At 44.2% G+C, this 111,776-nt stretch overlaps 2 protein-coding genes across 7 annotated transcripts; one reads left to right on the top strand and one right to left on the bottom strand.

Moving 5' to 3' along the window:
* The first annotated feature begins 36,181 nt into the window (after positions 1-36,181).
* Positions 36,182-52,334, top strand: PSMC1 (proteasome 26S subunit, ATPase 1). Its single transcript, XM_055288452.2, has 11 exons — positions 36,182-36,252; positions 38,876-38,929; positions 39,836-39,932; positions 43,042-43,166; positions 43,385-43,570; positions 43,766-43,894; positions 44,782-44,878; positions 47,942-48,131; positions 49,112-49,263; positions 49,913-50,067; positions 51,978-52,334. Exons 1-11 carry the CDS (start codon positions 36,250-36,252, stop codon positions 52,110-52,112), a joined length of 1,323 nt encoding a protein of 440 aa, XP_055144427.1. The 5' UTR covers positions 36,182-36,249; the 3' UTR covers positions 52,113-52,334.
* NRDE2 (NRDE-2, necessary for RNA interference, domain containing) lies at positions 47,576-111,516 on the bottom strand. Of its 6 annotated transcripts, none has more exons than XR_008659361.2 (15): positions 111,302-111,504; positions 96,914-97,022; positions 95,492-95,725; positions 91,354-91,503; positions 83,521-83,968; positions 82,306-82,711; positions 80,824-80,957; positions 77,177-77,297; positions 71,355-71,530; positions 68,900-69,286; positions 66,924-67,852; positions 65,067-65,205; positions 58,772-58,843; positions 57,971-58,175; positions 47,576-57,030 (listed from the first exon to the last, which is right to left on the bottom strand). XR_008659361.2 is itself a non-coding variant. In XM_055288441.2 (14 exons), exons 1-14 carry the CDS (start codon positions 111,363-111,365, stop codon positions 58,050-58,052), a joined length of 3,495 nt encoding a protein of 1,164 aa, XP_055144416.1. In that variant the 5' UTR covers positions 111,366-111,504; the 3' UTR covers positions 57,774-58,049. The 6 variants fall into 6 exon arrangements, 4 of the variants coding, with proteins under 4 accessions (XP_055144416.1, XP_063500069.1, XP_055144415.1 ...); XR_008659362.2 differs by having other exon boundaries at positions 47,576-56,754; XM_055288441.2 differs by lacking the exon at positions 47,576-57,030 and having other exon boundaries at positions 57,774-58,175.
* Between the last annotated feature and the right edge of the window lie 260 nt (positions 111,517-111,776).

The raw sequence follows: 111,776 nt of genomic DNA, 5'->3' as shown, positions 1-111,776 counted from the left end.
TCATCCCAATGAGGTGGTAAAGAGCTGGGCTATGAACCAGGATGGTCTGGGGACAGCCTTATTCTGAACTCCTGCTCTGATTAAAGTCAGGCTCCAGAAAGATCTATCCCACTTGACTGTAGCTGGGACCACAAACACCCATGGAGAGGCTCAGCCAAAAAACCAGAGGCTTAGTTACCTGAGTGTCTGTTATACCAGCAACCATCATTCTCAGCCTGCAGGAAGCAACGCTGCCAGTTTAATAATAAATTAATCCCTTATAAAACCAGAACTAAGCCATTCTTCTCCCCCCCCCCAACTCATATCCTCTCCCCACACATGGGGTCAATGTCTCTGTCCTAAGTGTCTTGCTTGTGTCTGATTGTCAAACGTGTCATCAAGATGCAAATCAAATGCAGAGTAAAACTGAGAATCTTTCCAGTGATGCAGGACTTTGGGAAGCCCATAACAGTTATGTCGGGAACTTCTCCCATCACAAGCAAAAGTCTGGCCCAGGGAGGATCTGGTGGAGGCAGGTTAGTTAATGCACCAAGATGAGGACTTCAACAGGGGGTCTGGGAGTAGAGACACCAAAAGACAATGATTGGACTGTGAGAATTTAGAAAGGCCATCTAGTATTAAGTTTTTTGCTAAAGTGACCTTTCCACGTGTGCCGTGACAATCAATTGGGAGTGAAATATTTAGTATCAAACCCTCATATAAGCTTTTCAGAGTAATTACTGTAAGAAGCCATCTCCAAATAATCAATATCTGATTTATTCTTTCTTCACTTTTAGAATTCATGCAGAGAGCCATTACAACCTAAAATTTTGTTATGTGTTATTTTCATAATTATTAGTCTTGTTTTTCAAAATTGAGTCCTAGTCATATTTTTTTTCTCTACTTCCACCTTCTATTTCATTTCAGTCCTTGCCTTAAGAGACTAATAGGATTAAGAGAGAAAAGACTGAGGTTAGAGAGAAGTGAATGGGGAAATGGAAAGAAGTTAGCAGACAGTTTGCATAAAGGAGACACAAAAGAGCCAAAGCTTTCAAACTTCAACTGTGCCATGACAGAAGCAGTGAAGGTGGGAATGGCAGCTCATGAGGGGCGTTACCAAATTTGGTGGATGTGGCATGACTCTAATGGGTCTGGGGAGGTTTCAGCCATTCCTTTATCCACATATATTCATTGAGTGCCTACTGTATGCCAGGAGTGGCACTGGGAACTCAGAAATGAAAAAGACCTTACACCTTGTAATCTATTAGGAGAAGGAGATACATAAGTAGGGCATTACTTTTTTTTTTTTTTTTTGAGATGGAGTTTTGCTCTGTTGCCCAGGCTGGAGTGCAGTGGCACAGTCTTGGCTCCCTGCAACCTCTGGCTCTAGGGTTCAAGCAATTCTCCTGCCTCAGCCTCCCAAGTAGTTGGGACTAAAGGCACATGCCACCATACCTGGCTAATTTTTTGTACTTTTTAGTAGAGGTGGGGTTTCACCATGTTGGCCAGGCTGGTCTCAAAGTGCTGGGATTACAGGCATGAGCCACTGTGCCCAGCCAATATGACTGCTTCCCTTTAAAGAAGATAGTTGTGGCTGGGCACAGTGGCTCCCACCTGTAATCCCAGCACTTTGGGAGGCCAAGACGGGTGGATCACCTGCCTGACCAGCCTGACCAACACAGTGAAACCCCGTCTCTACTAAAAACACAAAAAATTACCTGGATGTGGTGGCAGGCCCCTGTTATCCCAGCTACTAGAGAGGCTGAGACAGGAGAATCGCTTGAACCCGGGAGGCGGAGGTTGCAGTGAGCCAAAATGGCGCCATTGCACTCCAGCCTGGGTGACAAGAGCAAAACTCTGTCTCAAAAAAAAAAAAAGAAGAAGAAGAAGAAGAAGGAGAAGAAGGAGAAGAAGGAGAAGGAGAAGGAGAAGAAGAAAAGAATAAGAAGAGGAAGAAGAAGAAGAAGAAGAAGAAGAAGAAGAAGAAGAAGAAGAAGAAGAAGAAGAAGAAGAAGAAAAGAAAGAAGAAAGTTGTGTGAAGACAGACACACAGGGAGATCACACACACGGAGGCAGAGACTGAAGGTATGCAGCTGCAAGCCATGGAGCACCACAGAGTGCCAGCAACAGCAGAAACTAAGAGGGAGGCATAGAACAGATTCTCTCCTGGAGCCTTCAAGAGAGAGCATGGCCCTTCCAGAACCTTGATCTTGGACTTCTAGTCTTTGAAACTGTGAGACAGTACATTCCTGTTGTTTTAAGACACTTAGTTTGTGGTATGTTTTTACAGAAGTCCCCGCAAACTAATGCATATGCTGAGTGAAGAAGAGACAAGAGCTTTCTATTTATGCACAAAACATAAATAGAAAGAATTCGAAGCATACCATTACAAAAAATGGTCAAACCACAAAGGAAGACAGCAAGAGAGGAAGAAAGAAACAAATTATCTACAAAACAACCAGAAAACAAATTATAAAATGGCAGTAATAAATTCTTACTTATCAATAATTACTTTGAAATTAAATGGATTAAATTCTCTAGTCAAAAGACAAAGTGGCTAAATTGATTTTTTTTAACGCACCAACTATATGCTGCCTACAAGAGACTCACCTCAATTTTTAAGGATACACAGATTAAAAGTAAAAAGATGAAAAAAGATATTCCATGCAAATGGAAACCAAAAGAGAGCAGGGATATCCCATATTTATATCAGAAAAAATAAGCAACAAAACTATAAAAAAGAGGCAAAGAAGGATATTACATGATGATAAAATGGTCAGTTTATCAAGGTGATATAACAATTTTGAATATATTTGCACCTGTCTTAGGGATACCTACATATATAAAGAAAATGTTTAAGAAACTGAAGGGAGGCTGGGCACTGTGGCTCACACCTGTAATCCTATGATTTTGGGAGGCCAAGGCAGATGGATCATTTGAGGTCAGGAGTTTGAGATCAGCCTGACCAACGTGGTGAAACCCTGTCTCTACTAAAAAATACAAAAAAATACAAAAAAATTAGCTGGGCATGGTGGCACATGCCTATAATCTTAGCTACCCAGGAGGCTGAGACAGGAGAATTACTTGAACCCAGAAGGTGGAAGTTGCAGTGTGCCAAGATTGCTCCATTGCACTCCAGCCTGGGTGACAGAGCAAGACTCCATCTCAAAAGAAAAAGAAAGAAAGACAGAAAGTAACTGAAGGGAGACATAGATCTCAATACAATAATAGTAAGGGACTTTAATATCTCACTTTCAACAATCCAGACAGAAAATTAATAAAGGACCTGAAGAAATAGAAAATCTAAACAGATCAATAATGAATGTAAAGATTGAATCAGTAGTAAAAAGTCTCCCACCAAAGAAAGACCCAGGACCAGGACCTAGTGCCTTCATGAGTGAATTCTTTCAAATGTTTAAAGAAGAACCAATACCAAGCCTTTGCAAACTCGTCCAAAAATATCAAAGAAGAAATACTTCCAAACTCATTTTACAAGGCCAACATTACCCTGATGCCAAAGCCAGACAAAGGCATTACAAGAAAAGAAAATGATAGGGCCATATATCTGACAAACCAAGATGTAGAGGCCAGGCTCATGCCTATAACCCCAGCACTTTGGGAGAATTGCTTGAGCGCAGGAGTTCAAGACCAGTGTGGGCAACATAGTGAAACCCTGTTGCTACAATTTTTTTTTTAATTAGCTGGGCATGGTGGCACATTCCTATAGTCTCAGCTACTTGGAAGCTGAGGCAGGAGGATTGCTTGGGCCCAGGACATGGAGACTGAAGTGACCCACGATCACACCACTGCACTCCAGCCTGGGTGACAGAGTGAGACTATGTCTTAAAAAAAAAAACAAAGATACCAAAATTCTTCACAAAATACTAGCAAACCAAGTTCAACAGCACATTAAAAGAATCATTCACCATGACCAAGTGGTATTTATCTCTGGGATGCAAAGATTATTCAACATATAAGATATAGTTTAGATATTTTCCCCTCTCCAAATCTCATGTTGAAATGTAATCCTCAATGTTGGAGGTGGGGACTGATGGGAGGTGTTTGGATTATGGGAACAGATCCCTCATGAATGGTTTGGGCTATCCCCTTGGTGATAAGCGAGCTTTCATTCTGACTTCACATGAGATCTGGTCATTTAAAAGTGTATGACACCACCCCCTTGTCCACTTTCTGTTGCTTTCATTCTCACCATATGATGTGCCTGCTTACTCTTTGCCTTCCACCATGATGAGAAGTTTCCTGAGGCCTCCTCAGAAGCAAATGCCACTATGCTTCCTGTACAGCCTGCAGCACCATGAGCCAATTAATCCTCTTTTCTTATAAATTATCCAGTCTTAGGTATTCTTTATAGCAATGCAAGAATGCCCTAATACAATATGCAAATCAATAAATGTGATACATCACATTAACAGAATGAGGAACAAAAGCCATATAATTATCTCATTCGATGCAGGAAGAGCATTTTGGCAAAATTCAACATCCCTCCATGATAAAAACTCTCAACAAATTAGGTATAGAAGGAATAAGCCTCAATACAATAAAAACCATATATGAGGCTGGACATGGTGGCTCATGCCTGTAATCCCAGCCCTTTGGGAGGCCAAAGCCGCCAGATCACCTGGGGTCAGGAGTTCGAGACCAGCCTGGCCAACGTGGAGAAACCCTGTCTCTGCTAAAAATACAAAAATTAGCCGGGTGTGGTGACATGCACCTATCATCCCAGCTATTCGGGAGGCTGAGGCAGGAGAATCTCTTGAACCCAGGAGGCAGAGGTTGCAGTGAGCCAAGACCCCACCTTTGCACTCCAGCCTGGGCAACAAGGGCAAAACTCCATCTCAAAAAAAAAAAAAAAAAAGTTGAAACATTTTCCTCTATGATCAAGGGCAAGATAAGGATGTTTACTTTCATTACATTTATTGAATGTATACCGGAAGTCCTTGCCAGAGCACTTAGGAAAGAGAAAAAAATAAAAGGCATCCAAATAGGAAAGGGAGATGTAAAACTGTCTTTGTTTGCTGGTGACAAGATCTTATACATAGAAAACGCTAATGATTCCACAGACCAAAAAAAAAAAAAAAAAAAAAGACTGTTAGAACTAATAAAGAAATATAGTAAAGTTGTAGTATACAACTATCAACATACAAAAATTAGTAGTTCTTATACATTAAAAAACTATCAGAAAATCAAAACAATCCCAGCCACAATAGCTATAAAAATATTAAATACTTAAGAATAAATTTAAATGAGGTAAAAGATCTGTGCATTAAAAACTATAAAACACTGATGAAAGAAATTGAAGAGCCAGGTACAGTGGCTCATGCCTGTAATCCCAGTTCTTAGGGAGGCAGAGGTGGGAGGACAGTTTGAGCCCAGGAGTTGGAGATCTCCCTAGGAAATATAGTGAGACCCTGTTCTCCACAAAAAGAAAAAAAACAAAAGGGAGAAAGAAATTGAAGAAGTCACAAACAAATGGAAAAATGTTCTGTGTTCATGGATTAGAAAATTAATATTGTTAGGCCAGGTGCAGTGGCTCACACCTGTAATCCCAGCACTTTGGAAGGCCAAGGTGGGCAGATCACCTGAGGTCAGGAGTTCGAGACCAGCCTGACCAACATGGCAAAACCCTGTCTCTACTAAAAATACAAAAAAAAAAAAATTAGCCAAGCATGGTGGCAGGCACCTGTAATCCCAGCTACTCGGGAGGCTGAGGCAGGAGAAGTGCTTGAACCCAGGAGGTGGAGGTTGCAGTAAGCCAAGATTGCACCACTGCACTCCAGCCTGGGGGACAGAGCGAGACTCTGTCTCAAAAAAAAAAAAAAAAAAGAAGAAGAATAATTAATCTTGTTAAAATGTCCATGCTACCTAAAGTGATATGCAGATTCAGTGCAATCCCTATCAAAATTCCATGTCATTTTTTTACAGAAATAGAAAAAACATCCTAAAATTAATATGAAACCACAAAAGACCATGAATAGCCAAGGCAATTATATTAGTCCATTCTCACTTTGCTATAAAGAACTACCTGAGACTGTGTAATTTATAAAGAAAAGAGGTTTAATTGGCTCACAGTTCCAATGGCTGGGGAGGCCTGAGGAAACTTACACTCATGGTGGAAGGGAGAAGGGGAAGCAAGCACATCTTCACATGGCAGGAGTAGAAAGAGAGAAAAGGGGGAAGTGCTACACAATTTTAAACAATCAGATCTTGTGGGAACTCACTCCCTATCACAAGAATAGCAAAGGGAAAAATCTGCCCCCCATGATCCAGTCACCTCCTACCAGCTCCCTCTTCTAATATGTGAGGATTACAATTCAACATGGGATTTGGGTGGTGACACAGAGCCAAACCATATCAGCAATCTTGAGCAAAAACAACAAATCTAGAGGCATCACACTATCTGATTTCAAACTATATTACAAAGCTATAGTAATCAAAATATCATGGTACTGGCATAAGAAGAAAGACATTGCTCAGTGGAACAGAATAGAGGATACAGAAATAAACCTATGCATTTAAGGTCAATTTATTTTCAACAAAGGTGCCAAAAACACACGATGAGAAATGAACAGTTTCTTTAACAAAGAGTGTTGAGAAAATTGAATATCCACTGCAGAAGAGTAAAATTTGACTCTTATCTCATACCATATACAAAAATCAAGTCAAAATGGGTTAAAGACTTAAATGTAAGACATGAAACTGTACAACTGCTGGAATAAAAAGGAGAAAAGCTATGTGACATTGGTCTGAGAAATGACTTCTTGGATTTGACCCCAAAAGCATAGGCAACAAAAGCAAAAATAGCATGGGATTGCATCAGACTAAAAAGCTTCTTCAAAGCAAAGAAAAAGATGAACAGAGTGAAGAGACAAACTACAGATTGGGAGAAAATATTTGCAAGCCATGTATCTGGTAAAGGGTTAGTATCCAAAATATATAAGGAACTCAAACAATTCAATAGCAAGGAAAAAGATACTCAGATTAAAAAATGATCAAAGGACCTGAACATACATTTCTCAAAAGAAGACATACATATGGCCAACAAATATATGAAAAAATGCTGAACATCATTAATCATCAGGGAAATGTAAATTAAAATCACAATGAGATATCACCTCACACCTGTGAGAATGGCTAATATCAAAAAGAAGAAAGATAACAAATGCTGGTGAAGACGCAGAGAAAAGGGAATTCTTATACACTGTTGGTGGGAACGTAAGTTAGTACAGCCATTATGGAAAACTGTATGGGGGTTCCTCAAAGAACTAAAAATAGATTACAATATGATCTAGCAGTTCCAATTCTGGGTATATATCCAAAGGATTTGAAGTCACTATATCAAAGAGATAGCTTCACTCTCATGTTCATTGCAGCATTTTTCACAATAGCCAGGAGATGCAACCCACCTAACTGTCCAACAGATGATTAGATAAAGAAAATGTGGCATATATACACAATGGAATACTATTCAGCCTTCTGGACGAAGGGCACTCTTTTATTTGCAACATGGATGAACTTGGAGGACATTATGCTAAGTGAAATAAGCCAGGCACAGAAAGACAAATTCCACAGGATTTCTTTTATATCAGGAAACTAAAACAATCAAACTCACAGAAGCAGAGACTAGAATGGTTGTTATCAGAGGCCAGGGATGGGGGAAATGGGGAGATGTTGGTCAAATGGTACAAAGTTTCAGCAAGACAGGAGGAATAGGGAGAATTTTTTGTTGAGACAGGGTCTCTGTTGCCCAGGCTTCAGTGCAGTGACATATCATGGCTCACCACAGCCTCAAACTCCTAGGCTCAAATAATCCTCATGCCTCAGCCTCTCAAGTAGCAGGGACTACAAGCATGTGCCACCACACCCAGCTATTTTTTTTTTTTTTTTTTTACAGAGACGAGTTCTTGCTATGTTGTTTAATTAGTAGATAAACTGATTCTCAGAGAGAAAGGGAAATGGAGTCAGAAATTAACTGCAAAGGGCATGGGGGAGTTTTAGACACTATAAAGTGTTCTAGAACTTGATTGTAGTGGTAGTTTCATGAGTATATACTTTACCAAAACTCATTAAACTATATACTTAATATGGGTAAATTTTATGATATATACCTTATAGCACTAAAAAGGTGCTTTTTTGGCCGGGCATGGTGGCTCATGCCTGTAATCCCAGCACTTTGGGAGGCCGAGGCGGGCGGATCACGAGGTCAGGAGTTCGAGACCAGCCTGACCAACGTGGTGAAACTCCATCTCCACTAAAAATACAAAAATTAGCCGGGCATGGTGGTGTGCACCTGTAATCTCAGCTACTTGGGAGGCTGAGGTGGGAGCATTGCTTGAACCCGGGAGGCAGAGGTTGTGGTGAGCTGAGATCATGCCATTGCACTCCAGCCTGGGCAATAAGAGTGAAACTCTGTCTCAAAAAAAAAAAAAAGTGCTTTTTTTTTTTAAGACAAAATACTTAAGCAGACATGGCACTTCATAGTAGAGGCCATATAAATAGCCAGTGAGCCCATTAAAAATGATCAACATCATTAGTTATCAGGGAAATACAAATTATAACCACAAATTATAACTACATTCCCACCAGATTGGCTAAAAGTAAAAGGACAGATAATACTCAGTTATGGACAAGATGAGGAGCAACCAGAACTTTTGAACACTGCTGATGAAAATGTAAAATTGTACAACTACCATGGAAAATAGTATCTCTTAAAGCTGTGACCCAGCACTTCCATCCAAGAGACATGAGTACATGTATCTACCAAAATATACGTACAGAATGTGCGTAGAGATCTTACTGGTAATAGCCGATGGCCAGAAATAACCCATGTGTCCATCAACAGATAGATGAACGTGTTGGGGCATAACTATTCAAAGGAATACTAGACAACAATAAAAAGGGAATGAATTGTTCATACATGCAACAACATAGATAAATCTCAACAAGTATATTGAATGAAAGAAGCCAAATACCAAAATGTATGTGCTATTTGGGTCATTTATATGAAGTTCTAGAACAAGTAAGACTAAGTGATGGTGTTAAAAATCAGATCAGTGTTTGTTTCTGGATAGCATATGTATAGACTAAAACGATGCATGAATGTCAGCACTTTCGGAGGCCGAGGCAGGGGGATTGCTTGAGCCCAGGAGTTCAAAACTAGCTTGGGCAACATAGTGGGATCCTGTTTCTACAAAAAAAAAAAAAAAGCATGACGAGAACTTCTGGGGTACTGGGGTACTGGAAGTGTTTTATATCTTGGTCTGCATGGTGGTGGCAGCACGTGGATATACACATATGAATGTATGCATATACAATTTGTCATGCTGTGCAATTTATTTTTACTTATTTTTGTACTTTATTGAGCACCTCAATTTTGAAAGTCCAAGTTTTAGAAATAGCTAAAGCTAGGAGAGAATGTGGAAGAAGCTGTGGGAGCTATCTTCACTGAGATGCTGGCTCAAGTCACAAGCCTCTCCAAGGGAGAGGACTTGGAGAAAGTATCCAGTGAGGTCCACAGCTGACTCTCCAAGATGGCTGTAATCGGAGAGAAGGGAGCCAGGCATGAGGAGGGGCAGCCAGTTAGATGAAAGTCCTGATAGAGTGTATGTCAGGGAAGAAATAGACAAGGAGAGATTTCAAGCAGATTGGTGGTGTCAAATGCAACGCAGTGGTCTAGAAGGATAAGGGCAAATATCAATATCTCAGATATTGTCCTGTGAGAATCTCTGAGGTGCGTTCCACTAACACCTTCATATTCCCCTGGTGGGAGGTAGCCTGGTCTTGCCTTCGTCAAGGGCAATTTGGAATATGTCAATGCTTTAAAAAAAAGGCTAGGTGCAGTGGCTTATGCCTGTAATCCCAGCACTTTGGGGGGCCAAGGTGGGTGGATCACTTGAGGTCAGGAGTTCGAGACCAGCCTGACCAAAATGGTGAAACCCTGTTTCTACTAAAAATACAAAAAAATTAGCCAGGTGTGGTGGTGGGCACCTGTAATCCCAGCTACTCAGGAGGCTGAGGCAGGAGAATCGCTTGAACCTGGGAGGCAGAGGTTGCAGTGAGCCAGGATCGTGCCACTGCACTACAGCCTGAGCGACAGAGCCAGACTCCGTCTCAAAAAAAGAAAAAAAAAATTGCTAACTTTGACTCACTCATTCTACTTCTAGGAATTTTTCCTACAGAAATTACTAAATGTGGGCACAAAGATTTCTGTACACTCACTGCAATCATAATAACAGCTAATTTGTGCTGAGCGTTTTGCATGTATTATCTCATTTTATCATCAGAAAAGCTCAATGGGATCAATGCCAATTTTATACCTATGTTTAAAATGAGGAAACTGAGGCATAACGGGATTGAGTAACTCATCAAAGACACACCGTATGTGGGAAAGTTTGGATTTTAGCTCTGATCTTTCTGACAGAGTCTCTGCTATCAAATATGAAACAAGTATAAATATCAAAAAATATAAGGTTAGTATAAATTATGGTATATCCAACAGTCAAAGTATTGCTTTATCATATATTTCTTTCCCACTAGAAGGTCAGCTTTGTGAGGATAGGGACCTTGTCTGGCTTTTTCCTCAATGCTTAAAACAGTGCTTGGCACACAGTAGATTTTCAAAAAATATTTGTTGAATGAAGAAATAAGCCTACATAATGTAATATTGTGTTTTTTTTTTTTTTTGAGAAAGAGCTGAAATTGTGGAAAAACAGACACTCTTATCATGCGAGTGGTTGACCTGCAATGAAAGGTGCATGCACAGCCTTGCCAGGCGTCTGTTGTTAAAGTGAGGGCATTGACTGGAAAAGAATAGGACCCTGCAACTTGGAATGGGGACGTGTGGGAGGACCTTGATGAAGCTGGGGACACTGAGTTCATAAACTCTGATGCAACTTTTTTGCCAAAAGAAACAGTTTCCCCATCCCCAGTAGTGGCAACATCCCCTCCACAACACACACTGCCATCAGCATTTCCACCTTTGTCTGAGGAGATAAACCCTGCGCTGCCTGAGGCAACAGTAATGGCCTCTCCTGAGGCAGTTGCCAGGTTGATTATGATAATATTGATTCTCCTCAGGAGCCACCCCCAACTCCCCTGTCTGCTTCTAGACCTATAACAAGACTAGTCTAAGTCCGGTCGGGCCCCTAGAGGTTGAAAGTGTGACCCAGGAGGAAGTGTGCTACACTCAAAAAGAAGTGCTTGAGTTTTCTGATTTATAGAAGCAGAAATCTCAGGGACAGGCATGGGAATGGATATTAAGGGTGTGGGAAAATGGTGGAAGGAACATAGAGTCGGATCAGGCTGAATTTATTGATTTGGACCCACTAAGTAGAGTTTCTGCATCTTGGGGAGTTTAAAAAAAAGGTTCTAATAGGTTATTTGCTTGGTTAGCTGAAATATGGATTAAAAGATGGTCCACTGCGAGTGAGCTGGAAATGCCTGATCTCCTTTGGTCTGATGTAGAGGAAGGGATCCAAAGGCTTAGGGAGATTGGGATGGTGGAGTGGATTAGTCACTTTAGACCTACTCATCCCAACTGGGAGGGTCCAGAAGGTATATCCTTCACCACTGTTTTACAAAATAGATTTGTGAGGGCAGCACCTGCATCTTTGAAGATCCTTGTAATTGCCCTTCTCTGTATGTCAGATCTAACAGTGGGAATCACAGGCACTCAACTACAAAATTTAAATGCAATAGGAATAATTGGATCCCGAGGTGGCAGGGGCCAGGTGGCGGCACTCAACTGTTAAAGGCAAAGTGGGTGTAGCTACCATAATGGACAGCAGAGGCAAAGCAGCAATCAGAATAGTCTCACTTGTGTGGCACTGGCTAATTAATTATGGTGTTCCTAGAAGTGAAACTGATAAAAAGCCTACTGCATTCCTACTTAATTTATATAAGCAGAAAAATTCCAGGTCAAATGGACAAAAGACCAATTTGAATTATAAAAACAGAGAATCATGGCCCCTCAATCAATTTCCAGACTTGAGCCACTTTACAAACCCAGAACCCCTTGACTGAATGGGGAGGCTGGGTCCCCTTGAGGAAGGGCCCCACTACATTATCAACAATTTATGCTCTTAATCTTTCTCCCATCTTTCCCCAGGGAGACCTCCAGCCTTTTACCAGGGTAACTGTGCATTAGGGAAAGGGGAATGATCAGACACTTCGGGGAATACTGGACACTGGCTCTGAGCTGGCGTTGATTCCAGGGGAACCAAAATGTCATTGTGGTCCTCCAGTTAAAGTAGGGGCTTATGCAGGTAAGGTAATTAATAGAGTTTTAGCTCAGGTCAGACTTACAGTGGGTCCAGTGGGTCCCTGGACTCATCTTGTGGTCAGTTCCCCAGTGCCAAGATGAGTAATTGGCATAGACATACCTAGCAGCTGGCAGAACCCCCACATTGGCTCCCTGACTAGTAGGGTGAGGGCTATTATAGTGGGAAAGGCCAAATGGAAGCCATTAGAGCTGCCTCTACCTAAAAAAATAGTAAATTGGCTGGGCGCAGTGGCTCATGCCTGTAATCCCAGCACTTTGGGAGGCTGAGGCAGGCGGCTTACGTGGTCAGGAGTTCAAGACCAGCTTGGCCAACATTGTGAAGCCCTGTCTTTACTAAAATACAAAAAATTAGCCAAGTGTGGTGGTGGGTGCCTGTAATCCCAACTACTCAGGAGGCTGAGGCAGTTGAATCGCTTGAACCTGGGAGGCGGAGGTTGCAGTGAGTAGAGATCGTGCCACTGCACTCCAGCCTGGGTGACAGTGCCAGACACTGTTTCAAAAAAAAAAAAAAAGTAATAAATCAAAAACAATATTGCATCCCTGGAGGGATTTCAGAGATTAGTGCCACCATCAAGGACTTGAAAGTTGCAGGGGTAGTGATTTCCACCACATCCCCTTTCAGCCATCCCATTTGACCTGTGCAGAAGACAGATGGATCTTGGAGAATGACAGTGAATTATTGGAAGCTTAACCAAGTGGTGACTCCAATTGCAGCTGCTGTACCAGATGTGGTTTTATTGCTTGAGCAAATTAACAATCTCCTGGTACCTGGTATGCAGCCATTACTCAGCAAATGCTTTTTTCTCCATTCTTTTTTTTTTTTTTTTTTTTTGAGACAGAGTCTTGCTCTGTCACCCAGGCTGGAGTGCAGTGGCGTGACCTTGGCTCACTGCAAGCTCTGCCTCCCGGGTTCACACCATTCTCCTGTCTCGGCCTCCCGAGTAGCTGGGACTACAGGCAGTCGCCACCATGCCCGGCTAATTTTTTTGTATTTTTGGTAGAGACGAGGTTTCACCGTGTTAGCCAGGATGGTCTCGATCTCCTGACCTTGTGATCCGCCCATCTCGGCCTCCCAAAGTGCTGGGATTACAGGCGTGAGCCACCGCGCCCGGCTCTCCATTCTTATTGATAAGGCCCACCAGAAACAATTTGCCTTCAGCTGGCAAGGCCAGCAATATACCTTTACTCTCCTACCTCAGGGGTATATCAACTTTCCAGCTTTGTGTCATAATCTTATTCAGAGAGACCTTGATTGTTTTTCACTTTCTTAGGATATCACACTGGTCATTGATGATATTGATGACATTATGCTTATTGGATCCAATGAGCAAGAAGTAGCAAACACACTGGACTTATTGGTGAGACATTTGTATGCAAAAGGATGGGAAATAAATCTGACTAAAATTCAGGGACTTTCTACCTCAATAAAATTTCTAGGGGCCAAGTGGTATGGGGCCTGTCAAGGTATTTCTTCTAAGATAAAGGATACATTGCTGTATTTGGCCCTTTCTACAACCAAGAAAGAGGCACAATGCCTAGTGGGCCTATTTGGATTTTGGAGGCAATATATTCCTTATTTGGGTGTGTTACTCTGGCCCATTTATCAAGTGACTAGAAAGGCTGTCAGTTTTGCGTGGGGTCCAGAACAGGAGAAGGCTCTGCAACAGATCCAGGATGCTGTGAAAGCTGCTCTGCCACTTGGGCCATACAACCCAGCAGATGCAATGGTGCTTGAGGTGTCAATGGCAGATAGAGATGCTGTTTGGTGCTTTTGGCAGGCTCCCATAGGTGAATCACAGTGGAGGCCTCTAGGATTTTGAAGCAGAGCTCTGCCATCTTCTGCAGATAACTACTCTCCTTTTCAGAGACAGCTCTTGGCCTGTTACTGGGCTTTGCTGGAAACTGAACATTTGACTATGGGTCATCAAGTTACCATTCGACCTGAACTGCGTATCATGGAGTGGGTGCTTTCTGACCCATCTAGCCATAAAGTGGGTCGTGTACAGCGGCATAACATCATCAAATGGAAGTGGTATATAAGTAACTGGGCTCGAGCACAAGCCCTGGCTGAAGGCACAATTAAGTTACATGAGGAAGTGGCTCAAATGCCCATGGTCTCCATTCCTGCCACCCTGCCTTCTCTCCCCTAGCCTGCACCGATGCCTCATGGGGCTTTCCCTATGATCAGCTGACAGAGGAAGAGAAGGCTAGGGCCTGGTTCACAAATGGTTCTGCCTGATATGCAGGCATCACCCAAAAGTGGACAGCAGCAGCGCTACAGCTCCTTTTTAGGACATCCCTGAAGGACAGGGGTGAAGTGAAGGGAAATCTTCCCAGTGGGCAGAACTTCGAGCAGTGCTCTGGTTGTGCACTCTGCATGGAAGGAGAAATTGCCAGATATGCGATTATATACTGATTTATAGGCTATAGCCAATGGTTTGGCTGGATGGTCAGGGACTTGGAAGAAGCATGATTGGAAAATTGGTGACAAAGAAATTTGGGGAAGAGGTATGTGATGGACCTCTCTGAGTGGTCAAAAACTGTGAAGCTATTTGTATCCCATGTGAGTGCTCACCAATGGGTGACCTCAGCAGAGGTGGACACCACTCAGCCTCTTTCCCCAGCCACCCCTGTCATTGCCCAATGGGCCCGTGAACAAAGCGGCTATTGTGGCAGGGATGGAGGTCATACGTGGGCTCAGCAACATGGACTCCCACTCACTAAGGCTGACCTGGCTACAGCCACTACTAAGTGCCCAATTTGCCATCAGCAGACACCAACACTGAGCCCTCAATATGGCACCGTTCCTTGGGATGATCAGTCAGCTACTTGGTGGCAGGTTGATTGTACTGGACCTCTTCTATCATGGAAAGGGCAGAGGTTTGTCCTCACTGGAATAGAAGCTTACTCCAGATATGGCCAGACATGGGTTTGCCTATCTTGCATACAATGCTTCTTCCAAGACTACCATCCGTGGACTCACGGAATGCCTTAATAACAATCATGGTATTCCAACAGCATTGCCTCTGACCAAGGCACTCACTTTATGGCTAAAGAGGTGCAGCAGTGGGGTCATGCTTATGGAATTCACTGGTCTTAGCATGTTCCCCATCATCCTGAAGCAGCTGGATTGATAGAATCGTGGAATGGCCATTTGAAATCACAATTACAATGCCAACTAGGTGACAATACTTTGCAGGGCTGGGGCAAGGTTCTCCAGAAGGCCATGTATGCTCTGAGTCAGCGTCCAATATATGGTATTATTTCTCCCATAACCAGGATTCACACGTCCAGGAATCAAGGAGTGGAAGTGGAAGTAGGACCACTCACCATCACCCCTACTGATCCATTAGCAAAATTTTTCCTTCCTGATCCAGTGACATTACGTTCTGCTCACCTAGAGATCTTAGTTCCAGAGAGAGGAATGGTGCCACCAGGACACACAACAACAATTCCATTAAGCTGGAAGTTAAGATTGCCACCTGGACACTTTGGGCTCCTCCTACTTTTAAGTCAACAGGCTGAGAAGAAAGTTACAGTGTTGGCTGGGGTGATTGACCTAGACAATCAAGATGAAATCAGTCTACTATTACACAATGGAGGTAAGAAGACTATGCATGGAATATAGGAGATCCATTAGGGTGTCTCATAGTATTACTATGCCCTGTGATTAAGGTCAATGGGAAACTACAACAGCTGAATCCAGGCAGGACTAAAAATGACCCAGACCCTTCAGGAATGAAGGTTTGGGTCACTCCACCAGGAAAAAAAAAAAAAAAACATGACCTGCTGAGGTGCTTGCTGAAGGCAAAGGGAATACAGAATGAGTAGTAGAAGAAGGTAGTCATCAATGCCAGCTATGACCACATGACCAGCTGCAGAAACGAGGAATGTAATTGTCATGAGTATTTCCTCCTTTTTTTTTGTTAAAAACATGTTTATGCATGTATACACTTGTACTAAGAAAATATCTTCATTTTATTTCCTTTTTTTTTTTTTTTTGAGACTGAGTCTCACTCTGTTACCCAGGCTGGAGTGCGGTAGCATGATCTCAGCTCACTGCAACCTCACCTCCCAGGTTCAACCGATTCTCGTGCCTCAGCCTCCTGAGTAGCTGGGATTACAGACCTGCACCACCATGCCTGGCTAATTTTTGTATTTTTAGTAGAGACGGGGTTTCACCATGTTGGCCCGGATGTCTCAAACTCCCGACCTCAGATGATCCACCCACCTCAGTCTCCCAAGTGCTAGGATTACTGGCATAAGGCACATTCCCCTAACTCCTTTTTCCTTTATCATGTAACGTAAGATTTATTGACTTCATATCAGCATTTAAGCATTGCTAACTTTATGTAATAGCATTGGGGCTGGGGATTGGTGCATTTCTGGTCGTACGAAGGATAGTTGTATCATGTTAGGCATAATTCTGACCTTACTACTGTCTTTATTTGAAGATTGTGTATGATCTCAGGAGATGTGTATGGGTTCAAGTTGACAAAGGGTGGACTTGCGATGGTTAATACTGAGTGCTAACTTGATTGGATTCAAGGATGCAAAGTATTGGGTGTGTCTGTGAGGGTGTTGCCAAAGGAGATTAACATTTGAGTCAGTGAGCTGGGAAGGGCAGAGCCACCCTTAATCTGGGTGGGCACCATCTAATCAGCTGCCAGTGCGGCCAGGATATAAAGCAGGCAGAAAAACATGAAAAGATCAGACTGGCTTAGCCTCCCAGCCTACATCTTCCTCCTGTGCTGGATGCTTCCTGCCCTCGAACATCGGACTTCAAGTTCTTCAGCTTTGGGACTCTGACTGGCTTCCTTGCTCCTTAGCTTACAGACAGCCTATTGCAGGACATTGTGAGCATGTGAGTTTAATACTCCTTAACAAACTCCCCTTTATGTGTGTGTGTGTGTATATATTCTATCAGTTCTGTCCCTCTAGAGAACGCTGACTAATACAGATGGGCTTATTGGGACATAACCCCATCGTAAGTCAAGGGGCATCTGTATCTAACATAGCATGGAAAAGGGAGCGGGGAGAAAGCGCTTCTATGGGAAGAACAAATGGGTTTCTTTAGAAAAGACAAAAGGGTTTATAGGAGAACAAATGGGAAATAGAAAAGGTTGTGATTGTTTATGCAGGAGTCGGTGGTCTTTCCATTTTCTTCACGCCCATGAAACTCCCCCAGAGTGGGGATTTTTGGTAGGTTTCCTCTTGGTCTCTATCCTGGGAATAGGCCAACCCATGAAGAAGGAATTTCTGGCAGCTTCGTTTCCCAGAAGTTGCCGCTTTTAGTCAGATAAGGGAAGTTCCAAAAGGGCTTCTTTCTGCATCTGTTGACTCTCAAATGTCTTCATATAATCTTAGTAATAAATTAAAATAATCTTCGTATCAATTCTGGGGTTCTGAATAGTCCCCACCATGTTTAACCTGAGACCTGAAAGTTAAGCAGGAGGAAGCCAGGGAGAAATGTCTCCAAGCAAAGGTTGTACCTCCCCACCCAGGGCTGGCTGAGGCATTGAGTACCTGGATGGGAAGTGGAGTTTAAGATACATCCCAATCAGCTGGGCGCAGTGGCTCACACCTGTAATCCCAGCACTTTGGGAGGCCGAGGTGGACGGATCACCTGAGGTCAGGAGTTGGAGACCAGCCTGACCAACATGGAGAAATCCCATCTCTACTAAAAATACAAAATTAGCCAGGCATGGTGGTGCATGCCTGCAATCCCAGCTACTCAGGAGGTTGAGGCAGGAGAATCACTTGAACCTGGGAGGTGGAGGTTGCAGTGAGCCAAGATCGCGCCATTGCACTCCAGCCTGGTCAATAAGAGCAAAACTCTGTCTCAAAAAAAAAAAAAAAAAAAAAAAAAAAAAAAAAAAAAAAAAAAAATACATTCCTATCCTAACTCTGGATTTCCTTGAGGCAGAAAGGAGATGAAAATTAAAATTGGGGCTCAACATTAGGCTTGGAGTCAGAATGTCTGAGATGGACCTGACTGCCCATCAGCTGTGTGGTCCCAGACAGGTCATTTAATGTCTCTGAGCCCCAATTTCTTATCTGCAAAATGGGAGTGACACACCAACCTCAAAGCACCATTGTGAGGTCGGATGAGCCAGTCTAAGAGAGCAGACAGCGGGCATTCAGCAAGTTTAAGTGGAATCTGAAGTCTGGCTTTAGCTCATCTCTTGGTATCAAGTGCCCAAGGCACGGGCCTGGGGTCCAATGACATGGAATGGTCTGGCTCCAATCTGGCAGTGCCAGTCTCTCTCCACGGGTAGCCAGGTGGAGCCTGGACAGAGGGAGGGAGGATGAGCCTGCAGATTGCAGAAGCAGCCTGAAGACCAGGCTTTGAGCAGGATAGAGGCCAAATACCAGCCTTTCGGCCAAAGAGCTCAAGGGCCACTGTGAGAAAGAGCAGGCCAGCCCCGGGAGTGGGTGGGCAAGGAGCGTCCGGGCCGAGAGCGCCCAGGGCGTTTGGAGGCTCGAGGGGCAGACACGTGCTCCACAGAGCACTTCTTACCCAGAGAGGAACCGGCCCCTGCGCGGTATTTGGTGTGCGGCGCCCTCTGCTGGTGAGTATCTGAACTGCATGCACTGTCAGAACCCGGGAAAATTCATTCCTTCTTCACAGGAAGCACTCAAGACAGTCACAGGCAGCCTGGGCTCTAAAGCTGAGTTTAGTTTTGGTGGCAGATTACCAAGCCTCAGGTCATTTTACCTAAACACTTCATTTGAAAAAAAACTTTTAACAAACTTGCCTGCCGGGCACTGTTTAAGTACATTACAAATGCCACCCAGCTTTTTATTCAGTTATGTGAGTAGGGTCAATTAGCATATGCATTTTACAGATGAGGACACTGGTGCCAGGGCTTACACGCTGACATGTAAGCGTGCATGCAAGCTGACATGCAGCAACCGGGGGGCACCCAGGAAGCCCGGCTACAGGGTGCCTGCACTTCACCATTCTAGTACCTGCCCCCCCTTGTTTTCTTTTTGATATAACAGCTTAATTGAGATATAATTCACATACCATACAATTCACCCACTTAAAACTCACAACTCAGCGGTTTTTAGTGTGGTCACAGGTGTCTGCAACCATCACCAGAGTACGTTTTAGAGCATTTTAATACCCCCCCCAAAAAGCCCCTTACCCATTTGCACTCACTTCCCGCCCTCTCCTTCCTACCCCCAGAAAACCACTAATCAGTCTTTCTTTCTTTCTTTCTTTCTTTCTTTCTTTCTTTCTTTCTTTCTTTCTTTCTCTTTCTTTCTTTCTTTCTTCTTTCTTCCTTCCTTCCTTTCTTCCTTTCTTTCTCTTTCTTTTTTCTCTTTCTTTCTTTCTTCTTTCCCTCCCTCCTTTCTTCCTCCCTCCCCCCTCTCTCTTTCTTTCTTTCTTTCTCTTTCTTTCTTTCTCTTTCTTTCCTTCTTTCTTTCTCAAAGTCTCTCTCTGTTGCCCAGGCTGGAGTGCAGTGGTGCAATCATGGCTCACTGCAGCTTTGACCCCTCGAGCTCAAGTGCCGCTCTCACCTCAGCCTCCCAAGTAGCTGTGTCCACAGGCACGTGCCAGAACACAAAGCTAATTTTTGTATTTTGTAGAGATGAGATTTCACCATGTTTCCTAGGCTGGTCTCAAACTTTTGGGCTCAAGGGATTTGCCTGCCTTGGCCTCGCAGAGTGCTCGGATTAAAGGCATGAGCTGCCATGTCTGGTTCACCAACCTACTTTCTGTTCTCTATGACTTCACTTAATCTGAACGTTTCGTATGAACGAGAGCAAATAATATGTGCTGTTTTGTGACTGACTTCTTTCATGTAACGCAATATTTTCAGGGCTCATTCATGTTACGTATGCATCATACCTCACTCCTTTCATGTCTGAATAATATTCCCATGTATGGATATACTACATTGTGTTTCACATTCCTCAACTGATGGACAGTTGGGTTGTTTGCACTCTTTTGCAATTATGAATAATGCTGCTATAAAATTTCATATACAAGTTTTGGGAGGACATATGTTTTCAATTTTCTAAGGTATATACGTAGGAGTGGAAATTCTGGCTCATATGGTAACTATGTTTAACCTTTTGAGAAACTCCTAGACTGTTCCCCTCATTATTCTTTTTAAAGGTAAGAACACTGAGTAGGGCCCCCAGATTCTCTTCCTACCTTCCCCACCCACCTCCACCCCCCAGGCAGTCAGGGAAGGGAGAAGCTTCCTGCTTACTGTGGGTGGTTTCTGTCGAATCTGCTTTCTATGTCCTGAGGTCTCCCTGAAGCTTATGAAAGTCAAGAGCAGGCTGGGCATGGTGGCTCATGCCTGTAATCCCAGCACTTTGGGAGGCTGAAGCAGGTGGATCACGAGGTCAGGAGATCAAGACCATCCTGGCTAACATGGTGAAACACGTCTCTACTAAAAATACAAAAAATTAGTTGGGTGTGGCAGCACGTGCCTGTAGTCCCAGCTACTTGGGAGGATGAGGCAGGAGAAGAATTGCTTGAACTTGGGAGACAGAGGTTGCAGGGAGCCAAGATAGTGCCACTGCACTCCAGCCTGGGCAACAGAGCAAAGCTCTGAGAAGAAGAAGAAAAAGAAGGAGGAGGAGGAGGAGGAGAAGGAGAGGAAGAGGAAGAGGAGTCAAGAGCAGAGGCCCCCTGTCCTCTGCTTGGTGCCAACCTCCCCATCCCTTCCTGCAGCAATGAATCCAGGACAGCCCAGCTGAATGGGGGAGATGGCAAAGAGTAGAAGAATATGCTGGAGAAACAGGCGTTGGTGAGTATTTAGACGTGATTATCCCACCACGCCACCTAATGGGGGGACAACATGAACAAAGAGCAAAGGCAGGCTGGGCACGGTGGCTCACACCTGTAATCCCAGCAGTTTGGGAGGCCAAGGCAGGCCAATCACTTGAGGTCAGGAGTTTCAGACAAGCCTGGGCAACATGGTGGTATCCTGTCTCTACTAAAAATACAAAAATTAGCCAGGTGTGGTGGCAGATGCCTGTAATACCAACTACTTAGGAGGCTGAGGCAGGAGAATCATTTGAACCCAAGAGGCGGAGGTTGTAGTGAGCAGAGATCAAAGCACTGCACTCCAGCCTGGGTCAGGGTGAGACTCCATCTCAGAAGGAAAAAAAAAAGCACAAAGGCAGGAATGGAGCAGGAGAGGGTATAGGGGAAGTCCAAGGGGCCAAGAGAGGAGAGGAGAGGTGATGAAATAAAAAAATGTGGAGGCGAAGGGTGACCGCCTTAGACGCTGCTCCTGGAGGCTGCTTGTGGTCTCCAAGATGCTTGGATAGCTCACCCATCAGTGTTTTTTTTTAAAGTTGAGCACCAAGTCTCATTTGCGTATGCATGTATTTATTATCTATGTGTGTAAACAAATCCCCATATGTGTATTTATATACAGACGCCACCATAGAGGTCTTTCCACTTGGGCATGCACTTCACTAGGGTCTGGGGATCTATTTCTTGTTCCTCAGTTGTCCCTGTGTTCTCTTTCCTAAAACTTGATCTGAGGACTAAGCTCTGATTCTTTTATCTTGCCCAAATTCCTACCTAAGGGGTCTAGGGAGTCATGCCCTACACCCCATAAATTCTTATCAGATGTGTTTTATTTGACCCTATATATCATCACTTACTTTCCAGTCTGACTTTGGAATAACATTATGAGACAAGGAAAAAATATTTAACCCCAAAATTATATTTCCTTGCCATACCTTGAAACTGCCCTGCAAAGTCTCTTATGGGAAAAATCCACATTCTATAGAGAATCCCTTTCCCCTTTGTTTACCTTCCTTTCTTTCCAGATCTAAGAGATAATCAACTAAGATCCAGGTACTCTTTTAGGGCTAATAAGAAACATTTTATAACCTACTTTCTCTCTGAAGCCTGCTATCTGAGATTCCTCTGCACAAACTTGGTCTCCACATCCTTTATGTTAACCTGAACATTCCTTTCTATTGATCCCAGGTCTTCAGATAAACTCAACCAATTGTCAACCAGAAAATGTTTAAATTTACCTATATCCTGGAAGCCCCCACTTTGAGTTGTCCTGCCTTCCTGAACCAAACCAAGGTATTTCTTAAATGTATTTGATTGATGACTCATGCCTTCCTAAAATATGTAAAACCAAGCTTTACTCCGACCACCTTGGGCGCATGTTCTCAGAATCTCCCGAGGGCTGTGTCATGGGTCGTGGTCACTCATATGTGGCTCAGAATAAACCTCTTCAAATATTTTACAGAGTTTGACTCTTTTCATTGACAATAATCTGGTGCCCAACATGGGGCCTCTGCGAAGACTCAGGACCCTGAAGGAGTTGCCTGAAACTGGGGCTAAGGTACCAGCAGGGGCTCACTGAAGCCTCACTGAGTTTGAGCTTCTCCTCTGGTGGGACTGGTAAGTCCTCCTGAGCCCTGGACCTCCCATTTTGGTTGATGGTCCTTGATTTATCCTGAGCTGGTTTTTTTTTCTCTCTCTCTCTCTCTTCTCCTAGGAAGTTGGTTAAAACCTTAATTTTAATTTCAGTAGTGCATTCAAAAGGGTCTTTATCCATTGCCTTTTCTCTCAGAATTAATCTCAATTGGCCTGTGGGCAATCTGCGTGTGGAACCAAACGGTTATTTTTCATAAGTAAATGACAGACTGAGTTCCTCAGCTCCGAAGAGAAAGGGCATTTTGCTCCTCCCAGCCGAAAGTCACCTCAGGGTGACTGGGGGCCTTGTGGCAGTGTCTGGCGGGTTGACCCGCCCATGACTTGCAGCAGCCCTATAGGAAACTCCCAACAAATATTAATTTAAAAAGGCTTGTCCAGGAAATGTACGTAAGGGCTGATTGCCCAGCCTTTTAAGCCCACTCAGAGGTGATAGACCTCTGAAGAGAGAAACTGAGACACGTAAGAGGGTGGAAGTAACTCAGTGGTGACACACAGTGCAGTCCTGTCCACAAGCAGCATGTATCAGTCCACCACACAAAACCTTAGGCCACAGGTCAGTTCTCTTTTATTTTATTTTTTATTTTTTGAGGCAATATCTCACTCTGTCACCCAGCCTGGAGTGCAGTGGTATGACCTCAGCTCACTGCAACCTCTGCCTTCTGGGTTCAAGTAATTCTCCTCAGCCTCCTAAGCAGCTGAGATTACAGGCATGTGCCACCATTCCCTGTTAATTTTTGTATTTTTAGTAGAGACGGGGTTTTGCCATGTTGACAAGTCTGATCTGAAACTCCAGATCTCAAGTGATCTGCCCGTCTCAGCCTCCCAAAGTGCTGGGATTGAAGGCATGAGCCACTGGGCCTGGCCAAGTTCCAAAAAAAAAAAAAGGGGAAATAAACCCTCCAAAACAAGAGGAAAGGCAAGGAGAGTGGCCCACTATGGGCACCCTGCTGGGTTTAGGTGTAATAATTGTGGCATCTTTACTTCCAAGTATTTATGTAAGTGGGAAGATCTTACTAAAAATGACCTAGGTCTAAGTTTCCAAAATGGTGAACTTTTGATATCCCTAAATTGATTTTCTTGCACTCCAGATTAGAAAAATTAGTCTACAAAATCAAAGAAAATGAATGGGAATTGTACTTTAGCTGGCACCTAGAATCATCAAAAAGAGGGAATAATAAGCTTCCCTCCCTCCAGGAAGTTAATTAAAAGTTTTTTGAAACTGTCTCAGAAATAAAGAAATTAGTAGAAGCCACTTCTGAAATCAGGAAAGCTCCAGAAACTGTCTCCCCTTCTACTCCTTTTGACCGTCTTCTCTCTGAAATTCCTTGTCTGAGCAATTTCATTTTTCCTCCTCCTTCCTCTACTCTCTTGCCTCAAGCCACAGGGGGACCAGAAATAGCTGGAGAAAATAACACTGTAGTTGTTCCTTTTAGAGTAAAACCCACAGGCAGAGGGGATCCTAACATAATATGTAAACCCTGGACCAAGTCAGAGTTAAAGGCCCTGGTATCTGGATTCCCGAATCTGAGCGAAGATCCCTTTGGATTTACTAAGGAATTCCAGTTAATGCTTTAGACTTATGATCTGGGGTTCTCTGACCTGTATCAGCTGATTGAGTTACTGGCCCCCAAAAACAAAACTGAAGAATGGTTTAGAGTAGCAGATTAGAAACAGCCTTTAGAAGATTTTGACAAAATAGATGCAACTGGGAGAGAGAGATGCAGAGAAGCTTTGCAATCGCCTCCATGAAACTGTATCGCAGATATTCCCCAAGGTCATAGATTGGGCAAAGGTACAACAATGTAAAATATGCCCAAATGAAACCGTGCCTGACTTTAATATCAGGTTTGAAAAGACACTCAAATAGTTTTCAGGAATACCTCCTGAAAACTTTGAACATGGTAGAAGTGAAATCTTACTAAATTCTGGGTTTATTCAAGGTTTAGATAAGGAGTTAGCAACCCTAATAAAGAGGAACAATGTGGCTTGGGCTTCCTTGCCTACTAGCCACCTAGTTACCTTAGCTGACCAATCGTCACAAACAATCATTAAGAAAGAAAAGGAAACAGTCTCTAAAATTATGAGTTTACAACTAAAACAACTTAGTAACCAAGTTGGGAGATTGCAAGGGTCCCATGGTCCCCAGAGAGCTAAGCTACCCCAAGAGGAAGCAATTTGCCACTATCGCAAAAAGAAAGGACTTTTGTTATTGTTGTTGTTGTTGTTGTTGAGACAGAGTCTCACTCTGTTGCCCAGGCTGGAGTGCAATGACACGGTCTGGCCTCACTGCAACCTCTGCTTCCTGGGTTCAAGCGATTCTCCTGCCTCAGCCTCCCGAGTAGCTGGGATTACAGGCGCATGCCGCCATGCCTGGCTAATTTTTTGTATTTTAGTAGAGACGAGGTTTCACTGTGTTGCCCAGGCTGGTCTCGAACTCCTGAGCTCAGGCAATCCACCCTCCTCGGTCTCCCAAAGTGCTAGGATTATAGGCGTGAGCCACTGTGCCCAGCCAAGAAAGGACATTTTAAAAAAGAATGCAAAAAACTTAAATGGGCGCTTACACAAAGGGGGCAAAGGGCCCCAGAGGAAGGCATCAGAACAATTCAAAAATTAGAATAGGGATGTTCTGAGGGAATAGAGATGGCTTTCCCCCTACTTCTATCTAATGCTTTAGGAGAAGTAGAAATATTCATAAATGGCAAAGATACCAAAGTCCTTGTCAACACTGGCACTACGCTGTCAGTTTTTAACCCTACCTTGATTAAAGACATTTTCCCTTGGAGTAAAGAAAAAGTCTAAATGGTAGGGGTTTCAAACTCTCCTATCGTAGCCTTTAAATGAAATCCCCTTCCATTTCAATCAGGAAAACTAGTGGGGCATCACGTTTTTCTTCTAGTAGATAGTGCCCCCTTACACCTGCTGGGATGGGATTTCCTAGAGACCCATAATGCTCACATCTCATTTTCACAGAGGGAGAAATGAAATGATTCTCAACTTGGAACACATAGAAGACTTAGAAAAGCCCACATGTAATATTATGCTTGGGAAAGTTAATCAAGATTCTGGACAAGAAAAATTAGAACCTTTCTTATCTAAGGCACCAGATTCCTTATGAGCAAACTCTTCCACAGATATTGGGAAAATTAAGTCAGCAGTCCCTATACAGATAACCATAAATCTATCCAAACCTCTGCCAAATGTAAGGCAATATCTCCCTAGACCAGAAGCTTTGCTAGGAATCAAACCAATCTTTCAGGACTATTTATACAAAGGACTCATAATACCCTGCACCAGCCCTTGCAATACACCAATCCTCCCAGTCAACAAGCTAAATGGTAGCTGGGCATGGTGGCTCATGCCTGTAATCCCAGAATATTGGGAGGCCGAGGTGGGTGGATCACCTGAGGTCAGGAGTTTGGGACCAGCCTGGCCAATACGGCGAAACTCTGTCTCTACTAAAAACACAAAAATTAGCTGGGCATGTTGGCAGGCACCTGTAATCCCAGCTCCTTGGAAGGCTGAAGCAGGAGAATTGCTTGACTCTGGGAGGCAGAGGTTGCAACGAGCTGAGATCATGCCGGGGAAGAATTTGTCCTAGGGTCCCCTCTGACCATCTATGCACCTCACTCTGTGAAATGTCTTCTTTTTTTATTTTTTGAGATAGAGTTTCACTCTGTCACCTGGGGTTGGAGTACAGTGGCATGATCTTGGCTCACTGCAACCTCCGCCTCCCAGGTTCCAGCAATTCTCCTGCCTCAGCCTCCAGAGTAGCTGGGATTACAGGCATGCACCACCACACCCAGCTAATTTTTGTATTTTTAGTAGAGACAGGTTTTCACCATGTTGGACAGGCTGGTCTCAAACTCCCGACCTCAGGTCATCCGCCTGCTTTGGCCTCCCAAAAGTGCTGGGATTATAGGCGTGAGCCACGGTGCCTGGGTGAAATCTCTTCTAAGCTCTCACCAGACTCAATGCTATTCTGTTAGCCACCTTGTCTCTTATGAGGTACTCCTGCTTTCTGCCCCCAACATCACTTTGAAGCACTGTAACACTTTTTTTTTTTTTTTTGAGACAGAGTCTTGCTCTGTTGCCCAGGCTGGAGTGCAGTGGCACGATTTGGGTCACTGCAACCTTCACCTCTGGGTTCAAGCAATTCCCCTGCCTCAGCCTTCTGAGTATCTGTGATTACAGGCACGTGCCACCACGGCTGGCTCATATTTGTATTTTTAGTAGAGATGGGGTTTCACCATATTGGTCAGGCTGGTCTTGAACTCCTGACCTCAGGTGATCCACCTGCTTCAGCCTCCCAAAGTGCTGGGATTACAGGTGTGAGCCACCACGTGTGGTCAAAGCGCTGTAACACTCTTAACCCTGCTACCCTGCTTCTCCTTCCAGGAGAACAAGAAGAGGAAGAGGAACGTGACTGCAATCTGCTAACATCTTACTCTCCCCTAGGGAAGTTTTATAGGAAACTCCCATTGAGAATAAGCTGAATTAATGTGGTTCATGGTGTGTTCTTATTTAAGGGACAACCAGGGGCATTATAGGGCAGGATACACCATCACTTCCATAACACACATAACTTTCATCCTACAAATACCCTCACTAATATTCTTTTACAATGTCAACAAGCATCTACCCCTCAGGAGAAACAAACCTGGCAGCCAGGCACGGTGGCTCACGCCTGCAGTCCCAGCACTTTGGGAGGCCGAGGTGGGCAGATCACCTGAGGTTGGGAGTTCGAGACCAGCCTGACCAACATGGAGAAACCGTGTTTCTACTAAAAATACAAAATTAGCCAGGCGTGGTGGTGCATGCCTGTAATCCAGCTACTCGGGACTCTGAGGCAGGAGAATCACTTGAACCCGGGAAGGCGGAGGTTGCAGTGAGCCAAGATTGTGCCATTGTACTCCAGCCTGGGCAACAAGAGCAAAACTTTGTCACACACACACACACATACACACACAAAAAAAAAAAAAAGAAAGAAAGGAAAGAAAGAAAGAAAAGAGAAACAAACCTGGCAGCAGAAGGGAGGCATGTAGGCATGCTTGACCCAAGTAAGGAATTATGGCTAGCGCCTAACAAAAAAACTCAATTCCCATAGGTGCACAATTGCTTTTTCTTCCATTTATTCATGAAATGACTCACTGGGTCCCTGAAAAAATGGTATCATGGGGAAACAATACTTTTGGAAACCATCCCCCATGGCAGCCCAAAAAGTATACTGGATATTATATGCCCGGAACAGAACCCTGGCAAGCCCTTACATGGCTCCCAAGGTCATTTCCCTTGGCCAATAGGACCTTTTGAAGTATGGCAGGTGGATTTCATCCAGATGCCGCCATCTCAAAATTTCAAATCTGTGTTGGTCTTAGATTGTATATTTTCTCATTGGGTAGAAGCATTTCCTACTGCCTTAACAGTAGGGAAAATTTTGTTAGAGAGAATCATTCCACTTGGGGAATTCCTTTTGAACTGCACAGTGATCACAGGACTCATTTTACTGGATAAGCTATTCAATCCATTTGCAAAATCTGGCCCATAATACAACATTTCCATTCTGCCTACCATCCCCAATCCTCCAGGCTGGTGTGACAGACAAATGGCACAATAAAAAGTCAATTAGCTAAGTTGATGAAGGCTTTTAACTTCCCTCGGCCAAAAACCCTCCCACTGGTCTTGCTTAATCTTAGATCCATTCCTTTTGGAAAACATTGTTTATCGCCCAATTAAATGATAACAGGGAGACCTGTGAGGCTGGATGAGGGCTTATACAGCCTTACTCACAAGGGAAATATTGCACTATTGCCAAGGGCTGCACAAAACCTTAACAAATAAAACAAAGCTGGTAACAGAATCTTTCCACAGTGAGCTCTCAGGGGCAGATGACCCCAAGACCATGGATTACAGCCAGGTGGCTTTGTATATCGGAAAAGACACCAACTGAAGGATTCCCTACAACCCCACTGCAAAGGACCTTCTCAGGTGCTTTTTTTTTTTTTTTTTTTTGAGACAGAGTCTTGCTCTGTCACCCACGTGCAGTGGCGCGATCTGGGCTCACTGCAAGCTCTGCCTCCCAGGTTCATGCCATTCTCCTGCCTCAGCCTCCCGAGTAGCTGGGACTACAGGCACCCACCACCATGCCTGGCTAACTTTTTGTATTTTTAGTAGAGACAGCGTTTTGCCATGTTAGCCAGGCTGGTCTCAATCTCCTGACCTCGTGATCCACCTGCCTCGGCCTCCCCTCAGGTGCTTTTAACCAGCTCTTGCACTGCAAAGTTAAAGGGAGTCACTTCTTGGATTCATATTTCACACCTAAAATGAGCACCTGGGCCAGGCACACTTGTAATCTCTGCACTTTGGGAGGCCGAGGTGGGCAGATCACCTGTGAATCAAGAGAACATGGGAGGCTCAGCAGGTCTCCAGGGGTACAAGGAAAGCCAACATGTTTCCAGAGATGCTGGACCAGGCCAGTCCTCATGAACCCTAAGATAACTCTCATTCTTAATTTTCTTTCCCCGCCCCCCAAATACCAGTATATGGGGCAATAAAAAAGTGGTGGGAAAAATTGATTTGTCCACTGTTAACAAGTCCTATGACAATTTAGACATTGAGGACCAGGCGTTCCTTGCATTTAATTTATACCCTTCTCAGGATGTTATGCCTGTAGCAATACATTGGCTGGAAGAGAGATTAAATTTATTGGATTCTGATATAGTGTTGGTCCTACAATCCTCAAATAAGATTTATCATAAGGTTCAAATGACCCTTGATAAGGAGGGTAAACACATTGTGAGCCTGACCAAAGAATATGATGATGCATGCAGTGGTTTTTTGGCTGGTTAGGTTGTGGACTGCCCTCTGACTCTACCTATAACCTTCTTGGATGCCTAATCTTTGCTATCTTTATGGTATTTGTCACTGTATTAGTATTATATATCTCTTGTAAATGTTATGCCAGATACAACAAAAGGAAGAAGGCACAATTAAAGACCCATATCATGATAGCTCGAAAAATAGACATAATTCGGAATTTTTTTTTAGACTAAACCCTAGGCCTGACTCCTGTAGTGGGGACTACAGGTAACCGCCACCACACCCAGCTAATTTTTTCTTTTTTTGTATTTTTAGAAGAGACAGGGTTTCACCATGTTAGCCAGGCTGGTCTTGAACCTCTGACCTCAAGTGACCTGCCGGCCTTGGCCTCCCAAAGTGCTAGGATTACAGGCGTGAGCCACTGCACCCGACCTTGATGACCTATCTTTTGCATAAAATGCATTGACATGAAATGCATCAGTCTTGACAGAGCCTCCCTGGAGAGTAAAGCAAACAAGCATTGGTAACAGACACTGAGGCTGAAAATGACTTTTTAAAATGCATTTAAACAAGAGCACTTTCTTCAGCTAATCTCAATACTTGCCCTTAGGACAAAATGTAAATTAGAACAGCAGAAGCAATATTGGTTTGTAATAGTCTTTTCAGGGTAACTACAGGGTTTGCTGGGACTACTCGATATTTCAGGATGCTTTAGATAAAACAAAAACCCATTGATTAAACCCTAACTTAATTCTTTCAGATTTAGCATGTATTATTCAATGAGGTTGCTAAAAGTTATTTTTATCCAGTCACATGAAATATTTATTCTGATTGTCAGAATAAATTCTCGTCTTATTTCATCTTTAAAAATGTTTGTTTTCTACTTCCTATTTTTGAAATGTATTTGCCAGAAAAATTAAATTTTAACAATACTGTATGTTTATTTTCTCTTCCCTGAAATGAAAGTGTTTAATCCTGATGATGTCTTACAAAATTAATGTAATTATTCTGATTTTTATGCTTGATTCTTTTGTTTTTTTTTTTTTTGAGACGGAGTTTTGCTCTTGTTGCCCAGGCTGGAGTGCAATGGCATGATCTTGGCTCACCGCAACCTCCACCTCCCAGGTTCAAGTGATTCTCCTGCCTCAGCCTCGCAAGTAGCTGGGATTACAGGCGTGCGCCACCACGCCTGGCTAATTTTGTATTTTTAGTAGAGATAGAGTTTCTCCAAGTGTTAATTAAAAAATTCACACACTCACATATTTACCCAAGAATATCATACATTTTATTATAATCTTTGCTTCACAGATAACTCATATTTTAGCTACATGATAATTGCATTATTAAAAATTAAGAGAAACAAATATTAATTTTTTCTTATATATAAATTTATAAAGTGAATATATTATTTTAATTTTATCTTAACTGTTTCTGATCATTTGTCTTATGAGTTGCATTCCATAATTTATCTCTGTCATTTAAAAAATAATATTTTTTGAATTACATATGAAGAGGTTTGTGTAATTGAAAAATAAAGTTGAGGGTTTTTTTTTTCCTCCCAAGAAATAAATCTGATTTGGCTAAATGGGTTGAAGTGGAGCACTAATTGTCAATTGGACATTTTTCAGGAATAGAATGCTCTAAAACTCTGCTGTTCCATGGTTTTGACAAAAATATATTTAAAGAAGGTTAACTTTTAAATTCTTATGATTTTAAAATCTTGTGAAAAATGTATTTCCAGGCCGGGTGTGGTGGCTCACGCCTGTAAACCCAGCACTTTGGGAGGCCAAGGTGGGTGGATCACTTGAGGTCAAGAGTTTGACACCAGCCTGACCAAGATGATGAAACCTCATCTCTACAAAACATACAAAAATTAGCTGGGTGTGGTGGCAGGTGCCTGTAGTCCCAACTATTCATGAGGCTGAGGCAGGAGAATGGCTTGAACCTGGGAGGTGGAGGTGGCAATGAGCCCAGATCGTGCCACTGCACCCCAGCTTAGGCAACAGAGCAAGATCCTGTCTCAAAAAAAAAAAAAAAAAAAATCGTATTTCCAGGGGTATAATAAGATTAATGATATTCAAAATTTTTCAGTTCTTTTTCAGGCTATTGGTTTAAACTCTGAGTGAAGGAGTAACAGGTCTTCATGGATAGCATTTGGTAAGTCGTGCGAAAGCCTTTTGGGTGCATTTTCCAGAAACTGAGAAACTGAATGACCCTAATGACTGCTGACTGAATCGTTTTGCACCTCCAATGTTTTCTAGTTCCTTGCAAACACATTGAAGACTTATTTCAAGTTATCATTAGTAATAGATTTTGTGGATCAATCACTGTGTGATTTTCTGTTTAGGACATAGGATTGGAAAGAATTGCGTGACATTTTCATTACAAAATTATTTCCTTTCCCATTTATGTGAACGAGAATTCTCAGCCCAAACATCTATAAACAATAACTAATGAGACTAGAATTGGTGCTGAATCCTGCCTCATTCTGACATTGTCATATCCATCCATGGATAGGTGAAATGAACACTAACTTAGCACAAACTGTCTATCATCTTGGTCAAGTGCGTACTAGTGGTAATTGACAATCAAAATCCAGAAAACATTTTTAGCATGTAGGACCCAAAAGACACAGAAAATAAAATACATTAAAAATTTTTGACTTACATAAAACTTTTGCAAAAATGCGCGAGAGGTCAATCAATAAAATGTTTTCCAGAATCAACATACATGATATTAGGATAAAAGTATGCATGATAAATGGAATGGAAATATTCGCTTCAAAGGGAAAAGAGATGAAAGCAAATATTTTCAATGCTAGAAAAGAGCATGTGTACATAAGTTTGAAATGGATGAGATATCAAGCTATCATGATAGTTAGATTGCTTTGTGTATATACATTAAAATGTCAATACTTAAAACTTTCTGGCAAGTGGATCATTTGCAGCTATTTAAACTTATATGAAATTTAGATGCTAACCTAGAAATATGTCAAGAAATACATTTTGCAAATTACTTTAGAGAATGCATGAAGAAATGTGTTTGAAGATCACTGTACCACTCTACCAAGAGATTGTAAATTTTGAGTGGGATACAGGACCATCTAATATACGCACAGAATGAGGGTGCCAATGGCAATTTGTATATTAAAAAAAATACTAATAAGGCCAGGTGCAGTGGCTCACACCTGTCATCCCAGCACTTTGGGAGGCCAAGGCGGGTGGATCACCTGAGGTCAGGAGTTACAGACCAGCCTGGCCAGCATGGTGAAACCTCATCTCTGCTAAAAATACAAAAATTAGCTGGGCATGGGGATGGATGCCTGTAATCCCAGCTACTTGGGAGGCTGAGGCAGGAGAGTCGCTTGAACTCGGGAGGTGGAGGTTACAATGAGCCAGGATTCTGTCACTGCATTCCAGCCTGGGTAACAGCATGAGACCTTGTCTCAAAATAATAAAATAATCAGAGTAGCTGATACCTAGAGTAATTGTCCTATGCCAGGTGCATTTTACTTTAGTCCTCAAACAATGGCACCATGAAGGAGGAACTATAAAGGTCCCTATTTCACAGACGACAGAACTGAGACACAACAACACAGCTCACTCACTGGTGACAAGGCTGGAAATGAGACCTGGCGTTAACCCCTTGGCTGTTTGCCTAGTAATTATTCTTATTTTTTAAATAAAAAGTCTTTCTGATGGCTTCTTCCAACACACGAGTGGGCCCCTGGGCCACCAGGGTGTGGCTGCCCTGCTTTGCAAACCACTGTTCTGGAGTTCCGGCTCTAAAACTGTGGTGTATGAGCCATCCAGCCTCAGAATCCCTTGAGGATCTGTTAAAATGCAGGTGTCTGGGCCCTGCCATGGGCCTATAGAATCACAGTCTCTGGGGGATGGCACCAGAGTCTGCATTTTGTCAGCATCTGGGCTGTGTTCTGATGTGCTCGAGGTTGCAGGAGGGCTGCTGAACAGGAGGCACGCTCGCCTCTGGCACCTGCCCTCTGTCCACCCCAGCCCCGCCCCCTCTGTCCACCCTAGCATGAGCCGTCTGTCCACATTTGGACACCTTCCTACCTCAGCCTCCATTCCATCTTCCTTTGGCAAAAATCCCTTAAGAATCAGAAAATCAGAGTTTTATCCTCTCCGTATCCTCAGCCGGCAAGGTAGATAATTATCTCGTTATACAGATAAGAAAATGAGGATGACTTGCTGACGTCACACAGCTAGAGTAGAGCCTCCGGAGAGGAAACCTGTTGGTATCTTGATTTTAGCCCAGTAAAACCCAAGTTGAACTTCTAACCCAGAGATCTTCTAGCTTTGAGCTACTACATTTATGGTCACTTTCTTTTTTTTTTTTTTTTCTTTTTTTCAGATGGAGTTTCGCTCTTTTCGCCCAGACTGGAGTGCAATGGCGCAATCTCGGCTAACTGCAACCTCCGCCTCCCAGGTTCAAGCGATTGCCCTGTTTCAGCCTCCCGAGTACCTGAGATTACAGGCATCTGCCACCACTCCCAGCTAATTTTTGTATTTTCAGTAGAGACGAGGTTTCACCATATTGGTCAGGTTGGTCTTGAACTCCTGAGCTCAGGTGATCCACCTGTCTTGGCCTCCAAAAGTGCTGGGATTACAGGCGTGAGCCACCACGCCCAGCCCCTGTTCATCTCTTTTGCCCTATGGCTGACTCTCTCAATCCTCCCCACTCGATTGACAGCCATCTCTGCAACTCTCCCTCTTTTCCACTTGCAGCTTCCAACCTCCCCAAGTGCTGAGCGCTCCAAGTAGTCTTTCTAATCCTCTCCCTGCTTTCTCTTAGCTGTCCATTATGTAGATAAACTTAAATTTTCTGCTTACTTTATGTCACTTCTTACAGCCACAATAGGAAAGTCTGATGCCAACGTTGGCTGCTGTCTTCATTACTGGGTTACATTGACTCGCCTTTACCCACTGAGCTTCCACTGGGAGTTATGTGCCTGTTTCTGACTTCTTCACTACATGGTGTCTCTAATCTCCATCCTCTGCAGCTTCTACTGCAGGGCCTCTGCACTGGCTGTTCCCTCTGCCTAGAAAGCTCTTCCACCAGATATCTGAATAGCTTATTCCCTCATGCCTTATGGGCTTTTGCTCAAGTATCATCCAATTTAAATTAAAATCACCCACCACTGCTGCATGCTCCTAATCCTAGCCATTTTTCCTAGGCATTGATTTTTCCTATGGCATTTACCACTATGTGGCATACTATATATTTTACTATTTACTTGTTTCTTGTAAAATGCATTAGGGAAAGGATATTTATTTTGATTTTTAAAATTTTATTAATTTTTTTTTGAGACAGAGTCTCGCTCTGTCACCCAGACTGGAGTGCAGGGGCGTGATCTCACTCACTGCAACCGTCGCCTCCCAGGTTCAAGAGATTCTCATGACTCGGCCTCCCAAGTAGCTGGGATTACAGATGCCCGCGATGATGCCCGGCTAATTTTTGTATTTTTAGTAGAGATGGGAGTTTCACCATCTCTATCCTATGTGTGATACTGTCCTATCGTGTGATTTCATGTGTCATGTACACTAGAGGCCAGATTTGTTAATAGAGGTCGATAGTGCTAAGACTTTCTATTATCGTGTTCCAGTGATGATGAAAAGGAAGAAGTATACCTGTTGTGTGTTCATAAAGGAAATGTTTTTAGTGTTTCACAACTAAAAATCCCTAAATCAATCTGGAGCAGAAAAAAAAATCCATCTCTCCAGTTCAGAAAGATGCAGCATTTTGAGCACTTGTTAATGAAATTTCCAGAAACAGAAGGGATTCTTGCCATTTTTCTGATGTCCTGGAGGGTGTAACTGTTAGGTAACATGGGGTACCTTAAAATGGCCCCGTACCTTAAGACGGGGCCGGTTCCGGGTTCTTCTCTCCTTCTTGACCGGGCACTGTCTGAACCCGCCAAAGGAGGGCCAATCAGAAAGAAGCATCTCCCACCTTCCCTTGGGCCCGCCCCTAGCCCAATCCACGTAGGCCCAAGGGATATAAAACCCAGCACACCAAGAGCCCTCTCTCTCTTCTCTTCCTTCTTGCGTGGTGCCGCTCGATACCTCCAATAAAAATCTCTTGACCGCGACCAGCGTGTCTTTGGTTTGAGCCCGATCGGGTCCGACTCTTTCAGTAACAAATGATGAACTTTACCAATCAGCTTCAAGATGAGGAATTTAAGACATTTGGCATCATCACAAATCACAGGTCATCAGAAAAAGACAGGTTTAGATGACTTGTTACACACAGACATACTCCCAGATGTGCAGGTTAAATTCCAGAAGCTGAATAAGAACTGAAATATTTGTGCAAATGTATATGTCAACTTCCCAGTTCCAAATGCCATTCCAGTTTTTAGAACAATAAAGTTCTTCCCAGTTATAAATTTTGCATAATTTAAATATTTTATATTTTCACGATTGTCCTAATTCTTTGACAGTAGGGGTCATTGTCTTAAGTTGCTGACAAGCGCCTCATAACGGGTATTCAAAATTTCTTTTAGGTAAAATATAAAGTTCACTTTATGCTTATAAACTACTGCGTTGCCCTAGTCCGCCCGCGCAAGCCCTTGGAGCACAACTTGGTCAGCGCAGAATTTGGTTCCTATCAGCTTCCGTAGCGTCCCTAACGACTTCCGCTTCTGGCGGGCCGCAGTGGTGGAGGAACTTCCGGCAGCGGCAGCTCAAGTGGCCAAGGCAAGATGGTGAGTGACTAAGGGTTTCTTTCCGCTGGTCGTCGCGGTGCGATGGGGTCGCAGCGGCCTGAGGCGAGAGAAAGAGGCGGCTGCCCGAGGAACTGGGACTGCCCTCTTCTCCTGCCGGCCTGATCTTCTCGGCGGGTGGAGGCTCCCAGAGACCGCGCTCAGGTCCACCGCGGGCCGGGGCCGACCAGCGGGCCTTGCCCGGGGGTCCTGGGGCCGGGGCTCAGCGCAGAGAGAGGGTCTCCTGCGTGGTCTTGTGGGTCGGCAGAACGGATCGGGTCGCTGGCTTTGCTGCTCCGCCGACCAGGGCTTTGCTGATCGGCGCTGGGAGTTTCGGGGGCGCCTCCTCGAGTCACCGGGACAAATGCTTTTTGAGTCGGGCAGGTGAAGGGTGCTGGAGAAGAGGGTGGGATTCATTCCACCTGAGGAGTTGAGCGCGGAGTCGTGGAAGGCCTTTCGGAGCTGGGGCCATTTGAAGGAGGCCTTAAAGACGCTATTATGACAGGCGGAGCTCAGACTGAAAGGGCCCGTGGTGCAGTAGTAATAATAAAAACAGCTAGCATTTATTCATCAATTCACTAAACAAGTATTTACTGAGCACTTGGTGTTTTGTTGTTAAACTTTTGGCTAGCTTCTGTTCTAGACACTGAGGATACAGGGGGTGAGCAGGATTGATTGAAGTCCCTGCCTTCATAGTGCGTACATTCTAGAGTAGAAGGCAGACAATAATCAGAAATATGTAATATGATGTCAGGGGTGGGGTGGTCATTGTTGTACGGTTATTGTATAGAAAGGGATAGCATGGAGGAATGGCTACTTTTTATAGAGTCAGCGAAGGTCGCTCTGAGGAGGTGAAATTTGAGCGGACCCAAATTGAGGGAGTAACCCCTGCAGATGTCTGAGGGAACTGTGGTCCAGGCAGAAGATACAGCAAGTGCAAAGGACCTGAGATGGGAATGTTTAACCTGTATGATGAACGGCAAGAAGGCCAGATCTCATAGAGGTCTTTTTTTTTTTTTTTTTTTTTTATTTTTGGGGGGGACGGAGTCTTGGTCTGTCGTCCAGGCTGGAGTGCAGTGGCGCGATCTCCGCCTCCCGGGTTCAAGCGATTTTCCTGCCTTAGCCTTCCAAGTAGCTGCGACTATAGGTGCCTGCCACTACGGCTGGCTAATTTTTGTATTTTTGTAGAGACGGCGTTTCACTATGTTGGCCAGGCTGGTCCTGAACTCCTGACCTTGTGATCCGCCCGCCTCAGCCTCCCAAAGTGTTGGGATTACAGGCGTGAGCCACCGCGCCCGGCCTCATAGAGGTCTTATACGGATTTCTGGGTAGTATTCTAAGCATGTACCAAGTACTTTTCCAGCATTTTCTCATTTGTTACAACAATTCCCTCGAGGTAATTACTAATGTCCTCATTTTGATAAGGAAGAAATGGAAACACAGTAAGTGGCTGTGCTGGAACAAAAAAACCATCGGTTTTTTTCTAGAACAGTAGAGAAACACCCAGGTTTTGGCATTCAGCAAACCTCAGTGTGATTCCTGGCTCCATCTCTGACAAGCTTTGTGACAACAGGCAAGTCATTTAAGCTCTCTGGGCCTTGGTCTTCTTATCTGCAAATGAGGGAGTAACCCCTGCAGATGTCTGAGGGAACTGTGGTCCAGGCAGAAGATACAGCAAGTGCAAAGGACCAGTGTCATAGTGTTTGTAAGAATTAAGTGGGATAATGCTTGGAGAATGTTTAGGATACTGCTTGGCATATAGTAGGGGTTCAGTAATTGGTGTACTTGTTATTTAAGACTGAGAAACATGTAAAATGCCCAAGAGGTGAAGAAGTGTTGGTGTATTAATTTAGAAGTGCCTGCGTGGAGCTGATTTGAGGGAGCTGAGTGGGCCCTTCTAATCAGTAAGTTCACTCATCTTCATATTTGAAATGCCACCATTTCTGAGACATTGCTCAGTGTTAAGCATTGTCCTATAACTATAGGGTCTCTTAAAATCAGGAATCCCACTGAGTTTATTAATATACTAAGTTCTTAACACCTTAAGGTGATAGAGCTTTTCAGATTGAGAAGAAAGACCTGCCCCCAAGCCCCCTGGCTTTAGGGGTAGGAATTGGATAAGGTGCTATTGGAAGGAAAGTCTTCTGGATCTTGGTTTGATCTAAGTAAGGGGTAAATGATTGGTAAACGATTTTTGAGTGTGTAAAATGACGTAGCTTTCATAGCCTGATTTTATGGAATATATTCTTGAGAGCTTCAGTCTGGTAGTTTCCTATTAAGAGATGTGAAGCTCCATATTTTCCCTTCAAGAGGGGGGTGATCTTAAGACTCTCAGCCTCTTTAGTTGTATCTACTTCTCAATAGAGTTGTTCTTGATTCTAAGATGCAATCAATTACCAGGTGCACCAGTAATCTATCAAATATCTTTTCAGGGAAAAAGAAATTCTGCCACACTAAATGCACACATTGACTGCAAGTATTACATCTTGGGTTCAGAAATGTTAAAATGAGGGAGAAATGTTACAGACTCACAGGACATGTTATAGATTCACAGGACAGTATGAAGGCATTCTTTTGAAGTGATCATATTCTGGATTTACATCTGTGTCTGATTTTTCTCCCCCAGGGTCAAAGTCAGAGTGGTGGTCATGGTCCTGGAGGTGGCAAGAAGGATGACAAGGTAAATATGCTAGATTTGTCCTGCGATGTGAGCAAACTGTGGAAAATGTCATGGGTCTCAGCTGAAAAGTTCTGTGGGGATTCATGAATTTTAAAAAGTAGAATGATCCAGTAGTTTTTAAACTAGCCTGTCCTACAGATACAATAAATATGCTTTTCATGCTTTAGAAAAGGTTATTGACCTAACCATCAAATAGGTATTTATGAGTTATTTATTTAAGTGTGTAAAAGCAATGACATTATAGAAGTATTAAAGTAAATTGCCTACAATTTTGGTGTCTAATTGCCTGAGGTATGAAGATTGTCTCAGGTTACCTAAACTTTTGGCATATAACTTGATTCTTACCCCTCTATATCTTACTGGAATAATATGGCTAATTGTCACTTATGTGTTTGGTAAAAAGATTACATTTATTTTCCTTTGTTATTATTTGAGACGGAGTCTTGCTCTGTTGCCCAGGCTGGAGTGCAGTGGCATGATCTCGGCTCACTGCAACCTCTGCCTCCTGGGTTCAAGCAATTCTCCTGTCTCAGCCTCCCGAGTAGCTGGGATTACAGGTGCCTGCCACCACACCCAGCTAATTTTTGTATTTTTAGTAGAGATGGGGTTTCACCATGTTGGCCAAGCTGGTCTCAAACTTCTGACCTCAAGTGATCCTCCCGCCTCAGCCTCCCAAAGTGCTGGGATTATAGACGTGAGCCACCATGCCCAGCCTACATTTACTTATTATAATCATATTTACTTATTAAAATTGCAGGAATGTGAAACAAGTCAGGTTTTTAATAACATCCTAAAAGATAAGGAAAATTGTACCACCTGAAAATAGATGATGGTGGTACAGAAATAAATGTGTGTTTTAATATGATTTTCACGGTTTTTTTTTTCCTGCTATTCTAACAACTCAAGGACAAGAAAAAGAAATATGAACCTCCTGTACCAACTAGAGTGGGGAAAAAGAAGAAGAAAACAAAGGGACCAGATGCTGCCAGCAAACTGCCACTGGGTAATGACATGGCTACTCTTTGCCATCTTTCCAGTTCTTAGGATAAACCATCTCTGTGCACGTAGCTTAGAGTCTGAAAGGGGTAACAGGAGGTAGAGGGGCGATTGAAGCTCTAGCTTTGTGATTCAGTTCCACCTCACTCTTGAGTGTGGCATTCCTCTAGGTTGGCATACAAATTATCTTTTGTTTTAAAATACAGTATTATATGATTGTGTCTCACTTTAAGAAATGTCATCGTGGCGGGGCGCAGTGGCTCACGCCTGTAATCCCAGCACTTTGGGAGGCTGAGGTGGGCAGATCACAAGGTCAAGAGATCGAGACCATCCTGGCAAAACACGGTGAAACCCCGTCTCTACTAAAAATACAAAAAATTAGCTGGGCGTGGTGGCATGCGCCTGTAGTCCCAGCTACTCGGGAGGCTGAGGCAGGAGAATGGCATGAACCCGGTAGGCGGAGCTTGCAGTGAGCCGAGATCACACCACTGCAGTCCAGCCTGGGCAACAGAGTGAGACTCCGTCTCAAAAAAAAAAAATAAAAAGTCACCATTTTTCTTTAACTGGCTCCTCTAGTGGATTAAAAGTATAGTTTTAACTCAGGAGGCTGAGGCAGGAGAATCGCTTGAACCCAGGAGGCAGATTGCAGTGAGCCAAGATTGTGTCACTGCACTCTAGCCTGGATGACAGAGCAAGACTCTGTCTCAAAATAAATAAATAAAATAAAAGTATAGTTTTAACTTACAAAACCAGGTTGAACTTTAGTAACTCAGAATCATGTTTATTTCATGAAATGAAATGCCACTGTATTGAAATTCAGATCATGCAATGCCTGAAGTTATAATAAAATTTTTCAGTGGCTTCCTGCGGAACATAGAATAAAATTCATACCAAGTGACCTGACCCAGCCCACCTCTCCGACCTCAGCCCTGCCACTCCCCCTTGCTCATTGGCCACACTGCCTGCCTTATGTTTTTTTGACTTTTGTACATGTCAGGGCCTTTGCCCTTACTCACTCCTCTGCTTAAAATGTTGTTCCGCCAGTTCTTCTCATGGCTACTTGCTTCTCATCCTTTAGGCTTCAGCTCAAATACCTCCCCAAACGCTCATCTAAGTATGCTCCTCCCTGCTTAGAAGAAAAAACTGAGAAGAAATACTTAAACTACTTTAAAAAATATTGTTCAGTTAATTGAAGGAAATCAGTAAAACCAGCCATTGGTCTACCATAATGAATTGGTATGGTATTGGTACAGAAAGAGGCCACCAGAACAGAGTAGCAAGTCCAAAACCAGTCATGTTACATGGATATTTAATATACATTGAAGGTGCCACTTCAGGTCTGTGGGGAATAGGGTGGGTTATTTAATATAAAAGGCATTTCCATGAGAGAAATGCAAATCAAAACCACAATGAGATACCATCTCACACCAGTTAGAATGGCAATTGGCGATCATTAAAAAGTCAGGAAACAACAGGTGCTGGAGAGGATGTGGGGAAATAGGAACACTTTTACACTGTTGGTGGGTCTGTAAACTAGTTCAACCATTGTGGAAGACAGTGTGGCGATTCCTCAAGGATCTAGAACTAGAAATACCATTTGACCCAGCCTTCCCATTACTGGGTATATACCCAAAGGATTATAAATCATGCTGCTATAAAGACACATGCACACGTATGTTTATTGCGGCAAAGACTTGGAACCAACCCAAATGTCCATTAATGATAGGCTGGATTAAGAAAATGTGGCACATATACACCATGGAATACTATGCAGCCATAAAAAGGATGAGTTCATGTCGTTTGTAGGGACATGGATGAAGCTGGAAACCATCATTCTGAACAAACTATCACAAGGACAGAAAACCAAACACCGCATGTTCTCACTCATAGGAGAGAATTGTACAAAGAGAACACTTGGACACAGGGTGGGGAACATCACACACTGGGGCCTGTTGTGGGGTGGCGGGGGGAGGGATAGCATTAGGAGATATACCTAATGTAAATGACGAGTTAATGGGTGCAGCACATCAACATGGCACATGTATACATATGTAACAAACCTACACATTGTGCACATGTACCCTAGAACTTAAAGTATAATAAAAAAATAAAAAAATATATGAAAGGCATTTCAAAAATTTTTGTCCAAAGAAAATGAAATTAGATTCTTGACTCTTGCCAAATGGAATACAGGTATACGTGTGAAAATAAATAAATGAAAGTTCAGAAATATATTTAACCTTAGGGAAGAAGACAGTTTTTGAAGTAACTGAGAAAACCCAGAAACCGTAAAAGAAAAGGTTGACATATTTGTCTGTAAAAATGATACAATTCCCAGCACTTTGCAAGGCCGAGGTGGGCGGATCACGAGGTCAGGAGATCGGGACCATCCTGGCTAGCACGTTGAAACCCCGTGTCTACTAACAATCCAAAAAGTTAGCTGGGCATGGTGGCATGGCCTATAGTTCCAACCACTGAGGAGGCTGAGGCAGGAGAATCACTTGAACCCAGGAGGCAGAGGTTGCAATGAGCCAAGATCGTGCCACTACACTCCAGCCTGGGCGACAGAGCAAGACTCCATCTCAAAAAAAAAAAAAAAAGACACAATTCCTATGTGGCTTGAGACTTCAAAGCCAAAAGAAACAATAATATATGGAAAAAATATTTGCCATATATGTGATAAACAGGGTTAATAACCCTGATATTTCAAAATTCTGCAAATAGATGAGTATGTATACAGCCAGCATACAACAGTGTCGACTGCCTGAGCAACATATGTAACTTTTTATTAGTACCTATGGGAACAAATAAACCAGACCCAGGTATCTGATGGGTCAGTAGCTTTTTTCCTCTTTAAGTATACAGACTATTCAGCCGGGGTATGTCATTTGGGGCTAGCTATTTGGTCATAAACCCCATCCTCATTTTGAAAGGCTTGATTATATAACAGCCACACTCCCCTTTCCATTTTGGCACCGGTTTACTTAGAGTTACCAACCTGAATTTTTCTGAAGCTGTCTCCAACAAAAATGAGCTTATTTTAAAATCTTAATATTTTTTCCTTACTTGCAAACTTCAGGGTCCACGTATAATGAAACTTTATATTTTAATTTCAGTGACACCTCACACTCAGTGCCGGTTAAAATTACTGAAGTTAGAGAGAATTAAAGACTATCTTCTCATGGAGGAAGAATTCATTAGAAATCAGGAACAAATGAAACCATTAGAAGAAAAGCAAGAGGTAAGGTGAAAAGTTACTATCATTTTCTTTTTTACAAATTGAATTCTATAAAATTGTCAACAAATAAATGAAATTCAAGTAGCTGAACCTGTCCAGGCTTTCATGAAGTATTATTAGCTGCCTTTTACAAGCATCAGCTGCTTTGCAAATCTAGCGAACTACAGGATCATCTACTTTTAGGTCTAGTCTGCTTTTTTCCTTCACATTTTCATATATAGGAGGAAAGATCAAAAGTGGATGATCTGAGGGGGACCCCAATGTCAGTAGGAACCTTGGAAGAGATCATTGATGACAATCATGCCATCGTGTCTACATCTGTGGGCTCAGAACACTACGTCAGCATTCTTTCATTTGTAGACAAGGATCTGCTGGAACCTGGCTGCTCGGTCCTGCTCAACCACAAGGTGAGGTGATAGTCTTTTTCAAAAGCCCACAGAAGTGCTTTCTTTTCTCGCTTAGATCCATCTTCCTGTCCCATGGAAGTAGATCACCAAAGCACTCCTCAGGCAGGAGAAGGATGCTATGATTGGCATTGCTTTGCTGTAAACAGATCCAGCGAACCTCACATTCCTGTGTTAAACCTTGATGTTTCCTGTTAGGTGCATGCCGTGATCGGGGTGCTGATGGATGACACGGATCCCCTGGTCACAGTGATGAAGGTGGAAAAGGCCCCCCAGGAGACCTATGCGGATATTGGGGGGTTGGACAACCAAATTCAGGAAATTAAGGTATGATTGGTAACCATCTCTGGGTTTTTTTGAGTTTTGGTTTCTGCTGTCCCATTTAAGATACTTTGGAGTTGTTTTATATGTTTGCTTGTTTATTAATCAAACCAGTAGCTGAGTCAGAGCTTGCCAGTTGTGGTATTTTTGTATTTGTTAATTCTGAGTTAGGTGATATAACAGTCAGTTGTGTGATAGTTCCTGCAGCAGCTGCAGCTTCCTTCTTTTTAGTGTAATGTTGAATGCATTGTCTGTGTGAATACGTAATGTTTCTGATTATGTTGACTTCAGTTGTGTTTATCTGGAAGCCTCCAGTGCTTTGTGGAGACAGCATGTGTACTTGCACACATTTAGACAGCGATGGGGTTGGAGCATAATCCCAGTGCCTTCAGCGGCCCTGGGGGCTGCAAGGCATATGGTCATTGAGGATGGCCGTCGGCTCTCTGCATGTTCTTTCATAGGGAAGTCATTCCGAGTCATCACAGATCTCTGCTAGGGACCTCTGAGGCAGCTGAGAAATAGCTGTAATGTCCCTAGATGGGAACAGCCATCAGGAAGTCTTTCCTAGTCCTATCTGCAGTTTAATTGAAAAGGGTGAACTTGAGTTTTATTAAGTCTCTTTTGCTCAAGAAGAGCTCCAGGCTGACTTCTACTAGAAAGTAAAAGGGGAATTGGGTGCGGTTAGGGAGATGCAACGAATGCGGGGAACTCAAGTAGGACAGGTGTCATCTTCAGTATGTCTTTGCTGCTAATAGAAGTCAAGCACATCGTCTCTAAGAAGAGTAATTGAGATTTTTACTTATTTTTGTTGAAAGCAAGATATTCTCATGTTGCCAATTAGTAAATATGCTAATAATTTCAGTAAAGCCTTTCATTTATACTGTTTTTCATAGGAATCTGTGGAGCTTCCTCTCACCCATCCTGAATATTATGAAGAGATGGGTATAAAGCCTCCTAAGGGGGTCATTCTCTATGGTCCACCTGGCACAGGTATGCTTTGGTTTTGACACTTTCCAGGCACCCAGCTGGCCTCTTGAGCAGCAGCATCGGCTAGTTATAATTACTGAACTAGTAAGTGAGGACACCACAATTCCTTAGTTTAAAACAGGGCTGCTCAACCTTATCTGCACGTTGGAATCACCTTGGGAGCTTTAAAAATACTGATGCAAAAAAAAGAAAAAAAAAAAGCCTGAGCAACTTGGCGAAACCCTGTCTCTATAAAAAATTAGCCAGGCATGGCTGGGCGCAGTGGCTCATGCCTGTAATCCCAGCACTTTGGGAGGCAGAGGCGGGTGGATCATGAGGTCAGGAGTTTGAGACCAGCCTGGCCAATGTGGTGAAAACCTGTCTCTACTAAAAATACAAAAATTAGCCAGGTGTGGTGATGTGCGCCTGTAGTCCCAGCTACTCGGGAGGCTGAGGCAGGAAAATGGCATGAACCCAGGAGGTGGTACTTGCAGTGAGTGGAGATCACGCCACTGCACTCCAGCCTGGGCGACAGAGCGAGACTCCATCTCAAAAAAGAAGATTAGCCGGGTGTGGTAGTGCATGCCTGTAGTCCCAGCTACCCAAGAGGCTGAGGTAGGAGGGTCACTTGAGTCCTGGAGGTCGAGGCTACAGTGAGCCATGATCACACCACTGAATTCCAGCCTGGGCAACAGAGTGAGACCCTGTCTGAAGAAAAAAAAAAAAAAAACTGATGCCTGGTCCCATCCTCAAAGATTTTGATCTATTCGTCTGGAGTATGGCCAAGCCTGGGAGCCGTAGTGGAGAAGTGCTACTTCAAAAGCCCTATTCTGAGCATGGTGGCTCACACCTATAATCCTAGCACTGTGAGAGGTCAAGGCGGATGGATGACTTGAGGCCAGGAGTTCAAGACCAGCTTGGCCAACATGCTGAAACCCCGTCTCTACTAAAAATACAAAAACTAGCCAGGTGTGGTGGCACACATCTGTAGTCCCAGCTACCCGGGAGGCTGAGGCAGGAAAACTGCTTGAACCTGAGAGTCTGAGGTTGCAGTGAGCCGAGATCGTGCCACTGCACTCCAGCATGGGTGACAGAGCGAGACTGTCTCCAAAACAAACAAACAAACAAAAAACCCTATTCTGCAGTATCAGATTCATTTGGTAGAGCTCAGGACTTAGAAGTTCATTGCTGTGCAGATTCCAAAGGGAGCACAGTCATTTGAGAAAATTGACAGTGTTCCTAAGAGGATCTGTGCTGAGGGGTACCCACAATGGACAGACTGGGAGACACCTGTACCCAGAGGCCGAGAGCTAGAAGAGATCCCTCTTCTACAGCCCCTCATCTACAGCTTAGGAAATTATGTTTCAGAATGGCCGGTGACTAGCCCAAGGCCCCTCTGGGAGTTGAGCTAGTAAGAGGGCTGGAGCTGGAACACAGGCCTCCTGACCCACAGCTGCAGGTCCCCTGTGGGGCTCTAGTACTAAAGCGGCTGCAGTACAGGGCTGGAAGGCAGGACTGGACGAGCAAGTCTGTCAGAGGAGCGGGCAACTTGGTGAGTGAGCCCTCTGAACACAGAAGCAGCCCAGTGGCGCTAGACTTGGCTGCTTCTGCACTATAAGATGCTATCCACTAGAAAGGTCCTGTTTGTTTTCTGTTCACCTTCCCTCATTGATGCTTTCAGGGAGCAGTCCAGTCTTTGCATCTGCTACTCTGCCTGTCTAGAAGGAACATCATTGCCACATGTTGCAAAGCTGAGCTTTGTGTCAGCCATCCCATTTCTGGAAAGTCTTCCCTGTCACACACTAGCTAGCCACCTCCACACTCCTCCCTTGCTGGCCTGAGGCTGCCAGTTCTGCCCCTAACTGCCTCTGTATCCTGATCACCTACCCAGCCCTTGTCAAGATCCTCACTGACCACCAAAGGATCCCAGGTCTTCCAATTCAAAAATTCTCAAGTTGGGCACTCTTTGCTAACTCGTTTTTTTCTTCTTTTTTTTTTTTTTTTTTTTTTTGAGGCAGAGTTTTACTCTTGTTGCCCAGGCTGGAGTGCAATGGTGCGATCTTGGCTCACTGCAACCTCCGCCTCCCGGGTTCAAGCGATTCTCCTGCCTTAGCCTCTCGGGTTCAAGCAATTCTCCTGCCTCAGCCTCCTGAGTAGCTAGGATTATAGGCATGTGCCAGCTAATACTGTAATTTTTTTAGTAGAGACAGGGTTTCTCCATGTTGGTCAGGCTGGTCTTGAACTTCCGACATCAGGTGATCCTCCTGCCTCAGCCTCCCAAAGTGCTGGGATTACAGCAGTGAGCCACCGCGCCCGGCCAGCTGACTCTTGTTTTTAACCTGAAAGAGAAATATCAGCAGGTGGAGCAGTATTGGAAATGATGTTTGAGCTCTTCCTGAGATCAGTGGGAGGAACTGCCTCTCCCTTGGAAGGGCATGCCACAGCAGCTCTCATTGTGGGCTTCATCGAGAGCTGGTCCTGTCTCAGCTGTCTGAGCTGGCAGCAAGCCCACCCAGTAGCTACTCTTCTGGAGCAGGAGGCACTGCATGCCTGGAGCTCAGGAACACCGTGTATCTCCTTAGGGCCAAAGCTAGAATTCCCAGAGCTTTTTTTCCAGCACTGATAGTTTTCTAGGAGTTTAGTTTGGCTCTCCAGCCCTGGGTTGGATGGGTCAGGTTAATGTATGCAATTTTGAAGGGGCCCAAGAAAGACTCAACCAGAGAAAAAAAATGAGATTTATTTCATTGCTGGTACGAAGCAATTCTTCGTACAGGTAATTATAGTTCGCAGCTCTTCAGGGGAAACTGGGTCAGGGTTGGAAAATAACCAAGTAAAAAGTATTTTCTGACGTTATCATAAATTCAGGAAAATAGCTAAGGATAATCCAAACATGTTAGTAGATTTTTCTAAATGTCCTCTTATCTACTTAGGAGAATGAAATGTCGTGACACTTGAATTGGTGGCATGCCTTAGCATGAGGGCACACCTGTTTTTGGTGTCCATTTAAGGTGGTAATGATACGAGTTTTTAAGTTAAAAACGGCACTTCAGGTGTCTTTTTTTTTTTATCTTTTTTCATCTAAAATAGGTAAAACCTTGTTAGCCAAAGCAGTAGCAAACCAAACCTCAGCCACTTTCTTGAGAGTGGTTGGCTCTGAACTTATTCAGAAGTACCTAGGTGATGGGCCCAAACTCGTACGGGAATTATTTCGAGTTGCTGAAGAACATGCACCGTCCATCGTGTTTATTGATGAAATTGATGCCATTGGGACAAAAAGGTAGACTTTCTCATACTTATTTTGCCTTGTTTAGAGGGAACACCGCATAGCTCTTCTCTTGAAAATGAACGATCTCAGGGGGCTCTCCCTGTGGCCACAGTTCTTGCCATGCGTGGCCTTCCATGCATGCTTTAGGCTCTGCTCTCCCAGGAGCCAGCTAACAACTGCCCAGGAACTGTGAATGTCTAGAGAGGTTGGCCACTTGTGAATAACCATGTCTTGAGCACCCGCCCTGAGCCAGGACCATCTGGACTCTAGGGACACAGTTGTGAGCACAACAGTCTCTGCCCTGGAGGAGCTCACAGGTTGTAGGGATCAGATACCAAACATGGAAACAGAATAAATGATACAATTTCAGGCACAGAAACTGCCATGAAAAAATATGATCTGTAACTTGGCTGATGGGGAGCGTCTTAGTCCATTTGTGCTGCTAAACAAAATACCTTAGGACTGGTATTTGTATAAAGAATAGAAATGTATTTCCCACAGTTCCGGAGGCTGAGAAGCCCAAGATCAAGGCACTGGCATTGACGTCTAGTGAGGGCTGCTCTCTGCTTCCGAGATGGCACCTATTCTGTAGAGGGGACAAATGCTAAGGGGACAAATGGAAGAGCAAAAAGGGCCTACGCTAGTTCCCTGCAGCATTTTTATAAGGAATACATGCTGTATAAGGCCTTTTTCTCTTTTTATAAGGAACTCATGCTGTATAAGGCTCTGCCTCATGCCTTTAGCCCTTTCCAAAAGGCCTCATCTCTTAACCACCCAGTAGGGATTAAGTTTCAACACATAAATTTGGGGAAATACATTCAGACCATGGCAAGGGGTGCTGAATGTGTTTTTTTCTGAGCATAATTGAGGGAGTGCCATGTGAGTTGAAACAGGAATGTTTGTAAGGTGTTTTGTCACAATGAGGTCTTTGCTGTAATTCCCCTTGAGCAGGCGATCAGTTGGGTCTTCATTCCTTCCTTTTTTTTCCAAAGATATGACTCCAATTCTGGTGGTGAGAGAGAAATTCAGCGAACAATGTTGGAACTGCTGAACCAGTTGGATGGATTTGATTCTAGGGGAGATGTGAAAGTTATCATGGCCACAAACCGAATAGAAACTTTGGATCCAGCACTTATCAGACCAGGTTAAATTTGCTTTTGTTTCATCATGGAGATTAATGTGTTTATGTATTTGTGTTTAAGTGTGCTTTGGGAGGCCTATAAAATAATACATAAAAAAGCAAATACTGCAGTGAAACTTAGGATAATTTAAAAAAAAATAGGTCCCCTTGAGATGAGAGTTAAAACAGAGCATGATATGGTCTGTGCACCTTGGCCCTTTGAATTCCAGTCTTATGTCTTGATCTTTTCTTTTCCATAATATTCCCTTTTTAGCCTCAAGAACTTGCTGCTTTTTCTGGAAGAAATAATTCATGTGATGGTAGGATTTGTCCTTTTTACATTCAGGTAGCATCAGAAGAAACAGTGATTTGTTTGCTGTCTTTTGTAATGTTTTTAACACAATAGGTCTGTCCAGTTTCACTCAGGAATTGCTCCTTTCATTTATTTCTGAAGGTACCAAAGCAGAGAGTTTCTTTTAAATGAAGAGAATTCAAATGTAGAAATTTACAAACTTACAAAGATGTATGTTTACTTTTTAAAATTTGGACATCCTTCCCACAGAATACTGTCTGACTGAAACTTCATATTTAAGGAGATGGGCTGAGGCCTCTGAGCCATGGCCAAGCCTGGGTTTGGATGGTAGTGTGACTTAAAATCTTTTCGTACCTGCAGGCCGCATTGACAGGAAGATTGAGTTCCCCCTGCCTGATGAAAAGACGAAGAAGCGCATCTTTCAGATTCACACAAGCAGGATGACACTGGCTGATGATGTAACCCTGGACGACTTGATCATGGCTAAAGATGACCTCTCTGGTGCTGACATCAAGGTGAGAGCCTAGCCGTGTCAGCTTATTTCTGGGAATGTGGCTGTCAATCAGGAAAGAGTCTATATGTGCTCTTGGGATGGTGGTTGGCCTGGACAGGTGGGTGTCTATATTTTAATCATCATAGTGGTTTACGATTATATCCAAATGGTATATGTGCTTGTTATTTGAAGTCATTTTTAATGCATCATTTTATGCAGTGAATGACCCTAAATCACCTGGAGCCACAAGGCTGAGTCTCTGGTACTAAGCTGCCTTAGGCCCAGGTGACTTTCTCAAGGTGTGTCAAATGTAGCTGCTTAGTCCCAGGTCGGGGAAGGGTATGTCCTGGGAGAACTCTCCCCAGAGCCGCAGAGTGGGGACCAAGCACCCACTGCATTCATGTCCCAATTTGTGTTCTGGAAGGTTGTACCAGATTATACTTCTTGGTTTTATGACAAATGTACATGAGTTCAGACATTTCCTCCCGGCTGACCAGAATTTACAGCAAGGCCTGGCAGCGTTGAATATGGGTTCAACCTGCTTCCCCTGGAAAGAGCTGGGTTTTCGTCAGGCATAAGTGCCGTGGTTAGGTAGGGACAGCAAAAGCAGTGCCTTTCTAGGCCAGCACCTGCCCTGAGCCCACGGATCATTGGCAGTTAGTCCTAGAGAACTAGATGTCTCTGTTGGCGAGTAAAATCTATCTTCTTTTTTAAAAATTGGAAGATCTTAAAACTTTATTTTTAAGATAAAAACTGACAATTTTCAAGCCTTCAAAAAAGTTGCAGCAATAGCACAGTGATTTGCCAAGAGTTAACATTTTACCCATTTGCTTTTTCTCTTTCTGTACACAAAACTTTTTCACCCGAACCATTTGAAGTAAATGACCTGATGGCCATCACCAAACAAACTTCTGTGCCAGGATTGTGTTTTTTGCCACAGTAATTACTGGCCAAAAGAAAAAGAAAACAATAACCCACGTAATATGTTTGTTTGCTGTCCTTCTCTATCTATTTCCTTCATTTCTCTTTCCTTTCTAAACAGATCAGGCCTAAAACAGTAACAGCAACCTATGTAACATGGGTTATTGTTTTCTTTTACTTTGGGCAAGTAATTACTGAGAAATTAAATATATTGAAATAAATGCTATACTCTGTAGTATTATTCCATAGTATAGATACTGCCACTTACAGTATCTAACCAGAATACATGTTCTTTTATGACTACAGGTAAATGAAATAGACATATACTGTCAATTGCCTCTAAGTTTCAGGGCATAATTTTGTTTATTTCCTAGGAATATTATTCTCTTTAACGAAAGTGGTGGTGTAAGAATTTATTGATCTGCCAAGCCACATAGCTTGTTAGAACCTGAGCCAAAACTAGAACCCACAGCCCTGACCCTTGGGCCAGTCTTCTTAGTTACAGTAACTCCCAGTTTAAGCCATTTCGCATCCTTTCAGAAAATAGGATGCTTAAAACATTTTTTTAAAAAATCAAATCTTTCCCAAATAAACAGTTTGTGTTTAGTCTAGGTGTCTCATGCTTTACTTCAGAATAGACTTTTTTTTTTGAGATAGTTTTGCTCTTGTTGCCCAGGCTAGAGTGCAGTGGGGTGATCTCGGCTCACTGCAACCTCCACTTCCCGGGTTCAAGCAATTCTCCTGCCTCAGCCTCCTGAGTAGCTAGGATTACAGGTGCCTGCCACCGTCCCTGGCTAATTTTTTGTATTTTTAGTAGAGATGGGGTTTCACCATGTTGGCCAGGCTGGTTTTGAACTCCTGACCTCAGGCGATCCACCTGCCTCGGCCTCCCAGAGTGCTGGGATTACAGGTGTGAGCCACCGCACCTGGCCTCAGACTAGGTTTTTTGGAATTCCTTGTTAGAATAAAAATGAGTATTTCACTTCCTGAACACACTGTTGTTTCTTACAGGCAATCTGTACAGAAGCTGGTCTGATGGCCTTAAGAGAACGTAGAATGAAAGTAACAAATGAAGACTTCAAAAAATCTAAAGAAAATGTTCTTTATAAGAAACAGGAAGGCACCCCTGAGGGGCTGTATCTCTAATGAACCATGGCTGCCATCAGGAAAATGGTTGGGAGATTTCTCAATCCCTGAAAGGGATGAGGTTGGGGGAGTTGCCCAGAGGAATCCCTGTTCTCATTGATTTTTATTAGCAAAACATCCTGTGTCTTTTGGAGTACGATGTGTAAGTGCCCATTGGGTGGCCTGTCTGTTGGTCACTGTGCAGCAGTCTGCTTCCCAATAAAGCGTGCTCTTTCACAAACACTTCCTGTTTCTGCAGTCTTCACACACACCTACCGCTCAGCAGCAGCCTGTGGGTGGACCCAGCTGCAGGGAAGCCTTTGGACAGGAACTCAGGCTGCGGTCACAAGGAGTGTGGACCTCACTATGCGTTCCCCGCATCATACCCCCAGAGCTGGCGTTCAACAGTAATTACAGTGGGAAATGGTTACTACCACAGAGCCAGGGATATTCGTTGTTTAAATAATAAAGGCTGAGTTAATGTGGCTGTTGCTTCCAAAGGAAGTACAGCTTTCCTTTTTGGAAGTTTTGTGGACCATGCATGTTCTCAGCACTCTGAGGGCAGAAAATAACTACTGGTGTTCCCAAGAGACTGAGGATTCCTAGAGATATCTCAAAAGCCCTTGTTCTTGGGCTCAGAAACCTCATCCCTTTCAAGGTGTTCAGAAACATGTCGGAACTTACCCTTCCCTTTCTCCATCTATTTCTGTCGTTTCTCTTTCTCAACAAATCAGGCCTAAAGCTACTAAGTGGGGCAGATCACGGTAAGCGTTCCCTTGACAGGTGGCCTGGCATGGGTTGTAGGTGCCCACATTGAATGAGGAGTGTGTATTAGTTTTCTGTTAATACCATAACAAGTTACCACAGGCTTTGTTTAAAAACAGCACAATTTGGCCAGGCATGGTGGCTCACGCTTGTAATCCCAGCACTTTGGGAAGCTGAGGCAGGCGGATCACAAGGTCAGGAGTTCGAGGCTAGCCTGGCCAACATGGTGAAACCCCGTCTTTACTAAAAATACAAAAATTAGCCGTGCGTGGTGGCGGGTGCCTGTAGTCCCAGCTAGTCAGGAGGCTGAGGCAGGAGAATCGCTTGAACCCAGGAGGCGGAGGTTGCAGTGAGCCAAGATTGCGTCACTGCACTCCAGCCTGGGCGACACAACAAGACTCTGTCTCAAAAAAGAATAAAAAATAAATAAAAACCACAATTTTATCTCAGTTCTGTAGGTCAGAAGTCCAACACGGGTGTCTCCAGGCTAAAGTCTTGCTGTTGGCAGGACCGTTCTCTGGCGTCTCTAAGGGAGATTCTGCTTCCTTGCTGAGGGTTGTTGGCAGAATTTAGTTTCCTGGAGTTGTGGGGCCGGCCAAGGTCAGCATTTCCTTGCTGGCTGCCAGCTGAGGCCTTTGCCAGTCTGTGAAGGCCACCCTCCCTCCTGACTCGTGGCCCTTCATCTTCCACCAGCAGCAGCAGGCCCAGTCCTTCTCTCCCACTGATGCTTCTTTCTGCCTGCCTTTTCTACTCTTATGGACCCTTGTGATTGATTACATTGGACCTGTGCAGATAATCCAGGATAATTTCCCTGTTTTAAAGTTTACAATCTTAATTTTTATCTGCAAAGTTCCTTTTGCCATGTAACAGTCACATGTTCCAGGGCTTAGGGTGTGGCCATCTTTAGGGGCGCCACTCTGCCTACCACCGAGGACATCCACACGTGGGGGTGGCCCAGTGCAGGGTGAGGACAGGGTGCTTGTGGGGAGGGCGGGTGTCAGCCCAGGCAGGGTGTGGAGCTGTCCATGTGGAGGAACACCACAGCACGGGGACTCAGCATGGGCAGGGTGAGGGCTGGCATCCGTGTGGGGTGTACGTGCAGGGCTGGGGTGGTCTGATACGGGGAGTCAGTGTGGGCAGCCTGATGTGCAGTATGAGAGCCCAAGTGGGTGAGGAAGGCATCTGCAGGGACGGAGTGGTGGCAGGGGAAGGAGGTGGCAGGGGAGGGAGGTGGCAGGGGAGGGAGGTGGCAGGGGAGGGAGGCTGCTTATGTATGGAGGCAGTCAGGTAGGTAAACAGGACGGTGGGAGCCAGGTTTCTCTGAGGAGTTAGACACAGAAAGAAGAAAACGAGAACGACGTCTGTCCACTGGGAGCGCCTGGGAACAGTGACACCCCAACTGCAGTGAGCACCCCTAGACCCAGACCTTTGCTGGTAAGTATTATTCTCCACTAACACTAAAAGGAGTGAGGAATGATTTCAGGGCTAGGCAGGGAAAGGACAAGATGAACCCAAAATCTGTTTTGCCAGAAAGCAAGGGAGTGCTCAAGGAATGATAGGGACACGTCCAAAGGACACCAAAGCCTATGTGTAGGGGCTTCCACTGGCCAAACCTGGGACAATCTGAGCATCCTAACAGTTAACTGTTAATGGAATACAGTACAGCCCTTTAAATAGGGAACTGCACACACACACCAATACATACGAATTGATCTGAAAGTTTGCTGAGGAAGGGGTACTTACAGATTTTGAGAGTCTCCCACAAAACACTGTTCAGTTAGAAAGGGAAAGTCACACTGGAGAGGCCCAGCAGACACTGTCTTCACCATGTGGTCAAAATGCACATCAGTAACGGGCACTTTGAAAGTACGTGCCACCCAAGAGTGTCAGTGCTGTCACACTCCTGCCAAAGATGCTTAGCCTGAATCCAGTGATGAGGAAACACCAGGCAAACACAAACTGAGGAACATTCTACAAATTCAGAACACTTCAAAAGTATCCACGTCTTGGAAGTCAAAAAGCTTCCAATCAGAAGGAGACCAAAGAGATGACAACCAAGTGCAGCTCCTGCTCCTGAACTGGATCCTTTTCCTAGAGGACATGACCAGGCCTGAGGACCCGCTGGGAGTACTGTGTCCATGCTGACTTCCTGTTCAGTGTCTGTATCGTGGACGGGTAGCAGACTATCAGCAACTGACTCACATGGTTCAGGAAACAAAATTCTTTGTAACGTACTTGCATCTTTTCCGTAAGTTTGAGATTAAAAAAAACAAAAAACCCTAGCACATCAGTATTGCCTTTTCCTCATTGGTAATAGCTGAGCCTTTTCCTCTAGAGGGACAGTCTCCCTCATGTCAATTCTACAAAAGCAGCTAAAGCAAATGCCAGGGCCTAGAGTGTCAGGGTAGCGGGCTGAACTGCACCCCACCCCAGCTGCTTCTCCAGTTTGCTTATTGACCAAAATGCTGAAATTACCGTTTCGGCAGCTGGTCACTGAGGCCTGCGGTGCCAAGTGCAGGGATGCAGGGATGAAGTGCTTGTGAAATAACAGAATTCCCACAGTAATTTCTTCCCTGGCTTCCTGCACTGGTGAGCCAGACAGGGAGAGCCCCGTCTGCCTGCGGAAAACCCACTGGCTCTTTGGAGCCCTTCCTCAGTAGAACCATTCAAGGTGAACTCTGCCATCACTCCCTCTGCAGCAAGCCCATCTTCACTTTTCCAATGCAAAATAATATGCGTGCCTTACAAGTAGTAGCTGCCTCCTCCAACTGGGGACACAGCACAGAGGTACCTCCCGGCCTCCCGCAGGCCCAGCAATCCTGTGCCAGAGGCATTGCCACTGCTTCATTCCAGGAAAGAACACTGTCCCAAACCTGAGGTGGGCCGACCCCTGTGGTCTGACGTGATCAGTGACTCCTTTGGGGAAATGACGAGCGTTACTGATGAAACGCATGAGCCACTGTTTGACTTGAGCTCAGAACCCCCTTCTCAGCCCTCTGAGCTGACAGTTAGTCTTGGGAGGCACGTAGTCGTCTTTCAGAACTTCATGTCAGCAATCTCAAACAGGCTTTTTTTTTTTATTTTGGAGACGGAGTCTCGCTGTGTCGCCCAGGCTGGAGTGCAGTGGCATGATCTTGGCTCATTGCAAGCTCTGCCTCCCAGGTTCACACCATTCTCCTGCCTTAGCCTTCCGAGCAGCTGGGACTACAGGCGCCCGCCACCACGCCTGGCTAATTTTTTGTATTTTTAGTAGAGACGGGGGTTTCACCGTGTTAGCCAGGATGGTCTCGATCTCCTGACCTCGTGATCCATGCGCCTCAGCCTCCGAAAGTGCTGGGATTATAGACGTGAGCCACCGCGCCCGGCCTCAAACAGGCTTTTAAATAACAGTGATGCTCTCGACATCTTGTTTTCTGTAAAATGCCCTTAAAGAATCTTTGATTTGTTTTAAGCCTCTTCCCATGCAGCAAGTAATGTGCTCGCAATCTGTTCGAGCAGCCGCTTTATCCTCTCGGGGGCTCACTGCCCACTGCTAAGAGCCATTCCTGGCTCTCAAGGGACAGGTTGCCACTGGGGTTTGAGGGGACCAGCTGATCAGAGGCCATGCCCTTCTAAGTCCTGAACCAGATGAGAAGAAACATGAGTCAGATGGGGACTGAGGCGCCAGCTGCCGTCATGGGGAGCATGGTTTGGTCCTGGACTTCCTTACTCCCTGCCCCCAATCAGGTCTGTGATGTATCTGGCTGATGTCCGCCCCGCGCAGAGGCCAAGGGTGGAGAAGGTCCCTCATTGTGGGCAGCCAGGAACTCATGACAGTTCAAGCCAGTCAGCTCTTGGGGAGGGGGAGCAAGTCCACCTTGGAGTCGAGCTCTCAACTTCCTCAAGTTGAGGGTTGTTTCTGTGAAAAGGCATCAAGGGGAGCAGGTGACGACCTGTCTGTCGCTAAGGAACACCCAGTGGGCTTCTGCCTACAGCCACCTGTAGCTCAGGGACTGGGGACGAGCAGGAGAGGGCAGTAGCGGGGCTGGGCTGGCCAGTTTCCCACCGTGCCCTGGGAGGTGCTCTCGTGCGCTGCCCTGCCTGCTGCTGCCCGCCGTGTCCATCAGTTACCAGCCAAAATTATACACTGGCTTTTCTAGACGTGGTGCCGAGGAGATACAAGTATACAGCAATTCTAAAGAGAGGAAAACAAAACGAAAAAAGCCAGAGAGAAGCTAGCCAGTCTAGAGCTCAGAGAAGATAAATAAGAAAAGCATTCCTCCCAGCCATATGTTAATAGTGAAAATGACTCGGCACTAAAAATCTATTCGGAGGCAGAACAAGTCAGAAAAATGGATGTTGACATTTCATTCTGTTCACAGCCCTCAAACGCAACACCAGAACCGGGCCCGCCGTGGCTTCATAGTGTAAGCAGTGTTGCTGCACAAGCGTGCCGGGCCCCTCATGCAGGCAGGGCTGGGGCTGGCGGTCCAGCGTGCTCGGCTCCTAGACGGCTTGGGAGCAGGCTTCCCGCAGAGGCTGCCACTGCCCCAGGCAGCCTTCCACACTCAAGTGGCCTGGGACCTGCTGGAGAGCGAGTTCTGACTCCATAGGGTCAGGCCTGAGTTTTTCAGCAGCTCCAGGGCACGCTGCCCCTCCAGCTCCAGGCGGAGGCATCGCCGCAGGGGTAAGCTCAGGGAACTTTCCACACACTGCGTGCAGGCCAGAACACCAAGCGTTAACTGCGGGTCTGAACACAAGAGCAAAATCTCCTGCTCACCAGCCTGGGGAAGACATCCTAGTGCTGAAAAACCAGACCTTTATCTCAGAGAGGGCCTGTCAGGACTACCACGACACCAGCGGAGGGGACACATTCACCATGCGGGGGCCGGTGCTGGCTGCGTACAGGCAGAGAATGAGCAAGGACGCTGCCACACCTCAATCATCATCGGTTTAATGACCACTTGGCATGACTCTCTGGCTATGTACATATATATACATATTCACATATATAATATGTAAATAGCTTTTGTGTCATTTACCCACCCAAAAAGTGTGGAAGATGTGAGAGGCTGGCAGCCCACGTTATTACTATCGAGAAAGAACATTTCAAAAGCCGAGTTCTCCTAACACACCCGTTCTCCGCTCGCGCCTCCTAGCTCCGCAGGGTGGGCAACTTAGCCTCGCAGGCACAGCCCATTTCCCCGCTGCTCTCTAATCCTCCAGCAGCAGCTCCAGCTCCTCCAGCGGCAGGCGCACCCGGAGCTCCTTCTCAGTCATCAGGTCCAGGATCTCCTGCATCTCATGGGGGAAGTACTCCACAGCATCCAGGTACAACACCTAGGGGCAGGCAGGAAGGCCACCCCACTCAGCCGCCACTTCCTGTCAGCCTGGAGGAGCTCAGGGAGCAAGGGCCAGGTTCCTGGTGACCCTGCCCTCCTGTCGCCCACCACGGCCCCTGCTCCCCTTGGCTCACACTTTAACTCAGGCAGCACTGGGCATGTTCGGGAAGGACACTGAACTCGCAAAAGTGAGCAAACGCCAAGCGAGGCCTTCTCTTTTAAAAGGGGTCCAGGAATTGCTGGCCATCGCCCTCGGTTTCACTTCTGAGTGTCACCTGACCTGGGCTCTCACAGCCGGGCTGGGACATGATCCCAACTCTTTCAGCATCTGGGCTGGACTCTGACCAAATGCTGGGAAACCAGCTACCCACAGCAACACTTCCATGAAGCACCAGCCCCAGGCAGGGCCAGGCTCTGACTCCACAGGGGACAGTTTCACCAGGAAAAGGCTCTGGATGTACCTTGGGACAGGGTATGGCATCCATGAGCCGAGCACCCCCAGTGCCGCGGGGCAGGCCAGGAAGACACTAGCTGGACGGAGACCTGGCGGGAAGTCTTCGGGAAGCTGAAGACACCATGGCCTTTAACACTTACCTTTGCCCAAGGACAATTCTGAAGTGCTTTGTAGAATATACCTTTGCTTCTTTCTTTATTTCCCAAGGAAACCTGAGGTGAGGGGCAGAAAATACAAACATGATCAGTTGACACATAGAGGCTAAGGCTACACAAATGCCCCTGGATGACGGGCACAAGCCCTCAGCTGCAGTGAGCCCACCTGTGCAGAGGGCCTGGCACCATCACGGTGGCCGTGGGACAGGGGCAGGTGCCAGGGAGCACTCTCAGAAGCCACTGCTGTGTTGGGGTTGTTTCCTCCCATTCAAATGGCCCCAGAGTGTCAACCCTGACCACTACTGACTTTTTAAAGTCTCGGATCTCCTCCTTTGCCGTAGGCTGTCATGTCTGGGTGTTAGTAACAGTGCTTGAAACCAAGGAGTGTCGGTGAGATGAGGCTGAAGACATTATACGAATAGAGAAAATCTTCTACAATACTTATCTTAGAAAACATAGAGAAGACACTTGCTTTAATACTTGCCATTTTCTGAAAACTATCTTTTAGAGAAACGAGATGGCCAGGACTGTGATCACTGACCTTACGAAAGGTGCAAGTTCCATCAGCAATCTCAGTATCTGTGTGGATATTCAGCACGTGTTCTCTCCAGATATAAAACCCTCGGTCTTGACTCAGCCACACAGCCTCCTTCCCAGCCCAGTGTGGAAGGAGACCCAGCCTGGGACCTCCGCTGACAACAGCCCCTCTCAAGCCCTCCAAGGAATCACAGCCGACACGGGCAGCTCCACAGGTAGCTGGCTGTGCAGCCAGGAGTGGGCACAGGCAGGGCTTGTGGAGTCTCCGTTTCCACCCACCCTGTCCTTCAGGCTCCCCTCCCTCAGAAGGTTCTAGGGGACACCGGCCCTGCCCAACCAAGCGGCCAGGGCACAGCATCCAGCCCAGTGAGGGCTGCTGACCGGCTTCCCAGAAACGTGAACAGTGGCATCCGGGGACTCCAATCTCCAATTTACATCTCAGGAACTCCATCTACCAAGGATGGCCTCACTCCCTTTTCAATTTGTTTTTTGTTTGTTTGTTTTTGTTTTTTCACTGTCTATGTTGCCCAGGCTGGCCTTGAACTTCTGGGCTCAAGCAGTCCTCCCACCTCAGTCTCCCAAGTAGCCGGGACTCCATGGCTGGTCCTTCTCAACTGTTAACTCCCACAGTCACAGGGACGGAACTGTGATAACCTTGCTTCAGGCAAGGCCCAGTCTTTCCCCAGCCTCTGCGAGTGCCACGCACAGGGCCAGCTGTGAGGCTCGGAGGACTCCTGTGTGTCCTCCCTGGTGGGAGCCTCCAGTTCTGAGGCTGAGCCTCTGAATTTATAACCAAAGAGCCATTGAGTGCTGTCTTTCCTTCCCATGCTAACATACTTCAGTGTCCTTTCCTAAGATACTTACGAAATGTAAGCTTTTTTTGTCCTTTTTGAAAGAAAAAAGAAAAACTTTAAGACCGTGCTTTCTCAACCATGCACAGCTAAACCCGGAACCCAACAAATCCAGGTACACAGCTGGCTAGCCTCCATCAGCGCTGGAGACACCCTCACTGTACGGAGGTATGGAAGGGCTCGATGCCAAGTGAAATCTTGGTGGTGACCATGTGTGGCTTCCGTCCATGATTTCATATTCTGAGATGTGGCCTGTGTGTACCTTTGACCTCTGACTGACGCAGAGTCTCGAGGGAGAGAAGAGTTCATGGGCACTATTTGGCTCTCCTGGTCCTCCTTTCTCACCTCCTGAATTGACAACTGAGACCCCTCATGAAAGTCCTAAGTCAGGACTGAAACATAACAGAGGGGGCAACTCTTCTTTGCTGGAGTTCCCACGGTACTGTGTCTGCACCCTACGGGATTGTGTCCGGGTAAATGTCTCCTCAGGTGGACTGGGAGCATCTCAGGGAACCAACAGGGTCTTTGCTGGGAACCTAAGAAAACAGCTAATGGAGGAGCAGAACTGCCGTGATGGGTGCCCGAGTGTGTGTGTGATCGGCCAAGGGCAGTCTCCCAGAGGGAAGCAGGAATGGAGACTTCACACAGAGGCCGCTTCCCTCACACGAAGCCCCAGGAACCGGATCTCATACAAACCATCTGAAGAACTTGGCCAACAAGACGCTGGCCAGGCACGGTGGCTCACGCCTATAATCCCAGCACTTTGGGAGGCTAAAGCAGGCAGACTGCTTGAGCTCAGTAGTTCGAGACCAGCCTGGGCAACATGGCAAAATGCTGTCTCTACAAAAATACAAAAATTAGCCCAGCACAGTGGTGCGCACCTGTGATCCCAGCTAAGGTGTAGGGATTGCTTGAGCTCAGGAGGCTGAGGCTGCAGTGAGCCGAGACTGTGCCAGCGCATTCCAGCCTGCATGACAGAGCAAGAACCTGTCTCAAAAAAACAAAAAATGCTTATGACTCAGACCTGAGCTGGGCCATGATAATTCTCCCCTGCACGACCACAGGGGAGGCGAGTGACAGTGGCGAGCAGCTGCCCATTGGCCGCATCACTAACGTCCCAAGCATTTGAGTCCTCCGTGTAGAGAAGCTATTTGGTGCTTCGTAATCACTTGTTTTGGCATTTGTCTACCTTCTTAGCAGATGTGTGCCACCTCCCCACGGAGGAAGCAACATCTCTAAAAAACGAGGAAGCTGAAGGTCTTAAGGCTTTTGCAAATTTTGATTCTCTTTTTTTAATCTCCTTATAAACAAATCTGAGCAACTGTTAGCTTATACAATTTTTTTAGTAATTTAACAAAATATAACCAACCTTGTCCAAACAAAAAAAGATGCATTTCTATAATGCTCCCTCCGTGTGCTCCTGAGAGAAGACTGACACTCTGCTGAGAGGTTTATTTTATCTCTGATAGAACTCAGGGGGATTCTTTTCCCTCCCACCAGCTCTTGTAAATGATGGCCTTTCAATATATACCAACTCCTGCCAGCTGTCAACAGGATGGAAGAAATTATACCAGAGGGTAAAAGAAAATCTAATGATTCACAATTCAGAAATGCCACTGCGCCCTTTCTATTTAAGACGTCTTTCATCAATCCCATGAAATCAGCTAAGTGGCTTATATACTCACAGTTCCTTCTTTATTGTGTAGTAGATGACCAAATTAAAGGATTTTAAGTGTCTTGAAAAAACTGCAATTTTAGCTAAAACAACAAAACAATAAACAAGCCAGGCGCAGTGGCTCACGCCCATAATCTGAACACTTTGGGAGGCTGAGGTGAATGGACTGCTTGAGCCCAGGAGTTCGAGGCTAGCCTGGACAACATGTGAGACCCCATCTTTACAAAAAATAAAAAAAACCAGCCGGGCATGGTCGTGCATGCCCGTAGTCCCAGCTACTCAGGAGGCTGACGTGAGAGGACTGCATGAGCCCAGGAGGTTGAGGCTGCAGTGAGTCGTGATAGTGCCATTGCACTCCAGCAGCCTGGGCAATAGAGTAAGACCCTATCTCAAAAAAACAAAAGTTTGGCTGAGAGTGTTAATGTGTATGCAAAACAGCACATATGAAAGTCTCTCCTAAAAACAAGGTTTTAACCTGCTAAATTCCAACATTAGTGGAAAATTTTAATTGCTGTTTGTCTAATTCCTTTCCCTCCCATATTCTCCGTGGCCAAGATAAGCTTTAATTCCTTCAAACTTTTTTTTTTTGAGATGGAGTTTCACTCTCATTGCCTAGGCTGGAGTGCGGTGGTGCGATCTCAGCTCACCACAACCTCCGCCTCCTGGGTTCAAGTGATTCTCCTGCCTCAGCCTCCCGAGTAGCTGGGACCACAGGCACCCGCCACCACGCCCGGCTAATTTTTTGTATTTTTAGTAGAGACGGGGTTTCACCGTATTAGCCAGGATGGTCTCAATCTCCTGACCTCATGATCCGCCCACCTCGGCCTCCCAAAGTGCTGCGATTACAGGCATGAGCCACCACACCCGGACTTGGTAATTCATTTTTGATGCCAACTTCTGCCCCCAAGAATGTGCCCATTATTCCTGAGTGTGCCCATAAGCACCTGTCCTGAGGTCACGGGTCCCGCCCAGCCCCTCAGGCCTTCCGTGCCTGGCTCCTTCCAGAGGTCAGAGAGACACACCCGATGAATTCTGGAATCAAAGACAGGAATGAATGGGGGCCCAACAGATACAGATACTCGCTCTGTATCTCTTTACACTCCAGTTTTGTCATGTGTAACACGATCAAGTTTTGAGAATTTATCCTATGGAATTCTTCAGATATATACGTAAGATTTATGAGTAAGGAATGTCACTTTGGTTTGTTTTTTGTTTTTTGTTTTTGAGACAGGGTCTCAACCTGTCACCCAGGCAGGAGTGCAGTGGTGCGATCTCAGCTCACTGCAACCTCCGTCTGCAGCTCACTGCAACCTCCCTGGTTCAAGCGATTCTCCTGCCTGAGCCTCCCGAGTAGCTAGGATTACAGATGCCTGCCACCACATCCAGCTAATTTTTTTTTGTATTTTTAGTAGTGACGGGGTTTTGCCATGTCGGCCAGGCTGGTCTCGAACTCCTGACCTCAGGTGATCCGGCTGCCTTAGCCTCCCAAAGTGCTGGGATCACAGGCATGAGCCACCACGCCTGGCCAGGAAGATCACTTTTGATTTCCGAAACGTACAATATTCTTTGAAGACCATTTGATATGACTGAGTACCCTTGAACTAAAGCAAGAGGCCTAGAAGACTGTGTTTCTAAAAAAAAGTGCAACTTGGCAACAGATGTATTACAGTAAACAAGGCCCAGCCCAATGCCAGGCCTTTAACCCAAGGCTGAGCCAATTCACAGATTCTATTAAGCCAAAGAGCCACCTTTCAGCTTGTACATTCACATTCACAAAATTAAATGGTGTCTCACCATATTTAATCTCTATGGTACTTTTAAATGAACACAAAGCTGCTTTAGAAATGTCGATTTTAGGCAGGGTGCAGTGGCTCCCACCTGTAATCCCAGCATTTTCAGAGGATGAGACAGGCGGATCACTTGAGGTCAGGATTTCGAGACCAGTCTGGCCAACATGGCAAAATCCCATCTCTACTAAAAATGCAAAAATAAGCTGGACTCACGCCTGTAATCCCAGCTACTCAGGAGGCTGAGGCAGGAGAATCGCTTGAACCTGGGAGGCAGAGGTTGCAGTGAGCCGAGATCCCACACTACTGCACTCCAGCCTGGGCAACAGAATAAGACCTTGTCTTAAAAAAAAAAAAGAAAAAAAAAGGGAAATGTTGATTTTTTTTTTTTTCTGAGACAGAGTCTCACTCTGTCATTCAGGCTGGAGTAGAGTGGCATGACCTTGGCTCACTGCAGCCTCTGCCTCCTGGGTTCCAGTGATTCTCCTGCCTTAGCCTCCCAGGTGGCTGGGATTACAGGCGCATACCACCACACCCAGCTAATTTTTGTATTTTTAGTAGAGATGGGGTTTCGCCATGATGGCCAGGCTGGCCTCGAACTCCTGACCTCAGGTGATCCGCCTGTTGGCCTCCCGAAGTGCTGGGATTACAGGCATGAGCCACCATGCCCAGCTGGAAATGTTGATTTTAAAAATTACATCCTAGATTACATTTTTGTTTTTTAAGAGACAAGGTCTCATTTTGTCGCCCAGGCTGGAGTGCAGTGGTGTGATCATAGCTCACTGCCACCTCAAACTCCTGGGCTCAAGGAATTCTCCTGCCTCAACCTCTGGTGTAGCTGGGACCAAAGACTCACACCACCATGCCCAGCTAATTTTTAAATTTTTTTGTAGAGATGGAGTATTGCCATCTTGCTTAGGCTGGTCTCGAACTCCTGGGCTCAAGCAATTTTCCTGCCTTGGCCTCCGAAAGTGCTGGGACTACAGGCCTGAACCACTGCACCCAGCCTGAACCTTTTCTTTTAATAACAGAACAATCAGGACCTAGAAATTCTTATGAGCAGAATGGCAAAGAATATAGGTCTCTTTCAAAGGAAAGCTCTTAGACCATTTTGCAAGTTGCCGACTTAAGTCAATTCAGAGAAACCCACATTAAATCCTATTGCACTGAATAGCCCAGTAACTACTCTTCAACTTCGTTCTACCAAATATTTTGAGGAGATGGACCACTTGCAACCTCTTCCCAAGTCCTGAGAGATCTGACATTATTCCATCAGGATTTCTTACAGATTCACCAATGCCAAGAAGATGAGAGTGAAATATGGCCTCCCAGCTCTCCTGGGCAGGGGCTACTGGACACCCATACTTTCTCATTTACAAAGGAAGAGGTAGAGCTCTGCATGAACACAAAACATCTCAATATTTTCTTACCAGAAAGTTCAAATACATCCTCCACAGCAAGGGGCACTGGCTGCCACTGTCGCTGCACAGGGCATTTTCAAACAGGGCTTGGATCCGATGCATTAAGCCGGTCTCAGGAATTGTGGCATGGATCTCTCTACCGTCTAACCTGCAAGGCAAAGGCTCACGTGACTCTGACGCAAGCTCTCTCACCCTACATCACAGGAGGAAGAGATGCCTTAGTGATGACAAGTGTCAGCAACAACCAGATCAGAGAGAGTCAGGGGAGAGCTGTCCCTCAGGCGTAGGGCGCTGTGTACGGGGCTTCTCCAAGGCCAGGAGAAGGCACAGGCCAGAGTTCTGTGGTTTCCACTCCACACCGAATCTGTCTTGAAGTCACACAAAAACCCGCTCGCTTCCATTTTCTAAAGAAAGCTACCCTTTGCTGGGTGCGATGGCTCACACCTGTAATCCCAGCACTGTGGGAGGCCGAGGTGGGTGGATCACAAGGTCAGGAGTTCGAGACCAGCCTGGCCAATATGGTGAAACCTCATCTCTACTAAAAATACAAAAATTAGCTGGTGCCTGTAGTCCCAGCTACTCGGGAGGCTGAGGCAGGAGAATTGCTTGAACCTGGGAGGTGGAAGTTGCAGTGAGCTGAGATCACGCCACTGCATTCCAGCCTGGGCAACAGAGTGAGACTCCGTCTCAAAAAAAAAAAAGAAAGAGAAAGAAAGCTACCCTTTAATCAGCAGAATGCAAATTCCACTTTACAGGAAGAAAAGACCTTTTGATTTATAATAGAGAAAGCAAGGCTCACATGGAGTGAAAAAATCCCAATGGAAGAAATAAAAAACAAGTGAAATATTATTCAAAGACAATTTTGGCTTATAACATCAGAGTGAGGCAACAGCAAAGATTCTGGGAAAACAATGATGCCTAAGCTAATGTGTCCCCCAGATTAACAGTTAAGCTTTAGAGAGAAAATACTGGATCAGGCCGGATGCTGTGGCTCCCTCCTATAATCACAGCACTTTGGAAGGCTGAGATGGGAGGATTGCTTAAGCTCAGGAGATGGAGACCAACCAGTCTGAGCAATATGGCAAAACCCCGTCTCTACAAAAAATAAAAAATAAAAAAATTAGCCAGGCATGGTGATGCCTATAGTCCCAGCTACCAGGGAGACTGAGGTGGGAGAATCACTTGAGCCCAGGAGGTCAAGGCTGCAGTGAGCTGAGACTGCACCACTGCACTCCAGCCTGAGCGACAGAGTGAGACCCTGTCTCAAAAAATAAAAAGAAAATAAAAAAAGAAAATATCGTATCAAAGATGGAATTTAAACATGACACTTCTGTCACTAGGAATGCTGACAGAAGCTCCCAGTCACTACACACTTTGTGCCAAGCACTTACCTCATTGACCCCTCAGAGAGACCCTATGAAGTAGGTTCTTCATTCCCATCTGACAGAGAGGGAGCTATGAGAGAGGAACTGGCCTGCTCAAGTTCACCCAGCTGAGAAGAGCTGGCACTGGAATCCAGAGAGCTGCCACCTGGCCCCTGTGCTCTTAGCCATCAGGCTTTCGTGATGGCTTCTCAGCATTCCCGTGGTCTGATGGCCACCACCCATGCACACAGAAGCAACATTCACACTCCCCAGAAGCACACCCAGGCGACAGCCACCAACCCCTCTCCTGAGAGGCGCTGCTACTTTGTGTCTCGCTCACCTTTCAATCCATTATTCTATGACACCTACAGCCCCAAAGCAGGTGTTCTGGGCACCGTGCCGTGTTCATCCCTGTATTCCTGAGACCCAGCAAGGTCGGGGGAACACAGCAAGCATTCCATAAACATTTGTGGGACACAAAAACAGGACGGTCTGGAATTACCTCTGGACAGTTTCCACCAGTCTCTTCCTCAGTTTCTCAGCTTCAATTGCAAACAACCAAGGCTCCAAGGGTTTGGCAGACCTCGTGATTGTGTCAAAAAATCTCCTGGTCTTGCTGGCACTGTGGGACTTATTCTGAATCTGTACATAGGACCTCCAAAGAACCTGGTTGCCCGGATACAACTTTAAAGCCTGTGAGAGTGCCTCTCGCAGAGGGGCCAGTGGGTAAACACTCACTTTCATGTGGAATCTCAGCAGGCTCGTGTGCATCAGTGTGATGGCTTCGAGAACACTGGTCCAACTCTGGGAGCTGGCACTGTACCCCTCGCCAGAGCCTTCTGGGAAAACAGAACTGTTCAGTTTTGCAAACACCTGTTCGTATATCCGCACAGCAGCATCAATCCCTATGGTCAAATACTGGAAGAGCATGAAGCATTTAGCCAGGCTAATTAGGCGGCTACAGGAATCGGTGGGAGCTGGATCAGAGACACAGCTGTCACCCAAGCAGTCCTGCAGCGCGTGCTCATAAGCCTTTCGCGCTTTCAAAATGTGAACAGCCAACACCTGTCCAGTGTAGGGCCCATAGGGGCTGCTCTCAGTCAGCTTGGTTAATATGTGAACAGCTCGGGCTGTGGTGGCCCCTCTCACTTCTGGCGACAGCTCCACCTCCAGCTCAGCATAGAGCAGACTGAGCTCACAGAGGTCAGAGTCTTTCAGTTCTCTGCTTCCTGCCATGCCGAGTGCTGTGTCAAAAACTTTTCTGGCATCCTCTGTGTTGCCAAGCAACCACTCCAGATGTGCATACTGCTTCCACAGGCAAAAGTTGTTGCAGTTTTCTGGCTCCTTAAGGAGATTCTTGGCTAGTTTTTTGCAGTTCTTCCCTTGTGACTTTAATCTCTTCTTGTTTTTAGTGTGCAGGCACCAAATGACCTACAGGGAAAAAGAGAAGAATGACTTCAGGTGCTCTGTAATTAAGGCGTCCTCTGCTGCCAACTGTAGAAAGCACTGACAGGAAGGAAGGCGTCTACACTTCCTCCCTTTATCATGGGTCTGGTAAACACTGAGGCTCTCTGAGCTGGAAAAGAAATGAGGATTTTTACCAGGGCCACAACTACCCCCAAATTTACAATCCAGGGTTCCAGCTGAAATCTCTATAAACAAGGCTACCTACAAATGTTCTTCTCCAAAGAGATGTGGCCACAACATTTTAACACACTAATACAACCTGGTGTGTATAATCTGTAGTTGAAGCTTCAGAACTTGGGTGCTAAGAGAGCCAGTACTAACTGTGGCCAGCAGAGGACAGAACAGCCGATCCAGACTCATTTCTAGCAGAAAGAGGAAGGTATTATAAGTAGCTTATCTATTATTTATTTTTGAGATAGAGTCTCACTCTGTCACCCAGGCTGGAGTGCAATGGTGCGATCTCAGTTCACGGCAACCTCCGCCTCCCATGTTCAAGCGATTCTCCTGCCTCAGCCTTCTGGGCAGCTGGAATTGCAGGCACGCGCCACAACGCCCAGCTAATTTTTGCATTTTTAGTAGAGACGAGGTTTTGCCATGTTGGCCAGGCTGGTCTTGAACTCCTGACCTCAGGTGATCCGCCCGCCTCAGCCTCCCAAAGTGCTGGGATTACAGGCGTGAGCCACCGCGCCTGACGCTGATCTATTTTAATAAGCCCCTGAATGCTCTGACGCTGCTTTAAAACTATTCTGAGCACTCATTGTTCATATAAGGATGGGGACCTGGTAGTGCAAGATAATACAATAAACAGCTCGAGAGTCACTGAGGTGGCCTGACTCATTCCTGTCTTACTCCTCTTCATTGCGGCCCCTCACAAGGTGGCTTCAGGGTCACTGGAGGAGGAGGTGCTGGGGCATAGTTCCAGGGAGAGCACTCGGAGGCTTACGATCCCGTTTATAAACACTGACATGAAATGAAAGGTCCCCAAACATGGAAGGACGAATCTGGAATTACCTTTGCAATCTCATACTGTAACCAGGAGAAGCAGAGCTGGGACTTCTCTTTGCCTGAAAACAAGGGCATGACAAGGTGGAAGACATTGCGGATGAACTCCTCGCCCTCTCGGTTCTGACTCCTGGTCCAGCGAGGACAGCCTAACCTATCCAAGCGACCAACACAGCTAGCCCCAGAAAACGAAGGGTTGAAAAAAGTCAAGGGCTTTTCATCATAAAGTTCATTATCAAAGATGCTGTTCTCATCCATGGCCAGATAAAGACAGGAAGCTGGAGGAGTAAAGCCAGAAGGCACACCCAAGAACTGCAGGAAGGCCTCCACCAGCTGGAACTGAAGATCGTGGCTGGAAAGTCTGATCAAAGACTGCCCAATATCATCAAACAACACCTGCAACAAAGACAAAATAAAGCGACCCATGTAACCAAACAAAACCTGCACATTTGTCACAATTCTCTTTATATGCATGTACTAATGGTTCAACATTATTCAAATTACATCAATTTTAAACAGACAGGAGCTAAGCTCTCTGTCAGCACAAGCCAGAGGCCTCACAAGGCAACCTGGACAGCTGGAGAATAACTGTTAGGCAGCCCTGTGGTGCCAACACATGGAAAAGCCTGAGAAGGAGAGAAGGCATGAACAGGTTTAAGCCAGAAGCTTTCAAAGTATCCTGATGGATTTGTAGAAAATCTAGAAACATGTTCACTTCTGAAAGCATACATAATTATTGCTTTTGTACTCTGATAACGCATGATGGTGAAAAATTTGCATTGTAAGATGGAAGATAAGAACTTTACTATTGTGGTTTCCTTGTATAAAATTGCTCCGAGAAATGAAAAATATGCTCAAAACTAGATAAACAGACAAAACTAGATAAACAGACTCAAGGTAACAGGAGCAATGGAACATGTTAAAGGCAATTATAAGAGCCTAATACTAACTGTAAATGTCTATAGTTGAGTTCATGTAATAATTTAAAAACATAAGGCCAAGGAGGCCACCCTTTGTGTCCTGGTGCTGCTTATCTGATTGGTCTTTGTGGCTCTCAGTAAAGAGGAAATCATAACATAAGCACAATAAACTAGAGTATGTGGGACTCAATCAAAACCATCAATTAATCAGAAAGCTGCTTCTTTATGTTAAAAATAAATTAGAAAGCTTTTCTCCCCCAGGCTTTGATTACAGAAAAAGCTAAATGGCAAGAAATTGCTTGCAGCAGCAGTCTGCTCCAGAAATCTGCTTCCAGGAGACTGCTGGGACTCTAAGCCTTGAGAAATGACTTCCAGAAGGGTGGCTGTGAACTCTACAAAATCCTCAGATACCAAAGAAAGATTCCACTCTTCTGCAGACATTCAGCTTCAGCGAGGCAAGAGGCCTCCCGGGTAGTCCCCTCTCCAAGACTTCCAGTGAGTTGAGGTTTCCCTAGAAGCTGGCCCCTTCTTCCTCCAGAGATCACCTCTGTCTCTATCCCCACTTCTCTGTGTCCTCACTCCAGTCTGGCCACCCCATTCCCCACTCCTCAAATGCTCCTGGCACTCTGGGGCCTTCACATGTGCTGATCCCTCTGTCCAGAGCAGATATTCCGTCATCAAACAAATATTCCTTCAACATCCAAGAGGATACACTGAGTGCTCACCACAGGACAAATGCTGTTCTAGGCACTGACGTCAGAGCAGTAAACAAAAGGGATAAACTCCTTGCCTTCAGGGCACCTCATTTGTAGAAAAGGTGACAGAGCTCCAAGACAGAGAGTTGGTATCTTGTGAAACTGGATCAATTCCAGGCATCAAGACAGCATTTCTTCATTTTAATTTAAAACCTCCAGAGCTGCTGGCCACTAAACACAGGGCAGCATGTAACAAGTCACATGCTAACAGTAAATGAGATAACACAGGTGAAGTGCCTGGCACACCACAGGTATTCAATAAACGCTAGTTTCTTCTTCCGCAAGACAAGCTGATGCCAACTGTCCAACATGGACCCTACAGACAGTCCCTCTTGTCTTCTAGAGTCCAGTCTATCTGCTACAGCTTCACGGACCCAAGAATGGGGTGAGGAAAGTGGACACAAGGAAAGAATCTAGGACAGTGATTCCGAGTTTTTTGAATAATCTGTATGTATCCCACAGGGCTCCACATGAAAAATTAACTGAATGACCTGGAAGACAGTCTCCAGAGGGGTGACCACAAGGGCCCACCCACCTACTAGGGGACAGGAGCTCTCTGGTCAAGCACCTATATGCTCCCCCATCACCAGCAGCCCAGGAAATTCTACACTGATATCCAGCAGGAAGGAAGTTTCCACAGATGAGAACAGGAGCAGGTTAGCATCTCCTAAGCTAGCTAACTGCTAAGAGAGCTCCAGCAGCCTCCTTTCAGATAACCAAAGCGCATGGGAATGGAAAGCAGGCAGGGGCCCCCTGGACAGCTTCCTGCCTGGGGCGGAGGATACATGCCTGTCTCTCGGGATCCTCACAGTCTTCCTCAGTTTGCTTCTTGGTCTTATCAGGGCGCCAGGGCCGCCAGTGCCTCTGATCTCGGGAACGCTCAGCAGCAAGCCAGATCTGCCACCTGGGCAGAGTCTTATCTTTTATTTCCTGGTCGTCCTCTTCTGGTTCATCGTCATCCTCATCTAGACAAGAATGAGACTTCTTCACCTCATCAGCAAATAAAACCACCATCGCCACTCAATCAGCCTGCTATGTCAGGGACTGTTGGGCGCCCACAATGCCAAGATGTGTAAGAGCCATGCCAGCCTCCCAGGATACTCAGTGGCATTTAGGAACTCTCTTGTAATCAGTCAGGTCCTCAGGAAGCAAAGGAAGACAAGGTGATAAAATCAAATTATTTTTAATAGTATAGTGATTAAAATGGAAATGACACATACTCTAGAACAGTACTGTCCAATAGAACTCGCTGTGATGATGAAAATGCCCTACATACCTGCATTAACAGGGTAGCCACATGTGACTCACTGGGCACTTGAGATGTAGCTAGTAAAGGAACTGAATTCCTTTTTTTCTTCTGAGATGGAGTCTCGCTCTTGTCGCCCAGGCTGGAGTATAGTGGCACAATCTCGGCACACTGCAACCTCCGTTTCCCAGGTTCAAGCAATTCTCCTGCCTCAGCCTCCTGAGTAGCTGGGATTACAGGTATGTGCCACCAAGCCTGGCTAATTTTTTGTATTTAGTAGAGATGGGGTTTCACCGTGTTGGTCAGGCTGGTTTCGAACTCCTGATCTCAGGTGATCCACCTGCCTTGACCTCCCAAAGTGCTGGGATTACAGGCGTGAGTCACCACGCCTGGCCTGAATTCTTAATTTTATTTAATTTTAAATAGCCACATGTGGCTAGAGGTTACTGTATTAGACAACACAGTTTTAGAATGCTAAATGACATTTAATGATGGCACTAGTTTAGATTTTCTTAAGTCATCCAAATTTTTAGCCAGGGACCGTATAATTAATTATGACCTATGCTCACTAGAACTTGCCTTTAAAAAAGCCAAATCAGGATATCCAATAATTTATTTCACTTTGTTTCCTAACTCTGAACATGTAGAAGGGAAGAGGAAGAAACCCAGAGTTATCTGTAAAGTTCAAGGTTAAAAAATAAAAAAGTATATAAAATGGTACAGCCACATAGGAAATCATTTTGGCAGTTTCTTACAAAACTAAACATGCACTTAGCATAACTGCACTCTTGGGCACTGATCCCAGATAAATGAAAACCTATGTTTACACAAAAACCTATATGCTAATGCTCAGAAGCAGCTTCATGCATAATCGCCAACACCTGGAAACAATCCAAACATCCTTCAGTAGGTTGAACAGTTAAGCTGTGGTCCATTTACACAATGGAATACTACTCAGCAATCAACATGAACAAACCATTGATATATGCAACAATTTGTATGTATCTCAGGGAAATTATGCTAAGTTAAAAAAGCCAATCTCAAAAAGTTACACAAAACACAACTGTTCCCAGGGATGTGGACAAATTGGAACCCCGGGGCCCTGCTGGTGGGAATGTAAAATGGTGCAGTTGCCATCTGCTGTATGGAAAACAGCATGGCATACTAGACACAGGATTACCGTATGAGGCAATTGCACTGCTGAAATATCTACCCAGGAGAACTGAAAGCAGAGACTCAAACAGATACTGTACACCCATGTTCATAGCAGCATTATTCACAATGGCCCAGAGGTGGAAGCAACCAAAGTGTTCATTGACAAATGGATGTCTAAACAAAATGTGGTATACACACATAGTGGAGAAGCATTCGGCTTTAAAAAGGAAGGAAATCCTGGCGCGACATGGATGAACCCTGACGACACTATGCTAAGTGGAATCGGCCAGTCACAGGAGGTCAACTACTGTATGGATTCCGCATCCACCAGGTTCCTAACGTAGTCACTTACATAGAGACAGAAAGTAGAATGACTGCTGGAGCCTGGGGGGAGGGAGAAATGAGGAATTTGTCTTTAATGGGTACAGAATTGGGGAAGATGAAAAAGTTGCGGAGGTCGACAGAGGTGATGGCTGCATGGCAGTGTGAATGTGCTTAATGTCACTCAACTGTATATTTTAAAATGATCAATTTTATATTATACATATTTTACAACTAAAAAAATTTTGTTAATGTTATATACCTTATGATTCCATTTATATAACCTTCATGAGATAACAGGAAAACAGAGAGAACAGATTAGTGGTTCCCATGAGTTAGGAGGGGGAAGGGGCAGATGTGGCTAAGAAAGGATAGCGCGAGGCACCCTTGCAGTGATCAAACAGTCTGTATCTTGATTGTGGTAGTGATTACACAAAGCTACACACGTAACAGAAACTGCCTAGAACCATGGAAACACACATACCAATGAGTGCATGTAAAATGGTGAAATGTGAATAAACTCTGCAGACTGTACCAATGTCAGTTCCCTGGTTCTGACATTGTTCTGTGGTACTACCACTGGAAGGAACTGGATGAAGGGTACACAAAACCTCTTGGTACATTTTTTCTACTTCTTGTGACTCTATACTATTTCAAAATAAAATATTTTTAAAAACTTAAACACATAATGTGCACATATAATATATTGTATGTATTAGCATAATGTATATATTAGCATTCTATTATTCCACCAATATTCTGCCTAAATGCTCGAGTTTCTCAAAGAAGAAAACTAAATGTATTCATCACTTTCTTCTGAAGATCTATGTTTAAAGTAATCCTTTAATCACTCTGAAAAACCCTTATAAAAGAAATTCCTTTGTGAGTCACACATCAGACTTAGATACCTGAATTTACTACGTTAAGGACTCAAAAGATTACAGAGCTTTGGACAGACATTCACGTATAACAACTACATATTAACAGAAAGTGAGGGCAAGAGAGAAGAAACATGCTATGATCAATGCTCAACTGCAGGATGAAATCAACTACCCTCTCAACGCTAAACTTTCAGGATAAATAAGAGAAGTTAAAAATAAAATAAAAACAAAAACTGTTATCAATTAGGTTTGCTGGAATCAAGAAAATTTTCAGCCTTTCTTTTGACCCTCCTAGGTTTTTGGAGATTTCCATTAAATTCATTAGAAAGAAATTCATAAACTCAGCAAAAGTTTCTCCATAATGGAAATGTGTGAGAAGCTTGCAGAGAATGTAAGTACCAACACAAGTCTCTAACTTGATGCTAAAAGTCAAGGTTTTGATATTAATTTGCATTCCCTTTTGGAGAAAACTAACTTTACACCTGATTTTAAGTGACCATTAGATATCTGGAAACTTATCAGAGGTAAAATTAGTCTGTGGACATTGCTATGAAAACTTTATTGGCCGGGCGCGGTGGCTCACGCTTGTAATCCCAGCACTTTGGGAGGCTGAGGCGGGCGGATCACGAGGTCAGGAGATCGAGACCACGGTGAAACCCCATCTCTACTAAAAATACAAAAAAATTAGCCGGGCGTGGTGGCGGGCGCCTGTAGTCCCAGCTACTCGGAGAGGCTGAGGCAGGAGAATGGCGTGAACCCGGGAGGCGGAGCTTGCAGTGAGCCGAGATTGCGCCACTGCACTCCAGCCTGGGTGACAGAGCGAGACTCCGTCTCAAAAAAAAAAAGAAAACTTTATTGTCACAGAAATGCAGAACACAGCAAACTGTGTAACAGATACTATGCATTGTAACGGGCTCGCTCTCTAACAAAAACCAAAAGAACAAAAAAACTAAGCCTAAAAACACAGACCCACGCTAAGTCAGTCACTCAGAGAGGAGAGTTACTAATCAGACTTCCGTTTTTTTGGCCCTTGCTTATGCGGTCTTGCAGACTCAGTGGCTGAGAGCAATACCTACTTCCGTTTCATGCGGGCTGTTTTTCTTCATACACAAAACCACTGGTCAGCCTGATGAATAGTTCTCATTCTTTTTGGAAAAGAACACTCCAGGGAAATCTAAACAGCTGAGACTGACAGCCCCAAGTGAGGCATGATCACTGCCTGACAGCACTGCCCAGAGGAAAGTTATCCCAAAACATCTGAAGGGCCCCTCTTGCTTCTTAGTGGTACTAGAGATGCTCCCTGGCCCGGAGCTCTGAACTGTCCTGCAAGACAATATCTAATCCAAAGTTTTCATGGTGCAAATGAATAAACAAAGAAAGGTTACACCTGTGAGAAGGGGCTCACTGAGCCTAGGCAAGGAGCCAGTCTCCTGAGTCCTTGTCTCCATCACTCTTTCCCTATAGAACTTTCAACGAAATCGTCTGCCTGGCAGATCTCTCTCTATGCTGGAACTGCCTTTCAGGGAGTGAAGCAGTTCCTGAATGTCTAAGAGTTGTTCTGTCCAGTACGTCACCATTAATATGTGGCTATCAAGCACTTGAAAAGTAGCTAGTCTGGGCTGGGTGCGGTGGCTCACGTCGGAAATCCCAGCACTTTGGGAGGCAGAGGTGGGTGGATTACTTGAGGTTAGGGGTTCGAGACCAGCCTGGACCAACACAGTGAAACCCTGTCTCTACTAAAAATATAAAATTAGGTGGGCGTGGTGGTGCATACCTGTAATCCCAGCTACTTGGGAGGCTGAGGCACAAGAATCCCTTGAACCCGGGAGGCGGAGGTTGCAGTGAGCCAAGATCGAGCCACTACACTCCAGCCTGGGCAACAGACCAAGACGCTGTCTCAAAAAAAAAAAAAAAAAAAAAGTAGCTAGACTGAACTGAGATTTGCTAAAAGTGTAAAATACACACCAGATTTCAAAGAGTACTAAAAAAAGAATGCAAAATACCTAGTTAATAATTTTTTTTCTTTTTAAAGCATGCAATTGGCATCTGAATCTCTGGTTAATAATTTTAAAGTATTGATTACATACTGAAATGTTTTGATATACTAGGTTAAGTAAAATACACTATCAAAATTAACATCATCTGTTCCTTTTTACTTTTTTAATGTGGCCACTAGAAAACTTGAAATTATACAAGAGGCTCACATTATATTTCTACTGGGCAGCTCTGTGTTAGAGTATAAATCTGGAAAGTATTTGGGGGTCATTTAGAGTGACAGTTATGTAAATGCTAGGTAATAATTACTTTATAATAGTCCTAAAAAGGTATTTTTCAAAGTATCTGTTGGTCTGTACATTGACAGGACAACAAAGACTGTCTGAAATACACACTAAAAAAGAATGGGGTCAGGCGTGGTGGTGGCTCACACCTATAATCCCAGCGCTTGGGAGGCCGAGGCAGGCAGATCACTGGAGGTCAGGTGTTTGAGACTAGAGAGACCAGCCTGGCCAACATGGCGACTCTATCTCTACCAAAATACAAAAATTAGCTGGACGTCGTGGCAGACGCCTGTAATCCCAGCTACTCAGGAGTCTGACGCATGAGAATTGCTTGAACCCAGGAAGCAGAGGTTGCAGTGAGCCGAGATCATGCCACTGTACTCCAACCTGGGTGACAGAGCGAGATTCTGTCTCAAAAAAAAAAAGAACGGGGATTGGGGCAGTTATTAACAAGATTCCTTCTTCAGTTGCAACCTATAAAAGGAAAAAGGGAAATTACAGAAACTTTCAAATCCTCAAAGCATTATGTACTGAAGGAATAAGTCGACTGCTTTAAAACTTCTAAGGGGAACCCATGACATCTACTTAACATTTTTGACATTTTGATGTTTGTGCAATATTCTGAAGCTACTGATAAATAGCTTATGCATATAAACAAATAATCATGAGGATGTAAAAACAAATTCCAGAAGAAACAGATGTACACGTCTTCACTGAGAGGTGACTTACCTGGGTTGATGACCACCCAGCCACCTCGTTCCTGCTGGTGCATCCACGCCTTCCAGCCTCGGGCTCCCTTCTCCCCAGCCCGGGGCTCTCCACTGTCCCAAAAGGGCTCAAAGAATTCCACCTGTTCAGATTTTAGAATGGACGTTAGACCTCACTTGTACAAAACTGCTGAGTCAGTGGGCAAAATCCGTGCTGGTGGATATAAGAGAAGCTTATGATCCTTGAAATCATGTTTGCCATCAGTCTTTGAAGTAGATATATGCTACACACCCCAAGATAGAAAACAGAACTATTTAGCGTGGCAGGCAGCTTCCAAGATAGCCCCCAAGACCCTACCCCTGCCTCGTGGTTTTCACACTCGCATGTGGGCTGGACCTAGTGATTCTAACACACAAAATATGGCAAAAGTGATGGGAGGTCACTCCCGAGATTAGGTTACAAAAAGACCAGCTGAGGTTCAGCAAGAAGGGTCTCCAGATGGGTAGGAAAGGAGTAGTTTCCTAGTTCTTATCCTGCCAGGCCAGTCTAACCAGGGACAGTGGCACTGCCAGTTCACCTAGTGTCACTGGACTCCCGAGCTAATTCCTAAAGTCATGCTGCTTGTAAGATATTTTGAGAGGAAGTTTCCAACAAGATAGACCATGAGCTACATGAGATATGGTTGAGCACAACCATATCTTAAGTAACTATATATTCCTAACACCTGGCACAATACTCACTGCCTAGCAGGGACTCAATAAACGCCTGTTGGCACAGATCTGAACAAGGTAGGCAACCAGGGAGTAAAAAGGTCTGCATTTTTTATTTTTATTTTTTGAGATGGAGTTTTGCTCTTGTTGCCCAGGCTGGAGTGCAGTGGTGTGATCTTGGCTCACTGCAACCTCCGCCTCCCGGGCTCAAGCAATTCTCCTACCTCAGCCTCCCAAGTAGCTGGGATTACAAGTATGAGCCACCACACCCAGCTAATTCTGTATTTTTTTAGTAGAGACGGGGTTTTTCCATGTTGGTCAGGCTGGTCTCCAACTCCCGACCTCAGGTGGTCTGCCCACCTCAGCCTCCCAAAGTGCTAGGATTACAAGCATAAGCCACCGCGCCCAGCCTAAAGGTCTGCATTTTAAAGCCTGGCCCCATTAGTGCCTCCCTCATTCATTCCGGCATTAGGTCTGCAGTGTGTGGTAAGCAGCTCACTGGCAATAAATCTTTCCCTATGGAACAGAATGTGAACACAGCAATGAACAGAAACGTGATCATGTTATCAACTGGAAATAGGACTGTGAAAGTGAGCCAATAACCTACTCAATGAAAGCTTTTGTAAGAAACCTTTTGAAGAGGACAAGCAGGCTTCCAGTGGGCACCGCATGGGCCAGGAGCCACAGGATTATCCAGCCTGAGCCCTGGGCAGTGCCACACACGCCTGGAAGAGTATTGCCTCCAGGAGAGTCACGTCAGGGCAGGGCAAACGTCCTGACACATCAGTCATCCTCAGAAAGGGGAACCAGGAAGACTACGCTCCCTCTTTAGAGGTCTGGCTCTTGTTAAGAGTGAAGAAAGTTTACTTAAGAAAAAATTTTTTTTAAAAACAGTGTGATAAATGAGTATAATCTATTTGTTTATTCCACAGAAACACAGACCAGTAATATCAGACCTGCCCGTGTTAAATCACGCTACTGTGTTTACGGTAACAACATCTCTCAGTTATAAAAGCAATATGGAACATTATCAAATAAGAAACTTTATTCCAACGTTGTCATGTAAATGCTCTGGAATTACATGTGCTGTTCGTGTTTAAAACCTCAAGCACGTGGATCAGGGTCTCCCAACACCTTAGAGCAGTGGTCTTTGATGGGTCACATTTGTAGGCAGAACCCTCCACCCATTACTCTGTTCTTATCACAGTGGGTCTTAGGAAAGGGGCGGGGGGAGGGGGTGAGAGAAATTCTGATCCTGACCCACAAGGCTCCTTAGAGTCAGCTGAGAATCACTTTTGTATTACAGCCTATTCTTAAAATCTCACAGCATGTCTTAAAATTACTCTGTTATATGGCTTATTAATGATTGATTATAGCAATTTAACTGGTATAATTCTTTAATCCAATTTTTTCTAGAGGTGGCATCATGATAAAAACGGTCTTTACTGGCAATTCATGAAACTCCCACATGATGGAGGCCTTGGCCTCTGAAGAAACACTTTTGAATGTTCACCATAAACTCATATATTCTATTTATCTTTCACTAGACATCTTTACAGAGTAGAAAACTGAGTTTTATTTAGTGGAAAAAGGGAAAAGATACATTTTCTTATATGCACAGCTCTATAAAAATTCTTTACTTCTTCACTTAGCTTCATTTATCTCAAACATTGGCAATGCTCGCTTGTCATCTAAAGGATTAACCCTTCCCCAATAAGGATCACTGTTGACAAGGTGCCTCTGTGTAATTTCATTTGCAACTCTAGCGAAGATTGTGGGTACTTAGAAGGTTAACTGGGGAAGTGATGCAAGACCCAAACTAGAATGTGTAAGGGTGGAAGAGAGTAATACAAGGTTTAAAATGTCATGACAACTGTTTCCCTGACTGGGGGAGCTAACCAGCATTTAAACAAAGGCAGAAAAGGGATGGGGGGGAGGGGAGGGGAGGGGAGGAGGAGGGGAGGGGAGGAGGAGGGGAGGGGAGGGGAGGAGGAGGAGAGGGGAGGAGGAGGGGAGGGGAGGGGAGGAGGGGGAGAGGGGAGGGGAGGGGAGGAGGAGGGAGGGGAAGAGGAGGGGAGGGAGGAGGGGAGGGAGAGGAGAGGAGGAAGGGGGAGGGGAAGGGGAGGGAGGAGGGGAGGGGAGGGGGAGGGAGAAGGGGAGGGGAGGGGGAAGGGAGAGGGGAAAGGGAGGGGGAGGGGAAGGGGGGAGGGAGAAGGGAGGTGAAAGGGGGAGGGAGAAGGAGAGGGGAAAGGGAGGGGGAGGGGAAAGGGGGGAGGGAGAAGGGAGGGGAGGAGGGAGGGGGAAGGGGGGGAAAGGGAGGGGAAGGGGGGAGGGGAAAGGGAGGGGATGGGGAGGAGCGGGGAGGAGGAAGGGGAAGGGGGAGGGGAGGAGGAAGGGGGAAGGGAGGGGAAGCGGGAGGGGAAAGGGAGGGAAGGGGGGAGGAAGAAGGGAGGGGAGGAGGAAGGGGAAAGGGAGGGAAGGGGAGGAGGAAGGGGGAAGAAGAGGGGAGGGGAGGAGGGGGAAGGGAGGGGAGAGGGGAGGGAGAGGGGAGGGGAGGAAGAAGGGGAAGGGGGAGGGGAGGGGAGGAAGAAGGGGAGGGGAGGGGAGGAGGAAGGAGGAGCGGAGGGGGCAGGGAAAAGGAAAGGAAGAAGGCAGGCAGGCAGGCAGGCAGGCAGGGTGGGAGGGTGGGTCCTCAGAGAGCCTTTATGTTGTGAAGGAGGGGGAAGCTTCTTTACCTATCCACATCTCACCACTTTCATTACAAAACTTTCCTCAGATCACTGGACTATTTCTGAGAAGTCCTCCTCAGCAGACTGATATAAAGGAGGATATGATATTTTAAAAACACTACCACACCACCTCTCATTATCCACACCACCTCTCATTATCCACACCTTCCCCCTCTCCCTCCAGAGGATGAGCCAGGAAGAGAGAGATGAGGCGAGCAGAGCTGGATACCTGTCCTTTGGTAGGCAGATCTTTCACGCTGTCGGGTTTGAAGAAGGTGAAGTCCACCATGGCCTGGAACAATGAGACGGCCTTCTCAGAGTGGCCAGCCTGCCGCAGAAAGTGGCACTGCTGAAGAAAGAGTGCTGCGAACAGGATGGCAAAGGGGAAGAAGCCTCGTTGATACCATTAAAGGGAAAGAACGTAACTTCTCAAAACAGGCAATTAACACACTGAGAACATCTTTCACCTGCAATCACTATTAATTTACAAAGCTGTGATACATGTCCTGATTTAAAGCATCTCACACAGTATTATAATCTAAATATGTTTGTTCTAATTTTTGTATGAAACCATCACAGAACACAAATATTAACAATAAAAACTATATATAGTACATAAAAATAAGTCAAGAGGTTGGTCTGAATGCTATCAAATAATCAGAGCTCCTTATGACAAGAAAAATTATAGAAAAAGGATGGCGTAGCAGATTTTTATCAGAAAGCAAAGAGCTGTATTCAATTGATCACTAGATGGCATTAGTCACCAGCAACTTTCATCCTATGTTCAGAGTCGGCTGTAAACAAATCAAGGTTCCATGTCTGAACATTCCAGTTCATCTTACTTGTGGTACAATTCCAGCTACTAAATAACACTAAGCTATTTGTGTAGATCACATACAGTAACAAATCCAAGACTCTGTGTCAGTGTGATAAATGCTTATTATTTTGAGAGCAATGTATTTCTATCTTTAGATGCCAACAGTAATTAATACTCAATAACAGGGGTTGTGATCAAATAAACGCCTGCTCTGTGCCGGACACTGAGCTAGACTCGCCATGGATTGTCTCGTTTACTGTGCACCACAGTCCTGTAAAGCAGGTTTATAGTATTGTTGCTGATGGAGAAACTGGGGCTCAAAGAGGACCTGCCCAAGGACACGCTAGAGCCAGTGAAGGGCAAACCCTTCAGGATTCAAGGTCAAAAGTGATACTCTCTGGCTCTGCATAACATGCAGCCTCCAACATCTCATTACTGTCAAAATTTATATTCCAGGTTCCTTCAGGACACACCAAAAATGTTAACAGCATAATAATACCCAAAACTTCTATTTATGCAGTGGTTCCCAGTCAGGGCATCTCACAGACATTACTGCCTGGGACCCTGTAATTGGGTGAGACAGGTACATGCATCTAAACAGATAAGGCCACCGACTGCCAAAGCAGTTAAGAGACTTGCCTAAGTTTACTTGGCTAATCAGCAGAAACTTGTCCAGTGATATCTTAACTCTACTGGCTCTATTGCCCCCACCTGCCCTGGGAGCTGGGAGCAAATTTGTTATCAAAAAGAGTCGTAATACTTTCTTTAAAAAATCAGTTCTATCAAACAATTTAGACTTTTTCTTGAATAAATCAAAAATAGATCTCCATTTTCAAGTAAAGCCAAAAGAAAGTCTAACTCCTCCCACGTAACTGGATCTGGTTATCTCCTTACCAAACATGGCCTCTTCCGTGCCAGGCAACGCAGGGTGAGATAAGATGCTGCCGTCCTTAACAGCAGACAAAGTGCTCAAGCATTTTCCATAAAGGCTGTGAATTTTTGATATCGAAAAGGTACTAAACTGGCTCTGGCAAAATAAAAGGTATTTCTGCCAAAGGGCTGTATTATTGGGATGCAAAAATATCAGTTTCTGCCACTCTTTGACCAGAGTGGAGGGCTCCCAGAACTCTGTGCAGAGCTTCAGCTTGGCCAGTTTCAGATCCACACTGCTCTGGTTGCTCTCAATGGCCCGCTCCAGAATGGCCAGCTTCTTCTCCAGAATGAGCTTCAGGGACCTCTTTCGCTTTTCCTGCTCTCCTTCCTCGATGGCATACAGGCCAGGACTTTTCATGACCTCGTCCTCAACAACAAAAACACCAATTTACAAATGCAAATGGACCTGGGAGATCCTCAGAGTTTCAACAATGCTTAGTGATTTTCTTACCACCCCCTAGGGACTTTCTTAAACCACCAGTTTGCCACAATTTCTTTTAAAGAAAACCTGGATCCTAAGGTGCTTATGTCACCTGATATGTTTGATCTTGTGTTTATCACTTAATTATCCACTCTGCCATTTTAAGCTTTGATTTCTGTATCAATGACTAGCATACAATGCCTTGAAAGTCTTTTCTGAAGAGCAGACCTTACCAATAAAAGGGCCAAATGTTGCACAAAATATAATTGTATGAGGGGTTCAAAATTAGGGACTCAGACAAACCTACAAGTTTTCGAAAGAGAATGCATGGCTCTAACTGGGTAATACACTGAGCAGCCCTCTCTCTTTCACAATCCTGTGAGCTCTGCCTGTTCTGTTTGTACTTCAGGAATGCCTCTCCCTACCTGGTGAACATCTCTTTTTTCAAGACTGTGTTGAACTTCACCTTCTCCTTCTTGGTAGCTCTTTCTCCTCCCTCAACGCAAGTCATTCCCTCACTCCACTCCCAAGTTACACATTACAGCATTTACTACCCCAGGGTGCACTTATTCTTCACATGTCCATTTTCCTCATTGGACTTTGAGCGAGCTCAGGGCAAAGGCTCTATTCTAATAATCTTTGTATGCCCAGTGTCAAATTTCCTCATTAGCTCAAAAATTGCTGCAGAGTCCATCAGTTTGCCCAAAAGCAGGAATGTCCTTCTAAGGCAAGAGAATTGCGACGGCAACACATACCTGAAAAGCAACGAATGCCATCCACAGCTGCGTATCCCGAGGATTCTCCCGCACTCTCCTGTTAAACTCCTCCACCTTGGCCTTGAGAGCCGCACTCTCGCTGTCTGGCTGTGCATCTGGCTGCTTTGATTCCTGCTCTGGAGGACCCTGTCCTTGTAGCCACTGTGTGGTTGACTGATCATAAATCCCCAGAGGATTCAACCAGGTTGTAACAGGAGCCGCATCTTCCAAGTCCTTCACTGGTATAAAGGAGATGGGCTCAGATAAGGGAGGTTCAGTTTTACTGCTAATGGCAACTCCATCAATGTTCATTAATCCCACACTCTTCTTAGTAAAATAGCGTTCAACCTGCTTGCGTGAATGCTTCTTCTCTGTGGAAGTCCCTTCCCAAGATATGCACTGCTTCTTAGGGTTAATGCCAAGGCAGGAGTCTCCTTTCCTCTTGTATCTGACATTAGAAAAAGGAAAAAAGTTACTGAGGGAGTATGTGTACTACCTCTGAATGACTGAAGGTGCATTAGACCTAAACTCTCGTTATGCAGGTTCACTGCATATATCCAAATTCACCTCACCTTCAGATTGTTTCTATTTGGAGATACACAAGGACTAGCAATTAACTTTCTTTCTGCCTGGCTTGACTTCTTCCTATAACACTTCAACTCTTCTTTAACATCTCATGAATTTAAGATCATGCCTGTCTTCTAGATCTTAGTAATTTCTATTTTCCTGGAGCCTTGTAAAGAACTGTCATACACATTTTGTCATTTGATCATCACAGCCATATGTGACAGGCAAGGCAAAAATTATCATCCCCTCTCTTAACTGTTCCTAAATAAGGACACTGAGGCCTGGGAACCTGGATCATCTGTCTCCTAGACCAGTCTTGTTTTCTCAATATTTTCCTCTGTCCCTACTTAAAAAGATAACATATAGGTCTAAGATTCTTTTTTTAATCCTGAAACAAGGTATGTCAAATAAAATTACATTTGGTTATTTTCTACTCTAGAGGAAAAGAGGTTGGGTTCTAAAACGCTTTTATGGAACAAGTAGGCGTCCCCAGAGTTAACAAACACATGACTACTGAATATTTGCACAGGCAAAAGCTAAGGAAAATTGTACATTTTTCTGTATGTATGTTAGCAAACAATTCAATTTTAAAAACGGGCAAAAGATCTGAACTGAAATTCCACAAAAGAAGACATGAATAGCCAATAAGCACATAAAAAAAAAAAAACAACTCAACATCATTAGTCAACAAGGACATGCAAATTAAAACCACAATGAGGTACCCCACACACCAACTAGAACAGTGTTAATATTTAAAAGGCTGACAACACCAAATGTTGGTGAGTAACCTGCGGAGTAACCAGGACGCTCATCCGCTGTCAGCGGGAATCTAAACTGGTATAATCACTTTGGGAAAAGATCTGGCTGTTTCTTAAAAAACTCAACACAGACATATCCTATGACCCAGCAATTCTATTCCTACATATTTACCCAAGAAAAAGGAAAGCACATGTCTACACAAAGACATGAGCACAAATGTTCTCGGCAGCTTTATTCCTAACAAGCCAAACGCTGAAAGAGTCCACCTGTCCATCAATAGAAGATGGATAAGTAAACAGAGGTACATCCATACAATGGAATACTACCAGCAGTAAAAAGGAGCTACTGGTAAGTGCCTTACAGATGGATGATCTCAAAAACATTACGCTGAGTGAAAGAAGCCAGATACAAAAGAGTGCACACTGTATAATTCCACTTACATGCATTTTAGAACAGGCAAAAATGAACTGATGGTGGAAACAAATAAGAACGGTGATTGCCTCTGGGAAAATGGGGTACAGACTGACCAGAAAAGAGCACGAGGAAACTTTTGGTGGTCAGAGTAATATTTCACATTTTAACAGAGGTTCGGGTTATACAGGCGTGTATACATTTCCCAAAACTCAAGAGAATGAAGCTTTGTGTATTACATTGCATGTAAATTTTCAATTAAAGGAATAAAACTAAATAAGTATTGACCTCTAGTTAATAATACACATGCTGAAGTATTTAGGGGGTTGTTCATTGATCTGCAGTTTACTTTGAAATGCATCAAAAAAATAGGATGGGCTGATGGATGGACACATATGACAAAGCAAGTACAGTACAATACAAACTTAATGGATACAAAGTTAATGGTAGACGTAGGGGGCAGTTATATGAGCATTCACTGTAAAAATCTTTCAACTTCTGCTGTATATTAAAATTTTTTCCTAATAAAATTGGAAATGCTGTGGGGAGAAAAAGGCAGTGGAGAACTGCCTTCATCTTCTGTCAGCTCCCAGGAAGCTCCACTCCACTTCACCTTGGTTCAGGGCCGGGCTCTCTCCCTCACCTCTGTGGCTTCTCTGCGGTCAACAAGTCCCCTCTCTAAGTGCCTCTGCCCTCCTCACTGACCAAACACAGCAAATTCCACTGTAGGGGACTATTTTCTCAGACAGACATGAACTTTCTCTCTCAAACCTTTTATCTAGCCTCCCTCCCAATTCTTTCTAGACTATCTCATGACAGTCTCTTGCCATTCCATTTATGAGTCAAAAACAACCTTAACAAAGGTGTGATGAGATAAAATAGCACTAATGTAGGCCGAGTGTGGTGGCTCACGCCTGTAATCCCAGCACTTTGGGAGGCTGAGGCAGGTGGATCACCAGAGGTCGGGAGTTTGCGATCAGTCTGGCTAAGATGGTGAAACCCCGTCTCTACTAAATATACAAAATTAGCTGGGCATGGTGGCACACAGGACCTAGGCTGTAATTTAACACAATGTTTCCCTAAATGAAGGCACTTTTGCTATAAAATCCTTATCAAATAATCAACTAACGGCCAGGCGTGGTGGCTCACACCTGTAATCCCAGCACTTTGGGAGGCCGAGGTGGGTGGATCAATTAAGGCCAGGAATTTGAGACCAGCCTGGCCAACATGGTGAAACCCCATCTTTACTAAAAATACAAAATTTAGCCAGGCTGCTCTTGAACTCCTGACCTCAAGCGATCCGCCCGCCTCAGCACTTTGGGAGGCCGAGGTGAGCAGATCACAAGGTCAGGAGATTGAGACCATCCTGGCTAACACGGTAAAACCCCATCTCTACTAAAAATACAGGGAGTACAGGTGGGAGCCACTGCACCCATCTACAGAAAAATTTGTAGGGTTTCCCTCTGTTACCCAGGCTGCAGTGATGCAATATAGCTCACTGCAGTGATGCAATATAGCTCACTGCAGCCTCAAACACCTTCAGCAGTCCTCCCACTTCAGCCTCCTGAATAGCTGGGACTACAGGCACATGCCACCACACTCAGCTAATTTTTAAATTTTTTGTAGAGATGCAGTCTCACTATGTTGCTCAGCCTTGTCTTGAACCCCTGGCCTGAAGCGATCCTCCTGTCTTGACCTCCCAAAGTGCTGGGACTACCAGTGTGGGTCACTGCACTTGGCTAAAAATGTTTATATATGTGAAGTCCTTAGAAGAATGTCTGCCACATAGTAAGGGTTAGATAAGTTTAAATTATTATTTTATCAAAGCTGGCTCCTAAACATAAGCCAACTATTTTATCTGGTGTATAGCCAAAGAAATAACAATCTATTCCAAAAATGGAGAAAAAACTGACTGAGCTGAACTTCACTATCAGACAGTATATTAGTCTTAAGGAATTTTCCAAATATAGTTTGACTCTAATTTTCAAGTTATACACTAACTTTAGAACCTAACCCCTGCTTACCACAATACTCCCATACACAGTGTCACTGCGGGATGCTCATGGGAGTAGAGGATGTGCTACTCTATACTGAACCAAATCTGACTTCCCGGAACTTCCACTCATTAGTACTGGTTCTAACTTCACAAGTCACACAAAACATTGTCAATCCAGCCTCCAAAGGACAGTCCAACCAAGCTTAAAAGACAATGATCGGGGGTGGGAGGGGGGAAAGAAAGAAAAAAAGACAATGATCATATCCCTGCCTAGGCCAAATGCCCATCTAGTCCTCACATGACAGTGCTGGTCAAATCCTAACCATTCACCTTCATTTCAGTGCTCTCCGCGTGTCGGTGTTCCTCCTGAAGTGTGAAAATTCAGTACCTGACACAAAATTGTTAACTGCAGAACCAGTTCAAACTACTTCAACTTTGTCAATAACAGAACAATGAGTTGTTGTTCAGCTGCAGTGGACCCATAGCTGGCAAGTCACAAGCACGCACAGGTGAATCAAATGTGCCCAACTGGTGACCCCAAAGCCAGGGAACAAAAATGTCAACCGCACAGGGAACCAAGGTACCTAAACCAAGGAGCACAGACCAAATTAAGAAGTGACGAGAGTTGCTGCAGTATGAACTTAAGAGCCAATAACCCACAGGTCGGGCGTGGTGGCTCACGCCTGTAATCCCAGCACTGTGGGAGGCCGGGGTGGGCGGATCATGAGGTCAGGAGATTGAGACCATCCTGGCTAACACAGTGAAAACCCATCTCTACTAAAAATACAAAAATACAAAAAAACTAGCCGGGCATTTACCTTCCCAGAGTCCACGCATGTGAGCTGGGTCGCATGCATTGGCCCAAGAGAAAAGAGAAAGAATAAAAGCTGGAGAGAGTGAAGCGAATGGAAGATACAAAGTGGGATGGAAGAATTAAATCCAAAGCGCCAGGCAATCAAAATGAATGAAGGTAGAACAAACTTGGGAAAATTTTAGTGGCACACTGGAAAAAAAAAAAAAAATTAGCCGGGCATGGTAGCACGCCCCTGTAGTCCCAGCTACTTAGAAGACTGAGGCAGGAGAATTGTTTGAACACGGCAGGCGGAGGTTGCAATGAGTCAAGATCGCATCACTGCACTCCAGCCTGGGTGACAGAGCGAGACTCCGTCTCAAAAAAAAAAAAAAAAGAGCCAAGAACCCTACACTGCCTGTCTCCATAACCCAATCAAATCATGCCTCGACGCACTTTCCTATCTCCCTCACAGTTACTCTCTTCCTATAAAACACACAGACTCCATCTGGGGGAGACAAATTCAAGTGCTACCTCCTGTTGACCTTGCAATAAAGCTGCTGCTTCTCTCAAAAGCTGGTGCCATAGTATTGACTTCTATGCGCTTAAGGCATTAAGCTCAGTATTCCCACTGTCCTCTGACCAGCTCAGACTGCCACGGGATCAATATCTTCCCAGACCTGGATTTTAACAGTTATGTAGCTACTAATCCAGGCAAGATTTGTCTTGTGTAAACTTTACCAAATGGCTAGGAAATCACAATGCCCTAAGCCCTTTAGCAGTGGTATCCTTGCTGTTTAGATTAATAAGGCTGTTTCCAATTACTCTCTTCCTAAGTCTGTGCCATTCATTAGCAGAAGCTCAAGAGCCACTCTTTGTTAGTACAGTCCCCTCCTTTCATCTATTAATAAATACTAACCCTTTATATTTGCACACCAATTTCCAATTCCATATCAAATCTTCTGATGTTTGAGCGCAAGGCATGGCAGAAGTTACAATTTCCAATTTACAAATGAAGCAACAGAGGCTCAGACAGGTCAGGTGACTTGCCTGGGACTTTATTGCTAGTAAATGGCAAAGTCAGAAAGAGAACCAGAGTCCTCTGTTTCCAAATCTAGAAAACGTCCTACCACACACCCTGTCTCATCTTTCTGCATGGGCAGTGAAAGAACATTTGAAATGTGAAGTCAGAGACACGCAGGTTCAAATCCTAACCCTGCTGCTGCCTGGCTGCATGATCTTGCGCAGTTACTTAACCTCTCTGCGATTCCTTTTCCTCATCTGTAAAATGAAGAGGGTTCTCCTCCTCCTCCTCACAGAGCAGCTGTGAGAATCAGACAGGCTAACTTAAGTGAAACAATGCACACAGCACCACGGCCACTACCTCATGTCCAATCTGTTTGTTGACTGCCCCCTCCCCTTTTTTTTTTGAGACGGAGTCTTGCTCTGTTGCCCAGGCTGGAGTGCAGTGGCACAATCTCGGCTCACTGCAACCTCTATCTCCCAGATTCAAGCTATCATCCTGCCTCACTCCCCTAGTAGCTGGGATTACAGGCATGCAACAACATGCCCAGCTAATTTTTGTATTTTTAGTAGAGATGGGGTTTCACCATGTTGGCCAGGCTGGTCTCAAACTTCTGACCTCAAGTGATCCACCCGCCTCAGCCTCCCAAAGTGCTGGGATGACAGGTGTGAGCCACTGTGCCTGGCCCAGCTGCCCATCTTTTACTGGGAATCTACCACATCTGGGGTAGTACCCTGTGGTGGCATGGAAAACCAAGTAATACCTCAAGGAGCATTAAGATAACTCAAAAATATATGAATACATTGAAAATACAATAGTCATTTATGCTCAACCATAAAGTTTCCATTGACAGTAGGTAGATTAAATATGTACTGAATAAAACAACTGTTATTAACTCATTGGGAAGGAAATTTTAGTTGGAATTGCTTATGTGGTGAGGTATAATGTCAGGAGGAGTGACAATAGGATTAAAATTTGGAGATACAGCAAAGTAATGGAAATGGAAATTTATTTCACAAAGTCATTAGTCTATGAAGAATAATAATCTTCAAGATCTCCTCTTGGCTTTATATTCTAAGATTGACGATTCTCTATCTTCAATTCTCATTATCTGTAAACTATTTGGGAACAGACTGTGTGTTATTGTTCTTTATGTTCCCCACGGTTTCTTACAAAGTACTAAATGTCTAAAGCTGGGGTATCAGATATGATTTGGCTATGTCCCCACCCAAATCTCATCCTGAATTGTAGCTCCCATAATCCCCACGTGTTGTGAGAGGGGCCTGGTGGGAGGTAATTAAATCATGGGGGCAGGTCTTTCCTGTGCCGTTCTCATGATAGTGAGTGTCACGAGATCTGATGGTTTTATAAAGGGCAGTTCCCCTGGTTTTATACAGAGCAGCCACCATGTAAGACGTGCCTTTGCTCCTTCTTCACCTTCCACCATGATTGTGAGGTCTCCTCAGCCATGTGGAACTGTGAGTCCATTACAAGTCTTTTTCTTTATAATTTACCCAGTCTCAGGTATTTCTTCATAACAGCATGAAAATGGGCTAATACAGTATCCTTTCTTTTGGTTTCCCTGGGCCCCATTGGATGAAGAACTGTCTTGGGCCACACATAAAATACACTAATACTAATGATAGCTGATGAGTTAAAAAAAAAAAAAAAAAAAATCACAAAAAAAGTCATAATGTTTTAAGAAAGTTTACAAATTTGGGTTGGACAAGTTTGGTCTAAAGGGTTTAGTAAGTACTCAAATATTTTTGATTGCCAGATTAGAGGGGAAAAGTTCAAACTCATTACTAAAGCAAATATCACCTATTTTTATGATTACCTGATGGTGTATGCTAGAAACATTTTGAAAAAGTCCTTACCACTAAATGTCATTTTTTAAATGACAGATGTGGGGGGTGAATAAATGAAAGCTTTCCAACTTTAAAAAATGACATATAGGTTAGACCAAATGGTTACCAGATATTCTGTCACAATTAATTATTACAAGGTACTTTTGGATTCACTTATTCAACAAATACTTATTGAACGCCTACTGTGCCAGGCACTATGCCAAGCACCAGGGATAAATAAGATTAATCTGATTTCACTTCAAGTGTTAAGCTTTCATTTTAGAATATGAGATGAGACATGTGCCTGAACAATGCAATAAATAAAACCCAACAGAATTGATGAAAGAGAGAAACAGGCAGACAGACAGTGCCAAGAGAGTTCCGAGGAGAAAAAGGTTACTTTCCTAGAGTGAAAACTGGGGGAAAACAAGGTGACTACCTTGCTATATCCCCTCGGTAGAGAGACTTGTACTCCCAGTTCGCAGGATCTGGTTTCTTATCTGTTCTGAAGGTTTCTCCTGTCACAGCCTGAATGTCCTCAAGCCAAACAAAGCGATGTCCAGTATCAGCTGCAGCATTATTTCCTTGACTGTGGGACAAAGGAAGAAGAAGGGAGAGGCACTTTAAAAAATCTTCCAGTGACACAGGTGGCATCTTCAGCAATATGAGAGTTAAACACTTCAAACTCCACATGGCATCAAACACACCTAAGCACATTAAATGTACACGTGCCATAGAGATGGAAGAGGACTCTAGCTCTGGGCAAAGAGTTTTAAAAAATAAAGCAAAACTTGTCACCACTAAATGACACTCTACCAACAAAAGAAGTCTTCCTATCTCAAAAATTAACCTGAAGAATATACATATACAGGAGTTCTTTTAAAATATTTCATTTAGATTACTGTAACCTGAATTTCAAATATATTTATAAACAAGGTCTTTTCCTAAAATGTATTCCTGCTCTGAGGCACCTTAAAGGGCTAGGCAGAGGGAACTCCCACACCTCCAAAGGTGACAACACCAACAATCAAGTGTGCTGCCCTAACTTCACCTAACTTACTTGAAAATGTCTAGATACTTTATTCCAACTCAAAACTTCTCTAAAAAGCCATGGTTCTGAACTGCTCAGCCTCCAACATCACTTAGGCTTGGTCTCAGCCTCATTTTTTTTTTTTTTTTTTTTGAGACGGAGTCTCACTCTGTCACCCAGGCTGTAGTGCAGTGGCGCGATCTCCGCTCACTGCAAGCTCCGCCTCCCAGATTCACACCATTCTCCTGCCTCAGCCTCCTGAGTAGCTGGGAATACAGGCGCCCACCACCACGCCCGGCTAATTTTTTTATTTTTAGTAGAGACGGGGTTTCACCATGTTAGCCAGGATGGTCTCGATCTCCTAACCTTGTGATCCACCTGCCTCGGCCTCCCAAAGTGCTGGGATTACAGGCGTGAGCCACCGCGCCCGGCTCAGCCTCATTTTTATGGTCTGGACTCTGTATTTGCCATTTTGCTTATATGTCTGGACCTCGTACATAAAGGGCAGAATCACGAGACTCTCCTGAAGACAAGACCCTAATCTATCTCTCTGAACCAATGTGTAGGCTGGCAGACTTTCAGCTCAGATCCAAAAGGAACCACTCCCGGGGCATTAAGTGAGAGGGAGGGAAGGTTTTTCTGGCATCTAACATCTTCTTCCTCTAAAGAAAATCAGTTCATAATGCTGCTGACGCAAGAAGGTGACAAAGCAGTCAAAACAGCCATTAACTGTTGTTCCATCTCTGCTTTTCAGCTCTGCCCAGGTACAAATAAAGATTTTGGAGGCTTCTTAATTATTCTTGGCAGGGAATATAAGGGAATGGCATTTCAGGAACACTAAGTAGCTACTCAATGAATAGTTGTTGAATTCTGAGCCTCAGGTTAATGTATGGAGATTTTAACACATTTCCCTTCAGAACAACTGCAGAGGGCTTTCTGTCTACAAAAACCATAAGGGGCAATGAAAAGATGGAGAGCCTACTGCAAACTGATTGATGCATTCGAGAAATAAATGGAAAGCCAACTGGGAGAAAAAAAGGAGAGGCCAGCTGCAGACCTTTCCTCTCTCCTCGGCGGTACTGAGCTAAGGAAGCAGGATGTGGTAGTCTGGACTGTGTGCAAGGAAGGAGCTGCGTCCACCTGTAGGTGAGGGAAAGCTCATCCCAGAAACTCAAGGTCAATTAGTAGCTGTGGCCTCTGGGGAAGTCATTTGTCATCACCCTGAAACAGAGTCTCACAGGGTCTGCTACCCTCATGAACCCACTTTCCTGACATCACAGAAAGACTCTCACAACTCACTAATATTGTAGTCCTTGTCTATGTGGAAACAAATAATTCTTCCAGGTCACCTTCTCAGGAAGAGAATACATAAGTTGATAACAAGACAGTAAAAGAGAAAGACAAGAACAATCTTAATAAGGATATTCTATAAAATATCAATAAACTTAAAAATGCTATCTGGATCATAAAACTATCAAGAGGCTATAAAGATTCCCTGACATGATTAAGCATAGGCTGAAATTAACTATCCTTCAAGTTCTAAAGATAGTTCCTGTGTGGTTTCGGGAAATCCTTTAAAACTCATTTTCCCCAGCTATAAAAAAGGACAAGTAGCTAGAAGGTGAGTTTCGGGAAGACATAACAATTAAAGTAGCTTGCTTTAAAGACACAGTAAAAAGTAAGGATACCAATAACATGTTCATTCATTCACGTAACAAAAACAAATTCAGTGCTTACTCTGTAATGGGCCCTGTGCAGCAAGTGCTGTGCGAATATGGTGGTAAGCAAGACAGGCCTGATTCCTACCCTCAAAAATTCAGTCAAATTCAGAACCTTTTTGCTCGACTGCTTTATTTTTTCCTCTAAAGAGCAAGCTTGGGGGCCGGGTGCGGTGGCTCATGGCTGTAATCTCAGCACTTTGAGAGGCAGAGGCGGGTGGATTACCTGAGGTCAGGATATCGAGACCAGCCTGGCCAACATGGAAAAACCCCATCTCTACTAAAAACACAAAAATTAGCCGGGCGTGGTGGCACATGCCTGTAATCCTAGCTGCTTGGCAGGCTGAGGCAGGAGACTTGCTTGAGCCTGGGAGGCAGAGGTTGCAGTGAGCCGAGATCGTGCCACTGCACTCCAGCCTGGCCGACAGAGCAATACTCTGACTCAAAAAAAAAAAAAAAAAAAAAGCAAGATTGGGTTACAAAAATTAGCTGGGTGTGGTGATGCATGCCTGTAGTCCCAGCTACTTGGGAGGCTGAGGCATGAGAATTGCTTGAACCCCGGAGGCGGAGGTTGCAGTGAGGCAAGATCGTACCACTGCACTCCAGCCTGGGTGATAGAATGAGACGCTGTCTAAAAAAAGGAAAAAAAAATTCCTGAAGAGTTGCAAAAATCTCAACAGCACTATTTCTTTTTTAGAGATATTATAGACAGGTACCTAACTTTTCTCCCTTCTAGACCATATGAGCAAAAAAAGGAGAAAGTTAAATGAGCAATAATTCAGGTAGTTTCACCATATACCACCTATCCCACCTACAGGCAAATACCCCTCTACTTAGGAAGACGTTCAACTAGGCACAGAGAAAAGGCTGTATTGAGCACCTATGCTGTGGCCATTCTGTAGAATGAATTGAACAATATGCTCAAGGTAGAAAGCAGAGTAGGCCACAGTGGCTCATGCCTGTAATCCCAGCACCTTGGGAGGCTGAGGCGGGTGGATCACCTGAGGTCAGGAGTTCAAGACCAGCCTGGCCAACATGGTGAAACGCCACCTCTACTAAAAATACAAAAAAGTAGCCAGGCGTGGTGGCAGACGCCTGTAATCCCAGCTACTCGGGAGGCTGAGGCAGGACAATCGCCTGAACCCAGGAGGTAGAGGTTGTGGTGAGCCGACATCACACCACTGCACTCCAGCGTGGGCAACAGGAGTGAAACTCCGTCTCAATAAAAACAAAAAGAAAGAAAGCAGAGTAAAATATGGGAGAAATAAAGCCCCCAAGGAATGGAAATACTGTAATCATGAGCTGTTTTCCACTGCCTTCGACATAGTGGTCTTAAACAAATATGAGAAAGAAAAGGAAAAGGACAAATGTAACAATTATTTAAGTGCTATGTTAATCTTAAAGTGTGTGTGATCATGTATACACACAGGAGTTGATAGGAGTGACTGAATGAAAGATATATTAAGGCAGAGAAAGACGATGTTTCTCTTACCCAGAGTGTGGAGACCCACGGCCCTCAGAGAGGGAACTGTTACCTATGTGGTGCACTGACTCACAGACCCACTGTGGCACATCTGCCATCTTTTGAAAATCCCAAAGACTTTTTGTCTAAAACAGACTCACACAATCATTACTGTGTCTAAATAACATTTCTCAAATAAAATCGTGTTCTTAATTTTTTTCCTTCTCTTTTTTAAGCTGATATAATGGTAGAGCTCTCTTCTGACTGAGTGACTAAATGGTTATTCAAATATCTAATTTGCGGCAACAATTAAGGGAGAAAAACTCAAGACTTAAAATATCATAGGTGCTTGAGAACAGCAACCTACTTCGGTTTCTCAGATTCCTTTTTACTGCCTCTGACGCCTCTGGAAGGTCTGTCCTTTTCAGAATCAGTGTCTGTCTCAGACCTGCTGCTACTCGACGGCCCATGCTTCCTCTTTGTTTTCTTATGATGCTGATGCTTCCTTTTTTTCTTTTTCTCTTTCTTCTTTTTTCTGCTTGTTTGTTTGAGCTTTTTGTTAGTGTCACTTTCATCTGAAGACTCTGATTTCAGATGACTCCTGTTTGGGAAAATCAACTTTAAAATTACTTTCTAAAAAGATGTAGGAAAAATAATACTATGTAAATAAGTCAACAAATATTTAAGAGGGAACTCTATGAATGTTCACACAGATGTACTATTTGCCCATATATTACACAGTAACTTCCTGGATTACACCTCACCTGCAAGACTTAGGAATTGGACCTAAAATAATAACAGGTGAAGAAATTCTAATTTTAATAGTCTCTAAACCTATACTTTCTTATTTATACATCTTTAAATGAAAGTAACCTACCACTTATCAAACATAGTATTTTTAAGACATTATTAAAGGTTGGCTGGGTGTAGTTACTCATGCCTATAATCCTAGCACTTTGGGAGGCCAAGGCAAGAGGACTGCTGAAGGTGCTTGGGAGTTTGAGACAAGCCTGGGCAACGCAGCAAGACCTCATCATTTAAAAAAAAAATAAAAATAAATTTCAAAAAAAAACATTATAAAAAGGTTTATTTTCAGTGCCACATATTATGTCAACATGTCGTTAATTAAAAAAAAAAAATTTAATTGTGGTCCTTGTTTTTTGCAGATGACAACAAGCTCTTCTTCCTCATTATTGAAATATCTAATATCTACCAACTTCCTCTCATGCATCAACTCTTCTCAATTTCCAAAGGCTTCTTACACATTTAGAGTACCGGGTTTCACAGCCTATTCACCCTATTAATGAAATCATCTAGTTTGTATTTGTAAGAGAGCTTATTTCTCAGTTCAATGATCTAAAACAAAATTCTTTCACAGCTGAGATGTGTGCCATCTTGCTTTCCCTGATGTTTTCATGCCATTTTTAATCTTATATTATACAAGCTCCCTCTCTATTTTTACAAAAGGGTTGAAAATGTAACTAAAAAAATACCTGAATTATGATGTTCTAAAGGTTACTAATGAGGCTAGTAAAGTTACTTGAGAATCACAATGATGCCATTTCCCTCTTGGCCTAATTACAGGCACTAACTGTGTCATGCACTTGCCACTGCAAAGCAAAGAAAAAAAAATGATACAAGAGGTAAGGGAAAATAGTCAAAGATCACCTCATTACTTTAAGAGTTTTACATAGCTCTTTTATTAGAGTTTTCTACGGAGCATCATTTCAGCTAAGCTATAGACAGTAAACTGACAAAAACGAAAACACATCTGTCAAACAAAAACTACCTCGTCAGCGGTGGCCCTTCAGAAACATGGGCTGGGGCTGCTTCAGTTTGTTGGCTCAGGGACGTTATGGATCCGACACAAAAGCTTGGGTTGCTCAGCCAGTCTAACTCTGCACAGGCAAAAGGAGAAAAGATCAATGAAATTAGCTCAATATGATTCTAAAGCAGGAGATCTATCCATCTTGTCAGCTGACATCCTAATTCACAGCCAATGTCAGCCAGACATTTTGAACAGTCAGTCCAAAGTCCACAGAAGCTGAACAGAATCCATGAAATTTTTATTTCACAGGGCATGGCTTTAATACACTCTAAAATATTCAAGACTAAAATCCTTCCGTGATATCAAACTGCAGCTTAAGCAAAAGCCATGTAACAAGTACGGGCTAAAAGGCAACAAGGTATTTTGCATTCCATCCATCCACACTGCCTAATGAGTGTGAATGCTTCCAAAGATTTAGGCTTTTATGACCTCAAATTTGATTCAGACAATTCCTAAAAGTTAAAAAATCAAATCGGCTGGGCGTGGTGGCTCATGCCTGTAATCCCAGCACTTTGGGAGGCTGAGGAGGGCAGATCACCTGAGGTCGGGAGTTTGACACCAGCCTGGCCAACACAGCGGAAAACCGTCTCTACTAAAAATACAAAAATTAGCCAGGTGTGGTAGCACCCGCCTGTAATCCCAGCTACTCGGGAGGCTGAGGCAGGAGACCACTTGAACCCGGGAGGCAGAGGTTGCAGTGAGCCGGTATCGCGCCACTGCACTCCAGGATGGATGACAGAGTTAGACTCCACCTCAAACAAAACAAAACAAAAGCAAATCAAATCATGCATAAAAGCCCACCATGCTTAATATTATTACAGAAGATTAAGATCTTTTAGAAAATATTCCATATTCTACCTTAGTACATTAACTTAACAAACTTTTCCTTATAATAGTATTCTTTGGAAATAAAAACCCAAGATGTCAACTTTTAATGCTAAAATTATATAAATGTGAATACTGTGATGATTCTCTCTAGGTGATTATATTAAATGTCTAAAGATGTTCTTCTTTCTGCTTATTCATAATTTCTTACTTTTCTACAGTGAACTATTTCTAAATTACTTATTTTCTAACTTTTAGGAGTCTTAGCCGTGAAGGGACGAAAAAAAACATGGGATGGCAGCAGCAAGGGAGCCCACAGCGGGGTTTGTATTTTGTCCTGTTTTGTTTTAGGATGGGAGGCCAGAGCGTATTCATATTCTAAAGAGGAAGAACCCGTTAAATGGTTGAAGATACAAAAGAGGAGGGTAACTGCATTTTTGAACAGTTTTATTGAGATATAATTTACATACCATAACTCAGCCATTAGTCATGTACAATTTAACAGATTTTTAGTATATTTACAGAGTTGTGTGGCCATCTCCATAACTTTGGAACATTTTAATCATCCCAAAACAAAACCTCACACCTATTAGCAGTCCATTCCTATCGCCCACCTTCTGTTTCCCTGCCCCACCCACCTCACCCCTAGCCAAACACTAATCTGCTTTCTATCTCTCTAGATTTGCCTATTTTGGACATTTAATATAAATGAGCTCATAAATGTGATCTTTTGTAACTTACCACAATGTTTTCAAGGTTCATCCATGCTGTAGTGTGTATCACTACCTCATTGCTTTTTATTGTCAAATAATATCTCATTTTATGGATTTACCACATTTTACCTGTCCATTAGTTGATGAACACTTAGGTTACTTCTTCTTTTTAGCTATTATGAATACTACTACTCTGAATATCCATGTACAAGTTTTCATATGGACACATTTTCATTTCTCTTGAGTGGATACCTAGGAGCGGAATTGCTGGGTGATATGGTAACTCATGTTTAACATTTTGAGGAACTGCCAGATTGTTTTCCAAAGTAGCTCTACCATTTTAGATTCTCATTAACAATGCATAAAAATTCCAATTTCTCCATATCCTTTTTTGTTATATTATCTTTTTTATTACAGTCATCCTAGTGGGTGTGATGTGTTATCTTGCTGTAGTTTTGATTTCCATTTCCCTAATGACTAATGATGCTGAACATTTTTTCATGTGTTTATTAGCCATTCACAGATCTTCTTTGAAGAAGTTCTTTATTCTGGATACTAGCTCCTTACAGTAACTATATTAGTCCATTTTCACACTGTTATAAAGAAATACCCAAGACTGGGTAATTTATAAAGGAAAGATTTAATTGACTTGCAGTTCCACATAGCTGGGGAGGCCTCAGGAAACTTACAATCATGGTGGAAGGCGAAGGGGATATGGTGGCAGCAGAGGAAAGAGTAAAGAGCCAAGGGGGAAGAGCCCCGTATAAAACCATCAGATCTCATGAGAACTCACTATCGAGAGAACAGCATGGGGCGAACTGCCCCCAGGATCCAATCACCTCCCACCAGTTCCTCCCTTGACACATGGGGATTATAGGGATTACAATTCAAGATGAGATTTGGAGGGGCACACAGAGCCAAACCGTATCAGTATTTGCATCTTAGTATGGAGGAGACACCAGAATGTATGCTTCCTGACAACAGGTACTGTTTTAATCACTGGCTTATAGTAGGTGTTCAACAAACACTTGTGAGAAAGAAGGAAAAGAGGAAGGAAGGAAAATCTCAAAGAAAGAAAGGCATATTAAAAAGCACAGAAAAAAGGGAAACAAGTGACAGGTTCCAACTTAAGTGCCTACAGCAGGCCAAACACCAGGCTAAGCACTTACATCCTTTTCATCTTTTAATCCTCACAACAAGGCTCTATGGGAGGTATTATGATCACCATTTTATAGAAGAGGAAACTAAGACTCAAAGGGGTTAAGAAATTAGTAAGGTCATATTTAGTAAGTGTTAAACAACTGCTCATGGAACCTTCTACTCTCTTTTTCCTTCTGAGGTTGGTTCCCTTCATTTGGGCCTAATTCCTGGCAAAAGATACGTGAAACTAGTTCCTGTTGCTCACTGAGATCAAAATTATTTCCACAATAATCAGATTCTATCATGAAAAAGTGGGAAAAGATGGAACAAACAGTATTCAGGAAAAGATGCTCTCAAACAATTCCAGTATTTTCTACATAAATATTCTAGGTAGAGATGACAGCTGGAAGAAAATGTAAAGAAATACAGACATCACAACATACAGTGTGTGACTCTTCAAAGTCCTTCAGAAGACACAAGAAAGGCTTTTTAAATTTGAGAGTTGGGGTCTTGCTGTGTTGCCCAAGATGGCCTCAAATTCCTACGCTCGAGCGATCCTCCTGCTTCAGCCTCCCAAGCAGCTGGGACTATAGGCGTGCCACAACTGTGCCAGGCTTTTGAGGATACAATTGAGGCTTTGCTGTATGGCACTACTGTGGGGGAAAAAAAATTCAGAAAGAAATAAAACTTGGCCAGTGCATCTGTTATACTAGCACTTCGGGAAGCTGAGAAGGGAGGACCACTTGAGGCCAGGAGTTCAAACCAGCCTGAGCAATATAAGCAAGACTCCAGCTCTATTTAAAATAAAAAGAAAAGAAAAGAAAAGAAAGAAAGAAAGCTCTTGGGTTTTGAACATGAATCATCATGGATCCTCTGTGACCTTCATGCCAATCGAATGACCTCCTGCGGAGCAAAAGGTATTTTCACCTGACAAGAAGTTGTGTTTTGTTTTATTTCTTGATAGCATATTAGCAGTGGACATGCAGGGAATACTAGAAGTAATAATCACTGTATGGTAGGCTTGAAAAGATTTTGGAAGTCCTCTAGTCCATAGACTTCCAAACTTTTCTTAGCCAAGGAACTCACTTCAAACAGAATCTTCCATAGAAGTCCAACATGAAGAACAGAAAAGGCCGGGTGCAGTGGCTCACGCCTGTAATCCCAGCACTTTGGGAGGCTGGGGCAGGTGGATCATGAGGTCAGGAGATCGAGACCATCCTGGCTAACACGGTGAAACCCCATCTCTACTAAAAATACAAAAAATTAGCCGGGCGTGGTGGCGGACACCTGTACTCCCAGCTACTCAGGAGGCTGAGGCAGGAGAATGGCGTGAATCCAGGAGGCGGAGCTTGCAGTGAACCGAGATCGCACCACTGCACTCCAGCCTGGGCGACAGAGAGAGACTCTGTCTCAAAAAAAAGAAGAACAGAAAAGACAGGGATGCTCTCTAGCTGGGAGTTCAGAGGGAGGGGCCGGGTCTGAGACGGCTCTTCAGAGCACAGCCTGAACACCATCCTCTCCCCTATAGACCAACAGCTGGAGGGCCAGCTGTGGCCAAGGACAAGCATCTGAACCTGAATCTGTGACTCTTCATACAGTTCTCTCCACCCCACACCAATGGAGCTTCTCTTCACTTCCTCAACTAAGGAGGCTGGTTCTCCTAAAGTCTCCCTGCAATTAGTACACGGGGCTCTTATGGCAATCTTCACATTGTAATCTCATTATCTTCCCACTATACTCTAAGCCAAGGGTCAAAAACTCAATCCTTATAGGGACCAGATTAGTAATGACTACTGTGATACTACAGAAGTGGCAAAAGAAAAAATAAACACCAACTAGCTTACAACTCTTATATCCCAGTTTCTAGCTCCCTCCCCTCCTCCCACCTGTCACTTCTCAAACTACAGGCTCTATGAGGGCAGGGCCATGACTATTCACTACTGTATTCCCATCTCCTAGCACAGTGCCTTGGTACAAAGCAAATGGACTCAATAAATATCTGTTGAATAAGTAAAATGAATGAGGATATGCACCATATCTTTGCATGTTTATACCCCCAACACCTAATCAAATGAACTGAAGAAATTTGAAATCTTCAAAAAAAAAAAATCCATTATCTAGGTATAAAGTACAACTAGTATAATTCTTCCTTTCTTCACTGTAAATGTATATTTAATCATTTCATAAGTTACTGAACACCAACTACACACCCAGGCACAGGTCTAGGTATTGGGGGTACAATGGGGAACAAGAAAGGTTCTGCTCACATGGGGCTTATAATTATAATCTTCACTGTCAAATACAAACTTGCATTGTTAAATTCAATTTTAATTCAACAGAATTCTGGAGAAAGTTATCGGAGATGAAAAGATGCTTTATTAATCAGATTGCAAAGTCCTTTTCAACAGTTACATCCTCACATAATTTACATACTTGATAGATATAAAATGTGTACATAGATAATTGTGCCAATACTTAGCAAGATGTAACATTTATAGAGAAGACCAGCAGCACACCAAACACCTACGGTTTAAGAAAGAGATTCCCAATGGCTGACAAGCCTTTTGTCCTTGCCGGTTAGTAAATTACAAGTTGGAATGTGCCTGGAAATTAACACTCTGCCATACATTTTATTATGCATACACACCAAGAAATGTGGAAACATCAGGCAGAAAAACCACTTTAGAACTACCGCCTAACAAAAATAGGCAGGTGACTGGTAGAAATGTAGCATGTATAAATTTTCAGGGTAATTTAACAGAAAATAATATAATGAATCATCACTGAATAATTTAAGCTCAAATACTTTTTATGAACATTTATTATGTAACCCTATTTCTCTACCACTAGTAAAAAATGCTTTAATTTAATTCTATTACACACAGAGGGAGGAAGGAATTGCCATGAAAAGATTTGAACTTTAAAATATATTTTTAACTATAATTGGATAAAATATCCAAGTTCTACATCCATTCCCCTTCTATTATAACGAAATAGCACTGATTACTAGTTTGTTTAAGTGAACTCAGAGGTAAGTGCTCCTCCTGAGATGGTAATTCAAAAAACATTTCTAGGGCCAACTGTATAAATAAAGTAGCGTATATATTATGGAAGAGATTTGTTCCTTTAAAATGAGTAAGTCTAACAAAGGATCTGGGAGTACAAACTTATTTATACAAAAAGCACCAGCAAACATGGCTGAGAACTGCATTTAAGATGATTATTACAGAGAACCTGAGCAAAGTCAGCCCTTCCATCGTAGTTAACCTGCAATTTGAAGAGGCCCAGAAATTCCAAAGGTATTATATAAAGGACCAAAACCCAATGTTCTAATATCGTAGCATGGCTTATAACACAAGCTCTGTAGTTAGAAGAACCTGTGTTCAAACTGGCTGTTTCTCGGCTGTGCAACTCTGAACAAAATAATTTATCTGAGTCTCTTTTTTTTATTTGTTAATTTTTTACTGACAGCCAGGTACTGGTCTAGGTGCTAGGAATGCACGATGAATAAGACAAACCCAACACTACCCTCATGGAGCTGCCCTACTAGCAGTCACTTCAATGCAATGTGACAAATGCAAAGAGAAAGAAAATAGACAGGGAATAATGACAGCACGCTCTCTAATTCAAACAAGGTCTGGATCAGAGAAAGTTGACTGAGAAAATCTCTCAGCTAAGATCTAGAGGAGGAGGAATAAGGGAAATATGCTCCTAGAAAGTGTTTGGGAAATAGACACTGAGAAACAGGAGAAGTGATTGTGGCTTGGCCATTGGGACTGAGGGGAAATGGGGGCAAAATGAAGCAGGAGAGGTAGGGCCTTAAAAAACATGTTTGAGAGCCTGGCATTACCCTAAGAGCAATGGGCAGATGGTCATGTTTTGAATGAAAGTGACAAAATCAGATACACTGAAAGATCAGCAGCAAAGAACAGCGTTTAAGAGCACACATTTTAGGCTGGGCGGGGTGGCTCATGCCTACAATCCCAGCACTTTGGGATGCCGAGACGGACAGATCACTTGAGGTCAGGAGTTCAAGACTAGCCTGGCCAACATGGTGAAACCCCATCTCTACTAGAAATACAAAAATTAGCCAGGCATGGTGGCAGACACCTGTAATCCCAGCTACTCAGGAGGCTGAGTGAGGAGAATCGTTTGAGCCCTGGAGGCAGAGGTTGCAGTGAGTGGAGATGCTACTGCACTCCAGCCTGGGTGACAGAGCAAGACTCCGTCTCAAAAAAAAAAAAGAGCACACACTTTTAAGCTAATTTGCGTGAGTTCAAATCCTGGCTCTGTGACTTACTAACCATGTGACCTTTAGAAGTTACTTACTGGCTCCCTCTGTGCATACATTTGAACAGCGCTAACTTCACAGAATTGCGATGAGAATTCAGTAAGTTAGTATTTGTAAGGCATTTAAACCAGTGAATGGCACATAGTGTTTTTAAATAAGGACATTTAAAAATTCTTGCTACAGTGTGGAAAGTGGCTCAGGGAGCAATGGTAGGACTAACGGTGGGGACGCTATTTTAGGAGGCTGTTGTAGTAATCTAGGGGATGCTGACGGCAAAAGTTAGGTAATGGTAGTGAGACTATGGAGAAACTAAGGACTTTCAGAGTTGTTTGGAAGGACTAAAGAATTGAATGGGAGGAAGTGGGGAGTCAAGGTATGTGTCTAAGTTTTGGTTTGGGTGAATGGTAGTGCCATTTTCTGATTTGTGGACACAGGAAGAAAAAGGTTCGGGGGAAAAAGATAATGTGTTTAGTTGCTTCCCCAAATATGGATAATATGTCTGCTTCATACAATATGAAGATTAAATAAACTAATATACCATCTTCCATTCCAAATCTGTCAAATATTTGATTCCCAAGCAACAATGTTTTAGGGTACACAATCCTAGTCAACAATCTGAGAGGAAGAAAAGCTCCAGAACTGAAGGGGTCAGATGCTGGGCGCTCTCTGCTGCTCCTCACACAATGGATGCTCCTATTCTTGTTTCCTGAAAGAATGAATTTTACTAAACATAGTCCCACCAGACTCCTTACTGAATGTGATGCCTACTTAAATCCTGGCCTCTTTGTTTTTTTTCTGAGATGGAGTCTCACTATGTCACCCAGGCTGGAGTGCAGTGGTGAGATCTCAGCTCACTGCAACCTCCACCTCCCAGGCTCAAGCGATCCTCCCACCTCAACCTCCCAAGTAGCTGGGACCACAGGAACACACTACCACACCCAGCTAGTTTTTGTTGTTGTTATTAGAGTCAGGGTTTTGTCGTGTTGCCCAGGCTGGTCTCAAACTCCTAAGCTCAAGTGATCTGCCCGCCTTGGCCTCCTAAAGTGCTGTGATTTCAGGTGTAAGCCACTGTGCCTGGCCCTTGGCCTAACTTTTAATGGTAGCCAGAAAGAGAACAGCACCCCTCTCACTCATTTTGGCATTGGCTGTCTTTCCTGTCCAGGAGTTTAACGTTTTTTTTTTTTTAACTGAAACTCTGCACCCCCTTCTTGCTAACACTATTTTACATTTTTATAACATTTTTTATAGTGTAAGGCAAAAAGTACACTGCTTCTATTTATAACAGCCAATGACTGGAAAGAGTCCAAATGTCCTTAATAGGGGACTGGTTGAATAAACCATGTGACAGCCACACGATGGAGTTCTGTGCACTAGTAAAAAGAAATGAGGAAGATCTCTATAGACTGTAGAGCGATCTCCAGGATCTAAGGTAAAATGCAGAATAGTATGCATTTAAGAAAGAGAGGGGAAATGTAGTTGCTTATAGAAGGGAGGGAAAAAAAATGGGAGGATACCATGGGCTAATGAAAATGTTAGTCTGCAGGGGAAGAAAAGTGACAGGTTGGAGAAACAGAGATAGAAGGTTTTTCTCCTCTGAATATACCTGGTTTACAATCTCAGCGTTAGGCTAAGCATTTTACATCATTATAAAGCAAAATCAAATTAAAAAGAAAAACAATCCCTAAAAATGGAAAACATTTATATTTATATCACCATATATCAAACTGGTGGTAAAACCACACAGGGAATTGTTTCAAGTGATTTTCAAACTCAGTAAATTGACCGCATATCCACTGTGGGCTATGTCCTTAAAACAAATAGAACCATAAAAAAATCTGAAACTATTAGTATTAGTCACATTAATACTGTTATTTTGAACATATAAAGAAATTTAAAAATTAAATCAAGAAGTAAAAGCTTCATAATCTTACATTTGGACTGGAAATACTAATATGAATTCATGAAGTATTTTTCTCTTCCTGGTTCCATCCACTGAAAAAGTCTAGAAGTAATGACAATACAGTGGTGATGACACCCCTAACAACCCAATGTGTGGTTTTCATATATCCACACCATTTTCCACTAAAAGAAACCAGGATTCCCTGGAGAAATGGCCAACTCCAGGCCACAACGGAAAATGTAAGTGATGATTCCTGGACATCTCTTAGGACAGAAAGCAAGAAAGCTATTAAATAAAGATGATTGGGTCAGGCCCGGCATGATGGCTCATGCCTGTAATCCCAGTACTCTGGGAGGCTGTGGCGGGACCACTGCTTGAGGCCAGGAGTTCAAGATCAGCTTGACCAACGTAGCAAGACTCTATCTCTAAAAAAATAAATAAATCAGCCAAGTGTGGTGGTGCACACTAGCAGTCCCAGCTACTCAGGAGGCTGAGACAGGCGGACTGCTTGAGCCCAGGAATTGGAGATTGTAGTGAGCTATGATCGCGCCACTACACTCCAACCTGGGCGACAGAGTGAAACCTCATTTCTAAAAAAAGAAAAAAAAAAAGCCTACCTGCAATGGATTGAAACATAAACATTAAAAAGTCATGACTTCATATTGAAAACAAAAAACTTCACACCTCACTGGTCACCTCTAGAAGTTACTGGGATCCCCAACTCATTATTCTGAAACTAATGAAAGGAATGAATCAAGTATTTATCCCAGGCTAGGCGAGGTGGCTCACACACTTTGGGAGGCCAAGGCAGGTGGATCGCTTGAGGTCAGGAGTTCCAGACTAGCCTGGCCAACATGGTGAAACTCTGTCTCTACTAAAAATACAAAAACTAGCCAGGAGTAAGCTGGGCGCAGTGGCTCACGCCTGTAATCCCAGCACTTTGGGAGGCAGAGGCGGGCGGATCATGAGGTCAGGAGATCGAGATCACTCTGGCTAACATGGTGAAACCCCCTATCTACTAAAAATATAAAAAATTTAGCTGGGCGTGGTGGCAAGCGCCTGTAGTCCCAGCTACTTGGGAGGCTGAGGCAGGAGAATGGCGTGAACCCGGCAGGTGGAGCTTGCAGTGAACCAAGATCGCACAACTGCACTCCAGCCTAGGCAACGGAGCGAGATTCCGTCTCAAAAAAAAAAAAAAAAAAAAAAAATTAGCCAGGAGTGGTGGTGCATGCCTGTAGTCCCAGTTACTAGGGAAGCTAAGGCAGGAGAATCACTTGGGCCAGATCTCGCCACTGCACTCCAGCCTGTGTCCAAAAAAAAAAAAAAAAAAAAGAAAAAAGTATCCTGTCTTTCCTGCCTAACTAAACTGTATTCAGGGTATCCCAATAGTTCTTCATAGAATAATTGATGTTAATAAATACAGGAGGAATGATATAATTAGAAAATAACCATTTTGAGCCGGGCGTGGTGGCTCACGCCTGTAATCCCAGCACTTTGGGAGGCCGAGGCGGGCGGATCACGAGGTCAGAAGATCAAGACCATCCTGGCTAACACAGTGAAACCCCATCTCTACTAAAAATACAAAAAATTAGCCGGGCATGGTGGCAGGTGCCTGTAGTCCCAGCTACTCGGGAAGCTGAGGCAGGAGAATGGCGTGAACCTGGGAGGCGGAACTTGGAATGAGCCGAGATCGCGCCACTGCACTCCAGCCTGGGCGACAGAGCGAGACTCCGTCTCAAAAAAAAAAAAAGAAAAGAAAAGAAAAGAACCATTTTGCAACCTCAATGAAATAATAATGAACCTAAACAATAATCATAAATGGCTGCAAAAGTCATTAGGTGTAAGGTTCACGGGCTGCTTTGTATGGGATGAAACAGGTTGCAAACACATGAATCCACTGGTCAATCTTAACATCACTAAAACAGAGAACGTTAGACAGGGCATCCTCCTGAAATGACTCCATAGCAAGTGCATTGCTCCCCCAATGAGGTACTTTCAACAAAAAGATTAAATCTGAATCTAATTAATTGACTAGAGGTAAATACCGGTTTACAGGAAATACTGGAATACAGAAGCATGTTAAGTGACACTATGAGGATTTGGTGGGAAACGTTTACAGGACAAATGACACAGTTTCCTCAACAAATCGATCACATGGAATGAAGGAGAGGAAGAAACTGATTTATACTGAAAGAGACCTAAGGCATATATCCACAAAATGCAATGTTGGCTGTATTTTGGAAATTGACGTGGACAATCCAACTGTAAAATCCCATTTTTGAAACATCTCGTGAAATTTGAACACTGACTGGTAAGTGAAAATGACCAGAAAAGAATTATGGCTTTTTTTCATTACCAGAGATAATGTTGTGTTTACATTTTTTCAAAAGACAATACTTTGTAAAACATACTTTTACACACATTTTCCTGACTGTAGATATCCAGAGGATTTCAAATAAATACTATTTAAGAGTAAGACTCCTCTGCAAAAGTTCGATTTCCCCCTCTAAAAATAAAAGGATAAAACTTTGACATGTTATGAAAGATCACTATCTTCCATCACCACCAGCCCAACCATATTTCCCAAGGCTCCTCTTTATGCCACTACATCTCCAGACAAACTAGATGATTTGCAGTTCTCACACTTTTCTTCTGCAGGACTTGAAGGCCCTGGTATACACTTCCACCATCTTTATTTGTCTAAATCCTACTCTCTTGAAGATCCATCCAAAACTTAGCTACTGGCTAGGCACAGTGGCTCATGCCTGTAATCCCAGAACTTTGGGAGGCTGAGGCAGGAGGATCACTTGAGCCCAGCAGTCTGAAATCAGCCTGGGCAACATAGCAAGACCCTGTCTACTTAAGAAAAAAAAAAGGTAGGCTGGGTATGTTGGCTCACACCTGTGATCCCAGCACTTTGGGAGGCCAAGGTGGGCAGATCATCTAAGCTCAGGAGTTCGAGACCACCCTGGCCAACATGGTGAAACCCCATTTCTACTAAAAATACAAAAAATTAGCCGGGTGTGGTGGCGCACGCCTGTAATCCAAGCTACTCAGGAGACTGAGGCACAAGAATCACTTGAAGCCGGGAGGCGGAGGTTGCAGTCAGCTGAGATTGTGCCACTGCACTCCAGTCTGGTTAACACAGTGAGATTGCCTCAAAAAAAAAAAAAAAAAAAGTAAAAGAAAAAAATATTAGTTCCTACATAAAGCCTTCTTTGAAACTTCCATTAGAAGTAATCATTCCTGGGCTGGGTGCGGTGGCTCACAACTGTAATCCCAGCACTTTGGGAGGCTACGGCGGGTGAATCACTTAAAGTTAGGAGTTCGAGACCAGCCTGGCCAAAACAGTGAAACCCCGTCTCTACCAAAAATACAAAAATTAGCCGGGCATGGTGGCGAGTGCCTGTAGTCCCAGCTACTCGGGAGGCTGAGGCAGGAGAATCACTTGAACCTGGGAGGCGAAGGCTGCAGTTAGCCAAGATCGTACAACTATACTCCAGCTTGAGCGACAGAGCAAGACTTGGTCTCAAAAAAAAAAGAAAGAAAGAAATAAAAAGAAGTAATTAATCCTGTAGTTCACCTACGGTATCTATAACATCCTACCTTGTACTATACACTTTTTTTAGGTGTACTCATGCATTCCTGCAACACATAATTATTAAGTAACTACTATTGATCTGTACATCTAGAAAATATTTATTGAACCCCTATTATACTTTGGACGTGTGCTAGGGGCTAACTATGCTACAATGAATAGACAAACACTGCCCAACCTGATAGAGATTACAGTCTAGTAAGGGAAGACTACAATTTTACACAAGAAATTACTCACAATAATGAAAAATAGGACGAGCGCAGTGGCTCATGCCTGTAATCCTAGAACTTTGGGAGGCTGAGGCAGAGGATCGCTTGAGCTCAGGAGTTTGAGACCAGCCTGGTCAACACAGCGAAACCTCATCTCTACTAAATATTTAAAAAAAATTAGCCAGGCCTGGTGGTGCACACCTGTAGTTCCAGCTATTCATGAGGCCGAGGCAGGAAGTTGAGCCCAGGAGTCTGAGGCGGCAGTGAGTTATGACAGTGCCACTGCACTCCAGCCTGGGCAACAGAGTGAGACCCTGTCCCAAAAAAAAAAAAAAATTAGGAGAAACGTTACAAAAAGTGTAGGAACTATATGAGAGGATATAACAGACGTGTAAGACTCAATTGCACCCTGTCACATATGGCACATAATTTTTTTTTTTTTTTTTGAGATGGAGTCTTGCTCTGTTGCCCAGGCTGGAGTGCAGTGGCGCGATCTTGGCTCACTGAAAGCTCCGCCTCCCGGGTTCACGCCATTCTCCTGCCTCAGCCTCCCGAGTAGCTGGGACTACAGGCGCCCACTATCACGCCTGGCTAATTTTTTTTTTTTTTTTGTATTTTTAGTGGAGACGGGGTTTCACCATGTTGGCCAGGATGGTCTCAATCTCTTGACCTCGTGATCCACCCGCCTTGGCCTCCCAAAGTGCTGGGATTACAAGCGTGAGCCACTACGCCCGGCCGACATATGGCACGTGGCACATAATTTAGAATTACTTTTTTTTAGAAGAAAGGTCCCCCCACCCCAGGGCGGGATGCAGCGGTACGATCATGGCTCACTGCAGCCTCAAACTTCTGGGCTCAAGCAATCCTCCCACCTCAGCCTCCTGAGGAGCTGATACTACAGGTGTGCATCACCACGCCTGGCTTTTTTTTTAAGAGACAGGAATCTCCCTATGTTGACCATGATGGTCATGAACTGCTGGGCTCAAACTATCCGTCCACCTACAGGTGTGGGCCACCGCTCCTGGCCAGGATTAATTACATCTTAAATGACCTATGTACCCCAATTTTGAACAATGCAGCTCTGCTGGAAATGTCTGGGACTTAAGTAAAACGTGTAAAGCCACAACCTGATACACAGTAGACCCTCTAGAATAAATGTTAGTTCTTTTCACTGGGTGCTGCGCCCCTCGAGAGAAACTGATTAGGTTTTGGATACTAATCCCCTAGCTCTAGGCCGCTAAGTAATACCAACCTAATAAGCATTCCAGAAATAAGTATAACAGGAAAGGAAGTAATACGTAATAAAAACATTCTGCATTTGCATCAAGGGTTTCCTCGAGATGTCGAGTATCATTATTCTCAATTTAAAGATGAAGTAACTGAGGCTCGAAAAAAAGAACAGGACCTAACAACATCGTACAGAAGTCCCAGCTCCAGGACATCTGCTGGTCCTTCTCCATCCCTCCCTAACTCTACAACCTTGGCCCAGAACAGGCCTTTGAGCCCCAGACCTCGGAGGAAGTCTTCAGCCTTTCCCAGAAGGCTTTGCAGCGCCGCGGAGAACTCTGGGATACAAATGGATACACAAATCCAAAGCAAAAGTCTAGACCTGGGCCCGAGAAACAGCCTCTTAAGCCCCCCAAGTGCCTTCTTCGGCTCGTTTGTGTGCTTACCTTTCCTGGAGCTCCCGCCATCGGGAGCCTCACTAAGCGCCGCAAAGGCTGGGAACAGCGCCATGACCACAGGCCGCACCGCCGTTCTTCTTTATAAAGATGACGCCGGCGCGCGAGAGCCTGTCTGAGGACCCCTGCCGTCGCGGTGCACTCTGGGAAATGTGGTTTTCGCGGCGCTCTCTGGGGCTTGACCCCGAAGCGGAAGGGGCGGGGCCCAGAGAGGAGAGTCGTCAAGGGACCGGGGGCGCGGCGGGGCAGGGAGAGGCAGGACAAAGCAGGGCAGGGCGGGGCTAAGGGGGGCGGGGCGAGGAGTGACGGGTTCCTAGTGGTTGGGACCTTGTGAGAACCGGAACTGCGAAAACCGGGGCAGGGAATTGTTCACCGCGGAAAGGGACTAAGGAAATTGGTATTCCAATTCGACCCCTGAATTCACACATCCTCGATAACTGGGTCAGCTTAAACGCTCTAAGCATTA

Source organism: Symphalangus syndactylus, chromosome 8, assembly GCF_028878055.3.
Source record: "Symphalangus syndactylus isolate Jambi chromosome 8, NHGRI_mSymSyn1-v2.1_pri, whole genome shotgun sequence".
NCBI lineage: Eukaryota > Metazoa > Chordata > Mammalia > Primates > Hylobatidae > Symphalangus > Symphalangus syndactylus.
This window is presented reverse-complemented; position numbering and strand designations above follow the sequence as displayed.

What these genes read in the sequence shown, in the direction of transcription:
- NRDE2 (XM_055288440.2), bottom strand. Translation starts at nt 111,365, where the DNA reads ATGGCGCTGTTCCCAGCCTTTGCGGCGCTTAGTGAGGCTCCCGATGGC. An exon ending in GAAGGGCCACCGCTGACGAG is followed by an intron (nt 95,726 to 96,913) that starts GTAGTTTTTGTT and finishes TTTCCCAAACAG; the next exon opens with GAGTCATCTGAAATCAGAGT. An exon ending in TACAGTATGAGATTGCAAAG is followed by an intron (nt 67,853 to 68,899) that starts GTAATTCCAGAT and finishes TTTTCCCTGTAG; the next exon opens with GTCATTTGGTGCCTGCACAC.
- PSMC1 (XM_055288452.2), top strand. An exon ending in GTGGCAAGAAGGATGACAAG is followed by an intron (nt 38,930 to 39,835) that starts GTAAATATGCTA and finishes TAACAACTCAAG; the next exon opens with GACAAGAAAAAGAAATATGA. An exon ending in CTATGGTCCACCTGGCACAG is followed by an intron (nt 44,879 to 47,941) that starts GTATGCTTTGGT and finishes CATCTAAAATAG; the next exon opens with GTAAAACCTTGTTAGCCAAA.